Source organism: Oncorhynchus nerka, linkage group LG10 (assembly GCF_034236695.1).
Source record: "Oncorhynchus nerka isolate Pitt River linkage group LG10, Oner_Uvic_2.0, whole genome shotgun sequence".
Lineage (NCBI taxonomy): Eukaryota > Metazoa > Chordata > Actinopteri > Salmoniformes > Salmonidae > Oncorhynchus > Oncorhynchus nerka.
Window position 1 is genome coordinate 72,930,361 of NC_088405.1, and position 144,179 is coordinate 73,074,539.

General features: G+C 42.5%; 2 protein-coding genes across 10 annotated transcripts; one reads left to right on the forward strand and one right to left on the reverse strand.

Moving 5' to 3' along the window:
* Positions 1–3,825: 3,825 nt before the first annotated feature.
* Positions 3,826–75,385, forward strand: LOC115105693 (transcriptional regulator Erg-like). Of its 6 annotated transcripts, XM_029627993.2 has the most exons (12): positions 3,826–3,927; positions 23,469–23,555; positions 59,537–59,754; positions 63,978–64,132; positions 68,771–68,974; positions 71,054–71,134; positions 71,589–71,663; positions 72,185–72,247; positions 72,532–72,588; positions 72,684–72,731; positions 73,064–73,126; positions 73,294–75,385. In XM_029627993.2, the coding sequence occupies exons 2-12, from the start codon at positions 23,517–23,519 to the stop codon at positions 73,812–73,814; spliced, it is 1,524 nt and encodes a 507-aa protein (XP_029483853.1). In that variant the 5' UTR covers positions 3,826–3,927; positions 23,469–23,516; the 3' UTR covers positions 73,815–75,385. The 6 variants fall into 6 exon arrangements, with proteins under 6 accessions (XP_029483853.1, XP_029483851.2, XP_029483852.2 ...); XM_029627991.2 differs by lacking the exons at positions 3,826–3,927; positions 23,469–23,555 and adding an exon at positions 31,891–32,016; XM_029627995.1 differs by lacking the exons at positions 3,826–3,927; positions 23,469–23,555 and adding an exon at positions 52,875–53,209.
* LOC115105695 (ATP-sensitive inward rectifier potassium channel 15-like) lies at positions 53,729–80,394 on the reverse strand. Of its 4 annotated transcripts, XR_003859903.2 has the most exons (6): positions 80,128–80,394; positions 78,412–79,531; positions 57,864–58,951; positions 55,154–55,236; positions 54,915–54,951; positions 53,729–54,822 (listed from the first exon to the last, which is right to left on the reverse strand). XR_003859903.2 is itself a non-coding variant. In XM_029627997.2 (3 exons), the coding sequence occupies exon 2, from the start codon at positions 79,463–79,465 to the stop codon at positions 78,443–78,445; it is 1,023 nt and encodes a 340-aa protein (XP_029483857.1). In that variant the 5' UTR covers positions 79,466–79,531; positions 80,128–80,394; the 3' UTR covers positions 64,104–64,631; positions 78,412–78,442. The 4 variants fall into 4 exon arrangements, 3 of the variants coding, with proteins under 3 accessions (XP_029483857.1, XP_064879800.1, XP_029483858.1); XM_029627997.2 differs by lacking the exons at positions 53,729–54,822; positions 54,915–54,951; positions 55,154–55,236; positions 57,864–58,951 and adding an exon at positions 64,104–64,631; XM_065023728.1 differs by lacking the exons at positions 53,729–54,822; positions 54,915–54,951; positions 55,154–55,236; positions 57,864–58,951 and having other exon boundaries at positions 75,663–79,531; positions 80,128–80,392.
* Positions 80,395–144,179: the final 63,785 nt, after the last annotated feature.

The following is a 144,179-nucleotide window of genomic DNA, read 5'->3' on the forward strand; positions in this document are numbered from 1 at the left end:
AATAGACTTTGCAAATGAATACCAGAAAAAAATTGAAATGAGCTGAGGTTTTCAGTTACTTTTATGTCTAAAATGTACATACCGGTTCACACATTTATTCATACTTATTTATGCAATAATTTGATTATAATTTGCTAAAATCATAATACTGAACTAGTCTTCAATTACAAAAATACCACATTATAGTTTAGATGGCCTTGTCTAGGGGCTTGTATGATTTGACACACTGGAGTGTACATTAAACATTTACATTAAATGTATCCAGAGATAACAATATATCCATACAGCATAAACAGTTATTTTTAAAAAGGCTATTGACAATGGGCACACAATTCAGCCTCTAACTATACTAATACTGATATCCCAAAACATGATCTGGGCACAACAGGTTATTCAGAGCCAGCCTCCCCCACCCAGTTTTGTGTGTAAAAAAAACAAGAAGCAAAGTGAAAAAATTATGTGACCATTTTTCATGTGTAATTAGGCAGTGAAATGCGATCCCTTTCTGCAGAGAGAGAGAGGCAACCCCGAGCACCGAGCTGGAGTCAATGGCTTCCAGATTTCAATCCCAACCTCCACTGTCTAGACTCAACGTTGCTCTTTTTCTCCCTCCCCCCTCCCTCCCTCCCTCCCTCCCAAGCTCCCTCCCTCCCTGTTGAAAACAGATTCTACACAGAACAGACTACACAAAACACCAAGAAGCCGGGAGGTTCGGTTCTCTGCCCCCCACTCCTTCTCTCGCCCTCTCCCTCTCCCTATTTGGCGGGAGAGAGGGATGTGAAACACATTGTGGCGGGCCAGATGTGGCAGTGTTGTCGCTCTCTCCTCACACACCACACGTGTCATCTAGGAGCGGCGAGAGTGGCGTGTCTTGGGTGCCATGGCGGGGTCACACAGACCCCCTTTTACATGGGACAGTCTAGCCCAGGTCCCTATCACTCAACACTAACCACTGGACCATTAGGCTCTACAACCTCAAAGTATCTACAGATGATATAGCTACTGAAAAATGACAGAAAGTGCAATAATGTCAGCAACATTCATGCTTGGTTTATTTGAACTTTTCCTGATGACAAGACAATGGTTAATATTCCATTGAGCATAGATGTTTAATGTGGGGATGAAGCAGATATGGTGATGAATGACAACAGATCAACTGTTTTTTTTCTCATTCAACAGATCATTTGTTGTCTTCATTCAACCCCAAAGAGCTCAGATCAAGGGTCCTGCTGGTTTATCCAATAAGACATTGTACATGGGTTGTCATTGTCAATCAGCACTGTTAGCTCTCTATGGTAAAGCCTATAAGTTGCAGGCAAGATTACACATCACAGTAGGCTAGCTCTGTGAACTAACTTTTCTACACAGGTACAGCAAAACTATCTCAGACAGCAAAGTGCCATTGAGCCATCTGGGTACTTTTTCAGATAGCCCGTGTTCATTTTGCCATCTGGTAGTTGTCAATTCTGCACCACTGTGCTCTGTGTGCCTCAAGCTATCTAGGGGAGGATTTTAATTCCCTAAATATTTCAATTTTGTTTGTTTAGAGGGAAGAATTCTATGTCTGCATTCTTTGTGTACTGTACATAAGGATTGATGTTTGCTTCCATGATTTGACTAAAGTGGAACGACCTCTGCTTGGCTGTCACAAGAAAGTAAATCCTGGCTCAGTCTGCCAATATTCTGTTTACTGACTTACTGGGACAATAGATACTTGAAGGAAGGGCACATAAGTGTATCAAGCACACCTTACCTGGATGCATTGCAGGCCTGGAGCAAATTGATGTAAAATGCTTATAAATATGTCAGGTGCACTTGATTTAGCTTTCTCAGCAAAATGGAACCAATAGAATAGTCTGCCGGTCAAGCTAAAACAAATGCACCACAAGTAATTGAAAGTACTGAATTTAAAAAATGTGCAGTCATGCCCTAATATCAGATTACAATATACACTGAGTGTACAAAACATGCTCTTTCCATGATATTTTGTAGACTGACCAAGTGAATCCAGGTGAAAGCTATGATCCATTATTGATGTCACCTCTCCACTTCAATAAGTGTAGATGAAGGATTTAAAAATAAGGATTTTTAAGCCTTGAGAAAATTGAGACATGGATTGTGAATGTGTGCCATTTAGAGGGTGAATGGGCAAGACAAAATATGTAAATGCCTTTGAACAGGGTATGGTACTAGGTGCCAGCTGCACTGTTTTGAGTGTACTAAGAACTGCAATGAGGCTGGGTTTTTCACGCTCAACAGATTCCCATGTGTATCAAGAATGGTCCACCACCCAATGGTGGACATCCAGCCAACTTGACACAACTGTGGGAAGCATTGGAGTCAACATGGGCAAGCACCCCTGTGGAACGCTTTCTATACCTTGTAGAGTCCATGCCCTGACAAATGGAGGCTGTTCTGAGGGCAAATGGGGGTGCAACTCAATATTAGCAATATGTTCCTAATGTTTTGTACACTAAGTGTACTACATGATTCAATATTGAACTATCCATCTACTGGTACATTATTGGTGGGTGGATCTTTTCAGAGTAAAAGTGCTCTTTAGATGACCATTAGATTCCTCTGGTGTCTCCCATTTTGATAATGCAAATGATTATAGAGCATCTAAGAAAATATAGACAATTGCCATAAGTTGTTTTTGCACAAGCAACAAGTATAGGGATCAGAATGATTCAGGGTGTTCAAACAGAGGTGGGGTGAGGGGAAGAGGGGGAGGACGGGGCCCTTAGTGCCCATTGCATCTCCCCTGACCCAGACCTGGGGGTCTGTGTGTGTGTGTGTGTGTGTGTGTGTGCGTGCATGTGTGTGTTTCTTTCATATTCTACCTTTTTTCCCCTCCTCCTCTTCATTTTCTGGCAGACTGAAGGAATGTCTGGGTGCAGAGGGGATTGAGCCTTCACTCGTGGTGCACCATTCTGAAATGAGAGAGGGAAAAAAGAGGGAAAGAGGGAAAGTTAGAGACTAAACCACAGAAATGTAAACATGTCTGGAGCTAAAATAACTTAGCTTTCATTGAAAACACCCCTCTGTCACAAGCAGACTTCTGTGTGCTAGACCCTGTCCAAAACTGTCACCAAAGGGCAGTTTGTTCTGCAGAATGGTATTGTTTTGCAAATAAAAACACAAAGTATTTTCCCTTTGAAACCTTAAACCTTGAAAACAGAGCGCTGAAGTGGATATTACAAAAATTATTATTATTATTATAGTGTGTTCTTGCATAATGTAATATTTGTGATTACTACCATTATTACTATGTTTTTCAATGTTTGACAAATCATTATTTGTAGGCCTATCAATAATTGTGGTTATTTCAATGACAAAAGCCATGCATGTCAGTATGCAACAAAAAAATGCATTAAAATGTTTTTTTATATGTAAGTCACTGACATTTACATAAATTATTACAAATCATTTTGTGGTCATGTCTTATCATTGGGCCTTTGAATATATCTTGCTTATTACTGCTGATTATCATTTCTACCACATCTCTGCTCTAAGAGACACTACTGTTTTAATAAAGGAGACCTCTCACCAGGAACCTGATGCTTGACCTCACATCGTGAGGGGGATTCTTTAAGCCTGGAGAGTTAGCAATTTGACACAATTACTTTATCATTAAAGTCAATTAGCTCTGTCACATGTATTTTACTCCTCAGTTACGACTCTAGCTGCCGACCAACTCTCTCCCTCCCCCATCCATCCATCCATTCTCTCTCTCTGTCTCTTTCTCTCTCTCTCGCTCTCTCTCTTTCTCTCTCGTGCGCAGTTGTGTTTTGTGTGTGACTTGCCTCCATTCTCCAATACTTAGTAGTAGATGCAGTTTGGTCGCATTGAAGAGCAGTTCATTGAAACATCGTGGCAGCTTTAGTTTTTCTCACCGACAACGATTCGACGTTTCACGACCAAACCGTAAGTCCAAGCGTCATTATGAAAGCTTTTACAAAGAAAGTTGATGTATTAGGACATGTCGCTTTGCGCCGAAGCTGAGCTGGAAGCTAGCTGTTTAATATCAATGATTAAATTATTATGTTTGCTATCACACATTTTTAATGAAAAAGTTTTTGTGAACTTAAGGAAGGGGTTGCATTGAGTATTCTCAATGATGATGCATGATGCTCTGAAGTGATGGTCCGTGAGTGACAGTTGACAGGTAGGATATTTTGGTCACTCCCCGATGAGAAGGCTACATTTATGTCAGACCTTTTAATCAAACCATTACAAAGCACAGGAAAGAAGGAAAGAAATTATAGAAATGGGTGATGCAATACTGACAAAAGTTGTTGTGTTGTGGTTATGGTAATTGTGAGCTAATAGTGTATAATTTTTATCAACAATATGAATGATTGTTCACCACTTACTGTTTTATCCCACAGCCGTCCTTTTTGTTGTTTTGTCTTCTTACCTCTGTGTTACATGTGTAGGTACTTCTATTTTGTATAATTTTCTACTATTGTTTTCTGCTGACTTTATAAGTATGCTGTGGCCTACTATACAGAAACTATTGTCATTTTGCTGACACTTTTCTCCAAAGCGACTTAAACCACTGTCGCTATTGACATTGATTCAGTATATCACTGCCTACTCTTGGCCAGGTCATTATTGTAAAAGACAATGTTCTCAATAATCTACCAGGATAAATGAATAATAATACTTTTCTTTAGTGTTAGGCTGAGACTCTTAAATATTAGTCTCATGCTCTCTGTTAATTGATCTATATTTCTCCTGGATTGAAGGAAAGGGCCTTGCTTAATCTTGGAATGGGCTTGATCCAACCATGCTAAAACCATAGACATTACACATTAAGACAATTAAATCTTTAATTTACCTGTTCAATAATGAGTTAAGTTAATCAGCTACTTTTATAATGAACACAATATAGTATTGACATACCTTTTGTAACTAAGCTTTCAGTGCCGAATCACAAATAATTAAATCAATTTAGAATTAAATCTACACAGTGATTTAAAAATGTTATCAACCGCTTATAAACCACCAAAAAGGGTAGAACTAGCTCACCTGCTTTTACTCTATGATTTGACTACTACATGTTCAATGTTCTTTTGCAAAACATATTTAAAAAGGAATCGTTTCACCGTATTAAAATGAGAGTTCAGGTCACGTAAGAGGGTTGACCTTAAAATGGGACAAATGTAAATAAATTAATATATTAAATAAGTAATAATCTTCTGAAATTACTTTGTCAATGCAACAAAATAACTAGGGCTTTACAATGATGGTGAGTGCCAAAATTGTCTAAACAGTATAAGTAGGATAATTTTGGTAATAAAGTCAGTATATTCCAAAACAGAGTTCTGACTGATGTTGTCATGACTTACGAGGGTTGGGCTTGAATTACAATCATGCTCACTTGCCCAATAACACGGCATTGTACAGCTGCGAGGATTGCGCTCTATCCAATCATATCAGCGAACCTCCAGACAGTGAGACAGACCTGCCCAATACGAAGCACCTCTGACTCTGACTTGTTTACATAAGACAACATATCGCCAGGGAGCCCATAGGCTTTAGGGTGCACTAAGCAAGATTTGGTAGGGAGGCTCCCCCACCTCTCAGGCAAAACATTTTAGTGCCCCCCCTTTTGGCAGGGCATCATTTGTTTTGCAATGGTAAAGATCATTTCCTACAATTCTACACATTTTGCCATGAGGAGGATAAATATTTTCAGGTTTAAAGCTAATTTTCTGCAGTTCTACACATTTTACCATGACTTATGCCATGTTCATATGATATCTGAGTGAGTGACTAACAAAATCAATGGGGCCCCCTGGTGGTCAATGCTAGACTACCTTACCTAGCTATCTAAAAAATTGCACCTTGGCTATTCTACTTGTATAACTCTCAACAGTAAGTTGAGACCCCTGAGTTTCTTTTTTAGGTCAGGCCCCCTAGCGGCCGAGGGGCCCTATAGACACTGTACATGCCCAATGTTATGTTGAAAGAACAAGGGGCGGACAAGAATTCAGCATTTTATGCTGAATAATTCCACCCCACACATTTTATTCACACCAGCCCACTGTGCGCTCCGCCAACTCACCCCCCAAAGCAGGAGTAATCATGGACGGATCCCAAATCATGACTAATCATCTTATAAAGTCATTCATAGTCTTTCTTAAGTATTATAAGTATAATAAATTGACTGCTGAGGTATTCAAGAAACAAGTTCTTTCATCTAATACGTCCAAGCAGGAATAAATTATTCAAGATTTTTTGATGTGCAACCTAATCCAGGGATTGTCATGAATTTTGGGTTGACAATTAGACTATAGTTGCTATATTTTACTGTCAAAATAGAACTCCAGAATTTCCAGAATGTTTTGTTTTGTTCAATATAGATGAATTACATACATCTTTATGCGCACTAACTAATATCATAGGCTAATTAATTTTGGTTTCAACAACTCAAAACACTTTAAATAGACTGCTAACTCTAAATATAAAACCCACTGCGCGTAGCCAAGTATTCATCCAACAGTAAACGTAATGTCATAAAAATATTTTTTTCAGTTGTAGGCTACTACCCACGAGACCTATAGGCCTATACCCTCACAATGGCTGGTGTGCATTTCACACACGTGCCGCTCCATATCTCAAAGCCATATCAAATTGCTTGGGTGTAAAATAGTTGCTATTGAACTGAATATTGAGAGTTAAGAAATATAAATGACACCCACAGAAAGCCGAGACCCTCCTCTCATCGGCAGGGACAAGGGATGAAGCTTCCAAAGCTCATCACAGCAGCAGGTCCCAGCAAGGGCACAGGATCAGGGGCAGAGCATACACCTTCATTACAGGAGGATATTGCACTTTACTGTTTGACCAAATCATGGTTTTATCTGCCCAAAACATTTGAAGTTTGGAGTGAGGTGACAATGTAGAATGTGCTCTTTCTACGTTATAGACACACTTTCAGTTTTTTACGATCTATGATTTTGGCTGTCTAACTGATGACAGAGACGGACTAGGTCTCTTTGCTGATGCCGCATTTGAATTTGAATGTGAGTTTGCGTGACATCAGCTCAGCCTATCAGAAAACGGTAGGTGAGCCAGCCATTGTCCACTGATCAGCCAAAGGCTAATTATAGATTAGTATAACAGAGAATTGCTCAAAATCTTTTTAAAAATCCTAACAGGCCCATGGGCCATGTCACTTTTTCAATGTTTTATTTTTAAATATAACATATTTTTGTGTGTGTCAATTTCAAACAGCCCACCCAACAAAAAAATGGTCCAGCCCATCTAGCATTTACCAGAATTGCCAGATGGCCAATCCACCCCTGGAAAGAACACTTCGCTCCTAAGCCACTGTTTTGGGCAAAATGAGAATTGACACTATGCGCACTTGCATCCCAACTGCCACTTGTCAATATTCCAAATTTCAAAAACCATTCGCGAGCATCTTGTGACCCGCCGCGACCTGTTTTGTAACATGATTCCCTATGAAACACTGCCAGACAGACACACACTCTGGTAATAGATAATGAGAAAGTTGTAACAACAAAATGTCACCGAAGCACACGTCACCACTTGCCAGTGACTTGATTAGATGATTTAGCTAATGTGGCCGGCCTGCCTGCTCAATGTGCATGCTAGCTAGTAGTAGATAGCTTCATTGACAAACACAGAGATGGAACAGCTAGCTAGTGATATTGGGCACTGATAAACAGTGTGTCGCAGCTTGTGCTTCATTTACGATAGTTTGACAGCTTGCTGATGATTACATTTGAGACGTTCTTAGAAATCAGTCCTGAGTGCAGCCAGCAGCAGTTGACTTGATACTGTTGACTTGATACTATCTGCAGTGCACTGACTTTTTCATGCACATTTTTTTACTTCAGAAATCTGCACCAAACACCTCAGCTAGATGTAAAATTATGAGACTAAGACCTCAGCAAAATTCATTACAGATTTCTTGATTTATCTTAGATTAATTTGGACTATTTTGAGGAAGTGGTAGTGGCTATGTTGTTGCTACCATGACTCAAGAGGGACAAACAACAGTAACTGCCAGGATATGATAAAGCGAACATAACACACCCACATTGAACCACACCCCCAAGACTCAAATACATTTTTTCATAATGAGCAGCAGAAAAACACATGCGGAATCAGCCGCTCTTTCAAGCCCATTTGACAACACACACACGCACGCACGCACGCACGCACGCACACACACACACACACACACACACACACACACACACACACACACACACACACACACACACACACCACACTCCTGACCATTATGCATAATTAAATCATTTACTGCTGTTTTGTAAGCGTATGTCTTGGTGATTTATGTGGTGGGGATCGTTTTTGCAACATCTGGTTTGCTCCTCTATCGTATCAAAATTTAGATCACCATTCCAAAGGCAACATTTTAACATTGGGTTGCCAGGACTTTTCCAGCCCATTTGTCACATCTTCTGAGTTCGATTTTGGCTGAACATTTACCCAGCATACTCTTTGTTTTTGTGTGAAAGAACTGATCCAATAATCCAACAAAGTGCACATGTTGGGAAAATATTCAATGTCGTTTTTTCGTTTACACCTAATTCCAAATACGTTACTTTTCTTACCTGCCACTAAAATAACTCATTGTGAGAGGTGTTGATATCTTTTATCTGCCAAAATATTTCCTCCACTTCAAATGGAAAATCCGTTGAAGCAGAGCCATCAGCATTCACAAAATACATCATAATTTGCGGTTAATGTCATATCGATGCATTTTTAAAAATGTTATAAATGTTTATGTAAATTGTTACAGCCAGTCAATGGTTATTAGTGAGTTAAGCTTCACACATAATACTACATGTATGTGTACCATCCAGGGGTGGAATTAGGTCAAAATCACTCCAAGAACTCACCACTGTCAGGGCACCTGGCAGACAGCTTAACCAATCTAACCCCTGTTATGCTCCAGCCGCCCCAACCTCGATATTGAGTAACATATGAGTGAGTGGTTGGGCCGGTGATGGTGAGGAAGGTGTGATGCGAGTGTTGAGAGGTGTGGTGTGGCTGTGGTGATATTTAGTCCTCGTTGCCTGTGGGGCTGCTTTGACTCGTATTGGCCCCCCAACACACCCTCTATCATTTAGTCTAGCCTAGCTCTTTCCTCACCTCAGCCACAGGCCTGTCTGGTCACCCACAAGCTGTGGCACAGTAGTGGAAAGGAAGGGTGCAGAGGACATGAGAGGGGCCCAGGATGGTCCTCATACAGTAGAAATACAGTAATGATAGTGTGTGTAAAAGGATTGAGTCTGTCTGGTTATGGGAATGCATTTACTGTCAGGGTTGTTGGTTCAATGTCACAGGGAGAGAGAGAGAGAAAGAGAGAAGCGGGAGAGAAAGAGAGACCCACTTTCTATCATTGTACAGAGGAGATGTTATCGTCCTCTATCACTGGTATAGATTAACAATTGGTTAATAGGATAGACAGGCCTTAGCAGCCAATGTTAAATTACGAAGACCAGAACAAATACTGTAATGGCCGTTTTCATTGGGCTAAAGAAGGAGCCAAACTTGTTGATGTTTAATGCTTCTTACGTGAATTATTGCTTTTTTTTTGTCAGAATAGAAATATAGCTTGAAGTGTCCTCTTCTGCTGAAGTGATGTGGGCTGGGTCTTCGCCACATCTTTGAGCTGAGCAGAGTAAAGGCAGTCTAAGGCCTTCTAGTCCTCACTGACACCACATCCTGTACTGTGTGTGTGTCTGTACTGTGTGTGTGCATGCATGCAAGTGTGTGTGTGTGTGTGTGTGTGTGTGTGTGTGTGTGTGTGTGTGTGTGTGTGTGTGTGTGTGTGTGTGTGCAAAAGAGAGTGAATTGAGGTACGGCTATGTTACAGAAAAAGAGCAGTAGAATCTTCAGAGTCACAGCCATACAGTAGTACAATGTGAATATCTGTCTGTGTATCAGTGTAGTTGTTTGAATGTGAACGTGCACGTATATTTATGTGTGAAATAAAGAGCAGCAGTGTCGCAGCCGGCCACTGTGACACATTGCAGGCAGCTACAGTATAAAAGCGGAGGAATGACTCTGTACACGCCTGGCTGAACCACTAGGAAGGAATGACTTGCCCCTGCACAGACACAGCACAGGCATGGTTGGCTAATTGAAAACGTGTGTGTGTGTGACGTGTGTGTGTATGATTGAGTGTGAGTGCAGTGTGATCCTGTATGTGCATAAGTGTGAGCGAGACATCGCACAAGTATGAGTCTGTCTGTGCTCATGGCGATATGTTCACCAGTTGTTTTGCAACACCAACGTCCCTTATCCTGTAACCCTCTACCCCAGCTTCACCATCCACATGAACCAGGGCCAGTGCTTTTGTTTTTGTTCAGCAAGCTGCAATTTATTCACCCAGAGACTGCAAATGAAACCATCCCGCAAATCTTCCATTATAGGTAGTAAAACCTAATTTTAGATATCCTGCTCAGCACATCATCGTGGCTAATTACTAGCATACTTGCAAGAGGGGGCCCGAGCCATTACGAGGGCAGTGGCTGTGCCGAGGGTGTGACGTGCTCGGGGGTCATGGTAAACCATGGTAAAGAGGTGCTTTATGGGCTGCCCCTCGCCTGTTAAAAAACTTTTATCACGTGGTAAACTTGCTGGACCACACGACTGTACACTGAGCTTACCGGTCAACTCAGTAACCACAGGACTGATGGTCATCTTAATATGTATTTGTGTTTTTATTTATTATGTCAAGGCAGCAGCTACTCTTCCTGGGGTCCAGCAAAATAAAGGCAGTTACACATTTTTTACAACAATACAATAAATTCACAACAGATTTCACAACATATGTGTGCCCTCAGGCCCCTACTCTACTACCACATATCGACAACACAAAATCCATGTGTACATGTGTGTATAGTGTGTATTGTATTGTGTGTTTGTATGCATGTGTCTGTGTTTATGTTTGTGTTGCTTCACAGTCCCTGCTGTTCCATATTTGTATCTGTTTTTTAAATCTAAGTTTACTACTTGCATGAGTTACTTGATGTGGAATAGAGTTCCATGTAGTCATGGCTCTATCTAGTACTGTGCACCTCCCATAATCTGTTCTGGACTTGGGGACTGTGAAGAGACCTCTGGTGGCATGTCTTGTGGGGTATACATGGGTGTCCTAGCTGTGTGCTAGTAGTCAAACCAAATCAAATCAAATTGATTTATATAGCCCTTCGTACATCAGCTGATATCTCAAAGTGCTGTACAGAAACCCAGCCTAAAACCCCAAACAGCAAGCAATGCAGGTGCAGAAGCATGGTGGCTAGGAAAAACTCCCTAGTAGTCTAAACAGACAGCTCGGTGCATTCAACATGTCAATACCTCTCACAAACACAAGTAGTGATGTCAACTCCACTTTGAGCCAGGAGAGATTAGCATGCATATTATTAATGTTAGCTCTCTGTGTACATCCAAATGCCAGCCGTGCTTCCCTGTTCTGAGCCAATTGCAATTTTCCTAAGTCCCTCTTTGTGGCACCTGATCACATGACTGAACAGCAGTCCAGGTGCGACAAAACTAGGGCCTGTAGGACCTGCCTTGTTGATAAAAAGGCATCGCATCGCTTTATAATGGACAGACTTCTGCTAATCTTAGCTACTGTTGTATCAACATCTTTTGACCATGACAGTTTACAATCCAGGGTTACTCCAAGCAGTATCTTCATCTCAACAGCTCAATTTCTACATTATTTATTACAATATTTAGTTGAGGTTTATGGTTTAGTGAATGATTTGTCCGAAATACAATGCTTTTAGTTTTTGAAATATTTAGGACTAACTTATTCCTTGCCACCCATTCTGAAACTTACTGCAGCTCTTTGTTAAGTGTTGCAGTCGCTGTGGTAGCTGACGTGTATAGTGTTGAGTCATCCGCATACATAGACACATAGATGCTTTACTGGCACGTCATTAGTAAAGATTGAAAAGTAAGGGGCCTAGACAGCTGCCCTGGGGAATTCCTGATTCTACACCCTCTGTGTTCTGTTAGACAAGTAACTCTTTATCCACAATATAGCAGGGGGTGAAAAAGCCATAACACATGTGTTTTTCCAGCAACAGATCGATAATGTCAACAGCAGCACTGAAGTCTAACAAAACACTCCCCACAATCATTTTATCATCAATTGCTCTCAGCCAATCATCAGTAATTTAAACAGCTACACCTCCACCTTTGGCATTTCGGTCATTTCTGTAGATCAAAGTGAGTTTCAGAGATTGTCAGAATATGTATCTGTTACTAGCAAATGATTGATTTCATGAACCTTGTTTCTTAAGCTACAAATGTTAACGTGGGCTATTTTTAACACTTTTCTGGGATGCTTGATTGTTTTTCTTTCTTTACAGGGAAGCTTAGCAGAGGTAGACATGCTCGGGTTATTTATGCACACAGTGAACTTCCTGCTAGGGCACACCACCTCAGTTCTAACAGTATAACCTTGGTTAATAGGCATATGATTACTGCATACAATAGGTGTAGGATCAGCAGAGGCAGTAAGAGGGGCATCAATTAGGTTACTTACATGGTGTCTTCCAACACCCCTGGGATAATGTACATTTGCTGAAGCATTCTTACAACTCAGCGACACAATGGTAGCGATTAAATGAGCTGGGCTTGGGTCATTAATAAGTCATTGTCTCAACACAGCCTTACACGATTTGGGTGGATCCCATCCTCCTTATAATACAAGCTTTGTTTCCAGAAGGTATCAAAATTGTCAATAAATGTTACACCCACAGAGCTGCAATAGTCTCATAGCCAGTTATAGAGGGATAAATGTCTGCTGAACCGTTCAATGCCACGAGGACAGAGGGGGGCCAGATATTATGGGGCGTTTGTTGGTGTCAAGTAGTGACCCAATAATTTCTTTAAAATCCATCTTCAGATGTCATTCATAATGTCATTCAACCCCACATGAACCATGACAGTATCAGCCCCCGGTGACTGACTCACAGCCCCGGAGAGAAACTTGGTGATATCCTGAACTTTTGCCCCAGGAAAACAAAAAGTGTTTGCCCCAGGTACAGATACAGTGGGGAGAACAAGTATTTGATACACTGCCGATTTTGCAGGTTTTCCTACTTACAAAGCATGTAGAGGTCTGTAATTTTTTTAATCATAGGTACACTTCAACTGTGAGAGACGGAATCTAAAACAAAAATCCAGAAAATCACATTGATTTTAAGTAATTCATTTGCATTTTATTGCCCTTACCATTTTTTATTGCCCTTACCAGCGCCCCTACAACTGTGTTGTTGTCTGTCTCTCATTGAATGTGAAGCGCGAGAGAGAAGTGCAGGGGGGCGGGTGATGGCTGGGTCGGTTGTCCGTGGCAGGTCGCCGGCTGTTCCTAACTACGCACTGGCCCGTCTGCGTGTTAGCATTCCTAGCCTCTCAGAATTATGTCGGGCATGTCCCCGGTGTCTGTAGTCGTGGGGGATACAAAACATACAGTTACATCATGTACTGGCCAACAACTGGAGTCACACTCACACGCTGGAAATAAGCACTTTCCTTTAGTAGTTTTATAAAGAGCGTTGTATGAGTTGAGCTCTTGGTATTCAGGTACTAAAGCATCCGGGGTGAAAAAGTTGAATGAAAGAAGTTGAGCGAGGAAAAAAACAAATGGTTATTAAAAGTAAAAAACTAAAAGTTTGGCAGGTAGCCAAGTTGCAACAAACAGCACAGCAGCACGACAACGCGGAAGTGTGACGTTTTCCCACTGTGAACAGAGATGTGGTTTTGCAAAGCAGGAGCAAAACAAGGGGGTCACCTTAATGACAGCACTGACTGTCATTTTAATGAGCGGTTGATGTCAATAGTTTAGACCCCAAAACCATAGAAGGCCATTGAGTCATCCTGAATGAGTTGCCGTAAAGGTATTGTTACTTTGGCCCTGTTTTTCAGCAGTGGTATGGTGTAGATGGGGATTTGAGTTTGTGATTTGAAACACTTTGTTAGCATAATCATCACCATTCTCATAGTGGAAGTATATATAGTCTCCACTAGACAAACAAGTCAAATAAATCAATGTTGGGACCACAGACAAAACGATGAATGGCTTGCAATGATGTAGACTATTCAGCCTACTCAGCGCTATTCAGACAAGTTCATATACTGTACGGTATATCACAACATAGAGATTAAGTTGGTTTCCACTCATATGGAAAATACAATTTGGCAGCGAAGAGAATGTAGTACATGGAAATGTACAGAGCTGATTTACTGTAGAAGTGAAAGTTCAGTCAGATATGAGTAATCTACTTTGCTGGAATATACTGAGTGAGTGAGTGAGAGAGAGGAGGAGAGCTCACCCCACCTGCAAGTAATCACCTCCTTTCACAGCAGGGTCTCTCTCTCTTTCTCTCTCTCCCTCCTCTGTAGTGGACATGTTCTATTGGATCGGTAGGGAAGTACAAAGACATGCCGCCTGTCATCAAGCCGCCTGCTACTACCCGAGAACCACGTTTCTTAAGGGGAATGATACCAGCTATGTCAGATGATGCCAGAGAATATCCCATATTCTATTGTAGCCGTAACTAGGTTGGTGCTTTACCTGTACAATTTTTTGATTGTCCCATAGAAATAAATATATAAATATACACATAAATATACACATGCATACATGCATACTAATAAACATGTGTTTATTAGTAATGAGGGGACAAATCGATACCGTTACATATCGGGAAAGTATTTTTGACGATATATCAATCGTGTCGTTTTGACAAAAGCACAATATTATTTTTGCACTATTTGTACCTGCACCAAAACTATAGTATTTTTCCATCATAACTATTTTTTCAGCACTTTTATTTCTATGACTGATTAAAACTATTTTTTTCCCTGGCTCTCTTTTGTCCCTCTGCAGCAGACCTATGGTGAGCAATATGTTTGGAATTGAGTGGCAATACATATAGAATTGGCACCTAAGTATCGTGATGATATTGTATCGTGAGGTCCCTGGTAATGCCAAGGCCTAGCGTTTATGTTCTCAACTTACTTCAATATGAGTCATTGTATTGGGGTTATGTGTGTACATTTATTTGGCTTAATTTTACTCTGCATAAGGCTCCTTGACTCTTGTATTCAAAACACAGATTTGATTTGACATGTGATGGCAAAAAGCATGTGGATTTGTGTGTGCACTTATTTTCAATCAGCCATTCATTCACATTGCATTAGTTTTCCCAAAGCCCATTTTTCAATGTAAAGTGTCACAGTGTTCACCCTTTTCTTCATGTGACATATAATACCTTAATACCTCTTTAGTGGTATTAAGTATTTATGCTGTTTTCTTGTTTCTCCCTCTCAGCAGCATACTGACACTGTTACATTTAAAATGAAAGAGGTTTGTGGTTAGTTGGGAAGACCGCACTGATATAGAAATATCCAACGCATGCATAGGTGGACTCAAAGCACTGATATAGAAATATCCAACGCATGCATAGGTGGACTCAAAGCACTGATATAGAAATATCCAACGCATGCATAGGTGGACTCAAAGCACTGATATAGAAATATCCAACGCATGCATAGGTGGACTCAAAGCACTGATATAGAAATATCCAACGCATGCATAGGTGGACTCAAAGCACTGATATAGAAATATCCAACGCATGCATAGGTGGACTCAAAGCACTGATATTGTTACAGCTTTACATGAAGCCTTGAATGAAGTTATTTTACCCCAGGCTTAAATTCCACCATCCCAGCTATACTCATAGAATTGATACAGATTCTCTGTACATGACCAGATTGTCTGTGTATTGGTTTAATTTCTGTGAAGCTATGCACACCGAGGCAGACAACCAGCCTGACAGACAGACAGACAGAGGATGACAGATAAACACACAGACACAAAGACAAAGAGCCAGCAAGCTAGCCAGATGGTTGGATGGATTTATGGTGAGCTCTATTAGAAATGTATACGAAGCCAATCATTGAAAAAGTTCTACCAAGCAGTCGTTTTCCTATAGTTGAAAGAGAGAATTAGTTTGTTAAGTGAAACTTATCGTAGTGTTAGCGGTCCACAGTGAGTGAGAAGACTGGATTACCCTTCTGTTTTTAGCCTATATGTGGAGAGTACCACAGAGACCATGAGGGCCACAGGCATGTATGGGGTTAGAATGCTATGCTTTATGACTCCAGGCAGCCAGATGAGATGACGCTCACCATGCACTGTGAAAAGCTAAAAGAACCCAACGTTATTGGTGCTCATTATACATTTGTTTAGATGTTGTGTTCACCAGATAGGCCTGTGCTATTCTAAGCATAGAAGTGGAGACAGACCATCCTTGAGGAAAGTGAGATAGATGACATGGACTATATCTGCAGATATAGACATCAACAGGCATACTATATAATAATATACTGTATATTTTAGTGACATGAAAATATCGATACAGTTACATATGGGGATAATATTTTTTTACGATGTATCTTACCATTTTGACTATCGCATTATTATTTTTGCGGTAGTTGGCTGTACCTGCAATTATTGCAGAACTTTTATTTCCATGACTGATCAAAACTTGTTTTCTCATAGCTCTCTCTTGTCCCTCTGCAGCAGACATATGGTGAGCAATATGTTTAGAACATTTAATTGCAATAAATCACAGTATTGAATCGCAATGCATATCGTATCGGCATCTAAGTATCGTAATAATATCGTATCGTGAGGTCCCTGGCAATTCCCAGCCCTAGTATCTTTCGAAAGAATATTGTAGTAGTATTTTGTCAGCAAACATTTAGGGTGGTGTCTTTTCATAGACAGTGCTCATACAGCGCTTGTAAGTAAGTTATGTTGATGCCTTGCACTTATAGCTTTGCACCTTCATCATGTGGTAAAAACAACAGCACAACAGTGAGCAATGAGGCAACATTTCTGACAGGCAAATCGCTAGACCAAAGTGTGTCTGTGTGTGTGTGTGTCTGCGTCTGTGTCTGTCTGTGTCTCTGTGTGTGCGAGCCAACCTTTCTCCACAACCATATGTGCCTAATTTGCTGAAAATATGCTAAGTAGTGTAATTCTTTAAGGACTATTAGAGCAAGGCTGATAAGACCACCCGCTCTACTGCTTTGGGTGGCTTTACCCTGCAGTGCTGGAGTATGCGGAAACAGTATTCCTTCAATAAGTATTGTTTTATTCCAGTACTCAATGCAAAGACACAGTTCACCTCACAAAGACATAGTTCACAACACACTCTCCAATATCTCATTGTTTGAAATTCATTATTTAGTTTTGTTTAACTGTAAACCAACACAGTCAGTTAGCCATGCAGCACAGCCACACACGGAGGTGTTGTGGCCATTATAGAGAAGTATGATGAGATAAAATATGAATTAGATACAGATGACTGAAAATGCTTGAGGTCGCTGATCCAGATCTGGGCTTTTTTCCCTTTCTTTCAGAGGAAGTATAAATTATTTAGGTTGTGCAAATTGCATTTTATGTGAGTGTGGGTGGGTTCCTCACTAAATGCCTTTAAATGGGTTTTAAAATAGCCAAAGATAGGTTGCGTGGGAGTCTGGGAGAGGTGATCGGGCACATTCTGTTGTTTTCCAACTGATGTGACATTAAATGGTGGAGTTTGTGGTCTCTGTAACCTAATGATGGCACCACTGAGATGGATTGGGACAGATGATGTCAGTATGGCCAGCTCTCCATGTCCTTTAGCTTTGGTTGTTAATATAACAGGCTGATTCGGAGGTTGTATTTACAACACACAGTGTCATCAGCAGCACAGCTAATCAAAATATATACCAATTATATTATAATGTACTCCATTTCAGGGAATTTGGGAATTTTTAATCCACATTGCTGATTTATCATGTCCGTCGACGTCAAGGACAAATTAGTTTCAAAGCTGTTGTCATACTCAATTGTGGACATTGATATGGATTTAGATAGCAGCGATAATATATTGGTTAAAGAGTCAGGCCGGCCTTTAATTTGTATTAAATTAAGGAAAATAGGCCATACTAACCAAGTCAATTTGTTGACCAAGCAGTCCCCGTTTGCACATATAGTGTCCGTATGGTATTGGTGTACGCTTGTTACGTTTCTTACCCCCATACCTTTTCAATTTAGTGCTTACTCAGAAATCTAAACCTGAGCCATTTTAAAATCCATTACTCGGCCGTGATGTCACTCGCCACTCTTTTCCTCGCCTGGGGCGTTTTTAAATCTCTGGAAAGTTTTATTTTGGTCAAAGAAAACGGGATAATTATAAGTGCTCTGGCTGAAATGACATGCCACTGGCTGCAGTAGCAGCACAGCACTACTTTTCCCCTGGGTCTGCCTGTCACTCACTAAACCTAGGGCCACATGTGCTGGGGGGGGAAGAGTGTGTGTGTGTGTCTCTCGGTTGGGGGTCCCCACTAGAAACATCACCAGAATGAGAGGGGTAAGGGGTTAGAGGCTCAGTCAATGAGAGGCACTATGTGTTTTAATCTTAGTGCCATGGTCTATTGAGACGTCCTAATCATGAGCAAAATACCTAGATGTTCAGATAAGAAACTGTGAAAGATTTGAGGAAAATTGCGAGAGTCTATTGTAATGATGGCTGAATGGTCATTGCTAATATATCATTAAGCACGGTTCTGGGCGATACTAGAGACAGATAATGTTGGGTCGAATGTAACACTAGGTCTTTACAGTTTCTGCCCAGAAAACTTGCTATGAAAGAGATTATTGGCTGATACCAATATCATGTTTCTTATAGGCCATCACCAACTATATAATTGTGTAAGTGTGTATGTGTATGTGTGTGCTACGTTTGCTGTGGCGGCTGTCCTCGTGGGTGTTCTGGAATGTGTTGGAGTGTTCTCTGTGTTCTCTGTGTGCCGTGGCTCCATGCTCAGGGTGCGCTGTTATGATAAGTGTGTGTGCTTTGGCATATATGTGTGTGATGATAAATCGGCACTCCGGTTGCCTTTGGTTCCCCACAGGGTATCAAAGTACTACAGACAGTAGGGCAACAGAGTGAGTGGGAGGCCACTATGGTCGGACGAAATGGGTATGATGTCACCAGGCCTCTAGACCATCGTCGTAGCAACACCTACCTTTAATCCAAGCTCCACTGGTGCCTGTACCAGTGACTTGTGATATACACTGAGTGTATAAAACATTAGGAAAACCTGCTCTTTCTATGACATAGACTGACCAGGTGAATCCAGATGAAAGCTATGATCCCTTATTGATGTCACTTGTTAAATCTACTTCAATCAGAGACAGGTTAAAGAAGGATTTTTAAGCCTTGAGACAATTAAGACGTGTGCCATTCATAGGGTGAGGGGCAAGATAAAAGAGGGGCAAGACAAAATATTTAAGTGTCTTTGAACACTGTCGTGACTTGATTTGAACATTTATTTGAAGAATTATATATCTAATTAACTAACTATGTTTAATTGTTACCCAATTCAATTAATCAAGTAACAATTAACTCATTAGGATCTGTGGCACCACAAGAACAGATCTTAAAGAGTTACCATCTCCCGAATTAAACTCTAAAACCTATCACAGTCCCCAAATTTCTTTTACCCCTTTTTCTCCCCAATTTCATGGTATCCAATTGTTGTAGTAGCTACTATCTTGTCTCATCGCTACAACTCCCATACGGGCTCGGGAGAGACGAAGGTACACAACCCAACCAGCCGTACTGCTTCTTAACACAGCGTGCATCCAACCCGGAAGCCAGCCGCACCAATGTGTCGGAGGGTACACCGTGCACCTGGCAACCTTGGTTAGCGCGCACTGTGCCCGCCCCGCCACAGGAGTCACAGGTGCGCAATGAGACAAGGACATCCCTACCGACCAAGCCCTCCCTAACCCGGACGACACTAGGCCAATTGTGCGTCGCCCCACAGACCTCCCGGTCGGTTACGACAGAGCCTGGGCGCGAACCCAGGGACTCTGATGGCACAGCTGGCGCTGCAGTACAGCGCCCTTAACCACTGCGCCACCCGGGAGGCCCTACAGTTATTTTATTAATCATAACCTCGTATCATATCACCATTCTGAACCTCCTTGCATCTGCAAAAACCCGAGCCTTACTTATGAGTCAGTACTACACAAATTGGTTTAATTATTTATTTACTAGCTAATTAAATGGGAACTCAGGATAAACATACACACTCTGAACTATTTATTGATTGGAGATGTAATACTCTAAAAACAGGTCCCTAGCAGAATGACAACAACGTGGCTTCTTGTTAACCTTTCTGGGAACGGTGCTAGCCCTAGCGGAACACCTGGCCTACAGCCAATGAAATTGCAGGGCGCCAAATTCAAACAGAAATCTCAGAATTAAAATTCCTAATTTTAAAGATAAACTTCTTGTTAATCCAACCACAGTGTCCGATTTCAAAAAGGCTTTACGGCGAAAGCACTCCATGCGATTATGTTAGGACAGCGCCTAGCCACAAAAACCATACAGACATTTTCCAGCCAAGGAGAGGTGTCACAAAAGTCAGAAATAGTGTTAAAATTAATCACTAACCTTTGATGATCTCATCTGGTAGCACTCCCAGGACTTCATGTTACACAATACATGTTTGTTTTGTTCGATAAAGTTAATCTTTATGTCCAAAAACCCCCGTTTAAATTGGCGCGTTATGTTCAGTAATGCATTGTCTCAAACAAAAATCCGGTGAAATTGCAGAGAGCCAAATCAAATGACAGAAATACTCATCATAAACATTGATGATAGATACAAGTGTTATACATAGGCTTAAAGATTAACTTCTTGTTAATCTAGCCGCTGTGTCAGATTTCAAAAAGGCTTTATGGCAAAAGCACACCATGCGATTATGTTAGGACAGCGCCTAGCCACAAAACCATACAGACATTTTCCAGGCAAGGAGAGGCGTCACAAAGTCAGAAATAGCTTTAAAATTAATCACTTACCTTTGATGATCTTCATCTTTGATGATCTTCATCTTGTGGCACTCACAGGACTCCATGTTGCACAATAAATGTTTGTTTTGTTCGATAAAGTTCATATTTATGTCCAAAAACCTCCTTTTTGTTCGCACGTCTAGTTAAGTAATCCATATGCACAAAGCGCTTGCACAACATCCAGACGAAAAGTCTAAAAAGTTCCATTAAAGTTCATAGAAACATGTCAAACGATGTCTATAATCAATCCTTAGGATCTTTATATCATAAATATTCAATGTTATTTCAATCGGACAACAGCGTTGACAATAGAAAAGAAAGACAGCTCGCTCACGGCCACGCTCGATAAACAACTCATGGCTTTCAGCTGAGCCACTTACTCTGAGTGGTCTTATTCTCTTCCCTTTCACAATAGATGCCTGAAACAACTTCTAAAGACTGTTGACATCTACTGGAAGCCTTAGGAAGTGCAATCTGACCCCACAGACACTGGAAATTGGATAGGCATTCACTTGAAAACTACAAACCTCAGAATTCCCACTTCCTGGTTGGATTTTTCTCAGGTTTTCGCCTCCCATGTGAGTTTTGTTATACTCACAGACATTATTCTAACAGTTTTGGAAACTTTAGAGTGTTTTCTATCCAAATATATTAATTACAGTGGGGCAAAAAAGTATTTAGTCAGCCACCAATTGTGCAAGTTCTCCCACTTAAAAAGATGAGAGAGGACTGTAATTTTCATCATAGGTACACTTCAACAATGACAGACAAAATGAGAAAAAAAAATCCAGAAAATCACATTGTAGGATTTTTAATAAATTTATTTGCAAATTATGGTGGAAAATAAGTATTTGGTCACCTACAAACAAGCAAGATTTCTGGCTCTCACAGACCTGTAACTTCTTCTTTAAGAGGCTCATCTGTCCTCCACTCGTTACCTGTATTAATGGCACCTGTTTGAACTTGTTATCAGTATAAAAGACACCTGTCCACAACCTCAAACAGTCACACTCCAAACTCCACTATGGCCAAGACCAAAGAGCTGTCAAAGGACACCAGAAACAAAATTGTAGACCTGCACCAGGCTGGGAAGACTGAATCTGCAATAGGTAAGCAGCTTGGTTTGAAGAAATCAACTGTGGGAGCAATTATTAGGAAATGGAAGACATACAAGACCACTGATAATCTCCCTCGATCTGGGGCTCCACGCAAGATCTCAACCCCTTGTGTCCGAGGCTCCATAGGAAATAGATGGCGTATACTTTGATTTTTTTCAAACTCTGCTTGGTCTTCAGTCTGAAAATAGAACAGTAAGTTACCAAACCATAGTATGAGGTACTAGACATTATTACCATTTTAATAATAATGTTGAATAATAGCAACAGTATCTTCAACTTTTAGCTAGCTAGTGCTAAGGTTAGCTGCTCTGTGTAAGCTAGCTTGACTTGCTAGAAAGTAAGAGATAGTAAAAGAAACAAGTTGAGGAAAAAGCAACTAAAATAAAACATGTTTTATTATCACCTGAAACAGTATGCTTCTCCTTTCTTGAGTTAAACATTTTTTTTTTGCAAATTTGCAATATCACAAAACAAATGCGATCTCTGATGAGAGACAGGCTCTCCTCCATCTTGTGTTACAAACACTACCAGTAGCGGGGAAATACTGAAATCGGTCCAGTTGTGTACATGCCGAGAGAGACGATAAACGGAGTAATCTATAAAAATGGATGTTACACGCAGTGTCGTTTCAAAATATTACATGCGATACAGTATGGATCTCTTGCGATATGAATATTACACATGTGAATATTGCAATTGTTATGTGAATTTGATTAATTGTGTGTGAGCTGTCCAGGAGCTACCTCCTTCTCCTACACACACGCGCGCACACACACACACACACACACACACACACACACACACACACACACACACACACACACACACAGCCTATGATTAATAAGTAATTACAACCAGCTCAGCTCCCAGTGGCCACGGGGCCGCTCGCTGTCTGTTCCCTGATGGCTCCCAGATGTGTCCTGTAGGACGGAGGAGAGGTGAGGAGAGCCCATAGAGAGTGGGAGACGTGCCTAACTCTCCAGCCCTACTGCTTAACCCTAATGGGCCACATATTATGACACAATAGGTCTTTACAGGCCTGACATTCACAGCGACAGTCAGTCGTGACCGTACAAGCTGTTTATTTCTGGAACTGAGGGGGATCACCAAATCGTTCTAAATGGAGGTCTCTGTCGAGAGTCGTTTCCCCAAGCCCGGGTTAGCGTTCATGCAGGGTCTCAGCAGTGTGTCGACTATGAGGGTCCTGCCAAGGCTAGACACCCTTTTTAACCGATGGGTGTTCTGTCCCCCAGTAGCTAGGGGATGCAAGCCATTACCATCATGATTAGAAGAGTCCCTATAATACACAATAATACAGTACATCCACAAAGATATGTGTAATGAATGACAATATACCCATCTCTTTCTCACTCTCCCACCTCTCCCTCTCCCTCTCCCAGGTAGAAGGCTGTGTGTGCTGCTCGTGTCTCTGATGTCAGCCGGGGGTCATGATTCAGACTGGAACAGACCCTACAGGCCCCACCAAAGTAAGTCCACTAGTCCAGACAACATCTCTACACTAAACCATGGCCATACTGCATTGGATCAGCTGTACCATGAAAATATTGCTTTTCATTTATTAGTAGAGAGTACTTGCCGAACCATATTGGACATATCCTGTGACTGAATCTGAGTCTCTTCCATTCATTTCGATACTGTGAATGGAGGATATACACAAGTGTATCAAAGCAGAGAAGTAGAGTGTGTAAGCAGTACCTACACTGTGTGTGTGTGTGTGTGTGTGCATGCATGTACAGTATGTGTATGAGTGAGTAACTCCATGGCCTCTTCTGGGAATAATTGACCTGGACTGCTTTTCCAATCCTCCTCCTCTCTCTCTATACCAATGGATTAGAGTGGGCCAACTGTCTCCACCAGTGTTATGTCTGCTTCTGGTAAAGCCATGACAGTGTACTGTGTGACTGCTGGGCGTTAATTTTACTGCTACGTGGTAGCTGGCTGCAGAGACGCTTTTTTATCTCCTTAAATTCCTCTTCTCTCCTCAATAATACAGAGGACTGCCAGATGGGGGTCCCCCAAGGATCTTTTTCACAGGATAGGGTTTCATATCAGCCTAGAGAGCACTGCTCCAAAAGGAAATAGTCCAGAATTATAGCTTTTCATGGTCCAGTATTAGACAATGAAGCCTGAGGTTAATGTTTCTTTTGTGGTAAAGTCTGCAGGTGTGGGCTCCCTATTACCCTCGCACCTGCGTGTAACGCTATTGTGACGTTATTGTAGAGGTATTTCAACACCTTTTGCCGTTTTAGGTTAGATCTGTGAATGCATTGCGTTGAGTCAATATTATGCTATCCATAGAGGGTGTTGCAGTGGATGACAAGGAGATGTCTTTAGGGGAAGCAATAGGGCCATTGTGGATTGCGCCGATGTGATTATGAGGGTGGTCCCGAGGGTGGAGTACTTATTCATTGTCATAAAGGTCTAGAGCAGAATTTCATCTGTTTGGTTTGGCTGCAGGCCCGGGACCGTTGAGTCTGCAGATTGCAGTCTACGACGTTGTCTACATGTACTGTACCTCACTGATACACTCTTAACAAGTCTGTCATGCATGACCTAGCATTTGGTCATAACAAGTAACAACTTAATGACATGAAGACATGAATAAGTATAAGTTATGTGTGATTTGATGTCCTCCATAGGTCTGTGCCTCATTATGGTGCTGAATGACAGTACACTGAAATAAATGAAGGTTATTAAATGGTTATTCCTTATCTCTTAAGGTTCCTGGAAGAATTCATGCCCAATAAAGTGTCTTGGAATTAAATGTGGGCTTCTTGACGTGGCATCTACGCTTCTTCAGAATTCTGAAAGTTTATTGAAATGTATGGAAACCTGCAGATGTCTCCATTTCAGTGTAACATTTCTATTGCTGCGCCACCCAGGACCCCAGGTATGCAGGTATGCAGTGAAATCAGAAAGTATTCATACCCCTTGACTTATTCCACATTTTGTTGCGTTACAGCAATGCCATGGATTAAATCAATATTATTTTTCTCACCCATTGACCCAAAATACCCCATAATGACAAAGTGAAAACATGTAAAAACTTTTTTTTGCTAATTTCTTGAAAATAAAATACAGAAATATCTTATTTACTTAAGTCTTCACACCCCTGAGTCAATACTTTGTTAATTAAGAACCTTTGGTAACGATTAGAGCTGTGAGTCTTTCTGGGTAAGTCTCTAAGAGCCTTCCACACCTGGATTGTGCAACGTTTGCCCATAATTATTTTCTAAATAATTCAAGCTCTGTCAAATTTGTTGTTGGAAATTGTTACACAACCATTATCAGGTCTTACCATAGATTTTCAAGTAGATTTAAGTCAAAACTGTAACTCGTTTACTCAGGAACATTCATTGTCTTCTTGGTAAGCATCTCCAGTGTAGATTTGGCTTTGTGTTTTAGGTTATTGTCCTGCTGAATGGTGATTCATTTCTCAGTGTCTGGTGGAAAGCAGATTGAACCAAGTTTTCCTCTAGGATTTTGCCTGTGCTTAGCTCCATTCCGTTTCTTTATTATCCTGAAAAACTCCCCAGTCCTTAACGATTACAAGCATACTGTACCTATAACATGATGTAGTCACGACTGTTCTTGAAAATATGGAGAGTGGTAAATCAAATCATTAAATCAAATGTATTTATATAGCCCTTCATACATCAGCTGATATCTCAAAGTGATGTACAGAAACCCAGCCTAAAACCCCAAACAGCAAGCAATGCAGGTGTAGAAGCACGGTGGCTAGTAAAAACTCCCTAGAAAGGCCAAAACCTAGAAAGAAACCTAGAGAGGAACCAGGCTATGTGGGGTGGCCAGTCCTCTTCTGGCTGTGCTGGGTGGAGATTATAACAGAACATGGCCAAGATGTTCAAATGTTCATAAATGACCAGCATGGTCAAATAATAATAATCACAGGCAGAACAGTTGAAACTGGAGCAGCAGCACGGCCAGGTGGACTGGGGACAGCAAGGAGTCATCATGTCAGTTAGTCCTGAGGCATGGTCCTAGGGCTCAGGTCCTCCGAGAGAGAGAAAGAAAGAGAGAATTAGAGAGAAATACTTAAATTCACACAGGACACCGGATAGGACAGGAGAAGTACTCCAGATATAACAAAGTGACCCTAGCCCCCCGACACATGAACTACTGCAGCATAAATACTGTAGGCTGAGACGGGAGGGGTCAGGAGATTTAAAGTAGATTTAAGTCAAAACTGTAACTCGTTATGTTTTGGATTGAATTTGCCCCAACATTAACACTTTGTATTCAGGACAAAAAGTTAATTGCTTTGACACACGTTTTGCATTGTTGCATACAGGATGCATATTTTGGAATATTTTTTTTCTTTACAGGCTTCCTTCTTTTCAAATCAAATCAAATCAAATTGTATTTGTCACATACACATGGTTAGCAGATGTTAATGCGAGTGTTGCGAAATGCTTGTGCTTCTAGTTCCCACCATGCAGTAATATCTAACACGTAATCTAACCTAAGAATTCCACAACAACTACCTTATACACACAAGTGTAAAGGAATGAATAAGAATATGTACATAAAAATATATGGATGAGCGATGGCCAAACGGCATAGGCAAGATGCAGTAGATGGTATAGAGTACAGTATATACATATGAGATGAGTAATGTAGGGTATGTAAACATTATATAAAGTGTCATTGTTTAAAGTGGCTAGTGATACATTTATTACATCAATTTTTCCATTATTAAAGTGGCTAGAGTTGAGTCAGTATGTTGTCAGCAGCCACTCAATGTTAGTGATGGCTGTTTAACAGTCTAATGGTCTTGAGATAGAAGCTGTTTTTCAGTCTCTCGGTCCCCGCTTTGATGCACCTGTACTGACCTCGCCTTATGGATGATAGCGGGGTGAACAGGCAGTGGCTCGGGTGGTTGTTGTCCTGGATTATCTTTTTGGCCTTCCTGTGACATCGGGTGGTGTAGCTGTCCAGGAGGGCAGGTAGTTTGCCCCCGGTGATGAGTTGTGCAGACCTCACTTTCCTCTTGAGAGCCTTACGGTTGTGGGCGGAGCAGTTGCCATACCAGGCGGTGATACAGCTCGACAGGATGCTCTCGATTGTGCATCTGTAGAAGTTTGTGAGTGTTTTTGGTGACAAGCCGAATTTCTTCAGCATCCTGAGGTTGAAGAGGCGCTGCTGCGCCTTCTTCACCACGCTGTCTGTGTGGGTGGACCATTTCAGTTTGTCTGTGATGTGTACGCCAAGGAACTTAAAACTTTCTACCCTCTCCACTACTGTCCCATCGATGTGGATAGGGGGCTGTTCCCTCTGCTGTTTCCTGAAGTCCACGATCATTTCCTTTTTTTTGTTGACATTGAGTGTGAGGTTATTTTCCTGACACCACACTCCAAGGTCCCTCACCTCCTCCCTGTAGGCCGTCTCGTCGTTGTTGGTAATCAAGCCTACCACTGTAGTGTCATCTGCAAACTTGATGTTTGAGTTGGAGGCGTGCATGGCCACGCAGTCATGGGTGAACAGGGAGTACAGAAGAGGGCTGAGAACGCACCCTTGTGGGGCCCCAGTGTTGAGGATCAGCGCGGTGGAGATGTTGTTACCTACCCTCACCACCTGGGGGGCGGCCCGTCAGGAAGTCCAGGACCCAGTTGCACAGGGCGGGGTCGAGACCCAGGGTCTCGAGCTTAATGATGAGTTTGGAGGGTACTATGGTGTTAAATGCTGAGCTGTAGTTGATGAACAGCATTCTTACATAGGTATTCCTCTTGTCCAGATGGGTTAGGGCAGTGTGCAGTGTGATTGCGAGTGCATCGTCTGTGGACCTATTGGGGTGGTAAGCAAATTGGAGTGGGTCTAGGGTGTCAGGTAGGGTGGAGGTGATATGGTCCTTGACTGGTCTCTCAAAGCACTTCATGTTGACGGAAGTGAGTGCTACGGGGCGGTAGTCATTTAGCTCAGTTACCTTAGCTTTCTTGGGAACAGGAACAATGGTGTCCCTCTTGAAGCATGTGGGAACAGCAGACCGGGATAAGGATAGATTGAATATGTCCTTAAACACATCAGCCAGCTGGTCTGCACATGCTCTGAGGGTGCGGCTGCGATGCCGTCTGGGCCTGCAGCCTTGCGAGGGTTAACACATTTAAATGTTTTACTCACTTTGGCTGCAGTGAAGGAGAGCCCGCAGGTTTTGGTAGCGGGCCGTGTCAATGGCACTGTATTGTCCTCAAAGCGAGCAAAGAAGTTGTTTAGTTTGTCTGGGAGCAAGACATCGTGGTTCGCAAAGGGGCTGGTTTTTCTTTTGTAGTACGTGATTGACTGTAGACCCTGCCACATACCTCTCGTGTCTGAGCCCTTGAATTGTGACTCTACTTTGTCTCTATACTGACGCTTAGCTTGTTTGATTGCCTTGCGGAGGGAATAGCTACCCTGTTTGTATTCGGTCATGTTTCCGGTCACCTTGCCCTGATTAAAAGCAGTGGTTCGCGCTTTCAATTTTGTGCGAATGCAGCCATCAATCCACGGTTTCTGGTTGGGGAATGTTTTAATAGACTCTGTTTGTTCAACATCACCGATGCACTTGCTAATAAACTCGCTCACCGAATCAGGGTATGCATCAATGTTGTTGTTCGAAGCTATGCGGAACATATCCCAGTCCACGTGATCGAAGCAATCTTGAAGTGTTGAATCTGATTGGTCGGACCAGCGTTGAACAGACCTGAGCACGGGTGCTTCCTGTTTTAGTTTCTGTCTATAGGCTGGGAGCAACAAAATGGAGCCGTGGTCAGCTTTTCCGAAAGGAGGGCGGGGGAGGGCCTTATATGCGTTGCGGAAGTTAGAATAACAATGATCCAGTGTTTTGCCAGGCTGGCTGGCTGGCTGGCTGGCTGAGATTTAGTGTTTATTAATTTTTTTTAAAGTGTACTGTGATCCTACTACTGTAGCTCAGTAAATTATTATGTTTATCTTTAACCACTGATTCCTCGTCTGGTCTCATCTCTGCACCAGGGTCCAACCTTACATATCACAGATAATTGTATGTGTGGGGTACAGAGATGAGGTAGTCATTCAAAAATCATGTTAAACACTATTATTGCACACAGAGTGAATACATTATTTATTATATTAACTTATTATGTGACTTGTTAAGCAAATGTTTACTCCTGAACTTATTCATGCTTGTCATAACAAAGGTGTTGAATACTTATTGACTCAAGCCAGCTTTGAATTTTTAATTAATTTGAACATTTCAAAAAACATTATTCCACTTTGACATTATGGGGTATTGTGTGTAGGCCAGTGACAACAAAAATATCAATTGAATCCATTTTAAATTCAGGCTGTGTAACAACAAAATGGGGCAAACGTTAAGGTGTGAAAACTTTCTGAAGGCACTGTATCTACTCAAAGTTTGGACACACCAACTCATTCCAGGGTCTTTCTTTTACTATTTTCTGCATTGTAGAATAATAGTGAAGACATAACAATGAAATAACACATATGGAATCACATACAGTAGTAGCTAAAAAAGTGTTAAACAAATCCAAATATGAGATTCTTCAAAGTAGCCACCCATTGCCTTGACAGCTTTGCACACTGTTAGCATTCTCTCAACCAGCTTCATGAGGTAGTCACCTGGAATGCATTTAAATGAACAGGTGTGCCTTGTTAAAAGTTAGTTTGTGGAATTTCTTTCCTCAATGCATTTGAGCCAATCAGTTGTGTTGTGACAAGGTAGGGTTGGTATACAGAAGATGGTCCTATTTAGTAAAAGACCAAGTCCATATTATGGCAAGAACAGCACAAATAAGCAAAGAGAAATTACATTCCATTACTTTAAGACATGAAGGTTAATCAATCTGGAAAATGTCAAGAACTTTGAAAGTTTCTTCATGTGCAGTCGCTAAAACCATCAAGCGCTATGATGAAACTGTCTCATGAGGACTGCCAAAGGAAAGGAAGACCCAGTTTTACCTCTGCAGAGGATAAGTTAGTTACCAGTTTCAGAAATTGCAGCCCAAATCAATGCTTCACAGAGTTCAAGTAACAGACGCATCTCAATATCAACTGTTCAGAGGAGACTGTGTTAATCAGGCCTCAGTGAATCATGGTTGAATTGCTGCAAAGAAACCACTACTAAAAGACATCAAGAAGAAGACACTTGCTTGGGTTAAGAAACATGAGCAATGGACATTAGACCGGTGGAAATCTGTCCTTTGGTCAGCCTGTCCAACCGCCGTGTCTTTGTAAGATGCAGAGTAGGTGAACAGATGATCTCCGCATGTGTGATTCCCACCGTGAAGCATGGAGGAGGAGGTGTGGGGGTGCTTCAATTCAACTCACACTTAACCAGCATGGCTACCACAGTATTCTGCAGTGATACGCCATCCCATCTGGTTTTGCGCTTAGTGGGACTGTCATTTGTTTTTCAACAGGACATGACCTAACACACCTCAAGGCTTTGTAAGGGCTATTTTACCATGAAGGAGAGTGCTGCATCAGATGACCTGGCCTCCACAATCACCCGACCTCAAGCTAATTGAGATAGTTTGGGATGAGTTGAACTGCAGAGTAAAGGAAAAGCAGCCAACAAGTGCTCAGCGTATGTGGGAACTCCTTCAAGACTGATGGAAAAGCATTCCAGGTGAAGCTGGTTGAGAGAATGCCAAGAGCGTGCAAAGTGGCTACTTTGAAAAATCTAAAATATACTTTTTTGGTTACTACATGATTCCATATGTGTTATTTCATAGTTTTGATGTCTTAACTATTATTCTACAATGTAGAAAATAGTAAAAAATTAAGAAAAACCCTTGAGTGAGTAGGTGTCCAAACTTTTGACTGGTACTGTATGTATTGATTGCATTTTGATACTGCTACAGTGTTATTTGGGTTGTTAATTGGATTAGTCCCTCCGTCATTGATTTCTTGCCTCTGTGTTGTATTTTTCTTAAAATTGTTATTGTTTGACATTTGACTGCATTGTTAGGCGCTAATAACAAAGCATTTTGCTGCACCGCTATAACAGCTGGTAAACTGTATGTGACCAATACCCTTTGATTCAATTTGATATCTTAAGTCTTCCCAACTCTGGCAGTCATTCTGAATTAAGGTTGTGAGTGAATACAATTTCTAATTGTTGGGTATCCTCACTCTTGTTGAAATCCAATAGGAATTACACATGACTTTGCAAGCCAGCATATAATGTGACTTGCAGGCCTGATGTGCCCTGTAAACTATGCGTTTCAGGCCACTGTATTAGGCTCAATTTCGAGAACTTCTGGAGCAGACAGAGTTAAGGAATAGAAAGCAGCGAGATCGGGCGATGGCGTTTTCCTCCTTTTATGGGGATGAGATCTGTCGGACATTTCCACCTGACCTAATTAAAGTGCCCCTGGCCCAGCTGCGTAAGTGGCCATGAATTAAAGGATTATTCCACCAACTCCATGGGCTTTTTCTACAAGGTTGATCCTGTGTTTTGCGGGGACTCAGACACTCCGACAAAGAGGAGCGGGCCAGAAGCCACACCAGCCGTTCCAAGAAATCTGGCATTCAGGAATTGTATTTGTGCGGAGATCCGACCATAGCCCTTTTCTCTTTCTCTCTCTCTCTCTTTTTCTGTATTTGGATTTTTCGGTCGTGTGTGTTTTTTAAGTCTAAGGAGGGGGAGTATAGGGTAGAAGCAAACTTGTGGTCTGGTCACGTTCGTTTAAATTCTGTGCAGGCCAGGCATGTGGAGCAAAGCTGGGTAGATATTTCAGTCATTTGTTACCCGGCAGCCTCGGCGCGGGGCCGGAGTGGTTGCCAAGTTGTGACAGAGGCGCTGACACACGCACTCACATGTGTGCACAGCCCCGGCTGCAGGCAGCAAGGCAGCCAGGCCAGATGTGCTGCTCAGCTTGGCAGCTGGAGACAGAGAGAGAAACAGACAGGGCTTCGCAGCGCACAGAGGTAACCGATCCCACACTCCTCCTCTCTTAGATTCTGTTTTTTATCTCTTCTCTGCTCTCTCGACTAATCTCCCCTGTTTACTTTGTTGTTCCCACTCTTTCATTATTTCCTCTCTCATTGTCTTTTCCTTCTTCTTCTCTCATGTCTTGTCCTGTTCCTCATGTCCTCTTCCCAGTTGCTTCCCAGTTTCTCCTCTCTGATCTTTCTTTTTATTCTTCTCTCATCTTTTGTCTCTCACCCTGTCTGTTTCTCTCACTCTTTTGCTTCTCCATTATCAATACAAGCATGGAAGGTTCTCAGTCTGTGTGTCCTGTGTAAGGCACTGGGTTAGAGAACACAGGTTGCTTTATCTGTTCCTGTGTGAGACAGAGGGAGACCTGGAAGGTAGTCTCTGGTCTGTTAGACAGATCTCTGGCTTCCTGTGCTATTTTCAGTCACCTATATAAAAGGTCTCAAATTAATGCCACAGTTCTTCAGTGAGCTAATTATTTTTTTCTCTGAAATAGATCCTATCATGTAGCCTGTACTGCCATGCATGCATAGGCAGTGTAGCTGTGAATGTTTTTGTGTCAATGGATGGAAAACGTTATCATGATAATAAATGTAGACAGGGATAGATCCTAGTGTCAGATATGCTTGAGTAACTCACATTTTGTGGATATCATTCATTGATGTCAATGGGAGAGTTGTGAGCCTCAAGTTAGGATTCTCAATTTATTACGTAGTCCTGTCCAATCACAGTGGAATAACTAGACCATAAACTACAATCCTATACGTTAACAACTAGATGTAGCTATTCCATCCTCCATACAATAGTATTTCCCAGTCATTTTCTACCTAATTGGCAGCACAAACTTCTGGTTTCATGGATGCGAAGAGCATAATTAAACCTCAGAGTCTCTCTAGGGTCAGTGTGCAGGCTCTGGGTCCAGGCTCAGGCACAGGCACAAGCACAGGCTGGGCCAGTCTGTTAGGACCAGAAGCAACAACAGCAGCAGTCAGGAATTATTGTTTATTTCCACAATCAGGATGACTGATGCTGTCCCACTTAGGGTTCCAAGTGCTCAGCACACTGTGTGTAGTGTCTCAGGGCCCCGCCGGCCCCAATCAGCTAAAAACCATTAAGTGCTTCATTCCTGGCATGGCGCGATGGACCAAGGCAGAGGCCCTGTCTGGAAGCCAGCCTGTAGCAGGTTGCACGCCAAATTACTATTGGAGTTTCTGGTAGTGTCCCGGCAGACAGCTAGAGGGATAGACTGGACTGGAGGTTCTGGGAAATCCCACTGGTTGGGTTTGGTTGGGGTTGGGAAGAAGGGCTTTTTGTTGTGGCTGATACACTATGTTGCTGCTTGTCTTCTAGCAAGGATTGTTTGTTTGAGGGCTCACCACCCTATGTTGCTGCTTGTCTTCTAGCAAGGATTGTTTGTTTGAGGGCTCACCACCCTATGTTGCTGCTTGTCTTCTAGCAAGGATTGTTTGTTTGAGGGCTCACCACCCTATGTTGCTGCTTGTCTTCTAGCAAGGATTGTTTGTTTGAGGGCTCACCACCCTATGTTGCTGCTTGTCTTCTAGCAAGGATTGTTTGTTTGAGGGCTCACCACCCTATGTTGGAGCTTTTTACAGTGTGATCTTCAATGTCAAATCATTCCCTCAATACTTATGTCTTGGTTACATTTACTGTTCAGGTATGGTCTATATTGGGTTTATAAAGGTGTTATAAGTCATTAATAAACATGTATAGTCTTTAGGAATTGTATTTCTTAAAATAATAAATCACAATTATAAAGAAATAATGTCTGACATGCACTCAAATGTATTGAACCTTTTGGTATTGGTGACTTGATTGTCTGTTTGCACATTTGGCTTATGCGTAGGTTGCCACCAAATATAAAAGTATCTATGGACACATGACAATGGACCATTGATGCTTTCATCATCATACCATATTTATAATATCATACTTCATAACCCGCTCAGGGCAATACAGGACTAAATCCGTTGTTTATTGTTGACTTGGTCCTGGCTGAGTATGTAGTATAAATTGGCACAGTGACGCGAGAAGGCAGGAATCCTGTCCCTCTCCCCTCCTGGCCATGGACATTCTTTCTGGCGGTGATTTCCTGCTCTGTGGCTTGACCCCGAAAGTCTTGTGGCGTGACTCATAGAGGGCTAGCGTGCCAGTGGTCTGGGTGTGGCCAAATGAAATCTATCACAGCGTGGCAGGCAGTCTGCCTTGGTCTCTGCCCTTGTGATAACACAGGTAGACTCATAGGTATCTACTCCAGACTGGCCAGTAGAGAAGAATGTTTCCCTTTCAAGAATCTACACTACAAAAGTATGTGGACACCCCTTCAAATTAGTGGATTTGGCTATTTCAGCCACACCCGGTGAATAAAATCAAGCACAGTGCCATGCAATCTCCGTAGACAGACATTGGCAGTAGATTGGCCCGTATTAAAGAGCTCAGTGACTTTCACCATGGCACCATCATAGAATGCCACCTTTCCAACAAGTCAGTTCATCAAATTTCTGTCCTGCTAGAGCTGCCCCGGTCAACTGTAAGTGCTGTTATTGTAAAGTGGAAATGTCTAGGAGCAACAATGGCTTAGCTGCAAAGTGGTAGGCCACACATACTCACAGAATGGGACCCCTCGAGTGCTGAAGCATGTAGAGCATTAAAAAAAAATTGCTTTAGTATTTTAGTATTTATTAGGATCCCCAATTAGCTGCTGCCAAGGCAGCGGCTACTCTTCCTGGGGTCAAAACAGGAAACAACACAACAAATCAAATACATAATATACATACATAGCACTACATTTACATTATAATTTAGCCATTCAGCAGGTGCTCCCACCCAGAGCAACCCACAGCTAATGCATTCATCTTTGCGAGACAACCACATAATATTACAGTCGTATCCAACCACATTTCGCATACATAATGCAATACATAATACAATGCAAAATACAATAGAAAATGTGCTGTAAGATGTTCTTTTATCAGTTTTTGAAACTCTGGTTTTAATGCTAGCTTTAGTTACCTGGGGTGGCAGAGGTCCATTTAGTCATGGCTTTATTTAATACTTTGCTCAGGAAAGTGATATCACAACTTAAACCTTCTACCTGCCTTCTCCATCATATCCCCACCACCTTCTTCCTAACGGTTTTTAATTGCATATCTGAAGAAGCTGCACTAAAACTGTTATGGTGAAACAGGGAAAATAAATCCATAGTGCCTTTGCGTGGTGGACTAGGGCACATATCATCAAACTTGTCATCAGGTCTTCCTTGACTCATACCCAGCCGAATTGGTTGGATATCTTCTCTCTGAAATATGCCACAAACTCATTACATTTAGATGTGGAGGAAAGTTCACATAGGTTTGAGGGGGTAGGATTTATCAGGCCATCAATGGTCAAGAAGAGCACTCTCTCATTATTCTGATTAGTAGTGATCAAGTTAGAAAAATGAGCCCGTCTGGCATTTCTAATTGTCTTGTTATATATGCCAAGTTGCTCTCAGAATATCACAATGGACCTGGAACTTTGACTTTCTACACTTCCACTCTGCCTTTCTGCAATTTCTTTTTAATTGATTCGTTTCCTCACTCATCCTCCATTTGGATGTGGCCTTTTACAACTTTACTGGAGCTATGGCATCAATGGTTGACTGTAATTTGCTATTAAAGTTATCAAATAAATCAATACAAGAGGAAGGCAGCATAGGTGGTGGAGTATTGTTCATACACTCAATGAAATCTGTAGCAACTTCAGAGGTAAGATAGCATTTCTTAATAATGCTTTCAGTATTACCATGTGCTATGGGTAGCAAGGTAGTAAAAAATAGACAGTGGTGATCAGAAAAAGCTACACCAACAATAAAGGATATGTCACTAGAAAATCCTTTGGTAATAACCAGGTCCAGAGAATGGCCGCGGTTATGGGTGGGCCCAGTAAAGTGTTTGATAGAGTCTATAGAGCTCAAAAGATTCATAAATTCAATGGCCTTGGAGTCAGTCTCTTTGTCAACATGAATATTAAAATCGCCCAACACAATGGTTTTATTATAGTTCTCAAGGACAATAGACAATAGTTAAGATAAATCAGTAAAAAAAGTGGGGCAGTGCTTTGGTGGCTTATACAGGGTTATGGCCAGCACTGGTGCCTGACATTTAAACAGTATAGCATGATGCTCAAAAGACCCAATGTCGCCAAACGAAATCTTCTTACAGTTGAGAGCATTAGTAAAAATGCTCTCAGTTAGTATGAAAAGCTGTAGTCCGGGGGGAGGCTTCAATAAGAGTTGCACTACAGTCTGATGACAGCCATGTTTCAGTGAGAAACATACAATCAACTTTGCGCTCTGTAATGAGGTCTTTCATGAGAACGGTTTTACTAGTGATTGCTCTAACATTTAAAAGCAGCATATTCAATGAGCGTGGCCACTCTTCCCCTGGGGCATCTGCCTCGAGGTAACCAATGGAATAACAACCAAATTATTAAGGTTACAACCATGTTTTCATGTCTCCAATCTAACAGAATGGTAGGAGATGACAGTTTGTATAAACTCACTAGAGGTCGGAGTTAAAGGAACATAAATTAGGTTACTCACAATAACCGTAGTGCCATTTCTACAGGAGTTGATATGCTTTCCAAGTCTTCTGTTGCTTTTTCTGACAGGGAGAACTAGACTAGCACAACCAGACCCTGTCTGTCAGTCTCGAAAACAGTTTGCAATGTGGCTGGAAATAATCCTGGAACCCCTGTGATTAGGGTGAATCCCGTCTCTTTAAAAAAAGTGCTGGTTGCTCCCACAGCAAATCAAAGTTGTCACAAAAAGAGACATTCCTGTCATTTCTTCAGGTACTCGTTCGGGGCAAAGAGTCTGATAAAACGTTCTGAACCCCTTCGGTAGCACGGGAGGAGGCCAGAGAAAATTATTCTCTTTCCTGTGCTAGCGAGGGTGTTTACATTTCTTTTGTAGTCGTTCCTCAGATTGCCTAAAACGAAGGTCAATATTGGAGTAGTTGGCCAGAACCGTGGGCAGGAGAGAGTTGATGTCATGGACACGGGCTCCTGGTTGACTGGACCTTGATTGGTCCACAGATCGTAGGCAGGCCAAAATATCTCACCAGTTGCCCACAATGATGGTGGTCATGATGGAATCCGATGAGGAAGCTACCTGCTGAACTGCGGTGACCGTGGGGGAGGGTGCCACTGGGCGGCCGCCGGCTGTTGGTGCAGTGCATTCGGAAAGTATTCAGCCCCTTTCCCTTTTCCACATTTTGTTACGTTACAGCCTGAGTCTTCATATATATATATATATACAGTATACATATATTCTGCACATCTAACATTCCAGTGTTTAATTGCTATATTGTAATTACTTCGCCACCATGGCCTATTTATTGCCGTACCTCCCTTATCCTACCTCATTTGCACATACTGTATATGGACTTTTTCTACTGTATTATTGACTGTATGTTTGTTTATTCCATGTGTTGTTGTATGTGTCGACCTGCTTTGCTTTATCTTGGCCAGGTCGCAAATGAGAACTTGTTCTCAACTAGCCTACCTTGTTAAATAAAGGTGAAATAAAATTTAAAATAGCCAGGTGTGTGCCTTTCCAAATCATGTCCAATTAATTTAATTTACCACAGGTGGACTCCAGTCAAGTTGTAGAAACATCGCAAGGATGATCAATTGAAACAGGATGCACCTGAGCTCAATTTCGAGTCTCATAGCAAAGGGTCTGAATACTTATGTAAAGGTATTTCTGTTTTTTTATATTTAGTACATTTGCAAAAATGTATGGGGTATTGTGTGTAGATTGATGAGGATTTTGTATTTATTTAATCAATTTTAGAATAAGGCTGTAACTAAACAAAATGTGGAAAAAGTCAAGGGGTCTGAACACTTTCCGAAGGGACTGTATACACCCATGATCCATGCTGACTCCCGTGGCTGGTAGGACCGTCTCAAGTGGGGCAAAAGTGTTTGATAGCTGAATTGGATCTTCTTGGCTAGATGATGGGTGGCCAGACTTCCTCTCTGATCTCCTATACCTTGTGAGTGTCCAATCTCCCATGAGCCGCGGCGTTGATCTTAACATCGGTCCGTTGGATTGGAACAGATCGACGGCTTTGCTATAGAAGACATTTAAAACTGAGATTCGGTTTGCCTGGGTTACAGCATGGTCGGTGTATTTAGAAAGCAGTTTATCCTTTTCTCCCAGTCTAGCTAACAGCCGGAGGATCTCTTCCCTAAGCTGCTTGATGGTGATGCAAGCTGATTTAGGGCAGACAAATCCCTGTCCATTTTCCAGTTCCACCTTATCTTAATCTTTTTATTGTGTGGAAATCATCTCACACCTGAAGCATTTGTTCCCAGCCGTGGATATAAACACCGTTAGGCTAGCACTGCTAGCGTTAGCCTGCTCCGTTTCCATGGTGGCAGCAGCTACCTGTTACTTAACAGGAATCTGGGACACAAACTTGCGGTCCCAGCCGTAAAGGCTGACCGCATCGCTGAACCCATAGCAATACAAACTTTAGCTATGATTAAACACGATTTAATGAAAACTATTTCATAAAAACAACTAACCGAGTGTAGACAGTACACTGTTCTGTTGTGCACTTTGATGACGTCTATTGCGTTAAAGGGTGCTTTGCTATTTTTGTTCAGCAGAATTACCTTTGCCTCCGTCCAGGCCTGAGGGCATACTTCGTATTCTAGGCTTGAATTGAAGATGTGGCAAATAGGAGTCGCAAAGTATTCCGCTACCAACCTCAGTAATTTACCATTCAGGTTGTCGGTTCCAGGTGGTTTGTCCTTATTTATAGATAGCATTTTTTTCACCTCTTCCACACTAACTTTGAATAATTCAAATGCTTGTCACTCATTTTTTGGTCCGTTATGCATGAACATGAGGGCTCAGCATTTGTTGTCTGCATTTCATGCCTAAGTTTTTAAAATCTTGTCAACAAAAAAGTTATTAAAGTAGTTGACAATAGCAAAGGGCTTTGTTATGAATGAGCCAACAGCCTCGATGAAGCTGAGTTATTTAAGGTATGCCAGAGCTTTTCACTATCATTTTTTATGTCATATCTTTGCTCCATAGTATAGTTTCTTCTTCTTTTTGTTTACTTACGTGATTTATCAATTTACTGCACAGTATGTTTGCCAATCTGCTGTGTTGCCAGACTTATTTGCCATTCCCTTAGCCTCATCCCTCTCAGTCATTACATTTTTCAATTCATCATCTATCCATGGAGATTTGGCCATTTTAACAGTCCGTTTCTTTATGGGCGCATGGCTGTCAGTAACCGGAAGAAGAAATTTCATAAATGCTTCAAGTGCAGCGCCAGGATGTTCCTCATTACACACATCAGACCAACAAATATTTTTCACATCTTCAACATAGGAATAATTGCAAAACCACTTCTATGATCGCTTATACACTCTTTTAGTTCCAGTCTTTGGAACTTTGTTTTTCCTAGATATGGCTATTATATTTTGATCACTACATCCGATGGGTGTGGATACTGATTTAGAGCATATTTCTGCAGCATTAGTAAAGATGTAGTCAATACAAGTGCATGATTTTAGTTCATGCTCTGTTTGTAAATACCCTGGTAGGTTGACTGATAACCTGAACCAGGTTGCAGGCTTTTCGTTGAGTGGACAGCTTGATGAAAGCCAGTCAATATTTAGGTCACCTAGTAAATATACCTCTCTGTTGATACATACATTCTCAATCATTTAACACATATTATCCAGATACTGTTATCACTTGGTGGTCTATAGCAACTTCCCACAAGAATAGGCTTTAGGTGAGGCAGGTGAACCTGTAGTCATATTACTTCAACAGCATTTGACATGAGATTATCTCTAAGCTTTAAAGGAATATGACTCTGAATATAAACAGCAATACCTTCTCCACAGGCATTCCTGTCTCTTCTATAGATGCTGTATTGTAACCACTATAATCAAAGGAATGATCTAAGTGAGGTTCAGAGATAGCCAGTTTATGAATGATTTATATTGCTAGCAAGTTATTGATTTCATGAACCTTGTTTCTTAGGCTACACATGTTAATGTGGGGTATTTTTAGAGTTTTCCTGGGATTCTTGATTGTTTTTATTGCTTTACTGGGAGGCTTATCAGAGGTAAACTGGACAGCGATATTTCTATTTGAGCTGAGGATGAACTGCTCACAGTGGGCTTCCTGCTAGGGCAAAACAGTATAACTCAGGTTCATAGGCACAACTCAGGTTCATAGGCACATGATTTACATGTTAGCCCAGAACACCTTAAGTGTTATTACATACAACCGTGAAGAACTATTGGATATCAGAGAGACGTCAACTTACCAGCACAACCAGCACTACGACCAGGAATACGACTTTCCCAAAGCGGATCCTTTGTCTGCACCTCCCAGGGCATTTGAACCAAAACAATGCCACCAGAGTAAAGGGTGCTGGAGCGGTCTTCTAGTGAGTCTTCGGATGCGAGAACACCACGCACCACTTCAGAGTATATTACTTGCTAATGTCCAGTCCCTAGCTAACAAAGTCGACGAAATCAGGGCAAGAGTTGCTTTCCAAAGAGATATCTGGGATTGTAACATACTCTGTTTCACAAAAACATGGCTAGCTGGCGACATGCTGTTGGAGTCCATACAGCCAACGGGATTTTCAGTGCATCGCGCCGACAGGAATAAACATCTCTCCGGTAAGAAAGAAGGGCGGAGGTGTATGTTTTGTGATTAACGACTCATGGTGTAATTGTAAAAACATATAGGAACTCAAGTCCTTTTGTTCACCTCACCTAGAATTCCTCACAATCAAATGCCTTATTATCTCCCAAGAGAACTCTCCTCGGTTATCATCACAGCCATGTATATCCCCCCGAAAGCGGATACCAAGACGGCCATCAAGGAACTTCACTGGAATTTATGCAAACTGGAAACCATATATCCTGAGGCTGCATTTATTGTAGCTGAGGATTTTAACAAAGCTAATTTGAGAACAAGGCTACCTCATTTCTATCAGCATATCGATTGCTGTACACGAGCGAGTAACACGCTCGACCATTGCTACTCTAACTTCCGCGATGAATACAAGGCCCTCCCCCGCCCTCCTTTTGGTACATCTGACCAACATATCACCTCCACCCTACCTGTGACCCTACACCCACTTCAATTTGCTTACCACCCCAATAGATCCATAGACGATGCAATCGCCATCACACTGCCCTAGCTGGACAAGAAGAATACCTATGTTAAACAGCCACCACTAGCACAGAGCTGGCTGCCTACCTACAGACTTGATGTCATTGGCCACTTTAATAAATGGAACACTAGTCACTTTAATAAAGCCACTTTAAGAATGTTTGCACATCTCGCATTACTCATCTCATATGTAAAGTGTCAAGAAAAAGTATGTGAACCCTTTGGAATTACCTGGATTTCTGCATAAATTGGTCATTAAATTAGATCTGATCTTCATCTAAGTCACAACCATAGACAAACACAGTCTGCTTAAACTAATAGCACACCAGCAAGTATATGTTTTCATGTCTTAATTGAACACACTGTTTAAACATTCACAGTGCAGGGTGGGAAAAGTATGTTAACCCTTGGATTTAATAACTGGTTTACCCTCCTTTGGCAGCAATAACCTCAACCAAATGTTTTCTGTAGTTGCGGATCAGACCTGCATTACGGAATTTTGGACCATTTCTCTTTACAAAACTTTTTCAGTTCAGTAATATTCTTGGGATGTCTGGTGTGAACTGCTCTCTTAAGGTCATGCCACATCATCTCAATTGGATTGAGGTCAGGACACTCCAGAAGGTGTATTGTCTTCTGTTGTTGATTTACTTCTGTGTTTTGGGTCGTTGTTCAGTTGCATCACCCAACTTCTGGTGAGTTTCAATTGGCGGACGGATAGCCTTACATTCTCCTGCAAAATGTCTTGATAAGATTGGGAATACATTTTTCCGTTGATGATAGCAAGCTGTCCAGGCCCTGGGGCAGCAAAGCAGCCCCAAACCATGATGCCCCCTCCATCATAAATTTTGACAGGAAAATGGTCCAATTCAACAGAACATCCCTGGTTATCCCTTCTGCCGCTGATCTGGCGGAATCACTAAACACAAATGCCTCATTTGTAAATAATGTCTGAGTGTTGGAGTGTGCCCCTGGCTATTTGTAAATAAAATAAAATATATTTAATACAAACATTTTGCCGCCTGGTTTGCTTAATATAAGGAATTTAAATTATTTATACTTTTACTTTTGATACTTAAGTATATTTTAGCAATTCCATTTACTTTTGATACTTGAGTATATTTAAAACCAAATACTTTTTGACTTTTACTCAAGTAGGTTTATACTGGTTGACTTTTACTTGAGCCCTTTTCTATTATTACAACTCGACTGCAAGCATCAGGCCTACACTGTGACCTGCAAGGCCATATTTGGGACACTTTTTATGGGGTATACATAGAAAAGCCTGATCTGTGCTTATTTTGAAATAGCCATGGCTTAATATCTCCTATTAAATCAATGTAGGTGGAAGGACACGTGCAATGTTGTATTATCAGTCGATCAAACCTACTGTGTACAAAACCTTGTTTGTATTAGGAATGAGTTGCAAGGTATTGTGTCTAAAACCTTATCCTATCACTTCAGGGGCAGGGTCCATACAGCCTGTGCTGTGACTGGTTCCCTGTGTCGTCCAATCCTGTCAAATAGAAAACGCATGACGGTTGTGTGAGTTGCCAGAAAAAAAAACAGAAAGCGCCCATAGCCCATTATACCGTCAGCTTCAGGCCAGTGTTTTGTCAAGCAACAGACGAACCATTGTGACCGAAAGCAGGGGGAAAAAATGTTATTTTTAATATAACTGTCTGGCCACGGTGATTAATTCAAATCATATGGTGTTTTCTCCTCTCTCTCCCTCCCTCCCCCTGTATGAAGGCAATGCTACAGGAGGCTGTGGAATGCTAAATGAGCATCTGTGCAGTGCTGCTGCAGGATACTGCTAGGCTGTGTTTAGATGTAAGTGATCCTTAAATGTCCCCTTTCACTCCTTCAGCTTCAAAAGGAACACTTCTGGGCTGGCGGGATGACCGTGCTCAGTCAGCGTTTTACTGAGGTTAAGAACCGAGAAAGAGCTGGCCTGAGGGAAACTAATGGTTAGAATTCATTTGTCATCATATTTTATTGTGTATATGATACTGTTCTTAAATGGAAATGATACATGCCCATCGGTTTTGTTTTATATATTAATAGCAAATCATGTTGATAACTTTTTTTTTCTTACAGTGCATTTCATGCATTGAGCTCAAAGCTCTCACACATTGGCTTTCGAGAGTCAAAAGCTGCTCTTAAATTTGATGCACATTCTCTGAAATGTTGTTTATTTAGATCCTGGGCTGTTGTTTATTTAGATCCTGGGCTGTTGTTTATTTAGATCCTGGGCTGTTGTTTATTTAGATCCTGGGCTGTTGTTTATTTAGATCCTGGGCTGTTGTTTATTTAGATCCTGGGCTGTTGTTTATTTAGATCCTGGGCTGTTGTTTATTTAGATCCTGGGCTGTTGTTTATTTAGATCCTGGGCTGTTGTTTATTTAGATCCTGGGCTGTTGTTTATTTAGATCCTGGGCAGAAAGTATTTTTTACGTCTTTACTTTTTTTTTTGTGATTTTTTTTCTCCCCAATTTTGTGGGATCCAATTGTTAGTAGCTACTATCTTGTCTCATCGCTACAACTCCCGTACAGGCTCGGGAGAGACGAAGGTTGAAAGTCATGCGTCTTCCGATACACAACCCAACCAAGCGGCACTGCTTCTTAACACAGCGCCATCCAACCCGGAAGCCAGCCGCACCAATGTTAGCGTGCACTGCGCCCGGCCCGCCACAGGAGTCGCTGGTGCGCGATGAGACAAGGATATCCCTACCGGCCAAACCCTCCCTAACCCGGACGACGCTAGGCCAATTGTGCGTCGCCCCACGGACCTCCCGGTCGCGGCCGGTTACGACAGAGCCTGGGCGCGAAACCAGAGTCTCTGGTGGCACAGCTGGCGCTGCAGTACAGCGCCCTTAACCACTGCGCCAACCGGGAGGTCACGTCTTTACTTTTTATTGTGATTGCTGCTGAAGTAATACTGCAGTAAATAGGAAAACCAATGCATACTAGCATGATATAGCCATTAACTCTGTCGTCCGTTCCAGAATTATAATACTTGGCATGAACTGTAATCTAACCTGCACATTGTTTATGCACAATTTGTTACGCCACTTAGGAGCCTTACTAATGTTAACGACAGGTCATAAACACGCTTATAAAGCATCACAATAGGTGTACTACTACCCATGCTGTAGGTATCTCCATAAAAGCCAGTGCCCGCCGGGCATGTAGTGTACGTCGGAGGGTGGAGGGATGCTGGTTTCCTGCTCTCACTCTCGGGACCAACCTGCTTCCCCACAGGGCTATTACAGCTAGACCACCAGGCAGACTACCAGCACACAGACTGAGATCTGTTCAACCCTTCGCTCCCAGACAGTGATGGTGGCGCTCTAGGAGCCAGCCAACTGTTAATGGAGTTTATGATCCCTGTGCCAAAAGAGGCACACATACCTGGCCATTAGGTTGAACGTTAGAGAGCAACCTTCCACTGTTTACAGTAGTTTACATCAGATGAGGTTCAAAGGAGAAGCTCTATTAAGCTCCAGTAGGAGGTAAACAGAGAATAAGTTATGTAGCTTGATTCAGAGTGGGAATCATTCATTGATAGAGGGAGAAAGAGAGAAAGGTAGATCGTTAGAGCCTTAACACGGCCTGAAATGTAAATATGTTTCTCTCAGGCTACACTTTTACCTCACCTACTTACATGGACGACTTTTCAGAGACGCATACCATTGAGACTAGTGAAGGCTGCTGAGGGGAGGATGGCTGATAATAATGGCTGAAACAGAGCAACACATAGAAACCATGTGCTTGATACTATTCCACTGATTCTGCTCCAGTCATTACCATGAGACTGTCCTCCCCAATTAAGGTGCCACCAACCTCCTGTGATTGAGACACATTTTAGGAACGCTGCCTGTGTACTGGGTGCTGTTTCGCCAAGCTGCCTGTAGATGGAGCCGTTAATAGGGGATTATGTATTAGCCCTGTGCCCAAGTGCTCTATAATCCACAAATACCCAGCATGTGACCAAGCACCTCACACTCTTCCTCTATTGTTCAGCTGCCACCACACTAACCCCCATGTGTCTGTGAGCATATAGTACAGGACATTCTTATGAGAGGGAGAAGCATGGCTTCCCAGCCCCCTGTGGAGTTAGCACTTCCAGGTCATGACTGCTGGTGATGGGGTGGAGGGTACAAGAGTAGGGGGTGACTGGGGGTATGCCGAAAATGGGGTGGATGGAGAGTAGGCTGGAGATGGGGTGAGGGAGATAAGGTGGAGATGTATATGGAAGAGGGGAGTGAGGGGGTATGGTGGTATTGGGTGATGGGTACTAGAGGTAGGATGGGTGGGATTTGGTGAGGTGGAGGGTTGGGATGGTTGAGGTGTGTGTGTGTGTGTGTGTGTGTGTGCGTGTGTACATGTGTGTGTGTGTCAGCATTGTTGGGTGGCCTAGATTTAGTGTGAGAGGAGAACAGGGGTCACATCCTACAGACTTCCTGCAGGAGGCCATAAAACCAGTCAGACAACAGGAGATATGGATGGGGGAGGAGGGAGAAAGAGAGAGAAAGAGACTGAAAACTGAAATAAAATGAAAGACTATAGATGTAGGCCTAATTTGGCTGTTGGAGATTCTCACACACTTCATAGTATTACTTCATTTGGTGATGCAACAACAAACAGCAGAAACTTGTGAAAACCAGCACAATTTGAGCAACACAACATCCTCCTGTTTTTCTTAATGCTATTTGGGTACATCTTGTGATCATCTGTTGAAAGACAATACGCAAAATAATTGCAACATTTCAGTCTTACAAAATGTACACCCATAGACCGTAAAAAAGACATTCCCAAAAATGCACACCCACCAATAATACTTGTAACACAAGTTAAAAGTGCTATCATATGTTTGTTGGTTTTGGTACAAAATACTACAACTGCGACCTGGCCAAGATAAAGCAAAGCAGTATGACACAAACAACACAGAGTTACACATGGGAGTAACAAACGTACAGTCAATAACACAATAGAAAAATCTATATACAGTGTGTGCAAATGTAGTAAGATTAGGAGGTGAGGCAATAAATAGGCCATAGTAGTGAAATATTTACAATTGATCAATTAAACACTGGAGTGGTAGATGTGCAAAAGATGAATATGCAAGTAGAGATACTGGGGTGCAAAGGAGAAAAGAACAACAACATGGGGATGAGGTAGTTGGATGGGCTATTTACAGATGGGCTGTGTAAGCTGCTCTGACAGCTGATGCTTAAAGTTAGTGAGGGAGATATAAGACACCAGCTACAGTGATTTTTGCTATTTGTTCCAGTCATTGGCAGCGAGAACTGGAAGGAAAGGCAGCCAAAGGAGGAGTTGGCTTTGGGGATGACCAGTGAAATATACCTGCTGGAGCACGTTCTACAGGTGGGTGCTGCTATGGTGGCCAGTGAGCTGAGATAAGTCTTTGCTAGGTAAAGCCCTGCCTTATAGGTGACCTGGAGCCAGTGGGTTTGGCAATGAATATGAAGCAAGGGCCAGCCAATGAGAGCATACAGGTCGCAGTGGTGGGTAGTATATGGGACTTTGGTGACAAAATGGATGGAACTGTGATAGACTACATCCAATTTGCTGAGTAGAGTGTTGGAGGCTATTTTGTAAATTACATCGCTGAAGTCAAGGATCGGTAGGATAGTCAGTTTTACGAGGGTATGTTTGGCAGCGTGAGTGAAGGATGATTTATTGCGAAATAGGAAGCAGATTCTAGATTTAATTTTGGATTGGAGATGTTGGAGGGAGAGTTTACAGTCTAACCAGACACCTAGGTATTTGTAGTTGTCCACATATTCTAAGTCAGGACTGTCCAGAGTAATGCTAGACGAGCGGGCGGGTGGAAGACCGTAGCCAGGTGGAACGCATGGCCAGCCGTAGGAAAATGCTTATTGAAATTCTCGATTATTGTAGATTAATCGGTGGTGATAGTGTTTCCTAGCCTCAGTGCAGTGGGCATCTGGGAGGAGGTGCTCTTATTCTCCATGGACTTTACAGTGTCCCATAACTTTTTGGAGTTTGTGCTACAGGATGCTAATTTGTTTGAAAAAGCTAGCCTTTGCTTTCCTAACTGCCTGTATATGTTGGTTCCTGACTTCCCTGAAAAGTTGCATATCCCGGGAGCTATTCACTGCTAATGCAGTATGCCACAGGATGTCTTTGTGCTGGTCAAGGGCAGTCAAGTCTGGAGTGAACCAAGGGCTATATCTGTTCTTAATTCACATTTTTTGAATGGGGCATGCTTATTTAAGATGGTGAGCACTTTTAAAGAACAACCAGGCATCCTCTACTCACGGAATGAGGTCAATATCTTTCCAGGATACCCGGGCCAGGTCGATTAGAAAGGCCTGCTTCTGAAGTGTTTTAGGGAGCGTTTGACAGTGATGAGGGGTGGTCATTTGACCGGGGACCCATTACGGACTCAGGCAATGAGGCAGTGATCGCTGAGATCCTAGTTGAAGACAGTATTTGTATTTAGAGGGCAAGTTGGTCAGGATGATATCTGAGGGTGCCCGTGTTTACGGATTTAAGGTTGTACCTGGTAGGTTCCTTGATAATTTGGGTGAGATTGAGGGCAAATGTAGCTGCTGGGGTGATAAGCATATCTCAGTTTAGGTCACCTAACAGTACAAACTCTGAAGAGATGGCAAGGACATCAGGGTTGGCGGAGTGTGCTAAAGCAGTGAATAGAACAAACTTAGGGAGGAGGCTTCTGATGTTAACATGCATGAAACCAAGGCTTTTACGGTTACAGAAGTCAACAAATGATAGCGCCTGGGGAATAGGAGTGGAACTGGGGGCTACAGGGCCTGGGTTAACCTCTACATCACAAGAGGAACAGAGGAGGAGTAGGATAAGGACTGGTCGTCTAGTGCGTTGGGGACAGAGAATAAAAGGAGCAGATTTCTGGGCGTTGTAGAATAGATTCAGGGCATAATGTACAGACAGTGGTATGGTAGGATGTGAGTAGAGTGGAGGTAAACCTAGGCGTTGAGTGATGATAGAGGCACCAGTTAAGCCAGGTGAGGTCTCCGCATGTGTGTGGGTTGGGACAAAAGAGCCATCTAAGGCATTTTGAGCGGGACTGAGGGCTCTACAGTGAAATAAAACAATAAGAACTAGCCAAGACAGCAGTAGACAAGACATATTGACATTAGAGAGAGGCATAAAGCAATCACAGGTGTTGATCAGGAGAGCTAAGACAACAATGGGTAAATGGCGATGAATGGACAGAGCGGGTCAGTTAGGTACATACAGGACCTGAGTTCGAGGCTGGGGCCGACAGGTAAACAAAATGAGGTACCGTGTTATTGAAACAGTCCAGGGGGCATCAGCTGTGTAGCCGAGTGATCGTAGGGTCAAAAGAGCAGCAATAGGTGAGTCAGGGTGCCGTTCAGTAGTCACTGCTACACTATGCAAGCAGGAGACACAGCGTTCAGAAAAGATAGCGGGCCGGGGATAGTAGATGGTTTTTCGGCAACATCGTAACAGAATAGCCTGTTAAGACCAAATCGGGCGATCACGTCGGCAGTCCAGTCGTGATGGATCTGCGGGGTTCCGTGTCGACAATAAAGGGTCCAGGCCAATTGGCAAAGAAGGTATTGTAGCCCAAGAATTAGCTGGTATATGGGCATAGCTCAAGGCTAGCTCAAGGCCTGGCCGGGGTATCCTGGAAGGATATTGATCTCATCCCGTCAGTAGAGGATGCCTGGTTATTAAAAAAAAAAAAAGCCTTCCTCACCATCTTAAATAAGCATGCCCAATTCAAGAAATTTAGAACCAGCATTAGATATAGCCCTTGGTTCTCTACAGACCCGACTGCCCTTAACCAACACAAAAACATCCTATGGCGTTCTGCATTAGCATCGAACAGCCCCCGTGATATGCAACTTTTCAGGGAAGCTAGAAACCAATATACACAGGCATTTAGAAAAGCCAAGGCTAGCTTTTTCAAGCAGAAATTTGCTCCCTGCAACACAAACTCAAAAAAGTTCTGGGACACTGTAAAGTCCATGGAGGATAAAAACACCTCCTCCCAGCTGTCCACTGCACTGAGGATAGGAAATACTGTCACCACCGATAAATCCACTATAATTGAGAATTTAAATAAGCATTTTTCTACGGCTGGCCATGCTTTCCACCTGGCTACCCCTACCCCGGTCAACAGCACTGCACCCCCCACAGAAACTCGCCCAAGCCTTCCCCATTTCTCCTTCTCCCAAATCCAGTCAGCTGATGTTCTGAAAGAGCTGCAAAATCTGGACCCCTACAAATCCGCTGAGCTAGACAATCTGGACCCTTTCTTTCTAAAATGATCTGCCGAAATTGTTGCAACCCCTATTAGCCTGTTCAACCTCTCTTTCGTGTCGTCTGAGATTCCCAAAGATTGGAAAGCAGCTGCGGTCACTTTTGACCCAAACTGCTACAGACCTATATCTATCCTACCCTGCCTTTCTAAGGTCTTCGAAAGCCAAGTCAACAAACAGATTACCGACCATTTCGAATCCCACCATACCTTCTCCGCTATGCAATCTGGTTTTCAGAGCTGGTCATTTGTGCACCTCAGCCACGCTCAAGGTCCTAAACGATATCTTAACCGCCATCGATAAGAAACAATACTGTGCAGCCGTATTCATTGACCTGGCCAAGGCTTTCGACTCTGTCAATCACCACATCCTCATCGGCAGACTTGATAGCCTTGGTTTCTCAAATGATTGCCTCGCCTGGTGTTACGTTCCCTAGGCTTCCTGAATTCTCCCCAAGCAGCTGATTGGTTGGCCCCCATTGATTGGAGAGCTGACCCCGCCCCCTCGTCAGGACACAGCTGTCTCCAATTATCAATTCCTTCTGAAGCTATATAAGCAAGTGTTCTGTTGCTCAGGAGAGAGTTTGATTGTGCTATAGAGAGATGATTGCTGAGAGAGGAGGCTGATGGCTGTGGGTTATATAATGTGTTGGTTGTTCTCAGAGGGAGATGATTAGTATGTCCTGTTTTCGTTGTTGCGCAGTGGTATAATTTGTTGCCAGTATTTTGTAGCCGGTCCTACTAAGGTATGTCTATGACAAAAGCACTGTTTTTGATTGTGAAATTGTTTGTAAAATTCTGTTTAATTTGTTCCCAGGGGGGAAGGGGAAGGTAACTAGGGAGTGTTTAGGCAAGAGGCCCGCGGACATATACATATACCCGTAGTATATTCACTGTCTAGGCACACTAGGTAAGACCTGGGCGGACCACCCCCTGTATTTTGGTAAGGGCACCAGGTGATGCTAAATTAGGTAAATAGTGGGTAGGCAGGTAAGGTAGGAGAAAGGGCTTTGAGATTTACTTTCTTTGCTTTGGTTCCGTCCAGCCACTTTTCCCCCTATTACCGTGTGACAGAATGAATTCCTTGTAAACGGTACCACTCTCTGCCTTTGTCATCTTTACTCGCACCCACAGTCCCATACCTCTTTTACTTCATGGGGAGTTGAGTTGTAGCAGGGTGTTGCGTTCCCTCTTCACAGGTGTGCGTAGTACCTGGTTCACCAACTACTTCTCTGAGAGTTCAGTGTGTCAAATCGGAGGGCCTGTTGTCCGGGCCTCTGGCAGTCTCTATGGGGGTGCCACAGGGTTCAATTCTTGGACCGACTCTCTTCTCTGTATACATCAATGATATCGCTCTTGCTACTGGTGAGTCTCTGATCCACCTCTACGCAGACGATACCATTCTGTATACTTCTGTCCCTTTGGACACTTATCAACCCTCCAGATAAGCTTCAATACCATACAACTCTCGTGGCCTCCAATTGCTCTTAAATACAAGTAAAACTAAATGCATGCTCTTCAACCGATCGCTGCCTGCACCTGCCCGCCCGTCCAACATCACTACTCTGGACGGTTCTGTCTTAGAATATGTGGACAACTACAAATACCTAGGTGTCTGGTTAGACTGTAAACTCTCCTTCCAGACACGCATCAAACATCTCCAATCCAAAGTTATTTCTAGAATTGGCTTCCTATTTCGCAACAAAGCATCCTTCACTCATGCTGCCAAACATACCCTTGTAAAACTGACCATCCTACCGATCCTCGACTTCAGCGATGTCATTTACAAAATAGCCTCCAATACCCTACTCAAAAAATTGGATGCAGTTTATCACAGTGCCATCTGTTTTGTCACCAAAGCCCCATATACTACCCACCACTGCGACCTGTACGCTCTCGTTGGCTGGCCCTCGCTTCATACTCGTCGCCAAACCCACTGGCTCCAGGTCATCTACAAGTCCCCCCTTATCTCAGCTTGCTGGTCACCATAGCAGCACCCACCTGTAGCACGCACTCCAGCAGGTATATATCTCTGGTCACCCCCAACACCAATTCTTCCTTTGGCCGCCTCTCCTTCCAGTTCTCTGCTACCAATGACTGGAACGAACTACAAAAATCTCTGAAACTGGAAATACTTATCTCCCTCACTAGCTTTAAGCACCAGCTGTCAGAGCAGCTCACAGATTACTGCACCTGTACATAGCCCATCTAGAGAAGCAGTCTGATGCTCTGGGTGAGGCTGATCCGTACCACATTGGGTGAGGCGGGTTGCAGGAAAGTATATTTAGTTCGTAGATACAAAGTGAGATGAAGATATATACGAAAAAGACCGGCAATTTACACGGGATAAGACAGAGACAAACACACACGTCCTACTACTACGTCATCTTGGAAAATAATTCCTCTGTGTAAATGATATGATGCCACGCCACGATTGGTTTACAAACACTGTGAACCTCACGGCTTTAGCTACATATAAGGACACCGAATTTTTGACCCTGGCTATGGCCCTGAGCCTCACAGTGGTCAGTTGAATGGAGTACTACCTCGAGGGCTTTCTGGTCTGAACTGTGGTTCAACTGTACACCTGAGAGTGGTCACAGATCAGAGGTCACAGTGCAGTGGGTCTGCCCCTGCCTGTTTGTGTGTGTGTGTTTTGTATGTGTGTGTGTAATCAACGTACAGGACCAGGGGTGGTCAGTCACGGGTGTGTTTTGACAGAGGTCAGCAGCAGGATGTCAGGCTGCGCTCTGATTTCCTCTCTTACTTTCTCTTTGACTTTCTCCTTGACTTCACCTCCTTATCAGGCCTGCTCAGGTTTGCTGCTTTCTCACCTCTAGTATCCAGACCCAACCAGACCCCCCGAAGAAAGGAGGGCCGGGCTGCTCACATCTCATTCTCCATTCAATGAAATATTCATTCATTGTGTGGACATTCAGTTTTTCTGTTTATTATGCAGGTAGCCTACTAAATTGACGCATACGTGTAACCTGTTATTTAAGTGAGTTTATAAAGGTTAATTTATACTGGAATATACTTAAACCTGATTTAAAAAATGGTTTAAGTGTAGTAATGTTGAAATGCCCCTTTTTCTAAAGTGGTGAAATTATTTTAACAGTGTTGAGTGCTCTGTGCAATAGAGGTTGGTGCTGTACTCACTGTAGCCATCTATAAAGGCACATGGCAGGCAAGCGTATCAAGTATGGATCGTATGATCAGACATTTGCATCCTGTCACCGGTTTATGTGTGTGACACACACACACTTCACATCTGCCTGCCTCAGTAGAGAACCTACTCTTAGATCAGACTTTAGTCAGTCTCCCCTCTACAACCTTACATCCTTACTTAAAAATAAAAACTACTAACACACATCAAGAATAACAACATTGTTTTTAGCCCTTCTTATCTCCTCTCTCCCAAATATCCTGTTTCTTCGAGTTGCGGTGGCCAGAACCAATAGAAACCTCTTCCTGCTATTGGCTGACTTCACTTCCCAACGTTAGCACAATCTCATCCGCTCCAAACACCGCTTAGTGGAACCTCAACTAGCTTGCTGTCCAGAAAAAATATATATTAGAATTTATACCAGTGTGTATTACCAGGACTGAGAGGTCCTGAACAAATATGGCCAGCACCATTAAGGTAAGTACATTTTTTTTTTCTTTTTTCGCCAAAGTTTTGGCTTTTTATTGGTTATTTTCTGTAGTGCTTGGGCATTGTTTTAGTTTTCGTGGCACTTTAAAGAAACACTGACCAAGCAAGCGAAGGGTAACACCCTTCTGCCATAGAGGTGCGACAAGATTTCCTTGCAAATTTCCTTTTTCCTATGCGGATGGGTTGTACGGTTTCAAAAATCTTTGGGTTAATGACAAAATCTGAGATTTCGTTCTTTCGGACGCTGAATTGATTTGACCTGGCTTGTCTTACAAACAAATTAAACAAACCGGAATTTACATTTCTTGAACATTTGATCCATTATGGAGAGGCACCAATTTTAACGTCTATTATGTTTTTGATGTTGATATTTTTACCTTTACAAAAAAACATAAGAAAAAGAAATTGACAGTTTTTTTTACCTTCTTATGTATTGGTATTTTTGTGTGTGTGGGGGGGGGGGGTGGTCATAGGTATTTGTCTTGTCAAAGAACCATCTGCGAAAATTATACTTTGAAATGAAAAATGCAATCCTGTGCTGAAGGAACTGAAATAATGGGAGGTTTAAATTCTCTGAAGACATTTTATCATGCTACTGTTATTGTTGCATTAATGCCTATGTTAACATCATAATCAAAATGAATGGTAACAAGTAGTAGTAAATAGTTAATACTTTGACATGGCTATCCTAGTGTTAGTCTATCAAGTAATTACCCTTGTGTAGTTACTGTAACAACACCAATTAGACAATGGACAGAGAACAAAAGCATTTTTTTGCTTTTTATAATAATCAAATAATCTAGGGCACAACATGCTTCATAAGTAGCTGGAACTCATAGGCTATATCTCAATCAATATAACAAAAATATTTTTCCTACATTTTATGTTGTGCTCCTAACTTTAAGGTGGGAGCTCCAGTGCTACGCATGACATGTTTTAATTTAGAGTCCTGCTAGGGAGTCAGTCACCTGCAAACCTAATTCAACATGGCGTCTAATATTTCCACCCTCTGCGTCTGCCAGTGGCAGCACAAGATGTTTACAGCCAAATCACAGTGTGAGCAATAAAACAAAAGCAGGGAAGCCATAATTACATAATCAGCTGTCTTGCTGGTATTCAATGCAAACAGGTACAGTTTGGAAGTAGAACCCAAATGTTTGGAGAGGGAGCTTGCTCCTTTGTGACCCGTGATATTGTGGCACTGGGACCGTGGTTGAGTTGAAGTCCCAGGCAGAGAGGAGATTGACTACTGTTTATAAACACCTTCTCAATGCACTGGCTGGCTTTTTGTGGAACAGGTTTGGTGGTGGCGAACTTCATTGCACCTGATTGAGATTATTATGGATGACTATAAGAGTATTCTGAACAACTGACTTAGATACTCTCTGTCACAATAGCACAAGACGATTGGGGAATAGTTTTGCTGAAATGAGCATGACGCAACCAACTGAAAAGCTGCGTCATGTTGTTTTGATAGTGTCACACTAGTCACACTATTCTCAGCTTGAAGACACGTTATGGCACCAGTGGACAGACAGTCTATCATCTTAGACAGTTCACCTGGGGTCAGTGAGTTGGGTCCTCTAGTATCTAGTACACACCTAGAAAGCAATGTTCATAGAACATAAGGGAGAAAAAAATCAGAGAACAGATCTCATCCCTTACCAATCATAAATGTTCTTGGTAGACCAACCTGTTAACTTTGCTGGTCCATAGCCACTTCTTTAGTCCTAAATGTGTAAAAAAAAAATAGAAATACACTTAATACAATGTACAATTAATTACACAATGAAGAGTGTAGCATTCAGTTCAGTGAGTCAACCACATCAGGATATCAGGACACAAACAAAACAGTTTATCATGCCCGCCTATGGACAGAACTGAGGCAAACCATGCAGATAGTGTGTATATGTGTGTGTGTAATACACATACCAGAGGGGGATCCAGGAAGTTGTGGCCAACCAACCTCTGTGTCTTTGTGAGGTCTGAGGCTCTGGCCAACCTTTGTCACTGACCTATGGAAATAAAAATACCCATAATTTTTCAAATTGAAACTCTCCAGGTTTTTGCCGTTCCACGTTTCATCCTGTACTATAGTTTCACACATAAGCTCCGTCTCTTTCTCCATAACACATGTTACTGCCAAATCAAGGCCCCTGGAAGTTATTCATCATAGGATCTCTACTAGGCAAAAACATTCTCTCTGTGGTATCCTATTGCGAAACAAAACATGTTTTCCAGCAGTCATGTACAAATCAGACTGCTTTTCAATGCTAACAAAACGGCTTTCGTGGAAATGTAACACAGGTGTTCTTCCTGTTTGAAAAATAACAGATCTTGTGTTTTGGACTGGGAGATTTGTCTCTGTCAATTCATATTAGGACACCCCAATATTGCCTGTCTGACCAAATGAAAATTAAGGTGGTCTTAATTGGTGGAATCAGGGAGGGAGCTGCTAAAACAACATCCAGAATGGCTGCCCCCGATTGAAGGCCATAACCTGCACTACTGATGTTACTGCATCTTGTTCTGGAGGCAGCCCTGCAAAGTGGTCACTAGCTCTCATAGCCACAAAGCCATGACATCTGATTTCAAACCTAACCTTAACCCTAACCCTTTAGACCAAAAAGTGAATTATTACAATTGCCAATGTTGCAGCTGGCCTATCTAAGGGGAAATTGCTCAGTTCTGCCTCCAGGACAAGACTAAAATAAACGTCAACCTGCGGTGAACTGCCCAATGGCCTGCTGTGTAGAAATTGCAGGGCGAACTCCCTCCCTCCCACTCCCTCTTTCTATTTCTCCCTCTCTTCATCCGGCCATCAACTCCATTAGTGTTCCAAATCTCAGCCACAATCAAAATGCCAACGATGAGCACTTCCTGTTATGCGCTCCCCACCTCCCGATATCCCTCCCCCTAAAAGGAACTTTAAACACAGGAAATGCTGGGAGAAGGGGAGCTTCCTGTCTTCAGCCACACCACACCATGTCTCATTGGGAAGGCTGCCTGGGACATTCTCCATGAATGGGTCCAATGGCTCCATTGAGAGGGAGTACAGGGCTAGAGCTACTCATACACTGTGAATATGGCTCTCTATGTCACTTTATAAGGTCAGAATGACCCTGGAGACACTGGAGCATGTTTAGGAAGAATTGTTTTAGGACAAAATGTCCACCATAAAGTACTGTAAACCAGCTCAGGCTAACATGATTTTGACTGTTGTTAAATGTGATATACACAACATTATATGAGGTGAAATTAAGTGTACTATACCAATTTCCACTTATAAAGCACAATATTTATGGAGGGTAATTTACTATACTGCCTCAGAGGGGCTCAAGTTCTGATTTGAACCAGCTGCCCTCTGGTCAGCAGTTCATTTCCCTACCCAGACGGCCATGCTGCAGCCCCTGGAACTCCACTACATGCTCCCATAGAGGACCTCCCTGAATGTGTACAATTATATGACTTATTCTATGGTGGACACTGTTCGGTAGGAAAACTGGGCCCAGTACAGCCTCATTCTTCCCTGCCTAATTCTGTGTTCATTTTCTTTGACCATGACACTAAGGTTGTGAAACTATCTCTCACTTTCCATAGAAGAGGAATAATGGACCTTAGAGGAATGTACTGTACTGAGTTGGGGCAAGATGGAGACCTGGCCAGACTCTTGTGTTGTTGTGATCTAAGCTAGTTTAGTTTAAATCTAAAGGCAAATTATGTTTGCTTCATTTTGTCTTTGTGTTTATGGAATATCTGAATCTTCTCTATATTGTGATTGCCAAATCTAGTATTTAGTGTCATGTTATTTTGTCACATATTTATGTTGTCTTCAGGATGGCCAAATATTTTATAACTGGTTTCCAGTGTTTACAGTTGTAGGATCTTAAATTGATCACGTTTGCTACTACAGGAAAATACTAGTCCTACAGCAACAAGAAATGTGAATTATTATGTGGATTATAATTAGTGGACATTTTTGTAGGGGTTGATACATTTTTTATAAGGGTAAATCAACTCTGAATTTTCATAGTGGAAATTACAAACTTCTGAAGCCTTTTTAAACCTCAAATACAGTACAAGTTTTGCATTTTCTACATTTCAGGCAAGTTCTCCTGCAACTGGGTGATCACATTAAAGTCCTAAATCTGTAAATTGTTCCCAGACACAATGTAAACAGACTGCATTAAAATGGCACTCGATGGCTACACATCTATCAGAAATCCCAGCTGTGATTGATGACGGATCTCTTTGTGGCCTATCTTTTGGTTGTTTTTTGGTCAGTTCCTGGCTTTATGGTCTTTTCCATAGGATCAAAGCTCAGGAAGTATGGAGCTGTGTGGCTGAACATTAGCTGTGAATGGATGTGGTTTTGTTTTGTTTGCATTGGGTGAACAAAAGCTGTGTGTGTGTGCCCCTTATTCATGCTGGCTGGGGTCACCTCGTGTATATTATGCTCTGCTCTCCTCTATCTCTAACCCCTGGACCCCCCTCTCAGATGACGGTCAATGAGCCGAGCCTGCTCTGTAATGTGGTTTGCAGCTGACATATCAGGGAGGACCAGTCCCCACTAGATTAATCTGCTTTCCGACACAGCTTCCTTTTCCTCCTAAGTGATTTGAGATCAGGGTGGGTCACTTACACCGAGATGTTGGAGGGGCACTCCTTCCACGAGAGAGAGAGAGGAGGGCAGGTTGAGGAGGGCAGGTTGAGGAGGGCTGACGAGCTCAGAGGAAAAAGAGAAGAGAAGGGTTGGTGTTTGACTCAGATGGAAGCCCTCTGAGGTATATGTAGCAATACAGGATTTGGCTAAGAGATTTTATGAACAATACTGGGAAAATTAGAGACAGGTTGCCATGTCATGGCATTTGTGGGAAATATGTGTTTGTGTTAGTCATTGGTGTTGAATGGATTTTTACTGTTGGATCCCATTCATTTGAGGTTGATGGGAGGAGACAGGAATGGCTTTGAAATAGATGAAGGATAAACACTAGATTCATCAAGATTTAATTAACTCCTTGGCTAGAACATGCATTTAATCTTTAAATGTACAAATCCTAAAAGCGTTTTGTATTGCATATGATTCCATCTTTCTTGGATGAAGGACACATGGGGACCTGACTGAGGCCTTGTGGTTAGAGGGAGTATACCCAGTGATGAGATAATCATGAGTGTGGTCTGCACTGTGGTCTCCTGACATCACAACAAATGGATGTTGGAATGAAAGTTGAAGTAGAGTCTCAATTTACATTTCCACCAAGAATGGCTGAATATGCGTAGAATGCCTTGACCTAACCCAATAACCTAAAGAATACCTGGATTTTTTTTTTAAACTCTCAGGTCTTTCTACAGCTAAATTGGGGGTCTTGGGATAGGGAATAACTGAACAGTTGAGAAAGTATAAAACACTTAATAAAATGTTTGTTGATTTTGAACTTTTTTATGCCATTGGCACAGAGTATTTAATTAGAAATCAAAAGTGTAAACCCCCTAAAGTAGGCTTTGGGCGACAGTGGCTAGCAGGGGAACCTAACAGATTTCTGATGTAAAATATATTTAATTTCAATATGAATAACCTGTATAAATAGAGGGGAAAACTAAGGAAAAAAAGGGGAAAACATCCCAAAAAAATGACAGGAAGTAACCCAGACTCTTTAGGAGGCCTATCCCATCTAGATGGCACCGGGTGAACTTACCTCAGACCTGTGATGCCAGGATGTAGCAATTGTCCTGTGAGGAAGACAAAAAGTTGGACAAAATGCCTGTGAAACGTTAATGATCAAGGGGGTTAGCATGTGGTAGTTTAGAGGGTCAGGTTGGTTAATATTGGTACTCTTTGCCCATGTTGTCGATCATATAGAGCCTGGTAGACACCCAGCTGGTTTAATCATAGCGTATACTTCTGTGCTCTAATTCAACCCAGGTAGAAGTGAATGAAACTGGAGCACTTTTACTGGCCATGGTAATCCCTCTATAATGAGGGGGCCTGGTTTTCAGGTGAGTTTTCCAGGGGTCATTCTGTCTGCCATTTTACCCACAAAACAATGAGCTCACAAGGAGGTATTCATCAGACTGCAATCTAATGTTATATCCACCACATATGTGCATAGAGCTTAGGGTTTAAATCACAGACCGGTCCCAAATTACCTGCAATTTGAGCAGAGCCCCTAGGATCACAAATCAATCATACTCGGTTCATGCCAAAATCCACACATAATGAATCTGAACCAGTTGATTGTAAACCAAGTGAATGGAGCTTTGATTGTAATAGAAATCTAAGAGGGATATGTCTTTGCTCTTTCTTTCTGCGTACAGGAAGCGTTGTCGGTGGTGAGTGAGGACCAGTCGCTGTTCGAGTGCACCTACGGAACGCCCCACCACGCCAAGGCTGAGATGGCGGCGGCGGCGGCCAGCGAGTACGGCCAGACGGCCAAGATGAGCCCCAGGGTGCACCAGCAGGACTGGCTGTCCCAGCCGCCCGCCCGCGTCACCATCAAGATGGAGTGCAACAGTGGACAGGTCAACGGCAACAGGTACAGCAGTCCACTTTTAGCTTCACTTTTACATATGTCTGGCCCATATCGTGTGAGCTCTGGAGAGTGCTAGCATTAGAAGGGGCGAATTGACACAGTGCTTTACACCCTGGGGTTCACTGTGCACTGGGCTGCAGCCAGGCTGCCTGTGGCCCTGATTTCCTGTCTATTGTCTGCATTTCTATTAATGTACTTTAAACAAGTGGGTCGATGCAGCCTGAAATCGAACGTCGTAATGTAAATATTTTGAATTACGGGGCCAGAAAATTAAATGCGGTGGTATAGAGTCAGTTAAAGGGACGTCTGCTGTTTACGCCCATCAATAGTAAAGAGTCTCGCCTGGCTTACACAGTAACAGCCAGCAGCCAAGCTACTTACCAAACAGACGAGGAACTTGACTGAGGTTTTCAGTGGGTGAAAAAAAACTGGCAAAGCTGCCTGAGACCCAATCCAAGACAGAGTTGCTGCTGTTGGAAACCCAAACTCAAAACAGCTGTACCACAAAAAAATATAGAAGGACCGCCACTGCATTCATATTTCTAACACATCTCACACGCGCAAGAACCCCCCCCCTCCATCCATCTAGCCACCCTCCAATCACCACACAGCCATCTCCATCTTTGGAGCAGGCCTCTCCACAGACACCCAGGCAGAGGGCCTTATTTATCTGGCGGTGAGACATGGGAAAGATTGTTCCAATTAGTGACGAGTCAGGGAGCAGAGGAAGATTTACAGCGGAGATCAACACAGACAGCACTGCTGCTCCTGCACACACCACCATCCTCCCCTCCATTCACTAGGCTACTAGAGGGAGGCCTACTGTACTGCCACATAAATGTATGTGTGTGTTTGGAGGGGGAAGACAGGTGTGTGTGTGTGTGTGTCTGTGTGTGCGCACACCATGTGTATGCTAGCATCTGGGGACCCAAAGCTCAACCCGGAGTGTTCCAAAGCACTCCGACATCCCAGGAGTTTGGTCCTAGTTTCCAGAGTTGATAATCTTAAAGATTGTGTTACATGGCATGGCAATGGGGGTTTTATGGCTGAAGCTTTAGAAAAGGGAGGTAGCGTAAGGGTATAGCTGGGTGACAGATAGCCTCAGCGATGGAAACTATTACGGGGAATGTTGACATGGGGGCTAGCAGGGGTCCTGAGGCTACCCTCATTATCTGGATTTAATGGGTTTGTGGACCTCCCCTCCCATGCCCCTCTCCATCACCCCCCACCCAGTACCCTCAGTGAGCAGCAGCAGGGTTTATGGGAAGTGAAGTGGGCCCGGGAGCCCAACCTCTTGGCAGATTAATTAGCTGACCCAAACCTGGAGAACAATGAACAAGTTAGCTTCAAGACAAGGTCGACGAGACGCCTGCACTCCTCTACGCTAGGATTCCCTTGGATTGTTTGTTCTTTCTGTCTACCTCGCTATGTCGCTCTCTCTCTCTCTCTCGCTCATTCTGATCTTGATATCTGTCTCCAGTCTTTGCCTCTCTGTATCTGTCTCTTTCTTTCTCTCTACAGTGATAGAGGGTTGAATGTGTTTTAGCATGTGTCTGGGCCCAGTGGAGAGCAGTTTACAGTTGCTTGGCCTCCGTAAGCCTCTGATGGTGACTCATACTGGGTGGGAGACAATAGAGTAACACACACACACACACACACACACACACACACACACACACACACACACACACACACACACACACACACACACACACACACTAATCAGGGCTGAACTGCAGCGCACTTCGCTGCATCACATACAAATATGTCTACACACAGACAAGGAGACTTCCACAGTAGACACACAGATATACTAGTTTTCCATCGATCCCATTGCGTTCATCTTCAATCAGACATTCTAACCCAACATAGTTCATTTGTTTTGGCTAATTAGCTCAAATTTACCACAGTCGCCGCCCTTTGAATACAATCTCAATTCATTTCACAATAATAGATAACATCCCCAGTTCTTGTGATATTTTTCGAACAGCACATGTGGTGACATGGCTGCTCTCCATAGTCAAATGAACATCAGATACTTTCACAATAAAATTTTGGAAGGGTGCAGTAGTATGATCTTCTGCCCAAACTGTTAACCTCAATCATGCTTAAATTGTTTACATAAAGGAAATCTCGTTGTCTCCCTCTCCAGTTGCAAAAGATACTTGGTTTTTCTTCTGAAACTGGGACGCAAGAAAAAAGCATGCATTTTGAATTAGCAAAGATGAATTCTATTCTTATTTTCTCTCTCTCTCGCTCTCTCTGTATTGATTGAAATGAAATATGATAAAAACTGTAGAAGTATGGGCGTTGTGCATTACATTTTGGGAATGCATGTAAAGTATGATTTGTGCATGAGCAAATGTTCTATAAAACTAATTGGTCTAGGCTTGTTTTGATCCTTAAAACAGGGTTGCGATAGTAAATAAGACCATTGATTCCCCCCAATTTCCTGTTCATATTTAATGTTTTATTTTGGCTTCGTATCAGACGTTCTTTTCAAAAAAATTGTCAAACTCAAACTGGCAGAATGTTTTTCAATCAGACAAATTCCGAGGGACTTTTCAGTACAAGTCACACCTTGGACATCTCTCACACCTTGGACATCTCTCACCCCTTGGACATCTCTCACCCCTTGGACATCTCTCACCCCTTGGACATCTCTCACACCTTGGACATCTCTCACACCTTGGACATCTCTCACACCTTGGACATCTCTCACACCTTGGACATCTCTCACACCTTGGACATCTCTCACCCCTTGGACATCTCTCACCCCTTGCTCAACTCGTAGATCCAGATACCATATCTTTATGGCTTAATGATGGATTCCCTAATGATGAGAGTTCCATCTTCTGGGAAGAGGAAGGTAATCACTCAGGTTATGCTGTTTGGCTGAAAGCGGCGATTGTCTTCCATGGGAAATATTTGTAGTGAAGCTTTCACCTGATTTTTTATGTTGACCTTCTGAACCCCATTGAATGGGGTCTCTAGTTTCTGCAGTCAAGTTGCTAACATTTATGGACACAAGTGAGACCCCTTTGGGAGGCAGAATTTCTGCCAAGTGAAAAGCAAGGTATTTAAGGTGGTCCACTTTGCAGCAATGTGGTAATTTCAGTTCAAAGTCTCATGTTAACATTACAATCTGGAAACTGGATCATTCCAGTTATGAGAATAATCCTGTAGGAAAAATAAATGGCCATCAACATTTTGTCAATGGACAGTCTGAGACTAACAGCAGTATAGGCAATTAATTAACAGAAGAAGTATAAAATGTCTCTTTATGAAAGTGGCATAAAATAGTTACTGTAATCTTTGGGACTAAGATTATTGAAATACGACTGGATTAAAAAATCCCTCCTCCAGCAGATCTGAGAATAAATCACTTGTATGTGTTTTTACTTTGAAACAGCTATTCCCAAATCACATGCATCTGGGGGCTGTACCCGTGGCAAGGACATATTCTCCATCAAGGCTGGGTCAGGAGAGGCCAACAGTTGGTTGACACATGACTTCGATTCCAAGAAATGGTTCCAAAATGGTTCATATCTTGGCCACAACAGGTTGATATGAATTTATATGACATTCCATGGGTAATCCATCCCATCTGGTGGCCGCGCCCCAGGGGAATCAGAAGCTATGATAATGGCAGAAGAGTCATTTGGAATGGGGTCACTTATGGGGCCCAGGGCCCCTGGCACGCCTCCCTCCCTCCACTTTATTTTAGTGGAGATTCGTCTTTTAATGTGGCTTCAGGAGAGCTGTGGGGCACAGGTTGCAGCCATAGCTGGGATATTTGAAAGAATAATGGATTGGAATGATAGATAAGAAAAATCTGAGAATACTTTGTTTCACAATCTGTGGTGGGAGGAGAGTTGACATCACAATTACACGGTCTCCTCTGTTTGAGCATCAAGGCACACACTAGCAATGTTATGGGGAGATTTTTGGGTCAACATGAATGCATGGGATAATACATAGATTCAGATAGATAATCACCAACCAAGATTTTACTAACGGTTTACAAACAAATGACTAATGGTTTATAAACAGTCTTTTAACAGATGTTCCAGTGTAGTGTTACCAGTTAGGTAAACCAATAGTCTTGATGAGCATTTGCAGGTGTGGTTGACTCCGCCCCTCTGGGATTGACTCCGCCCATATGTGGATGACTGCGCCTCCCTATGACTGACCCAACTCCTCCCCTCTGTGTTTTGTCCTGACAGAAACTCTCCTGACGAATGCAGCGTGGGGAAGAACGGGAAGCTGTCCAGTGGAGGAGAGGGCAGCACCCCTGTCACATACAGCAGTTACCTGGAGGACAAGCACATCGCTCCCCCCAACATGACCACCAATGAGCGCCGCGTCATTGTTCCCGCAGGTAACAGAGCACCTTAACACATCAAATGACACCACAGTGATTTGAACACCAGAACACTTTTCTTTAGACAGCTGAAGCTCTTAGTTAGATCTTCTCATTTACCTTGGGTCGACTCACCTGTCTTCAGTTGAGATGATAATAAAAATGGATATCTCGTCTGATGTGAACTAGCTCACGAGCTCATGTGTCCTATGTACACATGTAAACATAGCTAAAGAGGACCTGCTTTAGAATGAGAAGCAGGGCGTTGCCCTCTGCGGTTAAAGGAGCCTTCAATACCAGTCCCAATCAGTCATGTGAGTCACTCGCTGCTTTCGATTAGGGGACCTCATGTCTCTCACATACATTCATCTGTCACAAGGAGAGACTTCCTGTTATCTGCAGCACAGAAGCCCCAGCGTTTTGCTGCAGAGTGTGCTTTTCCTTGTCTAGACGGTTTCCTATGGTGTCGGTCCAACTGGGTGGAGTAAGGAGCAGGGTGGAGGGGGGATGTGAGTCCCTGCCAAATGGGAGAAAAGTATTCTTATCAGTTCCCCATTCAAAGACACACACCTAGAATACAGCACTTAATCCTGACTGGAACATCCATGAGGCTGTGCTATGTTTTTTGGGTAAAAAGAGGTATCAGAATAGCCAAAATAAAGCACCTTTGAAATTAGGTGCTAACTTCGTAAATATTTCAGAATTTACACCTTTTTCTTTGATATAAAGTCATAGATCTGCATTAGATAGTCACTTCTTGATGTATCAAAAATAAATAAAATCCTGGCCTATGTGCATAGGTTTTTTTTTTTTGTGTGAATTTTACCCCTTTTTCTCCCCAATTTCATGGTATCCAATTGTTTAGTAGCTACTATCTTGTCTCATCGCTACAACTCCCGTACGGGCTCGGGAGAGATGAAGGTTGAAAGTCATGCAAGAACAAGGATTTCCCTACCGGCCAAACCCTCCCTAACCCGGACGACGCTAGGCCAATTGTGCGTCGCCCCACGGACTTCCCGGTCAGGGCCAGTTACGACAGAGCCTGGGCGCGAACCCAGAGTCTCTGGTGGCGCAGCTGAAGTATAGCGCCCTTAACCACTGCGCATCCCAAGAGGCCGTGCATAGGGGTTTTAATGAATACACTTTTTGTGAACTACACAAAAAAGTTTTAGAACATCTACTCATTCAAGGGTTTTTCTTTATTCTTACTATTTTCTACATTGTAGAATAATAGTGAAGACATCAAAACTAAATAACACATATGGAATCATGTAGTAACCAAAAAAGTGTTAAACAAATCAAAATATATTTTATATTTGAGATTCTTCAAATAGCCACCCTTTTCCTTGATGACAGCTTTGCACACTCTTGGCATTCTATTAACCAACTTCACCTGGAATGCTTTTCTAACAGTCTTGAACTAGTTCCCACATATGCTGAGCGTATGTTGGCTGCGTTTCCTTCACTCTCCGGTCCGATTCATCCCAAACCATTTAAATTTGGTTGAGGTCGGAGGATTGTGGAGGTCAGGTCATCTAATACACCACTCCATCACTCTCCTTCTTGGTAAAATATCCCTTACACAGCCTGGAGGTGTGTTGGGTCGTTGTCCTGTTGAAAAAAAAAATGATAGTCCCACTAAGCCAGATGGGATGGCGTATCGCTGCAGAATGCTGTGGTAGCCATGCTGGTTGTGTGCCTTGAATTATAAATAACATCAGTGTCACCAGCAAAGCACCCTCACACCATAACACTTCCTTCTCAATGCTTTACGGTGGGAAATACACATGCAGAGATCATCCGTTCACCTACTCCGCGTCTCACAAAGACACAGCGGTTGGAACCAAAAATGTCCAATTTGAACTCCAGACCAAAGGACACATTTCCACCTGTCTAATGTCCATTGCTTGTGTTACTTGGCCCAAGCAAGTCTCTTCTTCTTATTGGTATCCTTAAGTAGTTGTTTCTTTGCAGCAATTCGACCATGAAGGCCTGATTCACACAGTCTCCTCTGAACAGTTGTTGTTGAGATGTGTCTGTTACTTGAACTCTGTGAAGGATTTATTTGGGCTGCAATTTCTGAAGCTGGTAACTCTAATGAACTTATCCTCTCCAGCACAGGTATCTCTGTCTTCCATTCCTGTGGCGGTCCTCATTAGAGCCAGTTTCATCATAGCGCTTGATGGTTTTTGCGACTGCACTTGTAGAAACGTTCAAAGTTCTTGAAATCTTCCGTTTGACTGACCTTCATGTCTTAAAGTAATGATGGACTGTCTTTTATCTTTGCTTATTTTAGCTGTTTTTGCCATAATATGGACTTGGTCTTTTACCAAATAGGGCTATCTTCAGTATACCCTCCTACCTTGTCACACCACTACTGATTGGCTCAAACGCATTAAGAAGTAAATCAATTCCACAAATTAACTTTTAAGAGGGCACACCTGTTAATTGAAATGCATTCCAGGTGACTACCTCATGAAGCTGGTTGAGAGAATGCAAGAGTGTGCAAGGCTGTCATCAAGGCAAAGGGTGGCTATTTGAAGAATCTCAAATAAAATATATTTTTGTTTAACACTTTTCTGTTCACTACATGATTCCATATGTGTTATTTCATAGTTTTGATGAAAATAGAAAATAGTAAAAATAAAGAAAAACCCTTGAATATTCTTAAACATTTGACCCATAGTGTACATGAAGCTCAAACCAAAGGTCACACTAGATACTATGTTAGCCTTTGTCACAGTGTAACCTTTATTTAACTAGGCAAGTCAGTTAAGAACAAATTCTTATTTACAATGACGGCGAACCAGGGAACAGTGGGTTAACTGCCTTGTTCAGTGGCAGAACAACATATTTTTTCCTTGTTTTCCTTGTCAGCTTTGGGATTTGATCCAGAAACCTTTCGGTTACTGGCCCAACGCTCTAACCACTAGGCTTCATGCCGCCCCACAGTAATGTATCCAATGGGAAATAACCATAGAGAAACGTAGTTTAGAGTAATTTTCCCAAAGACAAACCTGTCCATTGACTGCCCGGGGCACTGTACTCTCTATCTGGAGGTTGTGCAACACAGTTTTTCTGGCATAGTGCAACTTCCTCTCCAACTGAAGCTGACAAGGACAATGACGCGACATGTTAAGAACATCCTGTTTTTGCTGTTAATTTAGAGGACAATAGCCACACACTGCTCCAAGGAATGTAATGGGAGGTCAATATTAAACTGGCTTCTCTGCTCTACGTATAGGAAACACATTCCTGATATTTTGGTATAGGGACTTGGGGAGGGCATTTCAACTTCAAATACATACAGATCTGTTCCTATATGATGCACAATGCACCCATTAGTGCATTTTAAGAGGCCCTAGAGCCCCACCCAACATCTCTGCCATATAGAATAATATATTGTTGGAGAGAATACAGAAACGTTATGTAAAAGTGTATTGCCTATGATATAATTAAGCAATAAGGCACAGGGGGTGTGGTATACTGGATGACCAATATACCACAGCTGTTCTTAGGCACAATGCATCGCGGAGTGCCTGGACACAGCCCTTAGCCGTGGTATATTGGCCATATACCACAAACCTCTGAGGTGCCTTATTGCTATTATAAACTGGTTATCAACGTAATTAGAGCAGTAAAAATAAATATTTTGTCATACCCGTGGTATACGGTCTGATATACCACTGATGTCAGCCAATCAGAATTCAGGGCTCTAACCAACCGGTTTATAATATGTAGTACTTGAGTCCACCCCTCTATAGTTTCTGTCCCATCTGAATTCCATCTGCATTACAGTGCATTCACTGCTTAATGCCACATCCACTATATTGTTTGGATGGTTAAGTCCTCCAATATTGCACTGAAACAGACCTGAGGGCTGAGGAGAGCGAGTGCTGGCCAGCCTCCCCTTCGCCCAACTGATCATTGCCTCGTGTCTCTGTTGCGCGGGATGAGTTACCGTTGCCCCTTGCTCTCTGAGCCTGTGTAAGTACTCTGGCTTCCAGCCCCCCCAAAAAAAAATATTTAGAGGCTCGTAGTCTCGTTCTCAGAGAGCTAGGGTTACATCTGTGTTCTAAATAGCACCCTATCCCATATATGATGCACTACTTTTGACCAGAGCACATAAGGCTCTGCTCATAAGTAGTGCACTATGTAGGGAATAGGGTGCCATTTGGGACACAGATACAGAGTTACAGGTACTGTTAAATATTGCTGGAACGGAGGACCAGACGACAGTGTGGTTGGTTTCTGTACCTGTCAGCTGTTTTTTGGATCCTGTTAAGTTTGTTAGGTGTGTGTGTGTTTGGTAACAGTGGTCTTATCTCTGGAAAAGAGAATGTCATCGTTCTAAATACAGTACTCATGTAATTGGACTGTATTTGCACAAATTAACATTTATTTATAAAATGTTGGTTGTTAAAACCAGTTTCATTGCAAATGTATTCTCAACTATTATCATATAAAGAATGAGAGTAAGTATGAACTGTAAGAAAATAAGTAAGTATAAACGTGAGAGTTTACTATGAGAGTTTCCATTCTCTTTTCTCTGTGGTGGGATAAGTTGCTCCAGTTAAATATTGCTACTCGCTGCATCTTACCCCTTCTATAGTGTTAACACATCCCCCTTCCTATGTTGTGTCCATGGCCTTGCAGATCCCACACTCTGGTCCACGGAGCATGTGCGCCAGTGGCTGGAGTGGGCAGTTAAAGAGTATGGCCTGCTGGACGTGGACGTGGCTCTCTTCCACAACATGGACGGCAAGGACCTGTGCAAGATGAGCAAGGAGGACTTCCAGAGGCTCACGCTCAGCTACAACGCAGACATCCTGCTCTCCCACCTGCACTACCTCAGAGAGAGTGAGTCTAGTATCTTCCTTCTCCTCCTCATGATCCCTCTCTCCTCTCCTCCCTCTCCGTGCTCCAGCCTTCTGTCCTTTTTCCCCAGCTGACCAACACAATGCGTTGGCAGGTGGTAAAGAGAAATGCTACAAAGGGCTACTACTGAAGGGCTGCTGTAGTCTGGTGGTCCATTCTTTACCTCTATACCAGGGGTAAGGTAGGAAACTTGTCCTGGGGGGTTATAAGGTAAGCAGGCATAAGGTGCTTTAAATTTTGCCCTGAAACCAAAGCCTGTACACACTCTGGCTCTCTAAAACCAGACTTGCCTAGATTATTAAGGAGAAAGGGGAGTGTGAGATACATGATACACTTGTTCCATTAACAAAGTGTCTGCTTGTTAAAGTTAGGGGAAAGGGCAGATCCTGCAGCCGTCCAGTAGCCTTCCAGTAGCGAGCCTCAGTAGTCCTGTCTGTGTGTTGTGTGAATCAAACTTAGCTCTCACTGACGTACTCCAGAGGGCCTCAGCTATTTTGCTTGACTACAGATTAGAATGCAACCTGGTGAAGGAGTCCCTGTTGCTGCTGCTTCTGCTGCTTTGGCTGAATGACTCACTGCTCCAAGGCCTGCTTTCCTGTCCACTGCACCTCACCTCCCCTCTACACACACACGTCTTTTGTGCATGTCATCCACATGCTCGTTCACTTGCGCGCACACACACACACACACACACACACACACACACACACACACACACACACACACACACACACACACACACACACACACACAGTTTTTAAATTGTTAGCAGTAGATGTGACAGTAGTAGTAGTAGTAGGATTAATGGTGGCAGTAGTATAACAATAATAAAATCATTAAGATGTTTTTGAAGAGGAGTAGATATACTACATCAAAGTCCTAATTGACACCCATCTTAAGATAAGTATCTGTTTATAGTCATTGGAGAAGGTTTGTCAGACTCTTGAGATTATGTGTATGTTTGATAGTCTGTCTCTCTCTGCTCTCCAATAATAGGGTAGTCCAAGTTCCATTTGATCTTGCAGACAACTTTCCAATGAACCATTACTCTTCTCATGATGACTGCTAATGGTTTTGTTTGTTTGATATCAGTGTTGGTTTTGGTAGGGTTTAGCCACAGATGTACAGATGAGGTAAGTGATGGGAGAAAGAGAGGAACAAAACAGAAAGATAGCCAGACACACAGACCACACAGACAGACAGATATCTGGAGGAGTCCAGAGTTTAGATTTGCGTACCACCACGTTCTGAACTGGGCTGTTGTTTGTGTTATTCCACAATCCTGTGCTTGAAGCTCTCTTGAAACACATCTCATCAAAATCTTTTGAATTACCTTTTCTTATACATTCCTTTTAGTGCAATCAACAGTTCCCACCCCCTCATTTAAATACTGTGGGCAGTTTGAAATTGATAAGAGAGAATTGCCAATAGGCCTACTTATTTTCGTTTGGCTTTAGATGTAAAATGGTCTGAAGGGAGTGGGTAGGCACACCTACACTATTCACAGGCCCTGACGGTGGCTGGCTTTGAATTGGAGGTCTCTTCGACTGGAAAAAACACTAGTGATGGGCGGGAAAGGAAGAATGCCCTCTCCTCCTTTTGTTTTTGGTAATGGTTTCTGCTCCTCTTTCCCCCTTGTGTGTACAAACGCTCGCCGAATTTACTCTGGAGGAGGGAAAATTGGGAAAAGCGATGGATTCTCACAGACGAATGTGGGCACGAGTGATTAACTGTTTATTTGGGTTGGTCCTCCCTGCCATTGTCTCCCCTCTCGCTATGGCGATGTGTTCCACACTTACATGCTCTCTCTCTTTCTCGCTCTCTCTTTCCCACTCCATTTCCCCTCTCCTTACCCACTATCTCCCTGTACTGCTCCTTGCCTGTTGAATGTTGCCTCTATGGCAGTTCTGAGAGCAGCCCTTACCTTAGTGCATCGCTAAAGGTCTGTGTTTATCATGGCTGACGCCCCCCAACGCATCACTCCTTGCACATCATAGGTTGTTTTGAGCTGTTTTCTTTTTTTGGTTCATCTCTTTTTCAAAAGAATGTTTTATTTCTCAGCTCCACTTCCTCACTTGACTTCCGATGATGTTGACAAAGCCTTACAAAACTCCCCGCGGTTAATGCATGCTCGCAACACAGGTAAGGAGACCCCTGCCCCCCCTTCTCTACCTCTGGCTTTGCTCCTGCCACCACAGTATCCTCACACTTACACAGTGCCCACCTATGTATATACAGTGCACTTTTTATATACTGTACATGCACACTGCTTTTTTTGTATTCATATGATTATCAGATTATGCATCAAGTCATCTAATCTGATACTGGTTGTTATTATTTCTAATGTGTTTTTGTTATGTGGTGCAGAAGTTACTGTATGCTGGTGCAGTAATGCATTGTGGCTGTAGAGCGTAGATGAAGGCATGTGCTAAAGTCTAACGTTGATGCATAGTGCTGTAATTACCCATTTGCTGCACGAAATCCCTCCCCACATGGATATGGAACGTTCAGTCAATGTGTCATGAAAAGTTGTGACATTACGGGTACATAATCATTTACGTAATTCATTAATTATCCTCTCTTTCACTCTCCACAGGAGGTGCAAGTTTTATTTTCCCCAACACTCCCGTTTATCCCACTGACAACTCCCCCAGAGTCTCCACTAGGCCAGGTGGGTGATTCATCACTCCTACAAGTTTATGTAGATGAGGCATAAGAGCTTACTGTGAGCACATCCAATTACACTTAGAGGAGCAAAGTACATGGGTAAAGGAGAAACAAGGAACCACACACCTTACAGACAAAGTACTACATTTGGATTATTGTACAAAAATACTCATATACAAAGGTGTTTAGAAGACGTTCGTCAAAATAATATTTTAGAGGTGCTTTCATTTGTTTATATTCAACACAAGCATCCTCTGCCCTTAAAAGAATCCTCCAGACTGCAGTAGTTGTGCCTATGTGTTTAGGCCCCTTGTATTATGGAACGTTTCTGGCAATCAACCACTCTCACCTCAGACCGATGAGGTGACCCACTGAAATCCACTGTATCTGTCCCAAGCCTGCAGGCAGAAAAGGTGTCAACACACCTTTTCCACATCATGTTTTTGTTTTTATCATAGGGCCATCTAGGGGTAAGGTTCATAACTGCAGGCAGCAGGTTGACTTGTCATTACTGTTATTTTACAGACCTGGCATATGAAGCAGCCAGAAGAGCTGGATGGCCTACACAAGCTGTGTCTTCCACCAAAGGTAAGGAGTCACAATGTCCTGTACATCAGTCGTTTGTCAAAAGATGGCACTCTCTTTGCTTTTCATCTATTGGGAAATGTGTCAACGTACATGACAATTAATTTAAGAGGGTACATCTTTACAAGCCTGTGGACTAGACGTAAACAAAACAGGCTGGGCAGAATCAGAGAACAGGAAATTGTATACCTCAAGATAATAATATATTTCTCCACTGTATACACTTGGAACATTGCCCTCAAGGAAACCAACCCCCTGTTAATATTTTGGGAACTTTATCCCTCAAGGTTCCCAGCCCTCCCCAGTCATTGTCACCAAAACAGAGGAGCAGAGGCCTCAGCTAGGTAAGATATTAGCTTGAACAGTACTCTGAAATAGATGGTGATTGAGCTGAATAAAATATTTTCTCCTACTAATGTGAATGTTTTTCCCTTCTTAGATCCTTACCAGATCCTGGGGCCCACAAGCAGCAGGCTGGCAAACCCCGGTGAGTTTTATGGATGGTGTGAGTGATTATCACTTCATTAGATAAAATGTACGATTTTAGAAATGAATTAACAAAGGAACCATTTATATGAGCAGCTGTTATGGTGGTGACTGTTGCAATAAGTTGTTGTTGTGGTCTTGACTGTAACATGTCTGTATGTAGTTGTTATGGTGATGACCACCTGTCTCTCTCCAGACTGTATTATAAATAATTACGTGCTGATTCCTTGTCTCTGTCCAGACTGTATTATAATTGTTACAATATTGACTCCCTGACTCTGTCCCGACTGTATAAGTAACTGTTACACCTGTTGACTTCCTGTCTCTGTCCAGACGTTGGCCGGGACTCAAACAAACCGCAATCCGCCGACATCGCACTACTCTTGAGCTTTAAAGGTAATTTACGCTTGAGCTGACATCCGCAGCGTTTACCCTGAATGCGATCGTGAACATCAAGGAAATTGCCTTTGAAAGTGAAGTGCAGTGCGATGTCGACATAGTGCGGTTTGAATCCCGGCCTATATTAGTAATTTTAACTGTGTTGACACCTTTTCTGCCTGCAGGCTCGGGACAGATACAGTTGTGGCAGTTCCTGCTGGAGCTCCTGTCAGACAGCGCCAACTCTGGCTGCATCACCTGGGAGGGCACCAATGGCGAGTTCAAGATGACCGACCCTGACGAGGTGGCGAGGCGCTGGGGCGAGAGGAAGAGCAAGCCCAACATGAACTACGACAAGCTGAGCCGTGCCCTGCGCTACTACTATGACAAGAACATCATGACCAAGGTGCACGGCAAGCGCTACGCCTACAAGTTTGACTTCCACGGCATCGCCCAGGCCCTGCAGCCCCACCCGCCAGAGTCCTCCATGTACAAGTACCCCTCCGATCTGTCCTACATGAGCACCTACCATACACACCAGCAGAAGGTCAACTTCGTCACGCCCCACCCCCAAGCGCTACCCGTCAACTCCTCCAGCTTCTTTGCTGGCCCCAACCCCTACTGGAACTCTCCCACTGGAGGTATCTACCCCAACACCCGGCACCCAGGCGCTCACATGCCCTCCCACCTGGGCACGTACTATTAGACCTGCCAAGGGAAGGGCATCTTGCTATGCTAAAACTGGAGGAAGAAACGGGAAAACACAAAGGGTTTCTGTTTGGATAGTGTCAGAACCAAACAAAAACAGGGGCAGGGTCAATAATGAAGAAATTTGGTAGAGGTAGGGTAACTGGTGTAAGTCTAGGGCATGAGCAGGTGAGGAAACTCAAGGTTCTGTAAAGGATTAAGAGGAGGGCTACAGACATGTCGCTATAAGATGATAGGAGGGAAAACTGTAAATGTAAAAAGGGCAATAGTGGACGTTACTATGAGCAAGAGCATTGTGCGACATGTAGCTTCTGAGAACAGTGAAAGATAAGTCTTTGAGTAGAATTAAAAGGGAGTTATCAGTGGACTATATAACATGATCATGTCCTTTTTATAAAGGTCGCTAAATATACCCCAAAAATACAATAGCTGCATGAACAGTTACTTATTATATATGTTTTAAAACTATTAAACTACCTTATTTAATGAAGTAAACATATCAAAGACTGTAATGATGAGGCAAGATAAGTAAGATGTAAGTGTGGAGAGGGGTGTGGTGTGGCAGATGAGTGTGTACTTCAGAGGAAGTAGGGAGAAGTACTAAACTTGGCTTTAGTAAACTGTGAAACAAGCACCAGCAGGAAACACCTTAGGTAGATGTGTGCTAGATGGTCATGTCACATGACCATGCATGTACTCACAGACTGTTTGTGAACAAAGGTGGGGCAACATCAGAGAGGACGGCGGATCATGAAAGACACTGAAATATGTGAAAAATTAAGTATTATTCCTTTGGATATAAACTGCCTTATGTCTTATCAGTATTATTATACTACATAGTAGTGCGTATGGCATTATTGAACGTAAAGGGAAGATTGATTTACTTGACTGTTATTCTTAAAGAGAGTGCCTTGAAATCAATTCATCTGTGTTTTGGAAATTTTGAAAAACTGGAATTAAGCACGATTCGTAAAATGTTGTGTGCGACCTCAAATCTTTTTATAAGGAAGGAGGAGTTTTCTTGACCACAGTGACTTACCACAGAAACTCCCAGTTCAGCTGAAGAGATTTTACAAAGTTCCAATTTTGTATTATTGTTTTTCTGAGTCGCGAACGCTGTGCGTTTGTTAGATTGAAGTATACAAGTCAGTGTTATATTTCTTTTTATATGATACATTTATAACTTATGCAATATATACACTACGAGTTGATCTCAGCCAGCCAAAGACACAGACAATGTTTTTATAATAGATATAGTGACAAAAAAGTCATTGAAATAGACTAAAGAAGGCAGTTGTGGCCTTTGAACTTTATGCTCTGTAAACAGTTTACAACATAAACTATATATACTAATATAAAACTGATTGTGTCGGCCAGGCAAGTCATTTCAGACCTGTTCAGTATTATTTTATGGGATGCAGGCTTGGGTAGAACACTTATAAGCTGCCAGCCTTGTAAGCTGAGAAACAGGACTGAGATACTGAGATTGTTTACTAAAGGGACCATAAAAATGATATACTTTGATAGATTTTCTACTGTGTCATTTCTAATAAAGTATCTTCAACCAAAGTGCTGTCTTCTCTTGTCTCGGAAGGTGACAGATTGTGTGTTATTGTGCCCTGTCTGCATGCAGTATAAAGAGGAGTTGCCCCCATTATTTTGACCCAACACAGTCGATGTGTTCCAACAACCAAACGACAAACCTCCTTTGGCTCTACCCTGAGTGTTGCCACAACAACAGAGATGAGGAGTAGAGCAGTGTGGGATGGGGGTAATGGAATCTTCTAGAGCTTTTTTTTATAGATAAAACATCCCTTCAATCTCATTATGGTATATGGATCATATATTCTTGAAAGCCAATGGTTTATTCAGAGATACAGATGGAACACAGCTTTTAAGCATTACACAGCCATTATCTCAAACTAGTTTTTCTATATCCCCATCTACCTTTTGAGTGAAATATGTATAATTCATTCAAATATACAACTTGTGTGATAAAAAGTAACAACATCTTGTTCTGTTTTCCTGGAATCCTCCATAATTTTTTTCTAATACAGTTACTGCCACAAATTCAATTACACAAACACCAGCACCTGAGACGCAGTCCTTATTCTGAATGCATGTCCATATACTCCTATTATAAAGCTTGTAAATACAAACAATATGCCAAATATACGGTACACAGCACATGAATGTACTCTGACCAGATGCACACTGATCAGGTACATTATTTATTTTGCGTAAATTTGTCAGCATTCACTCATTAGGTTTATGAGTTATACAAACATATATATTTCTGTACTATGCCCAGCTAGCACATAACGTTCTGAGAACCATATGGTTATTAGAGCTTGTTGAGAGTGTGGTTGTCCTATGGTTATTTTAGAAACAACCTTCCCACAACTTTCTGGGATTGATGCAAGATTGTTCCAAAGAAACTTTCTCAGCACATTTAAGGAACTTATTTTCTTGATATTTCATTACTATTCATTACTTTAACAGAACGTTTCCTAAAAGTTCAAACATGGTTACATTTCATTTTAATGGTGGTAATGTTTTAGAAACGTTCTCCAACTGGTTTGACATTGGGAATGTTCTCAAATAGTTCAGAGAATGTTAAGAAACAACGTTCTTCTATGGGAATTTCAGTACTTCAGCATTACAGTTCCTCAAATCAAATCAAATTGTATTAGTCAGATGCGCCGAATACAACAGGTGTAGACCTTAAAGTGAAATGCTTACTTACAAACCCCTAACCAACAATGCAGTTAAAAAAAATATTAATAACAATAAGAAATAAAAGGAAGACGTAATTAAAGAGCAGCAGTAAAATAACAATAGGATATACAGGGGGTACCGGTACAGAGTCAATGTGTGGTCATGGTCATGTTCAAAGTCACATTATCGAATTCTTCCAAGAACATTAAGAAACAATGTTATTCTGTGGGAATTTCAGGACTTCAGTATAATGTTTCCTACAGGCTTCCTCATGGTTATATTTAAAGTCATGTTCTCAACATGTCCAGAGAATGTTAAGAATACATTCTATCCAAATCCTTAAGTAAACTTTTGTAACGTTTAGAGAATGTTCTAAGATTGATATTTAAAAACATATACATTCTGTTCTCAGCATCTACAAAACTCTCTCTAGCCTGTATCTTGTTAAGTGTGTTCAGGTGTGTTGGCCTTGGCCACTAATTGGCCACGTCTGATCTTAATGAGTTCTCGTTTCCTTTGAAATTAGGTGTGTATGAGCATACTAAAATTAACAGCTTTGTATGTATGTGTAAAAATTATGCCATGTTAGCTCCTTGATGGCGCAGTGGACTAATTCCATGGATAGAAAACAGAAGATCAAAGGTTCAAATCCCACTGATGCTGTGTCACAATAAAAAATACATGTGTTTGCATGATTAATGCTTAAGGAAATGCTTGGAGTTCAAAAACATTAACCCAAAATAAGCTAGGTTTTAGGTTTAATAAAACCTCCCAGACAAACTTTAAAGGAACCAGAGTAAAACTTTCTCAGGGTCTTCCTGCAACCTAAAAATAAATGTTCCCAGAACAGGTAAAATGTTGAACTTATGGAAACATATGGCTTCGTTCCCATAACCAATATGAAACTAAAAACATACGTTCCCACAACTTCCAAGGAACCAAATTTGCTAGCTGGGTGTATTTCCAAATTGTTTCTAGACAGTCTCCAATCGAAAATCAAATCAAGAGTCGGCTTTCTATTCCGCAACAAAGCCTCCTTCACTCACGCCGCCAAACTTACCCTAGTAAAACTGACTATCCTACCGATCCTCGACTTCGGCGATGTCATCTACAAAATTGCTTCCAACACTCTACTCAGCAAACTGGATGCAGTTTATCACAGTGCCATCCGTTTTGTCACTAAAGCACCTTATACCACCTACCACTGCGACTTGTATGCTCTAGTCGGCTGGCCCTCGCTACATATTCGTCGCCAGACCCACTGGCTCCAGGTCATCTACAAGTCCATGCTAGGTAAAGCTCCGCCTAATCTCAGTTCACTGGTCACGATGGCAACACCCATCCGTAGCACGCGCTCCAGCAGGTGTATCTCACTGATCATCCCTAAAGCCAACACCTCATTTGGCCGCCTTTCGTTCCAGTTCTCTGCTGCCTGTGACTGGAACGAATTGCAAAAATCGCTGAAGTTGGAGACTTTTATCTCCCTCACCAACTTCAAACATCTGCTATCTGAGCAGCTAACCGATCGCTGCAGCTGTACATAGTCTATCGGTAAATAGCCCACCCATTTTTACCTACCTCATCCCCATACTGTTTTTATTTATTTACTTTTCTGCTCTTTTGCACACCAATATCTCTACCTGTACATGACCATCTGATCATTTATCTCTCCAGTGTTAATCTGCAAAATTGTAATTATTCGCCTACCTCATGCCTTTTGCACACAATGTATATAGACTCCCCCCTTTTTTTTTTTTTTTCCTACTGTGTTATTGACTTGTTCTCAACTAGCCTACCTGGTTAAATAAAGGTGAAATAAAAGAAAAAGAAAAAGTAACTATGGTAAAACAACAATTAAAGTGTATCATGTTCGTTACCAGTGTGTCCAACATGTTTGAGTGTCCTCCCTTATTCCTTCTTGTACACCTCCTCCAGTTTCAGCTTCTCTGTGTTGTTGCTGAGGAGTGTCGGGTCGCTGCTTAACTGCACCTTGTCAAAGAAGTTAAAGTCGGCCACGTACCGGCCACTGGGGGTGCTGAAGAGCACGGGCTTGAACTCGTAGCCCCACAGGATCTCCTGGGGAACGAACGATGTGCGGCTCTGACATGTGGCTGCCGTGGACTCCATGGTGGCGTTGAGGGTGACCAGCAGCTCAAAGTCGCGTGTCCGCAACCTCTCAGCGGTCAGCCCCACCAGCGGGCTGCTCTCATCCAACACGTGATAGAATGTGAGGGGCAGGATTAGGAAGGGGCACTCCCCGCATGAGTCCATGTAGAAGTCCACAGCTGTCTGGTGGATCAGAGTCTTCTCACCCTCCTCGGTCACGTTGGGCGAAAGCAGCTTGCCAATCAGCTGGCACTGGATCAGCAGGCTTTTCCTCATGTTGGCCACACGCACCATCAGACATAGCTTGCCATCGTGCCGGCAGATCACCGCCGACTGGCTGAACTTGATAGTCTCGGCCCGCTTCTTGGGTCGTGCCAGCTTGGCCAGAAAGGCCCCGGTCACGAAGATCTCAGCCAGGCCCGTGGTGACCAGCTGGACCACCAGGACGAAGATGGCCAGCGGACACTCGTCGGTAATGTAGCGGAAACCGTAGCCAATGGTGGTCTGCGACTCCAGGGAGAAGAGGAAGGCGCCGGTAAGGGTCTCAACATTCATGATGCACGGCGTGTGGTTGGACAGCAGCTCACCCTTGAAGTCACCGTTGCCCATGCCGATGAAGTAGAAGATTACGCCAAAGAGGAACCAGGTCATGACGAAGGTGGAGGAGAACAGTGTGAGCTTGTAGCGCCACTTCATGTCCACCACCGTGGTCCAGATGTCGTGGAGATAGAGCTTTACCATGCCCTCCACATTGTCAATGCGCACTTGGTTGTGTCCATCCTTGGAGACAATCCTCCGCTGGAAATCTGCCTTCTTGGTGGTCATCTTGGTCTTAAGTGTGTTCTCTTTGGTTGGTAGTTTGTCACCCTATTTGCATGGCAAGCAGTGAGGCTGAAAAAGAAGAAGTAACAATGTTAGTCAATGGCAACAAACTAGGACACAGTAGGTAACACAGTTCAGGAATAGTTCAAGCATTAACTGGCATTTGGACAAATGTCAGTAACAAGAACATTCTCAATGGAGCTACGGTAGTTAGTTGGTTTAATCCAGGAATTAGGAGATTTCACAACGAGCATATGTGACTAACCTTTTAGATATGTCCTCCATCTGATGTTGACATATGTATGGTACATCACTGAGCCAAAAACATTTCCTCAAATGTCTGAATATTGTGTAATACTGTATGTATTCCCCACTGTACATTCAAACAGGGTCTCTTTAAAACTATATGCAAAACCATTACATTTTTGTAAATCTAAGATTCTTTATTTGCCAGTTAGCATGACACCGCAAGTACAAAAATAGAGCTCCTTGTGACGGAAAGTTTAGGAATATTATTTTCCTTATTGTTTTCCAGGGTTAATAAGCAATTATGTGAAGTTGTAAATTAACTCAGCAGACAGCAACACTTTTTGTAGAATGTCTTATGTCATTAAATTACTTTTACCCCTCTAGATCTTAAAAATACAAGGAAGGTGTATACTCACATTTAGTGTTATTGCCTTCTCAGGTGTGTGGCTTCACTTGTTCTCAGTAGTTATAATCTGCAACATGAACCTGCTGTATAATGTACTCCTCTATTGCCCTTGCTTATGCACATTGAACTTTGGCATAATTATATTTAGGACAGTTTGTGAGAACAAAAAGGAGAGAGAAGGAAGAAAACTCATTCAATGAGTTCTTGGCTACCTGTAGGTCAGCTTATATTTCAGGTGTAGGACAAACTCCACCTATCTACCCCACCAAACCAGGGGTAGGTATGGCAACAAGTGCTCCTTGTCACATTTTTTTCCTTCTCTGACCTCATGGTTTGTTTTGTAGTTCCATATATGATTGTTGTTGCTTTATACACACACCCTGATGTACTATCTCCAATGACTAATTATGTACTGTCAGACATTCTAAATCATTGACCAGAAAATGAAAGGGAAGATACTGTATGATGTTGTTGCTAAAGACAAATGGAAAATTGTCAACGGAATTGGGTTAAATATAATGACATTTATTTAATGAATAAAATGGCAAGTCAAGTCACAATCACACCATATCTAAAATCATCACATAAAAAATAGAGCAATTGTTTTGCAAAGTGCATGTATGTAGGGAAATAGGGAGTGGGGACCCATAACCCATGTCTAGCCAATGAGGAATCTGTGTAATTGGAAAACACAAGAAGTGTCTCTCCAGATTTAATGCAATCCTCTGTGTAACTATTGCTCTGTGACCTTGGATTAAGTTACAAGATGTGCAGATAAGAGCTCCTTGCGTTTGTCATTAACTGAGCTGAGGGCTGGTGCTACCAAGATATATGAACAGTGGAAGGGTGTCAATCCCTTGATATATTGACAGTTTTGTGTCTGCTTTTCCTTTTATCTGTGTCAGTGTGTGGTTCAGTGTCAGTGTATGGTTCACTGACATGTTCATTCTATTCATATTCATACTCATATTGAATTTAATTATTTCACTTTTGTTATCTGCTCAGTAGCTATCAGGCCAGAAATGGCTTAATGTTTCTGTGTGTGTGTGGGGACATTATCCTCATTAACTTTCATAACCAAGCACCCTGCACTTTGAGATATGCAACCAATGACTAAGGATCAGTTACACATTTATAAAGACAGTTAATAGCTAATGCATCCTGTGCGGCTGTACACACACACACACACACACACACACACACACACACACACACACACACACACACACACACACACACACACACACACACACACACACACACACACACACACACACACACACACACACACACACACACACACACACACACACACACACACACACACACAGTCGGCATGGCCTGAAGCAAAGACATTCATTTGCAAGAGTATCTTTATCTAAGTGGGCAGAGCTGAATAGATCATTAAATGAGAAAGTCAGTTTGTCGGCACTCAGTAGAGCGCCGCACCGCCGGCCCTCACATCTATTTTATAGGTCAGAGGCGGAGATAAGTTGGCCCAGACAAAGAAGTTAAAGGGAGCCTTCTGCCTTGATCTTAACCAATTGTTAAATTCACAAATCAGCCTGCTTCCCCAGTGTGGTGGAGGGGAGGGGACGGGAGTGGAGTGGAGAGGGAAAGGGCAACCTGGTCTTGGAGCATTTCATATTATTCTGTACGTGAACCTGAGAAGTCTATTAATTTGTGATTACAATTTGTATGATATTCGTTACGAATTTGCAAAATATACAATATTTTACGAATTTGCAGAACATATGGTATGTTACCTTTTTCAAGCCCCACCTGTTTAGCTAAAAATAAAATTGTATATACAGTACCAGTCAAAAGTTTGGACACACCTACTCATTCAAGGGTTTTTCTTTATTTTTACTATTTTCTACATTGTAGAATAATAGAATAATAGTGAAGACATACAAACTATGAAATAACATATAAAATAGATTTGAAATTTGAGATTCTTCAAAGTAGCCACAATTTGCCTTGACGACAGCTTTTCACGCTCTTGGCATTCTCTCAACCAGCTTCATGAGGAATGCTTTTCCAACAGTCTTGAAGGAGTTCCCACACATGCTGAGCACTTGTGGGCTGCTTTTTCTTCACTCTGTGGTCCAACTCATCCCATCTCAAGACGTCCATCTTAGCTCACTCATTAATGTCTTATTCGAAATTACGGCATGCGTCTTATCAGCTCATCATTCCCTTATGCCATAGTTTGTACATCTCAATTGTTATATTGCTTATATACACTATATATTCAAAAGTATATGGAAACCCCTTCAAATGAGTGGATTCTGCTATTTCAGCCACACCCGTTGCTGACAGGTGTATAAAATCGAGCACACAGCTATGCAAACTCCATAGCCAAAAATTGGCAGTAGGCCTTACTGAATAGCTCAGTGACTTTCAACGTTTCACCGTCTGAGGATGCCACTTTTCCAACAAGTCAGTTCTTCAAATGTTTACCCTGCTAGAGCAGGTCAACTGTAAGTGCTGTTATTGTTATGGTGAAGAGGAAACATTTAGGAGCAACAACAGCTTAGCCAAGGGACCACCGAGTGCTGAAGCGTATAACGCGTGAAAACGGTCTGTCCTCGGTTGCAACACTCACTAGCGAGTTCCAAACTGCCTCTGGAAACAACATCAGCAGAATAAGTGTTCATCGAGAGCTTCATGAAATGGGTTTCAATGGCCGAGCAGCCGCCATGAATTTGGAATGAGATCGTAGACGAGCAGGTGTCCACATACTGTTGGTCATGTGGTGTATCTCATTAGTATCTTATTCATAATTTTAGGAAATGACAGAATGATTTCATTGTTTTGCTGACTTTGTGTATTATAATTAGCTCATGTGCTTTCCTTCACATGCAGGGGATACTAAACATTGTTGTTGGTTCTGTAACCATGTCTGCCAGTGACAGTCTCTTCCCATTCAAATATATACAGTTGAAGTAGGAAGTTTACATACACCTTAGCCAAATACATTTGAACTCAGTCTTTCACAATTACTAACATTTAATCCTAGTAAAAATACCCTGTCTTAGGTCAGTTAGGATCACCACTTTATTTTAAGAATGTGAAATGTCAGAATAATAGTAGAGAGAATGATTTATTTCAGCTTTTTTTTTTTTTCATCACATTCCCAGTGGGTCAGAAGTTTACATTCACTCAATTAGTATTTGGTAGCATTGCCTTTAAATTGTTTAACTTGGGTCAAACGTTTTGGGTAGCCTTCCACAAGCTTCCCACAATAAGTTGGGTGAATTTTGGCCCATTCCTCCTGACAGAGCTTGTGTAACTGAGTCAAGTTTGTAGGCTTCCTTGCTCGCACACACTTTTTCAGTTCTGCCCACAAATTTCATATAGGATTGAGGTCAGGGCTTTGTGATGGCCACTCTAATACCTTGACTCTGTTGTCCTTCAGCCATTTAGCCACAACTTTGGAAGTATGCTTGGGGTAATTGTTCATTTGGAAGACCCATTTGCGACCAAGCTTTAACTTCCTGACTGATGTCTTGAGCTGTTGCTTCAATATACACATAATTTTCCTGCCTCATGATGCCATCTATTTTGTGAAGTGCACCTTTTCTGTTGTTCTGGGATTGATTTACACTTTTCGCACAAAAGTAAATTCATCTCTTGGAGACAGAACGCATCTCTTTTCTGAGCGGTATGAAGGCTGCGTGTTCCCATGGTGTTTATACTTGCATACTATTGTTTGTACAGATGAACGTGGTACCTTCAGGCATTTAGAAATTGCTCCCAAGGATGAACCAGACATGTTATTATTTTTCTGAGGTCCTGGCTGATTTCTTTTGATTCCCCCTTGATGTCAAGCAAAGGGGTGCTGAGTTTGAAGGTAGGCCTTGAAATAGATCCACAGGTACACCTCCAGTTGACTCAAATGATGTCAATTAGCCTATCAGAAGCTTCTAAAGCCATGACATCATTTTCTGGAATTTTCCAAGCTGTTTCCAAGCTGTTTAAAGGCACCGTCAACTTAGTGTATGTAAACTTCAGACCCACTGGAATTGTGATACAGTCTGTCTGTAAACAATTGTTGTAAAAATGACTTGATTCATGCACAAAGTAGATGTCCTAACCGACTTGCCAAAACTATAGTTTGTTAACAGGAAATGTGTGGAGTGGTTGAAAAATGAGTTTTAATGACTCCAACCTATGTGTATGTTAACTTCCTATCCAGATGGGATAGGACAGTGTGCAGTGTGATGGCGATTGCATCATCTGTGGACCTATTGGGGCGGTAAGCAAATTGAAGTGGTTCTAGGGTGGCAGGTAGGGTGGAGGCGATATAATCCTTGACTAGTCTCTCAAAGCACTTCATGATGACAGAGGTGAGTGCCACGGGGCAATAGTTATTTTGTTCAGTTATCTTTACCTTCTTTGGTACAGGAACAATGGTGGCCACAATGAAGCATGTGGGGACAGCAGACTGGGATAGGGAGCGATTGAATATGTCCGTAAACACACCAGCCAGCTGGTCTGCGCATGCTCTGAGGATGCGGCTAGGGATGCCGTCTGGGCCAGCAGCCTTGTGAGGGTTAACACGTTTAAACGTCTTACTCACTTCGGCCACGGAGAAGGAGAGGGGGGGGGGGGGCTGCAGTGCTTGGTAGCGGGCTGCGTCGGTGTCACTGTATTATCCTCAAAACGGGCAAAGAAGGTGTTTAGCTTGTCTGGAAGTGTAACAGTTTTCTTCCTCTTCTGAGGAGGAGTAGGAAGGATTGGACCAATATGCAGCGTGGAAAGTGTTCGTCATTTTATTCAACTGAACTGAACACAAAAAATACAAAGTAACAAAAGACCAACCGAAACAGTTCCATTTGGTAAACTAGATACAAAGACAGAAAGCAACTACCCACAAATCATAGTGGGAAAACAGGCTGCCTAAGTATGGTTCTCAATCAGAGACAACGATAAACAGCTGCCTCTGATTGGGAACCATACCAGGCCAAACACAGAAATACAAACATAGAATACAAAACATAGAATGCCCATCCCAACTCACGCCCTGACCAAACTAAAACAGAGACATAAAAAAGGAACTAAGGTCAGGACGTGACAGGAAGCAAGACGTCGGGGTTCGTGATGTGGCTGGTTTTCTTTTTGTAGTCCGTAATTTCCACATAATTCTCATGTCTGGGCCGTTGAATTGCGACTCAATTTTGTCCCTATACCGACATTTCACTTGTTTGATTGCCTTGCGGAGGGAATAACTACAATGTTTATATTCGGCCATATTCCACAACCTCTTTCCATGGTTGAATGCGGTGGTTCACGGTTTCTGGTTGGAGTAGGTTTTAATAGTCACAGTGGGTACAACATCTCCAATGCACTTCCTAATAAACTCACTCACCGAGTCAGCATATAAATCAATGTTATTGATTTAGTCCACGTGATCAAAACAATCTTGAAGAGTGGATTCCGATTGGTCAGACCAGCGTTGAATGGTTCTAGTCACAGGTACATACTGTTTGAGATTCTGCCTATAGGACGGTACGAACAAGATGGAGTCGTGGTCGGATTTTCCAAAGGGAGGGCGGGGGAGGGCCTTGTATGCATCATGGAAGTTAGAGTAGCAGTGGTCGAGTGTTTGCTCGAGCGGGTACAACAGTCAATGTGCTGGTAGAATTTAGGTAGTCTTGTTCTCAAATTAGCTTTGTTAAAACTTGTTAGGGATAGGGTCCAGTTTCCTGAATTTCTGCCTGACTGATGTGCCCAAAGTAAACTGCCTGTTACTCAGGCCCAGAAGCCAGGATATGCAGATAGAAAACACGTTTAAGTTTCTAAACTGTTAAAATAATGTCTGAGACTATAACAGAATTGATATGGCAGGCAAAAAAAATGTTTTTTTGGGGTCCCAGGTTCTTACAATGGAAACCAATTGTTTCTATGTAAATCCGCCCCCCTTAAAAGATTTAGATGCACTATTGTAAAGTGGCTGTTCCACTGGATGTCATAAGGTGAATGCACCAATTTGTAAGTCGCTCTGGATAAGACTTAAATGTAAATGTAAATGTCCCAGATTGCAATTCCTACGGCTTCCACTAGATGTCAACAGTCTTTATTCAAGGTTTCAGGCTTGTTTTTTGAAAAACAAGCAAGAATTTTGAGTTTTGGTGAGAAGAGCACCGGAACAAAATCATTCGTTCGTCGCGCGAGGGAGAGGGCGTGCACTTCCTAATTTTCCTTTCCTATTGAACATACTACTTTCCGTATGAAATATTATAGTTTATTTACATTTTAGAGTACCTGAGGATTGAATAGAAACGTCATTACTTGTTTGGCCGAAGTTTAGCTGTAGCTTTTTGGACTTCTTTGTCTGCATGTTGAACAAGTGTATTACTGAAATTGATGGTGTCAACTAAACTGACTTTTGGGGATATAAAGAAGAATTTTACCTAACAAAACGACCATTCATGTTGTAGCTGGGACCTTGTGGATTGCAAACAGAGGAAGATCTTCAAAAGTAAGTGATTTATTTTATCGCTATTAAACTACGAAGTTTTTAAAATCTCCAGCTACAATAAATGCAGCCTCAGGATATATGGTTTCCAGTTTACATAGAGTCCAGTGAAGTTCTTTCAGGGCCGACGAGATAATCAGAGATAATTCTGCGGTCAGAATTTGATTGTAAGGAATTCTAGGTCAGGTGAACAAAAGGACTTGACTTCCTGTATGTTGTTATTGTTACACCATGAGTCGTTAATCATGTGGAATACACCACCGCCCTTCTTCTTACCAGAGATGTGTTTGTTTCTGTCGGTGCGACGCATGAAGAAACCCGGTGGCTGTACCGACTCTGACAACATATCCCAAGTGAGCCATGTTTCCATGAAACAGAGACTGTTACAACCAACCAACCACCCTCCTTTCATTGTTTGCCTTAAGTAACCTTCTGTCTTATGTAGCCATGCCAAACGTAACATATTCTAATTTCACTATATCAGATTTATGTTTACTATGTTACGCTAGTCTATGAGATCAGGCTGCTAGGTGAAATGGAGCCTGACAAAAGCAATGTATTCCCCAGCCCAGCCCCCGAGACACGGCCCATGCAGGTCTCCCTAGAGATGCCAGACGATAAAGAGATGAAAGAAGCAGGGAGATCAAGGAAGAGTAGTTTCAGGAGCATTTAATTTGTGTTCATCGGGTCAACAGGTGTGTGGACAGGGTGTTGATGGATGATGAAGGTGGTGAATATGGTGGTGCCACAGCTGTGTGAGGGGGTCCGACAGTGAATGTGTAAGGTGGGTGTTTACAGTTATTGCTACATAGTGGATGGTATAAGTGATCCATCACCACAGAGATATTGACTAAAAGTGTGGAAGAAACAACGAGAGGAACAATAGCATTAGACAGTCATTTCTGGAGTCAATAGGGGAAAACAATAGTCCATATAGTCTATGGATAATTTAAAAGTAGACATTCACCAGGGTCGTTTATCCTGCTAGGTGGACGATGCCCTGCCTATCGCTAAAAACTGTATATTTAGACCAGTTAACCCACTTTATTGTAAAGCTTCTCATCCTTTGATGCTGCTCCCCATGTCTGTGAATACAACCAACCTCATAAGTCTAAAATAGAATGGACCAGACGAAATACCATGCTTGTTTTCCTCACATGTCTTTTGTCAATAGTCTAGGTACACAGATAGCTGCACTTTTGCCTAATGTAATAATAGCCAGAGATCTTTGTTGGCTGTGTGTCTAAGTTAGGGGAGCAGTGATATTGACAGTGGTTTCTGCCTCTGCATCAAATTGCTATATTTTCCTGTATTATGAGCAAAGGCTCTGAGCCCTGTACACAGACCAAAGCTCTCAAACAATCTGCCTCTCCCAGCCTTCAGCTAGTGGATTTTCATTAGCCCCATATTGGCCGGCTGAAGACAATTCAGCATCGCAGAGAGAACGTGGGTTGTATATTGTTCTGCAGAGAAGATGAATGGGGTTCATATTTGGAGCAGTAGTGTGATCTCAGTCGATCTGAGACAATAATCTCCTAGCACTAATGCATGGGAAAGTCACTTAGTATGGCAGGCCAATTAAGATATTGATACTGTATATTCACCTAATTGTTCACAGTGGATTTATTATCCACCTGTGTCACACCCTGATCAGTTTCACCTGTCCTTGTTATTGTCTCCACCCCCTCTAAGTGTCGCTTGTTATCCCTGGTGTATTTATCCCCGTGTTTCCCGTCTCTCTGTCCCAGTTTGTCTTGTATGTTCCAAGTCAACCAGCGTGTTTTTTCCATGCTCCCGCCTTTGTCTATTCTCTTTTACTAGTCCTCCCTGTTTTGAACCTTGCCTGTTTTCTGGACTCTGTACCTGCCTGCCTGACCATTCTGTAATAAATATAATATACCAAAGACTCAAACCAGTACGAACTGGCCATGACAGACCCAGCAGACTTGGACCAGTTCCGCCATGCAGTCTCCCTGCAGGGAGGCATGAGGAGCTACTGTTGGACCTTTTGGAAGGGCTTCGTTCCTTGAAGGAACGTCACGACCAAGGGTTCAAGGCTATCATGGAGCGAATCCGTGAGTTAGCTCATAGGCAGCCTGCCACCTCCGAGACTTCCCAACCACCCAGTAACCTGTCTACTATCAGTGGTGGGTTTGTACAGCCTACCCCGGCTCCCTGAGAACCCTGCTTACCTCTGGAGTGATATTCTGGGAATCCTGGAACCTGCGGGGTTTTCTTTCTCAATGCTCCCTTATTTTTGAGCTGCAGCCATCTTCCTTCCTTTCAGACCAGTCGACGATAGCATATATTATTACGCTAATGTCAGGAAGGGCTCTCTCCTGGGCTACGGCAGTTTGGGAGCAACAATCCACCATTTCTTGTCATCTGGAGGACTTCATAGCAAAGGTGAGGAAGGTATTCGATTCTCCGGTATCCGAGAGAGAGGCGGCCAGTAAACTTCTTGAATTACGTCAGAACTCCCGTAGTGTGCCAGACTACGTGGTTGATTTTCGCATGTTGGCCGCCGAGAGTGCCTGGAATCCGGAGTCTCTTTTCAATACCTTTCTTCACAGAATATCTGAGATGGTAAAAGATAAGCTAGCTGCTTGGGAATTACCAGTGGACCTCGACTCCCTGATCACCCTCACCATTAGAATTGATAGACACCTAAGGGAACGCAAGAGTGAGAGAAGGTCTGGTCTGAGGGCACACTCGTTCATCTGCTATGGCTCGCTCACCTTCGAATCCGGAAGTTCCCGAAGGCAGTTTTTCCAAGAGGATCTGAAGCCACCCGAGCTCCCTTGTGAATCATCAATGACGGATGAGTTGGATACTCCTGGGCCTATGCAATTGGGAAGAGCTAGGTTATCGGTTGGGGAAAGCTCCTGTAGGCTGAGTTCAAACTGTTGTCTGTACTGTGGAGGAGCAGGACATTATATAGCTACCTGCCCTGTTAGGAAACCCTTGTCTCTGGTGGGTACAAGTACTCTGGTGAGCCAGACTGGAAGTTCCCTAATTCCCATCACCCACACACCTTTTTTTTTGCACTCATTGAGTGCTCATTGACTCTGGGGCTGATGAATGTCTTATGGATGCAACGATAGCTTCAGATCTTGTTATTCCCACTCAGCCTCTCTGTGCCCATGGAGAGGGCACGCTTTTCATCCGGATGTCAAAATACTGCCCCCTACCCCAGAGAGGTTAACTCTCTGGACTTCGTCACTGGGCTTCCCCCGTCTGATGGCAACACCGTAATTGTGACAGTGGTGGATCGGTTCTCTAAGGATGCTCATTTCATCCCTCTCCCCAAACTTTCCTCTGCCAAGGAAACGGCCCAGCTCATGGTGCAGCACATTTTCCGGATCCATGGACTCCTGGTGGATATGGTTTCCGACTGGGATCCTCAATTCTCATCTCAGTTTTGGAAGGGTCGTTCTGCACCCTAATTGGGGCATCGGCCAGCCTTCCCTCCGGATTCCACCCCCAGTCGGAGTAAGCTAACCAGGATCTGGAGACCACCTTAAGATGCTTGGTCTCAGCCAACCCCACTATCTGGAGCCGACAACTGGTTGGGGTGGAGTATGCCCGGAACACCCTTCCCTGTTCAGCAATGGGACTCTCGCCTTTCGAGTGCTCCATGGGGTATCAGCCTCCACTCTTCCCAGAACAAGAACTGGAAGTCAACATATCCTCGGCCCAAATGTTCGTCTGCCGCTGTCAACATACCTGGAGAAGAGCTCGGGTAGCACTTCTCAAGACCAACTCCAGGGATCGTCAACAAGCGGACCGCCGCCGGACTCCAGCTCCCCGCTACCACATTGGGCAGAGGGTATGGCTGTCAACACAAGACCTGCCCCTTCGGGTAGAGTCCCGCAAACTGTTCCCCCATTTCATTGGTCCGTTTACCATCTCTAGAGTCCTTAGTTCCACTGCTGTCCATCTCTTGTTACCCCATACCCTCCGTATTCACCCTACGTTCCATGTGCGTAGGATTAAGCCCGTGTCTCACAGTCCTTTGTCTTCTGTCCCCAGGCCACCCACTCCCCATGTCATTAAAGACCATCCGGCATACACGGTGGGATGTCTCCTGGGAGTTCAACCAAGGGGCAGGGGTTTCCAGTACCTGGTTGACTGGGAGGGCTACGGCCCGGAGGAGAGGTGCTGGGTTCCTGCTACAGACATCCTGGATTCAGCCCTCAACACCGACTTCCACCGCCAACACCCCGGTCAATCAGGTATGCACTCAGGTAGGACTCCAGATAGCGTCTATAGAGGGGGGGGGGGTACTGTCACACCCTGATCAGTTTCACCTGTCCTTGTTATTGTCTCCACCCCCTCCAGGTGTCGATTGTTATCCCTGGTGTATTTATCCCTGTGTTTCCTGTCTCTCTTGGCCAGTTCTTCTTGTGTGTTCCAAGTCAACCAGCGTGTTTTTCCCGTGCTCCTGTCTTTTTCTATTCCTCCCTGTTTTGACCCTTGCCTATTTTCTGGACTCTGTACCCGCCTGCCTGACCATTCTGCCTGCCCTGACCTCGAGCCTGTACCTCCTGAACTGGTTTTGACCTTTTGCCTGTCCACGACCATTCTCTTGCCTACCTCTTTTGGATGTAATAAATATCAAAGACTCAAACCTGCATCTGTGTCTCGCATTGTGCACTTATATCCTGAATTATATACTGTAGAACCACTTGTCTTTTCCAAATCTTTTGTGATACAGTCCCATGGTCCCTCTCCTCAACAGTGCAAGAGTTAGCTGACTGCGATCAATTGACAAAGCAAGGAGGATTAATTTTCTATAGATGCGAATCAGCATGGTGAGGAAAACTGTTCTGTATAAGCCAGAGACGCATGTTGGGGACCCAGGGGAGAGAACAGAGCTATTATTGAAAGAGCGTACAACCCCAGTAAACATTAATTCACCATTAGTTATTACTTACAGTTTGTCTGCTGGGCATGTTGAATGAGACGAATACCTGGAAGACCGTCAGTACAGTTGAAAGTATGGATTATATCCCTCGCGCTCCACGCAGTTCAAGCAATAATAACAACAAAGTCACACCGGTGACGTAACAGCATGGGAAGACGTTCCCCAGCGGTTCATATAAAAACGTACGTCAGACCATGCAATGTCTCAGAGAATCTTCTTGTCCAAAGATTCAGAGTGACAGCAAAGTACTGATGGTCTTCCAGGTATTTGTAGAATCATAATTACATTTGTAACTTCCGTTCTACTTTATACCCTTTAGACCGTCAGTACGTAAGAAAGTACGGATGGCTCACATCAACAAGATCGTGAGGAATAGCACTGCCAACCTTTGATTAATGCGCCGATCGATGACAGGCCTCCCTATACCCTTGTAGTCCTGAGCAATGACATTCACAACCCAGTGTGAAAGCCGAGCAATGCAAGGCCTTTTGACTTCTCACCGGAGCACAGGAACAGCTGGTCTGACTTCTTGTAGTGCTCAAAGGCTTGCATATAGTATTTGAGGGAACAGACGACACAGGAGATTTGCTTGTTACTCCTCTGTATTCTGGAAAGGAGGGGTGCAGTAGGCTCGATGGCTTGGTTGATGTGAAGGGTTAATAAAACCTTAGGCATGAATGGGCCATAAGGTCACACTTAGGTTGTCTGCTTTTCTTCATAGGCAGACAGGACTCATAGAGAGTGCGTTGAGCTCACTCACACGCTTCGCTGATTAAATAGCGAAGAGGAAAGCTGTTTTCAGAAACAACCATTTTATGTCCGGCTCTTCCCTATGCTCAAAAGGGAGGTTTGGTCAAAGTCTCCAATACAAGTGTCAGATCCCAGGATGCCAAGCAGACGGCACTGGGGGGATGCAGCCACTGGACACCCTGTAAGAATTAGCCAACGAGGTAGTGGGCCCCTGCCGATTTAACATCGATGCCTAAGTGGTTTGCCAATATGGCTGAGGCATACACCTTCAAGGTAGAGGCAGAGCGACTTGAGTCCAACAGTGACTGAAGGAAGCTCAGTATGACAGGTACGGAGCAAGACACCGGGTCCTCCACCCTGGTTGAGCACCATTTCCAGCGACCAGCATACATTTCTGGTTGTTGGGGCTCTGTCATTTTGTAACATCTCGATAATAGCCGAATCGCAGCCGATCAGTAGAGGGTTGGGCACTTCGTGGGATTTCCCTCTTTTGATGGCCCTGGATGGTTCCTGGTGAACAATGGCAACCATGCCCTCAACTCTGGCTAGCCGCACTTCCCTCACCTTCACAGGCAGTTAATGCAGGGATCAGAGAGGGACTCTATCAGGTGACCAATGCCTAGGAAGACAGGGCACAGGTCATGACCGTCTTCCATTTGTAGTTCACAAGAGGAGCAGCCTTGCATACTCAGCTGTGTTCTCTCAGCTCAGAATGTGAAGAAAAAATAACAAAAATATATTATGCAAATATATACAAATGAATCCAATTAACTAATACAATAGAAACCAGGAAAGTGTATTACAGAGTAGCTACCACAATACACAGTAAAAGTAGAGAGCTACAATTACCTGGTAGAAATTGAACAGCCTAGCTACTGCAGATGTTTAAGTGTAGGCTTATTCATGTGAAACACGCACAAATTGCTGTCGTTTTGGTAAGCCAAGCTGACGACACACAGTGGCAGCTAGGTTGAGTTGTTAAGCTAGCTAGCTAGCTTGTAGCGTTCTAGTAATATCAGGGGAGAAGGATGCCTGTATAACTGGCTAGGCTAACAACCTTCCTAGACGACGCGCTCTCTATGAGACATGGTTATTCGAGTTTTAAATAGTTTTAAAACTACTGCCCAGTGGCCTCAATGAGCACAACAGTGGAGGATATCATGACAAAGTTAGCACCGAAGTAAGGTGGCCAACACACACACACACACACACACTAGCTGGGGGGCTAAGTCAACGCAAGAAAAGGAAGCCCAATATCCTCCTGTATAAAAGGGATAAGTAGGGGAGAGCTCACACAGCCTTGGAGAGCGAATTTCACGCTTCGACTCACAGGTCACAGGCTGTTAGTTACAGACTGACGGTACACACAACTCACACAGAGTTTAGCTTACTCTACTGGACCTGGGAAGATGCTATCCGAAAAACAGGAGCAGCGGAGCAGACAACTTGTGGGATATGGCTAAGTTAACTTTGCGAGAAGAAATAAGAACTGCCTTCCATTGGTGCTCACATAGGTAAACATAAGTTGGTATCATTATAACCTTCACATTATTTTTTAATGTAGCTCTTTATTGGTATTTCTTTCGACCAATTAGAGGTTTTTGAAGCAGTTTGAACGGATAACTCAGTGAGCAAAAGCCCTCAGATGTGGAGAGTCAACAATTACAAATGACATTGTGCATCCGAAGACCAATACAAAGATTTAACTGATCATGTGCAAACTCTATTCTCTGATCATGTGCAAACTCTATTCTGAGAACCATACCCGGCCAAAACAAAGAAATACAAAAACATAGAAAAGGGAACATAGAATGCCCACCCAAATCACACCCTGACCAAACCAAAATAGAGACATAAAAAGCTCTAAGGTCAGGGCGTGACAAATGTTGTGTTTGCCTGCTTCAAAGTGCTACAGTTTTATTCTGTAAAGTCCATTTTGTTTAATCTCTATTTTCATTTGCCCAGTAGAAATGTACACTCAACTGTTCAACTTGCACAACTTCAGCTCATATATCAAGTGGTCATTTGCATGACTAATGCTTAACTTGGTATGGTTGAGTCCCAGCTAGCACATTTAGTTCCTTGGAAGTTGTGGGAACGTACGTTTCTGGTTTCCCATTCTGGGAGCAAAGCCATACGTTTCCTGACTGGTAAAACTGAACATTTTTTAAACATTCCGAGAACATAATTAACATTTGACCTGTTTAGGGAACATTTATTTTTTGGTTGCAGGGAGGTTCTGAGAATGTTTTTCTTTGGTTCTGAGATGCTCTGAGAATATAGATCAAAATTATAGGTTATTTTGAGGTTTTTGAATAACTTCCGTTAAACTTAATGACACTGGTAGCTTATTTTGGGTTAACTTTTTTGAACACCAAGCACAGATGTAAATTAATTTCCTTAGGCATTAATCATGCAAACAGATCTATTTCTTGTTGTGACATGACGAAATTCACCTATAATCTTTTGCTTTCTATTCATCAAATTACTCCACTGCGCCACCAGGATGGAGCTAGCATGCCACGCATACAGAGCTATTCATTTTAGTCTATTGAAACAGACCCTATTTTAAAGGAAGATCAGGTATGGCAATTAGTGGGTGCGGCCAACACACCTGAAAACGCTTAACAAGATGGAGGATAGAAATAGTTTTGTTGATGCTGAGAACGGAATGTATATGTAACTTTAAACAATGCCACTTTAAATAATGCCACTTTAATAATGTTTACATATATTACAGTACTCATATTGCATGTATTTACTGTATTTTATACCATCTATTGCACCTTGCATATCTAGCTCTAAAAGGCTTCTTAAGAGCATCTACCCCCAAGCCATAAGACTCCTGAACAGCTAAACAAATTGCTACCTGAACTATTGGCAATTACCCCCCCCCCCCCTCCCCACATTTTTACACTGCTGCTACTCTCTGTTTATTATCTATGCATAGTCACTTTACCTCTACCTAAATGTACACATTACCTAAATTACCTTGACTAACCTGTGCCCCCACACATTGACTCTGTACCGGTACCCCCTGTATATAGCCTCGTTACTGTTATTTTATTGTTGCTCTTTAAACATTTATTTTTCTATTTTCTTATTTTTTTTCTTTTTTCTTTTCATTTATTTATTGTTTACTTCAGTTTATTTAGTATATACTTTCTTAAAACGTATGTTTTCTTAACTGCATTTTTGGTTTCACTGTAAGGTCTACCTGTTGTATTCGGCGCATGTGACAAATACAATTTGATTTGATTTAATAGATTCACTCCGTGTTCAATAATAGTGGTTAACATGATTTTTTAATAACGAACTCATATCTGTAACCAACACATACAATTATCTGTAAGGTTCCTCAGTTGAGTAGTAAATTCCAAGCACATATTCAAACACAAAGACCAGGGAGGTTTTTCAATGCCTCGCAAAGATGGGTAGATATGTAAAAATGTAAAAAGCAGACCCTGAATATCTCTTTGAGCATAGTGAAGTTATAAATTTGGCTTTGGATGGTGTATCAATACACCCAGTCGTTATAAGGATACAGGCTTCCTTCCTAACTAAGTTGCTGTAGAGGAAAGAAACAGCTCAGGAATTTTACCATGAGGCCAATTTTGATTTTAAAACAGGTACAGAGTTTAATTATTGTGATATGAGAAATCTGAGGATGGATCAACAACATTGTAGTTACTCCACAATACCTTTTTTATTTTTATTTAACCAGGTAGGCTAGTTGAGAACAAGTTCTCATTTGTAACTGCGACCTGGCCAAGATAAAGCATAGCAAAATCGACACATACAACAACACAGAGTTACACATGGAATAAACAAAACATAGTGAATAATACAGCAGAACAAAAGAAAACAAAAAGTCTATGTACAGTGAGTGGAAATGAGGTAAGATAAGGGAGTTAAGGCAATAAATAGGCCATGGTGGCGATGTAATTACGATATAGCAATTTAAACACTGGAATGGTAGATGTAGACCTACATGACAGAGTGAAATAGAAGGAAGCCTGTATAGAATAAAAATATTCCAAAGCATTCATCCTGTTTGCAATAAGGCACTTTACTTTTTTGTCCTGATTACAAAGTGTTATGTTTGGGAAAATCCAACACAACACATCACTGAGTACCACTCTCAATATTTTCAAGCATGGTGGTGGCTGCATCATGTTATCGGTTTGCTTGTCATCAGCGAGGACTAGGGATTTTTTTTAAGACTAAAAGAAACAGAATACAGCTATAAGCACAGGCACAATTGTGGAGGAAAACCTGGTTCAGTCTGCTTTCCAACAGACACCAGGAGACAAATTCACATTTCAGCAGGACAATATACCTAAAACACAAGGCCAAATCTACAATGGAGTTGCTTATCAAGACAACATTGAATGTTCCTGAGTGGCCTACTTAGAGTTACAACTAAGTTACTAAGTCTTTGACCACAATGTGTTGTTACTTTGCTTCCCAAGCCAATCAACTATCCTTCACTATTCCCACAAAGTTGTGGGAAGGTTGTATGCAAAATAACCATAGGACAACTGCACTCTCACCAAAATCCAAGAAACATATGGTTCTCAGAATGTTATGTGCTAGCTGGGTTAAATGCCTGCCCTGAAGGTATCCGCCTGTAAATGTAATAAATCATTATGAATCTGAATAATCGTAATGCTTAATAAAAATATTCCCACAACATTTACTGCGAAATGATGATAGAATGCAATTCATGAGTTAAATTAAACCAGCTTATACTTTTTCCAACACTATATACCCTGTCCACCATTCTGTGTCTATATTTATGCCATGATTCATATCATCAATATTATTTGTGCAATACACAGTCACATATAAATGTCCTCCTACCACAGTGTTAGCTCCGCATCAATCATGTCACTGAGACAGGATATGTGAGAAGGATACACAGTGACACACAGACAGACTGGGGCGGCAGACATTGCCATATCATCTTAAATCCCCACTACTCACATGTGTCTCTGTTTCATCAATACACCGTGATCCATTTTCTCCTGGGTGTCAATGCCAGCGGCAAAATATGCTGGCTGTGTCACGCCCTGACCATAGAGAGCCTTTTTATTTCTCTATTTGGTTAGGTCGGGGTGTGACTAGGGTGGGTACTCTAGTTTTGGTATTTCCATGTTGGCCTGGTATGGTTCCCAATCAGAGGCAGCTGTCTATCGTTGTCTCTGATTGGGGATCATATTTAGGCAGCCCTTTCCCACTAGGTTTTTGTGGGATCCTGTTTGTGTGTAGATGCCTTGAGCACTGCCTAGCTTCACGTTCGTTTCGTTACTCTTTATTTTTTTGTGAGTTTCATTTAACAAACATGTGGATCTCTACGCACGCTGCGCATTGGTCCGATTCTTACAACAATGTTCGTGACAGGCTGGTTATTTGAGCTGGGATGGAATTGTTTTCTGTGTTGCTTGCCTTGGAAAATGTCCTCTCTCTCTCTCTCTCTCTCTCTCTCTCTCTCTCTCTCTCCCTCTGAATTTAATTTAGATTGAACACTAACTGTATTAAAGATCCAATGCAGCTGGTTTAATCTCAATATCAAATGATTTCTGGGTAACAATTCAGTACTTTATTGTGATTGTTTTGGTAAAAAATACAAATAAAATTGCTTCTTAGCAAAGGGAAATTTCTCAAGCAATAATTTTTTAGGACTGTCTGGTCTGAGTGGTCTGACAGGGAAAGGGGGTAACTGAACATTTGCTGGTATTGGCAGAAAGGCTAGGAACTCTCTTTCTTATTGGTCTATTAACCTCTTACAGCTACCCCCCTACTTTTTTCAATTTCCGCCGGAAGACATACCTAAATCTAACTGCCTATGGCTCAGGCCCAGGAAAGAAAACACTCTGAAGTGTGTGTAAATGTGAATTGAATGTAGGAGAATATAACACAATAGATCTGGTTTAGATAATACAATGAAAAAACCATATGTTTTTTCATTTTTATTGTTGTATCATCATCTTTAAAAATGAACAAGACAAAACAAACATTCAGATAGGATGATGGGGCCAATTTCAGTGAAAAACATAAGAGGGCAACAGTACTTGTGCAAAGTTTCAGAATGATAACTTCCAAAATGAGTGTGCTACATGACATTTATCATGAAGTCACCCAGGTGTCCCACACAAGTAGCCCAAATGTACCCAAGTGGCCAAATTGGTGAAGTTATACATTTTCATTGGAATAACTATATACAAAATACCACACCCCCCCATAAATGGAGAAAAACATGAAAAATATAAATTTACAAAATAACACTTTCAATTGACCCATCAGGTTTGGTTGTGTTACAAACAAACCAGTTGATTGCAATGAAACCAAACATGACTGGAAAAGTCACATTCTGTGTGTGTATTTACATCGAATGTGTCGTCGAAAATGGAATGAGACGGAATTCACGACACAAGCGGTTCACAAAATGTTTTGTGTTAGGCTATAAAAATGGATTTTCAAACAAAAGACCATTCATTGTGTAACAATGAGCATTGGGATTGCAAACAGAGGAAAATCGTCAAAGGTAAACTATTTATTTTATTGCCGTTTGTGATTTTGTTACGCCTGTGCTGGTTGAAATAGTTGTTTTTTGAGGGGCTCTATCCTCAGATAATCGCATCGTATTCTTTTGCAGTAAATCCTCTTTAAAATCTGACAACGCAGTTGGATTAGCAAGATTCTAGGCTTTCGAAACATGTATTTTCATGAATGTTTAATATGACTATTTATGTAGTGTTACGGATACAGTTATCCTGTGTGTGTGTGTATCCTGTGTGTGTGTTTCTTTTCTCTCCTTCTCCCCTCACAGGTGAAAATCATCACTCCCCAATCAATCAACAATCAATCATCAATCAGAAGACACACCTCCTCCTATTTCCTACCCTATCACAGTTCCTTCCCCATGGTTTTAAAAAAAGATTCGTAACATGTAGCGATCACCGTATGTTGTCGAATTTCATCCCGCTAACGGGTTCGAGAGGTTAACCAATTTACATCATGGTGATGTCACTATGGAAGGTCAAAACTCCATTCCACCAAAACAGGCTGAAAATTCAGACAGTCTTTTCAAACATCTATTACAGTAAAAGGGTGTGATCATCATTTTCACAATTTCACAGTATTATTCCAACCTCATAGTGTGGAAATATATATAAAACATTGGCAAATCATGTTTTTGACTGCACTGGGGCCCTCTGCTGAGACTGTAAAGTCTCAGCAGAGGGCACTACTGAGTAGATTTAAAAAAAAGTCCAGTCTAGCAGCTCAATAGGTTGTACCAGTGCAATTACTCAAATGATTCACCTTAATTCATACTGTACAAACAGGAGGAGTGGTTGAATATTCTCTGCAAACATATGAGATCCAATGGTGGTGGTGGTGTGTCTGTGTGTGAGTGCAGACTTTAGCAAGGAGTGTTGAAAGGTGCAGCTGAACCCCAGATGGTGAGGATGATTATACCAGGGCCCGGTTTACCAAATGCATCTTAAGGCTACGTTCATTGTTAAAACGAACCTTCATCAGAGCATCGTTAACTCACTGAGCTGTTTCCCAAAACCCTCGGGAAACCGGGCCCTGGGCTGGCATGCAGGGTTCAGCCTCTTCCAGAGCCATACTCGTTTTGTGTGCTGTTTCCATTACACTCCTGCTGGTGTGGAGATAGACATAGCACGGGCCAGGGCCCGGTTTCCCGATAGCGATGGAACTTAGGTTTCCAGGTTTTTAACGATGCATCTTTCATACAACAGCCGAAGATGTAACTATCACATGGAATGATTTGACGCTGGAGAGACAAAGCAGGTACGGGGAGTCAAACATTTAATAAGGAACGGACATGGAATGAGACAGGAACAGCGTCAGAATAGAAGACAACAAAGACAAAAAACAATCAATGCATCAGCGGGGAACAGAGCTGGGGAACTGACAAATATTATTTATCCAGGGGAGCCCAATTTAGATATGGATCTCATTCATAATTTTGCCCTGAGAACAAACAACTCACAACATGATAATTCAATAAATCAATAAAACAGCAAAAATAAACTACAAGATACAGCATATACCATACAGACACAACAAAAATATCACATTTTATTAGTCACATGCGCCGAATACAACAGATGTACAACTTACAGTGAAATGCTTACTTATAAGTCCTTAACCAACAATGCAGTTTAAGAAAAATAAGTGTTAAGAAAGTAAAAAGTAAAAAATTAATAAATAAAAAAGAAGAAAACAGAAAAATAACAAATGATTAAATAACAACAATAAAATAACAGTAGCAAGGCCATATACCGGGGGTGCTGGTACAGAGTCAATGTGCGGGGGCACTTGTTAGTCAAGGTAATTGAGGTAATAGGTACATGTAGGTAGACGTAAAGTGACTATGCATAGATCATGAACAGAGAGTAGCAGCAGCATAAAAATGGGGGGGGGGGGGCAATGTAAATAGTCTGGGTAGCCATTTGATTAGCTGTTCGGGAGTCTTATGGCTTGGGGGTAGAAGCTCCTGTACTTCTTGCCGTGCGGAAGCAGAGAACAGTATGACTAGGGTGGATGGAGTCTTTTTAGGGACATTTTTAGGGCAATTCTGAGGTCTTGGATGGCAGGAAGCTTGGACACAGTGATGTACTGTAGTGCCTTGCGGTCGGAGGCCGAGCATGCCATACCAGGTGGTGAAGCAACCAGTCAGGGTGCTCTCGATGGTGCAGCTAAAGAACTCTTTAAGGATCGAAAGGACTCTTTTTAGTGTCCTGAGGGGGAACAGGCGTTGTTGTGCCCTCTTCACAACTGTCTTTGTGTGTTTGGACCATGATAGTTTGTTGGTGATGTGGGCAGCAAGGAACTTGAAGCTCTCAACCTGCTCCACTACACCCCTGTCGATGAGACTGGGGGTGTGCTCGGTCCTCCTTTTTCTGTAGTCCACCATTGTCTCTTTTGTCTTCATCAGGTTGAGGGAGAGGTTGTTATCCTGGCACCACACTGCCAGGTCTCTGAGGTCCTCCATGTAGGCTGTCTCATCGTTGTTGGTGATCGGTCCTATCACTGTTGTGTCATCGGTAAACTTAATGATGGTGTTGGAGGTGTGCTTGGCCTTGCCGTCATGGTTGAACAGGGAATACAGGAGGGGACTGACCACTCACCCCTGAGGGTCCCCCACGTTGAGAATCAGCGTGGCAGATGTGTTGTTACTTACCCTTACCACCTGGGGGCGGCCCATCAGGAAATCCAGGATCCAGTTGCAGAGGGAGGTGTTCAGTCCCAGGATCCTTAGCTTATTGATGAGCTTTGAGGGCACTATGGTGTTGAACGCTGAGCTGTAGTCGATGACATAGCATTCTCACATAGGTGTTCCTTTTGTCCCGGTGGGAAATGACAGTGTGGAGTGCACCTCTGCTGTCTTCAACCAGGATCTCAGCGATCACTGTCTCATTGCCTGCGTCCGTAATGGGTCTGCGGTCAAACGGCCAGCCCTCTTCACTATCAAACGCTCCCTAAAACACTTCAGCGAGCAGACCTTCTGATCGACCTGGCCTGGGTATCCTGGAAGGATATTGACCTCATCCCATCAGTAGAGGATGCCTGGTCATTCTTTAAAAGAGCCTTCCTCGCCATCAGAAATAAGCATGCCCCATTCAAAAAATGTAGAACCAGGAACAGATATAGCCCTTGGTTAACTCCAGACCTGACTGCCCTTGACCAGCACAAAAACATCCTGTGGCGTACTGCATTAGCATCGAATAGCCCCTGCGATTTGCAACTTTTCAGGGAAGTTAGGAACCAATACACACAGGCAGTTAGGAAAGCAAAGGCTAGCTTTTTCAAACAGAAATTTGCATCCTGTAGCACAAACTCCAAAAGGTTCTGGGACACTGAAGTCCATGGAGAATAAGAGCACCTCCTCCCAGCTGCCCACTGCACTGAGGCTAGGAAACACTGTCACCACCGATAAATCCACGATAACTGAGAATTTCAATAATAATTTTTCTACGGCTGGCCATTCTTTCCACCTGGCTACCCCTACCCCGGTCAACAGCTCTGCACCCCCCCCCCACAGCAAGTTGCCCAAGCCTCCCCATTTCTTCATCACCCAAATCCAGATAGCTGATTTTTTTTGCCGCAGTTGTTGCAACCCCTATTACTAGACTGTTCAACCTCTCTTTTATATCGCCTGAGATCCCCGAAGATTGGAAATGCTGCCGCGGTCATCCTCTAGACCCAAACTGTTACAGACCTATTTCTATCCTACCCTGCCTTTCTAAGGTCTTCGAAAGCCAAGTTAACAAACAGATCACCAAGATTTAGAATCCCACTGTATCTTCTCCGCTGTGCAATCTGGTTTCCGAGCCGGTCATGGGGACACCTCAGCCACGCTCAAGGTCCTACACGATATCATAACCCCCATCGATAAAAGGAAATACTGTGCAACTGTATTCATTGACCTGGCCAAGACTTTCGACTGTCAATCACCACATTCTTATCGGCAGACTCAAAAGCCTTGGTTTCTCAAATGATTGCCTCGCCTGCTTCACCAACTACTTCTCAGACAGAATTCAGTGTGTCAAATCGGGGTTCTGTTGTCCGGACCTCTGGCAGTCTCTATGGGGGTGCTACAGGTTTCAATTCTCAGGCCGAATCTTCTCCCTGTATACATCAATGATGTCGCTCTTGCTGATGGGGATTCTCTGATCCACCTCTATGCAGACAACACCAATCTGTATACTTCTGGCTCTTCTTTGGACATTGTGTTAATTAACCCCCAGACAAGCTTCAATGCCATACAACTCTCCTTCCGTGGCCTCCAACTGCTCTTAAATGCTAGTAAAAACAAATGCATGCTCTTCAACTGATCGCTGACACCACCTGCCCGCCTGTCCAGCATCACCACTCTGGACGGATCTGACTTAGAATATGTGGACAACTACAAATACCTAGGTGTCTGGTTAGACTGTAAACTCTCCTTCCAGACTCACATTAAGCATCTCTAATCCAAAATGAAATCTGGAATCGGCTTCCTATTTTGCAACAAAGCATCCTTCACTCATGCTGCCAAACATACCGTCGTAAAACTGACTATCCTACCGATCCTTGACTTTGGCGATGCCATTTACAGAATAGCCTCCAACACTCTACTCAGCAAATTGGATGCAGTCTATCACAGTGCCATCTGTTTTGTCACCAAAGCCCCATATACTACCTACCACTGCAACCTGTATGCTCTCGTTGGCTGGCCCTCGGTTCATATTCGTCGCCAAACCCACTGGCTCCAGGTCATCTATAAGTCTTTGCTAGGTAAAGCCCTGCCTTATCTCAGCACACTGGTCACCATAGCAGCACCCACCCTTAGCACGCGCTCCAGCAGGTATATTTCACTGGTCACCCCCAAAGCCAATTCCTCTTTTGGCCACCTTTTCTTCCAGTTCTCTGCTGCCAATGACTGGAACGAATTGCAAAAATCACTGAAGCTGGAGACTCATATCTCCCTCACTAACTTTAAGCATCAGCTGCCAGATCACTGCACCTGTTCATAGCCCATCTGTAAATAGCCCATCCAACTACCTCATCCCCATATTGTATTTGTTTTTTTGCTCCTTTGTACCCCTGTATCTCTATTTGCACATTCATCTTCTGCACATCTATCACTCCAGTGTTTAATTGCTAAATTGTAATTACTTTGCCTCTACGGCCCATTTATTGCCTTACCTCCCTAATTTACCTCATTTGCACACACTTTTCTATTGTGTTATTGACTGTACGTTTGCTTATTCCATGTGTAACTCTGTGTTGTTGTTTGTGTCACACTGCTTTGCTTTATCTTGGCCATGTCGCAGTTATAAATGAGAACTTGTTCTCAACTGGCTTACCTGGTTAAATAAAGGTGAAATAAAAAATAAAATAAAAAATAGATGGATCTGTTGGGGCGGTATGCAAATTAGAGTGGGTCTAGAATTTCTGGGATGTTGGTGTTGATGTGAGCCATGACCAGCCTTTCAGAGCACTTCATGGCTGATGCTCTCATGCATGCTTCAGTGTTGTTTGCCTCGAAGCATTCATAGAAGCAATTTAGCTCATCTGGTAGGCTTGTGTCACTGGGAAACTTGTAGCTGTGCTTCCCTTTGTAGTCTGTAATAGTTTGCAAGCCCTGCCACATCCGATGAGCATCGGAGCTGGTTTAGTATGATTCAATCTTAGTCCTCTATTGATGCTTTGCCTGTTTGATGATTAGTTGGAGTGCATAGCAGGATTTCTTATAAGCGTCCGGGTTAGAATCCCGCTCCTTGAAAGCGGCAGCTATACCCTTTACCTCAGCCTGGATGTTGCCTGTAATCCATGGCTTCTGGTTGGGGTATGTACGTACGGTCACTGTGGGGACGACGTTATCGATGCACTTATTGATTGAGGAAACTCCTTGACTTCCCTGCCGAAGAAAATTACATCGGAATCTGGGATCATCAGTGACCGAACTGAAATTTGTGATGTTTTTTAATAAGCATTTTATTTCTGCTGGTTTTCTTCTTGAAAGAATGGCCAACGTGATCCGTACCTCTCTATTGTTTCAGTCCCTCGGCCTTCAGCTGATGTGGAAAACAGTAAGCCGGTTTTTAATTTTCAAAAAGTCACAGAAGATGAGGTCTTATCTGCACTATCTGCTATAGATTCTAAGAAACCATTAGGCGCTGACAATGTGGATCCATATTTTCTCAAGTGTGCGGCACCTATTATTGCTGGTGTAGTGACGCATATTTTTAATCAAACATTTGTCCTAGGAAAGATTCCTAAATCTTGGAAAACAGCTTTTGTTTTACCACTCCTCAAGGGAGATGATGGTAGTGAATTGGATAATTATCGGCCCATCTCCTGTTTGGCTAAAATTTTAGAGTCACTGGTGAATAAGCAACTACAATCTTTTTTAACTGTTAACAATACTATTTCTAGTAATCAATCTGGCTTAGACCTAAACACAGTACTATTACGGCCACTGTACGTGTTGTAAATGATATTACTAATGCCCAAGATAATAGAAAGTACTGTGCCACCTTGTTCATAGATTTATCTAATGCTTTTGACACTGTAGACCATGCTATACTTTTGGGTAAGCTGTCGTCAATAGGACTGGGATTGGATGTCTGTCGTTGGTTTCATGACTATCTAAAGGATAGAAGTCAGGCTGTTAGAGTCGACGGCATCCAGTCAGAGCCATTGGAGTTGGTTAAAGGGGTCCCACAAGATTCTATACTTGGTCCATTACTGTTCACTCTACATAAACAATATCGGTGATGAGATAAGAAAGTGTCAAATTAATTTATATGCTGATGACACTGTCATGTACTCTATCGCTTCAACGGCTGACCAAGCATTATCACTATTAGAAACAAATTTTAAGATAATACAAGGGTCTTTTATACAGCTGAAACTTGTTTTAAATGCAAAGAAAACACATTTTATGATTTTTAATAGGTTCAAGAAGTTGGTTGAAAATACACTTGCACTTACGAGCTTAGATGGTTCTCGAATTAATCAGGTCTCTGCATATAAATCCTTAGGGATATGGTTGGATGATAATCTGTCTTTTAAAATGCATATTGACAAACTTTGTAAACGGCTAAAAATCAAGCTAGGCTTCCTCTATAGAAACAGGACATGCTTGTCCTCTACAAATAGAAGACAAATTGTGCAAGCTACTTTTATGTCTGTTATAGATTATGGGGATATTATTTACATGCATGCTAAGGCATCAACACTTAAGTCGCTGGATGCTACTTATCATTGAGCACATAGGTTTATTACGGGTGCTAGCTACAGAACTCACCACTGTGTTTTATATCAAAAATTTGGGTTGAACTACGCTGTCGTGAGACGAGAACAACACGCTCTCGTGTTTGTCTATAAAGCACTTCTGAATAAGCTACCTTCTTATTTATCATCACTCATCAATATTAGAATTAGAATTCCTAAAACCAGGTCTCAAGCATGGATTACACTTGAGGCCCATGCAATTTCCACAGAGTTGGGTATGGCTGCCTTTTCCTGCTACGCTCCTTGCCTATGGAATAGCCTGCAAACTAAATGTAATCTTGAGACTCTTGTCCCCCTTGCTCATTTTAAACATTTATTGGAACATTTTTTATTTTTGTATTGCTTGTAACTGTTTCGGGTAATGCAAGTTATTGTGCTGTTAGTAGAATAACCTGTGTGTAAATGAAATCTGTTGCTGTATTTTTTTGTGTTATCTGTGATCGTTTTGTTTGTCTTGTTTAGTTTTTTAATCATTGTACCTAAACTGTATATGTAAACATGTATACACAGGGCCCAGCTGTAAAAGAGACCTTGGTCTCAGTCTGTGTTCCTTGTTTGATTGATGAAGCCAATGACTGATGTGATGTACTCCTCAATGTCATTGGAAGAATCCAGGAACATATTCCAGTCTGTGCTAGCAAAACAGTCCTGTAGCTTAGCATCTGCGTCATCTGACCACTTCCGTATTGAGCGAGTCACTGGTACTTCCTGCTTTAGTTTTTGCTTGCAAGCAGGAATCAGGAGGATGGAGTTATGGTCAGATTTGCCAAATGGAAGGCGAGGGAGAGCTTTGTGCGTGTCTCTGTGTGTGGAGTAAACGTGGTCGAGAGTTTTTTTCTTCTGGTTGCACATGTAACATTCTGGTTAAAAAAAATTGTAAAATGGATTTAAGTTTAGATCATGGCTCCCCCCCTCACTCTCTCACCTAAACCCACATTTTGTTATCTCAGGTCATAAATTCCTGGAAGAAACTCTCTCTCAGTTTCTGAGAGTGAGAGAGTGCCATGATAGGGTCATTTTGCCAAGATTTTGAGTGTATGTAGAAAATAGTCCAATCAGATGATTAAGGTGTGATAACTATATTTTGTATTTCTTTTGTTTAGGCTTTCATTCCTAATTTTCTTTGACACTTAGGAAGTGATAGAGCCATTAACAAGATCCCCATACAACCATCACTTAATGCCACAACGCCGCTCATTTGGGAAGAAAACTTTTGAGAATGTGGGAATGGTCTGTGGACAGTTAAGCGTCAGTTATGATGAGTGTGTTTCATTTGGTGATCTCATGAAGGACAGGAAACAGACATAACGGTATCTCTTAAAGTGTACATTTCCCATCTGTCAGGTTTACATCTAAATATTGTGAAAAGTATGTGATTAAACATGAAACTATTTGTGAAAAGATTTAATGTGATATTAACCTTCTAAATGAGAGTATGGATTTTCATATAAAGATAAACTAGTCAGTGGCCACACCCCCGTGGGCCCAGACATCACATAAGGTGTCATGGACCGCCCTTTTCTACTGAAACGTATAAAACCCACTCCTGATGAAATTCACACCAGACCACGCAAACCCCAGTGTAAGCTAAGGTTGCCGATGGTTGAATTTCTAAGACCAAACATGCCGGGTGACGCTGGTGTGTGAAGTAGTTTAAACTACAACTCTACCAAAGGACAAGACTATACCACGTGGAGCATTGGCTACACGGCTGGAAATGGTTAAACTCTGAGAATATCGATTCGTTATAGAATAAGTGAGAAATTCTAGATGACACAAATTACTAGTCTGCAGCTAGAATTTCCATAAACTTAGGACAAGAATACAGACAACCGCCGAAACATCTATCTATGACAACATTTCTGAATGGTACTCCGAAGCTCCATTCTAACAACCACAAAATACTTTGATTTTCGGGGAAACGCAACGAGAGAGACTCTGATGAACTCTCCAGCAGACGGACCGGAGTTCAACAGAGAAGACAACAACGGCATACGGTGTAAATATAATTTGCAATTTCTTTTCGATTGAGCGGTCGTTCATGTAAAGTATTAGCAATTTTTACAAGTGTAAATATCCTCTGAGTTTTCCGCTCTTGAACCGCCCACCCCTTTCTTTTGTCTACCAAGCCGCATATCGGTTTCATCCGCTAGGGACTTTTCTTTGTATCATGTAGCAACCCAATGTATAATACCTACTGTTTGGTTGTTGTATTTTGTATTTCTGTGATTTGAATAGTTAGTAAATAAATAATTAAACCAATTTGTATATCACTGATTCATAATTTATGCTAGGGTTCGTGCAGATAACCAAGAATTTTACAACGTTCAGATGAGACTGACGGAAGGTAACAGGTAATAATTCATTAATAGAAGACTAATTGATCAGATAATAAAATATCTGAAGAGTTATATTTGGAAAATTATAACTTTGTAATCTCAACATTTTCTGTGGTGCACCGACTTCCTAGTTAATTAAAGTTTACATGATTAGTTTAAACATGTAATAATAATTACACATAGAGAATTGATTTGATAAAATAAGTCTTCACATTTAAGGATACTAAAGACACAACACCTGCATTACAGTCCCCAGCCACTAGGAGCGCCTTATACAGCTCATTGAGTGCAGTCTTAGTGCCAGAATTGGTTTGTGGTGGTAAATAGACAGCTACGAAAAATATAGATGAAAACTTTCTTGGTAAATAGTGTGGTCTACAGCTTATCATGATGTACTATACCTCAGGCGAGTAAAACCTTAATATTAGATTTCGTGCACCAGCTGTTATTTACAAATAGACACAGACCGCCACCCCTTGTCTTACCAGAGGCAGCTGCCGATGCACCGAAAACACAGCCCACTGTATGTTATCCATGTCGTCGTTCAGCTACGACTCAATGAAACATAAGATATTACAGTTTTTAATGTCCCGTTGGTAGTATAGTCTTGATCGGAGCTCATCCATTTTATTATCCAATGATTGCACGTTGGCTAATAGGACTGATGGTAGAGGCAGATTACGTACACACCGTCGGATCCTTACAAGGCATCCCGAGCTACATCCCCTATATCTCTGTCTCTTCTTCATGCAAATGACGGGGATTTGGGCCTTGTCGGGTGAATGAAGTAAATCCTTTGCGTCTTTGTCCAGTACGAGGTGAGTAATCGCTGTCCTGATATCCAGAAGCTCTTTTTGGTCATAAGAGACAGTGGCAGAAACATTAACAATATCTACACTGTATTTCTGATCAATTTGATGTTATTTTAATGGACAAAAAAAAGAAGCTTTTCTTTCAAAAACAAGGACATTTAAGTGACCCCAAACCTTTTAACGATAGTGTTAATTAACCACCACAATCAACCAAAACACTTGCACACCTCATTGAATTCATCCCTCATCAGTGTTCTAAACTGCCCTATTGGCACAAGAGATCCAAGATTGAATGATGTTTGTAAATTATTCTAAACATTTGGGGGCTTTAAAACTAAAGGCTGATTTACATAGGTTGGTAGAGACACGAGGGCCCAACCCTGTGAGTGAGTTTGGTGCCCCGTATTTGTATACTTTAACAGAGAAGTGAGATATGTTGGAAGCTTGTGCATAACAGCTTTGTAATCAAAAAGGGAGAAGTGAAGTGATCTATGGAAATTAAGAGAGGTCCAGCCAACCTTCTGATAAAGCATGCAGTGATGAGTATTAAACCTGTCACCTGTGATAAAGGGCACTATGGTGTCCTGCATCCAGGAATTTAGAGTAGTGGCTGCTGCATTCTGATAAATGGTGTCACCAAACTCAAAAGCTGGCAGGAAGGTTGCCTGTACAACATGCTTCCTTCTGTTTAGGGAGAGACATGATCTAGTTAAATAAAATAAGTCTATTTTAAATCTCAGCTTCTTAACTAGCTTATCCGTATGTTTTTTTTTTTTTTTATTCAAATTTTTGTCAATCCAAAAGCCCAGATATTTATTGGCAGGAATCTGCACAATAAAATAACTATTCGATGCATAAATGTGTAAACCATTTGAAATATTTCTATGAGAATTAGAAAACCACATACATTTAGTTTTTCCTCATTAAGTACCAATTTAAATCAACAAGGCTTTGTGCAAGGCAACAAAATCTGATTGCAGCTCTAACATCCTGGTCAATAGTAGGGGCAAAAGAGTACATAACAGTGTCTTATGCATACAGATGAATGTTAGAGATTTTTGCAGGTAGACCAATATTATTTATATACAGTAAATATTAAAGAGGACAGGTCCCAAAATCTACCTCTGTGGGACTCCTTTAAAAATATTGAGGCAGCTTGACTTGACACCATCAGAAAGCACACATTGTTTCCTGTCTGACAGATAGTTCTCAAACCACTTGCAAGACGCCTGGTCGAGTCCCACTTCAGACAACCTCTGCATGAGTAGGAGATAGTCGACAGTATCAAAGGCCTTGGATAGGTCTGTAAATATGGCAGCACAGTAATTCTTATGATCTAAGCAATTTAACACATCATCTAAGACAAGCGTAACTGCTGAAACGGTGCTATGTCAAGGTCTTAAACCAGGCTGGTGCACATTAACAATATAATTTGTAGTAAAAAAAAAGTTTTTTGCTGACAGTTGGCCAGTGACTTTAATATTTTTGTAAGGCAAGATAGTTTAGAAATTGAGTGGTAGTTATCTAGGTCAGAAGGATCCCCACTTTGTGAAGGGGGAGGACATGCGCCACCTTCCAGATCTTAGGAATAGCACCAGAAGTAATTATTAAATAAATAAAACATGTGGGTCAAATGTTCTACAATGAGGGGGGCAGAAAGCTGCAGTAGAAAGGGAGCAACCATTTTTTTGGCCCTCCAGCACTACTTCCAGCAGCATCTGGTCTCCCATCCAGAGACAGACCAGGACCAATGCTGCTTAGCTTCAGAGGCAAGCCAGCAGTGGGATGCAGGGCGGTATGCATGCTGTGAAGTTTTCTTTTTTAAAGTGCATTATTCTCTGCCATCTGTTTAGAGGTGAATAAAGGACTCCCTCTAGTGGAACTTGAGGTATTTTCAGAAACCATTCTCCCAAAAAGATGGTCAGCTTAGACAAACGGTTATTAAAAGCACTACAAATGTTATTTTTGTCTGTTACAGGACCAGAGGCTGTTATAACCTGCTGGGGCAATAAGCTCCTATTACCACCGACGGCTGCAAATATTGAGGTGGCTTATTCTTATAGTAACCCAATACAACCCACTGGGCACAGATGTCAATTCAATGTCTATTTCACATTGGTTCAATGTAATTTCATTGAAATGACGTGAAAACAATGTTGATTCAACCACTGTGTGTCCTGTAGGAAATTAACACAGATTTAGCACTTTGTTGCGCACATGTTAGGCTATACATCGTGATATAACTTCATTGATTGAACAACATTTCTTATTTCAATATGACTGAAATAGGCCAATAGCCTACTGTTTATGTTTGAATGCAGTCATCTCTGTTTTAATTTGAAGCATCCTTTTATACGTTGCTTATTTGTATCAATTGCAAAGACATTGGCAACATTGTATTTGTAGTCAAATTTGTTCTGAAATTATCAGCAGTCACAGAGAGATGGATAAATCATGTTATTCTATGTTTAGTGGAGATCTTCTGTGTATAAAATGATGTGAGAGAGCAAAAAAAGCCTCTAACGACTGTTCTACAGGTGGTCTGAGCCAGGTGCTAGACCACGAGCAATGTTAATAACAATGGTTTTGGGAAACAGCTCAGAGATTTAACGATGCTCCTACGAAGGTTCTAATGATACTTTTTTTGCCAAGAGTGTGCAAAGCTGTCATCAAGACAGAATATAAAAGAATATAAAATATAAAATATATTTTTATTTGTTTAACACTTTTTTGGTTACTTCATGACTCCATATGTATTATTTCATAGTTTTGACGTCTTCACTATTTTTCTACAATGTAAAAAATAGTAAAATAAAGAACAATCCTTTAATTAGTAGGTGTGTTCAAACTTTTGACTGGTACTATATAAATATATACATACATATACACATATTTTTAAAAGATATTTTCCTTCATTATTTTCCACTAACCCTACCACTCCTCCCCTACTTCAAGCTTAAAAAATGTAACATTATTTATCTTTTGTTTGTTTTTACTCCTATTCATCTGCTACCCTCAACCCATCCCATCTATTTCTGAAGACCATCCAGTTCGATTTCTATTCTATTTTCACGAACGTTCTGAACCTTTCTATTCTCATAGTTTATACAGATTGTAAATTAAAGATAACATTTTTGCTAAAAGTATTATAATATTATTGATCGATTGACTATGACTTTTCAGATCACCCAGTAGTGCTATCTGCAGAGATAGCTCCAGGTAAATGTTGCAATTCTTCTGCCCTTCCTGGACCTGTGACCAAAAACAAGCTATATATGGACAGTACCAAAACAAATTATCTAATGATTCTGTCTCTTCTAATGATAATGTGTGCGTGTGTGTGTGCGCATGTGTGCTGTAGTAGAAGAAACACTGCCTGTCAGGAATGTCTGGCCTAAGCCACAATGGCCTGAGCGGAACTGAACTGTGCCATGTAGCCCCGCAGACCCAGAAGAGTTTATTTTAGCCTCTGTCTTTGATTGGACCAATCAGCCTTGATTCTGTTCCACCATGAGAGCCATTACCGGAGCCTGGCTGAGCTCGCTCTCTCTCTCTGTGGGCAGAAGCTCCACTGTATCGACATCCAGGCCTGGGAAGAAGAGCCTCTCTCTACTCTCTTCCCAGCTGTGTATGGTCTGCCAAGGTCAGGAGCAGCCAGGATGATCTGATGGAGGGAATTCAACCAGCACTTAGATTAATCCTACTGAGCATGTCCTTGGTCCTACAATGTCTGTCTATTGATATTGCAACCTTTCTCTGAGTGCATATTGTGTGCACGATGTCATGTGTGTTCAGCTGTATTGTACATATTGTCCCTTCATGGTGCACTTCATTTGGCACTCAATTAGTGGTACCGCTGTTATTTGAGAAAATAGGAACTAATGAGGGATGCCAACAGGGTGAAATCTGCCGTGCCTAGATGACCGTGCCATTCATCTATGGTGCCTAAAATCTAGATAACCGTGTCAGCCAATCTATTGTATCCTTCTGGTGGTTTTAGCGTAACAGACTTTAGCACCCCCCCTCCTCAGAGGGCGTCACAGGGTTCCTCTGAGCCTCCATTTTTGGTGCTCTGATTTTTCCTCTGCCACGGGTAACATGCTCCCATTTTTCCAGTGAGACGGCTGGCTGGGGCTTCCTTCGCCTCAATCTGCCTGGAGGAGAGAGTCTCATTCTAGAGGTGTCTCTGGGTGCATCTCCATAGTCTGAAGTGGTTTCCTCCCCACATTTACTCTCCACATTTACTCTCCTTCATCTTCCGTAATTAGGAAAAGAACCAGGAACTTCCTTTCGACTGTCCACTTGATTTCGTATCAGTGCAAGAAGGAAAGAAGAGGAGGAGAGGAAACCACTATAGTTGGATTTGTTTGGGGATTCGTCATGTCTTCATTCATTTGCTTCATATGTATGAAGCCGATATTGTGCAATGTAAATCACTACATATTATTATTTCCCTGACCCCATATTATGATTAGACAAGTGATTGTTCTGGTCCCAACCAGAGTTGGAACCAGTTCAGGGAACATTTTGGGAGGAACAGAATCAGCACCACAAAATAAAGTGATCTACTGTATACTATTTCGGAATATAACTGTTATTTTAAAACCATGGGAACCGGTTAATAATGTAAATTTACATTCCGGGAATTTTTTCCAGTCCCTCAAAAACCACAACAAAGCACCTATGCAAAGCCTTCACTCTGTCACTCTGAAACTTATTCCAGTGTCTGCCTGACAGCTGAAAATCTTTGCCAGTGTGTGTTCATGTGTAGGCCCCTCCCCCACCGAAGCATAGTCAAATAGCCTGTTGACATTACAAGCGTGATTCAGAAATTAAGTAGAGAGATTTTTAATTAAAGAATGGATTCACATTTTCAATGCTCGTTAAGGATACTATAGTTACCACATTTCACATTGGATTTATTAACTACAAAAAGGTAAGAAGTTTTTATTTGACTTCTTGTTCCCCTCTGTACACACAAGCTAGCTGGTCCAAGTTCAAAGACATTCAAAGTTGCTTCATAGAAGCCACTCCTCCATAGGTATAATTCTGTGAGCCTAATTCAGATAATACATGAAATAAAAGCTAGATGCCCTGTGCTTTAAGCCAGGCCTACTCTTTCACCCTCTCTCGCACTCTCTCCAGCCGCAAAATGTCAGTCGAATCTAGCGCCCAACACTCATCTGTAAATAGCTTGCGTGCTCCATAGCAAGCTGCACTATCCGCACTGATTGGCAATGAAGTAATTTAATGTGGAATTAATGTAAATTTCACAGGTTTAATGATGATGATTTCAGAGGTTTAAAAAGGAACAGAAAGGAACAATATAAAATATTACTTTTTTGGTTCGAACAGTGGAAAGGAACAAAAAAACTTAAGGGTTCTGTTCAGAACGAAACGATTGGAAAATAATTTAGGTTCCAACCCCTGGTCCCAACACAATATATTATGGCGGCACCTGCTCTTGAGGTGGAGGCCTAGAGAGGCATGTCATAAAGCATTTAAATTGATATCTGATGGGTACCTACAGTATGTTATACATACACTACAGTGGAGGCTGCTGAAGGGAGGACGGCTCATAATAATGTCTGCTATGGAGTCAATGGAGATATATCAACCACATGGAAACCACATCTTTGATGTGTTTGTTACCATTCCATTGACTCCATTATTATGAGCCGTCCTCCCCTCAGCAGCCTCCAATGATACACTATAATAAACATACATAACATATCATATCTATCTGGTATCATAGGTGTTGTTCAAAGGGGGGCCCTTGGCTCTATCTGTGATAGTATTACAGATAGACTGTAGTATTATCAAAGAGAAAATGATGATGTATTGTGTAATGCAGTTTCATTTCTCCTACCAGGGTACCAATGAGGACACAGGGGAATGGCCCTGCATGGAAAAATCTGATTCGGGCAGGAGAAACCATTAACGCTCAGTCTGTGCTGCTGTCACTTGCCCACAGTATTGCTGTGACAAAGCAAGTAAGGATTTGTAGGATGGGAAAAGGCAATGGGGGATGGGTGTGAGGACTAAAATCCAGGGGGGAGTTGTAGAGCAGTGCATTATGGGTTGAAATACCTCAAACTAACTGGGGGAATCTCCAACGGCTTTCCATCCCAATCCCTGTGTGGCCCAAGGGCAAGAGAGTGTTCTGTTGAATCTGTGAAAACGCTGGCGTGTCTGAGCAAGAAGTAATCTCAGAGCTGTGCTGGTCATTCCTCATTTAAGACAAACTGAAATACTGTCAGGACTACGTACAATAGTCAGCTGACTGAAAATATGTGTGTGTGTTGCTATGTCTTAGGGTGTTAAGTTCACTTCTCATCATATGTTGTTGTTTCACACATTTCAAGACAAAATGCTGTATTTGCACGTACTTATTAATAACTCATGTTCGTTAGCTGTTGCCCGTACTGTACTCCGTCTGCTCACCAGTGCATGCATGTCACAACCTACATTTAACATATGAACACTATCTATGCAGGCTGTGTCTGTAATACCACCCTAAAGCTATGTGGATATCCTACAGAAGTATGTGCAGTTATAGTGCATTCGGAAAGTATTCAGACCCCTTGACTTTTTCCACAATTTGTGACGTTACAGACTTATTCTAAAATGGATTCAATTGTTTTTTCCCCCTCATCAATTTACACACAATAATCCTTTTTTTTTTTTTGCAAATATGTAAACATTTAAATAATACATTTACATAAGTATTCAGACCCTTTAGTCAGTACTTGTTGAAGCATCTTTGGCAGCGATTTCAGCCGCAAGTCCTCTTGGGTGTGATGCTACAAGCTTGGCACACCTGTATTTGAGGATTTTCTCACATTCTTCTCTGCAGATCCTCTCAAGCTCTGTCAGGCTGGATGCGGAGCGCCGCTGCACAGCTATTTTCAGGTCTCACCAGAGATGTTAGATCGGGGTTAAGTCCGGGCTTTGGCTGGGTCACTCAAGGACATTCAGAAACTTGTCCTGAAGCCACACCTTTTTTAATTTTTTATAATTATTTATTACAAAAAACACAAGGAAGGGGTAACATTAAAGTATTAGAACATGAAGGACAAACAATACAGCATCAAGACACTATCAAACATGTATTAGTCTTTCCACAACAGAGCCATCCTTATGTGTGAGGGTGCGTGTGCATGATAGTGATATAAAATATGTCATAGTTTCCTTTTTCATGATCACAATCTTGTGAAGCCTGAACCCTCCAAGATCCCCCCACAGTTCCCCAATAGCTGTCCCTCAACCATTCGAGACCCCTCCCACAGTCCCACCCCCGGAAGGAAAAAAAGAAAAAATACAATTAATTCCATTCCCCATCCCCAAGAAGCCCCCAATGCACCAACAACCAAGATAATTAACTAACGAGAAAAAAGGAAAAAACAGAAAACTGCAAACAACAATGCAAAAATAAATAAATAATAATAATACATTTAAAACATAGGACATCAAGGACAACTGAAATCAGAACATCAATTCCTACTTTATATGTTTGTGTGCATGTCTGGCACTATTACATGTACAGTGTGTGTGTGTTCTTGTATGTGTTTATTTGAATGAGAGTGTGTGTACATGCATGTGTACAAACACCTGTACGGCATCAGCCTCAGGCAAACCGGAATTAGTTGTAAAAACACTGCCACTTAGTGTCATTCAAATGTTATTTTATTATGTTTTACTTTGACTTTTTTTCCCCTTTATCTTTTGATCATCATTCTCTCTTTCCTGAAGCCACTCCGGTGTTGCCTTGACTGTGCTTAGGGTTGTTAACCTGTTTGAAGATAAACCTGCGCCTCAGGTCCTGAGCGTTCTGGAGCAGGTGTTCATCAAGGATCTCTCTGTACTTTGCTCCATTCTTCTTTCCCTCAATCATGACTAGTCTCCCAGTCCCTGCCACTGAAAAACATCCTCACAGCATGATGCTCCCACCACCAAGGATGGTGCCAGGTTCCCTCCAGATTTCATCAGACTAAACAATATTGTTTCTTTAGGTGACTTTTGGCAAACTCCAAGCCGGCTGTCATGTGTCTTTTACTGAGGAGTGGCTTCCATCTGGCCACTCTATCATAAAGGCCTGATTGGTGGAATGCTGCCGAGATGGTTGTTCTCCCATCAACATTAAGGAACTCTGGAGCAGAGTGACCATCGGGTCCTTCGTCACCTCCCTGGCCAAGGCCCTTCTCCCCCGATTGCTCAGTTTGGCAGGGCGGCCAGCTCTAGGAAGATTCTTGGTGGTTCCAAACTTCTTAGAATTTAAGAATGATGGAGGCCACTGTGTTCTTGGGGACCTTCAATGCTGCAGACATTTTTGGTACCCTTCCCCATATCTGTGCCCTGACACAATCCTGTCTCAGAGCTCTAAGGACAATTCCTTCGACCTCATGGCTTGGTTTTTGCTCTGACATGCACTGTCAACTGTGGGACTTTACATAGACAGGTGTGTGCCTTTCTAAATCATGTCCAATCAATTGAATTTATCACAGGTAGACTTCAATCAAGTTGAAGAAACATCTCAAGGATGATCAATGGAAACCGGATGCACCTGAGCTCAATTTCAAGTCTCATAGCAAAGGGTCTAAATACTTACAGTTGAAGATTACATACACCTTAGCCAAATGTATTTAAACTCAGTTTTTCACAATTCCTGACATTTAATACTAGTACAAATTCCCTGTCTTAGGTCAGTTAAAATCACCACTTGACTTTGAATCCAAGATGGCGTAGCAGTCAGACGTCTTTGTCCTGTCGTGTCCCTTGTATATATCGTTTTACATATTTTTCGTTGCATATCCTTTAAAATATTTTGCTAAACATCAACATCTAAATACTCTCCTGCAACCCGCCTCACCCAATGTGGCGTGGATCTGCTTTTTTTCCCTAAAGTATTTATATTTACTTCGGATCTGGAACCCCTCAACTGAAGCTAGCCAGCTAACTACCAGCTATCAGTCAGCAAACCATTGCCAGCGGTCATCAGCTAACCTTCAGCTAGGAAAACTCTTGTCAGTTCGAACAACATGACTCTAACCAGAGCATAACGGACCTGTTATTTTTATCCCCAGATTCCTACCGCAAACTGAACATTTTCATCTGGATCTTCACAACTAGCTAACCACAATCCCGGATGGCTACTCCTGGCTGGCGTTTCCATCCCAGAGCAAGCACCAATTAGCTTGAAGCTAGCCCGGCCAGGGCTCCTGTGCTACCACCGAAGTATACTCCTGGGCTACCACCAAAGTCTACTCCTGTGCTACCACCGAAGTATACTCCTGGGCTACCACTGAAGTATACTCCTGGGCTACCACCAAAGTCTACTCCTGTGCTACCACCGAAGTATACTCCTGGGCTACCACTGAAGTATACTCCTGGGCTACCACCGAAGTCTGCTCCTGTGCTACCACCAAAGTATACTCCTGGGCTACCACCTAAGTATACCCCTGGGCTACAATATCCGGACCCCTTTTACAGCCGGTACGGGGCATGGAACCCCGCAGATCCCCTACGACTGGAATACCGACATAATCTGCCCGAGGACTCCCAACAGGCCCCTCAGGCGCGACGCCCGCTGAAGGCCCATTATGCTAACCAGCTAGGCCTGCTAGCTACCTAGAGCTACTTAGAACCCTACTAATTCCACGACTGGTCTATCGACGTCACCACACGAAGAGACAAAAACAGACTTACCCTCATCGCGACGTCCCCCAAAGGCTAACTTTCTAGCCCTGCTATCTGCTTGCTTGCTAACCCGGTCAGCTAACTGCTAGCTTGCCGGGCCCGGTCTGCTAACTGCTAGCTTGCCTGCCCGGTCTGCAAACTGCTATCCCTTGCTAACTGCTTGCTTGCTAACCCGGTCTGCTAACTGCTTGCTAACCCGGCCTGCTAACTGCTAGCTTGCCCCGGTCTACTAACTGCTAGCTTGCCCCGGTCTACTAACTGCTAGCTGCCGGCCCCGGCCTGCTAACTGCTAGCTTACCTGCCCGGTCTGTAACTGCTAGCCCATGCTAACTGCTTGCTTGCTAACCCGGCCTACGAACTGCTAGCTTGCCCCGGTCTACTAGCTGCTAGCTTGTTTAGCCCCTGCCTACTAACTGTTAGCTTGTTAGCTTCGGCCTGCTAACTGTCTGAATCGCTGTGTCCCCAGCCAGCCCAACCACTCCCTGGACCCATATGTTCACTTGGCTACGCATGCCTCTCTCTAATATCAATATGCCTTGTCCATTACTGTCCTGGTTAGTGATTACTGTCTTATTTCACTGTAGAGCTTCTAGCCCTGCTCAATATGCCTTAACCAACCATGTTGTTCCACCTCCTACATATGCGATGACATCACCTGGTTTAAACATCTCTCTCTTCATTACTCAATGCCTAGGTTTACCTCCAATGTACTCACATCCTACCTTACCTTTGTCTGTACACTATGCCTTGAATCTATGCTATCGTGCCCAGAAACCGTCTCCTTTTACTCTCTGTTCTGAACGTGCTAGACGGCCAGTTCGTATAGTCTTTAGCCGTACCCTTATCCTACTTCTCCTCTGGTGATGTGGAGGTTAATCTAGGTCCTGCAGTGCCTAGCTCAACTCCCACCCCACAGGTTCTCTCATTTGTTGACTTCTGTAAACGTAAAAGCCTTGGTTTCATGCATGTTAACATTAGAAGCTTACTCCCTTAGTTTGTTTTACTCACTGCTTTAGTACACTCTGCCAACCCAGATGTCTTAGCCGTGTCTGAATCCTGGTTTAGGAAAAAAATAAAAAATTTGAAATTTCCATTCCTAACTATAACGTCAAGATAGAACTGCCAAAGGGGGAGGTGTTGCAATCTACTGCAAAGATAGTAATACAGAGCTCTGTATCTAAGTCTGTACTCAAACAATTTGAGCTTCTACTTCTAAAAATTCACCTTTCCAGAAACAAGTCTCTCACTGTTGCCGTTTGCTATAGACCTCCCTCTGCCCCCAGCTGTGCCCTCGATACCATATGTGAATTGATTGCCCCCCATCTATCTTCTGAGCTCGTGCTACTAGGTGACCTAAATTGGGACATGCTTAACACTCCGGCCATCCTACAAACTAAGCTTGATGCCCTCAATCTCACACAAATTATCAATGAACCTACCAGGTACAACCCCAAATCAGTAACAACGGGCACCCTCATAGATGTCATCCTAACTAATTTGCACTCCAAATACACCTCTGCTGTTTTCAATCAAGATCTCAGCGATCACTGCCTCATTGCCTGAATCCGTAATGGGTCTGCGACCAAACGACCACCCCTCATCACTGTCAAACGCTCCCTGAAACACTTCAGTGTAACCAGACACCCAGGTATTTGTAGTTGTCCACGTATTCTAAGTCAGAGCCGTCCAGAGTAGTGATGCTGGACGGGCGAGCAGGTGCGGGCAGTGATCGATTGAATAGCATGCATGTAGTTTTACTTGCGTTTAAGAGCAGTTGGAGGCCACGGAAGGAGACCTTTGACAGTCTCTATGGGTGTGCCACAGGGTTCAATTCTCGGGCCGACTCTCTTTTCTGTATACATCAATGATGTTGCTCTTGCTGCTGGTGATTCTCTGATCCACCTCTACGCAGACGGCACCATTCTGTATACTTCTGGCGCCTCCGTGGACACTGTGTTAACTAACCTCCAGACGAGCTTCAATGCCATACAACACTCCTTCCGTGGCCTCCAACTGCTATTAAATGCTAATAAAACCAATTCATGTTTTTCAACCGTTCACTGCCCGCACCCGCCCACCACTTTGATTTGCACTTTTCGCACCAAAGTATGTTCATCTCCAGAAGACAGAACGCGTCTCCTTCCTGAGCGGTATGATGGCTGCGTGGTCCCATGGTGTTTATACTTGCGTACTATTGTTTGTACAGATGAACGTGGTACCTTCAGGCATTTGGAAATTGCTCCCAAGGATGAACCAGACTTGTGGAGGTCTACAATTTGTTTTCTGAGGTCTTGTCGGATTTCTTTTGATTTTCCCATGATGTCAAGCAAAGAGGCACTGAGTTTGAAGGTAGGCCTTGAAATACATTAACAGGTACACCTCCAATTGACTCAAATTATGTCAATTAGCCTATCAGAAGCTTCTAAAGCCATGGATAATTTTTTGAATTTTCCAAGCTGTTTAAAGGCACAGTCAACTTAGTGTATGTAAACATCTGACCCACTGGAATTGTGATACAGTGAATTATAAGTGAAATAATCTGTCTGTAAACAATTGTTGGAAAATTTACTTGTGTCATGCACAAAGTAGATGTCCTGCCCAGACTTGCCAAAACTATAGTTTGTTAACAAGAAGTTTGTGGAGTGGTTGAAAAACAACTTTTAATGACTTCAACCTAAATGTATGTAAACCTCCGACTTCAACTGTATGTAAATAAGATAATAAGATGTTTCTTATTTGTTATACATTTGCAAACATGTCTAAAAACCTGTTTTTGCTTCGTCATTATGGGTTCTTTATTCAATTTTAGAATATGTCTGTAACCTAACAAAATGTGTAAAACGTCAAGGGGTCTGAATACTTTCCGAATGCACTGTACAAATAGGGTTTTTTCCAGTAACCTCTTCAAATCAAATCAAATCAAATGTATTTATATAGCACTTCGTACATCAGCTGATATCTCAAAGTGCTGTACAGAAACCCAGCCTAAAACCCAAAACAGCAAGCAATGCAGGTGTTGAAGCACGTTGGCTAGGAAAAACTCCATAGAAAGGCCAAAACCTAGGAAGAAACCTAGAGAGGAACCAGGCTATGAGGGGTGGCCAGTCTTCTTTTGGCTGTGCCGGGTGGAGATTATAACAGAACATGGCCAGGATGTTCAAATGTTCGTAAATGACCAGCATGGTCAAATAATAGGTCTGGGACAGGTAGCACGTCTGGTGAACTGGTCAGGATTCCATAGCCGCAGGCAGAACAGTTGAAACTGGAGCAGCAGCACGGCCAGGTGGACTGGGGACAGCAAGGAGTCATCAAGCCAGGTAGTCCTGAGGCATGGTCCTAGGGCTCAGGTCCTCCAAGAGAGAGAAAGAAAGAGAGAAAGAAAGAGACAATTAGAGAGAGCATACTTAAATTCAGATAAGACAGGAGAAGTACTCCAGATATAACAAACTGACCCTATCCCCCCGACACATAAACTACTGCAGCATAAATACTGGAGGCTGAGACAGGAGGGGTCAGGAGACACTGTGGCGCCATCTGATGATACCCCTGGACAGGGCCAAACAGGAAGGATATAACCCCACCCACTTTGCCAAAGCACAGCCCCCACACCACTAGAGGGATATCTTCAACCACCAACTTACCATCCTGAGACAAGGCCGAGTATAGCCCACAAAGATCTCCGCCACGGCACAACCCAAGGGGGGGGGGGGGGCCAACCCAGACAGGAAGATCACATCAGTGACTAAACCCACTCAAGTGACGCACCCCTCCTAAGGACGGCATGAAAGAGCACCAGTAAGCCAGTGACTCAGCCCCTGTAATAGGGTTAGAGGCAGATAATCCCACTGGAAAGAGGGGAACCGGCCAGGCAGAGACAGCAAGGGCGGTTCGTTGCTCCAGAGCCTTTCCGTTCACCTTCACACTCCTGGGCCAGACTACACTCAATCATGTGACCCACAGAAGAGATGAGTCTTCAGTAAAGACTTAAAGGTTGAGACCGAGTTTGCGTCTCTCACATGGGTAGGCAGACCATTCCATAAAAATGGAGCTCTTTAGGAGAAAGCCCTTCCTCCAGCTGTTTGCTTAGAAATTCTAGGGACAATTAGGAGGCCTGCGTCTTGTAACCGTAGCGTACGTGTAGGTGTGTACGGCAGGACCAAATCAGAGAGATAGGTAGGAGCAAGCCCATGTAATGCTTTGTAGGTTAGCAGTAAAACCTTGAAATCAGCCCTTGCCTTGACAGGAAGCCAGTGTAGGGAGGCTAGCACTGGAGTAATATGATCAAATATTTTGGTTCTAGTCAGGATTCTAGCAGCCGTATTTAGCACTAACGGAAGTAAATTGTGCTTTATCCGGGTAGCCGGAAAGTAGAGCATTGCAGTAGTCTAACCTAGAAGTAACAAAAGCATGGAGTAATTTTCTGCATCATTTTTGGACAGAAAGTTTCTGATTTTTGCAATGTTACGTAGATGGAATAAAGCTGTCCTTGAAACAGTCTTGATATGTTCGTCAAAAGAGAGATCAAGGTCCAGAGTAACACCGAGGTCCTTCACAGTTTTATTTGAGACGACAATACAACCATTAAGATTAATTGTCAGATTCAACAGAAGATCTCTTTGTTTCTTGGGACCTAGAACAAGCATCTCTGTTTTGTCCGAGTTTAAAAGTAGAAAGTTTGCAGCCATCCACTTCCTTATGTCTGAAACACAGGCTTCTAGCGAGTGCAATTTTGGGGCTTCACCATGTTTCATTGAAATGTACAGCTGTGTGTCATCCGCATAGCAGTGAAAGTTAACATTATGTTTTTGAATGACATCCCCAAGAGGTAAACTATATAGTGAAAACAATAGTGGTCCTAAAACGGAACCTTGAGGAACACCGAAATTTACAGTTGATTTGTCAGAGGACAAGCCATTCACAGAGACAAACTGATATCTTTCCGACAGATAAGATCTAATCCAGGCCAGAACTTGTCCGTGTAGACCAATTTGGGTTTCCAATCTCTCCAAAAGAATGTGGTGATCGATGGTATCAAAAGCAGCACTAAGGTCTAGGAGCACGAGGACAGATGCAGAGCCTCGGTCTGATGCCATTAAAAGGTAATTTACCACCTTCACAAGTGCAGTCTCAGTGCTATGATGGGGTCTAAAACCAGACGGAAGCATTTCGTATACATTGTTTGTCTTCAGGAAGGCAGTGAGATGCTGTGTAACAGCCTTTTGTACATTTTTGAGAGGAATGGAAGATTCGATATAGGCCGATAGTTTTTTATATTTTCTGTGTCAAGGTTTGGCTTTTTCAAGAGAGGCTTTATTACTGCCACTTTTAGTGAGTTTGGTACACATCCGGTGGATAGAGAGCCGTTTATTATGTTCAACATAGGAGGGCTAAGCACAGGAAGCAGCTCTTTCAGTAGTTTAGTTGGAATAGGGTCCAGTATGCAGCTTGAAGGTTTAGAGGCCATGATTATTTCCATCATTGTGTCAAGAGATATAGTACTAAAACACTTGAGTGTCTCTCTTGATCCTAGATCCTGGCAGAGTTGTGCAGACTCAGGACAACTGAGCTTTGAAGGAATACGCAGATTTAAAGAGGAGTCCGTAATTTGCTTTCTAATAATCATGATCTTTTCCCCAAAGATGTTCATTAATTTATTACTGCTGAAGTGAAAGCCATCCTCACTTGGGGAATGCTGCTTTTTAGTTAGCTTTGCGACAGTATCAAAAATAAATTTTGGATTGTTCTTATTTTCTCAATTAAGTTGGAAAAATAGGATGATCGAGCAGCAGTAAGGGCTCTTCGATACTGCACGGTACTGTCTTTCCAAGCTAGTCGGAAGACTTCCAGTTTGGTGTGGCGACATTTCCGTTCCAATTTTCTGGAAGCTTGCTTCAGAGCTCGGGTATTTTCTGTATACCAGGGAGCTAGTTTCTTATGAGAAATGTTTTTAGTTTTTAGGGGGGCAACTGCATCTAGGGTATTGCGCAAGGTTAAATTGAGTTCCTCAGCTCGGTGGTTAACTGATTTTTGTCCTCTGACGTCCTTGGGTAGGCAGAGGGAGTCTGGAAGGGCATCAAGGAATCTTTGTGTTGTCTGTGAATTTATAGCACGACTTTTGATGCTCCTTCGTTGGGGTCTGAGCACATTATTTGTTGCAATTGCAAACGTAATAAAATGGTGGTCCGATAGTCCAGGATTATGAGGAAAAACATTAAGATCCACAACATTTATTCCATGGGACAAAACTAGAGTATGAGTCACAGAGCATGACTGTGACAGTGAGTAGGTCCAGAGACATGTTGGATAAAACCCACTGAGTCGATGATGACTCCGAAAGGCTTTTGGAGTGGGTCTGTGGACTTTTCCATGTGAATATTAAAGTCACCGAAAATTAGAAAATTATCTGCTATGACTACAAGGTCCGATAGGAATTCAGGGAACTCAATGAGGAACGCTGTATATGGCCCAGGAGGCCTGTAAACAGTAGCTATAAAAAGTGATTGAGAAGGCTGCATAGATTTCATGACTAGAAGCTCAAAAGACGAAAACGTCATTTTATTTTGTAAATTTAAATTTGCTATCGTAAATGTTAGCAACACCTCCGCATCACTAGTGTAACCAGGAGGTGAGGTCTCATTAAACACAGTAAATTCATCAGGCTTAAGCCATGTTTCAGTCAGGCCAATCACATCAATATTATGATCAGTGATAAGTTCATTGACTATAATTGCCTTTGAAGTAAGGGATCTAACATTAAGTAGCCCTATTTTGAGATGTGAGGTATCACGATCTCTTTCAATAATGACAGGAATGGAGGAGGTCTTTATCCTAGTGAGATTGCTAAGCGAACACCACCATGTTTAGTTTTACCCAACCCAGGTCGAGGCACAGACATGGTCTCAATGGGGATAGCTGAGCTGACTACACTGACTGTGCTAGTGGCGGACTCCACTAAGCTGGCAGGCTGGCTAACATTCGGAAACATCCACCCACAAAATAGATCCACCCACAAGTTGATCCAAGGTCAATTTTGTGTTTTTCCCTTGAAATTGATGAGGTCAGGTTTGGGGGTAAGCTGATCATAGATTTGTGTCTACAGACAACCACTATCTGGACAATATGACTCATTCTGAAAATCTTTGCTGTTTAAGACAGAGCATATCTTCAGGGACAAGAACATTATGTCTAAGGTGGTGGCTATTTCTACCATGTCACAATGTAACATGTTTCCCGAGTCAAATGATCACTTTAGGGATCAAGTTCAGCGCTGACCCAAATCACATAGATACTAGAGGCAGAAGAAAAACAGTAAAACTCATAAAGCAGCCAATAGAAAATGGCCGTCTGAGGGATTAGACTTGGTCATGCAGTCTGGGTCCAGTTTATTTGTGTAAGCCACTCTGGGGCATTGGTAGGGCAGTCGGGCTGCTAATTTTAGAGGGAACATTGATCGGAGGAAGCTGAGTGTTCCAGGATCTGATCTCCCTCGTCACCCCTGCTAGATGATCAGGGTCGGACGGACAGACAGACAGACGGGCAGACAGAACGACGGGCGGACGAACAGACAGACATGCAGACAGAAAAGATACTGTACACACAAACGCATGCACACTTAATCACTTAGCTGACCATTGTCCGTCGAAAGCTGAAGACAAAATTTGCCAACTGTTTAATGTGTGGACAATTGTTAAAGCACTAGGCTTTTGATGAGGATCTATGGAGTGACCTATGCAGGGATGGGGTTACATCCACATTGAACTCCAGATACAGACTGATCTAGTTTAATTTCCTCCATCAGCTCTATATCACCCCATCTAGACTGCACAAGTTCAACCCAGATATCTCCTCCCTATGTTTTAGATGTGGCTCAGATGAAGGAACATTCCTCCATTCCACTTGGCAGTGTTCAAAACTACACGGTTTCTGGTAGGGGGTATGCGATACCATATCCTCAATTCACGGGGTTGCATTCCCTTTAGACCCGGAGGTCTGTCTACTGGGTAACTTTACTAACACCAATCTTAGGCAAAGCCATACTATAAGCTAACAGAAATATTGCTAGAATATTGCCAAGAAATGTATTGCCTTGAAATGGAAATTGGATTCCTCCCTGCCAGTTGCAATGTGGCTATCGGAAGTTAATAGTTGTATCCCTTTGGAGAAAATCAGTTACTGCTTGAGGAATAAGTTAAAGACATTTTACAGAATTTGGCAACCTTTTATTGACTATATGGAGAATCTCCCCCCACATCTCATTGATTGAATCTATATATAATCCTCACATAATGTTTCACACGTAACGTATAATATGTAGCCTACGGCAGGTGATCCAATGTCTCGTAATTTATTTTATTATTTTTATTTTTTTCCTTATTGTATGTTTGTTAATATAATTATATATATTTTTTTTTTGTTACGCTCGTCTGTTACTGTCACTTTGTCCTATCGTTATCTAATATCTTTTCACTTTCGTTTTGAATGTTCTTAATTGGAAAATGCAAAAATAAAATATTTTTAAAAATAAAATAAAAAAGCACTAGGCTTTTTAAATGTATTATTATTATTATTTCTATTATGAATAAAATGTTGATTTATCAGGCGGTGCACCCTTACTTCCTCAATGTTTGTTTACAGTCTGTCCAAAATCATTAGAAATGTGAAGAGGCACTGTTTACGTCAATGGAAATCTACAGTGTTGATTAAATAATTTAAAAACCTACAATATATTTCAATATTAAATAGAGCTTTTCAATATAAAGGAGATTTGACATGTCAAGAAACTCACCTCTACTGCAAAACAGTGAAGGAGGAACGTTCCACTGAAAGTGTAGAAAGTGTGAAGAGTTTGGCGTTCACTGTTTGGCGGTAGAGGTGAATTTCTGGATGCCTCTGCTACTGACTTGTCAGAGGCTTGAGTTGAGAGTAATCCCAGACACAGCAAATGAAGTGGTTCTGAGGGAGTCCATTTGGTTTGTCAGGAATACGGAGATTGCTGTTGGAGAGCCTGAAACACTAGCTTTCATCTTCCCTCCACTCTGTTGTTTTCCCTTTAGTGGCACTGACATAGCCAGGCTGCAGACTTCTGTCTTAAGGTCAGGAGTCTTGGTGTGAGCAGAGTGCAACAAAGCCACAAGCACAATGTTTAGAGGAGTGGTGAATCTTCTCATATGTGTACAATAGCTTTGACTGTAATTACACATACAATACTATAACCAACTACGATGTTCCTGGTGGAGTGGATATCCAGCACAGGAGATCAAAGTTGGTTGATCACCTGAATAAGATTGTAATGATCTCCACCATGATTATTTGTGTGTGAATATTACACTACAACTTAGTGTGAGCAGTGTGTTACAGGGAACTCGTAAAATAAAGAAAGCAACAGAAATAAACACTCTGAAAAAGGGCTCCTTGGACAATGGTATGGATTGCCATGGTAATTTTGCTAACTTTTTAGGAGAATCAATCCAAAGTCGAGCTAATTATACTATCGGGATCACTAGAGCACTAGAGATTGCATCAGGTTGGTAAGAGCAAAATCCATATCTATGTACTACTTTGAGAAACTACTCTTCAGTACGGGTGAATTCCCTCCTTGGAATCGGGTCTACTTCCAAAACTCTATCCAAACAATTGTAATACCTTGAATCTGGTGTGATTTTTTCTGGTTGTTTGAATAATTAATCTTTCTCAGGGTCATTAATCACACAACATGCAGCCTTCACTAGATAGTTTCCATGGATTTGTGTCTGTTCAATTATTTTATTTTTTATTTTATTTCACCTTTATTTAACCAGGTAGGCAAGTTGAGAACAAGTTCTCATTTACAACTGCGACCTGGCCACGATAAAGCATAGCAGTGTGAACAGACAACAACACAGAGTTACACATGGAGTAAAAAATAAACAAATCAATAACACAGTAGAAAAAAAAGAAAGAGTCTATATACATTGTGTGCAAAAGGCATGAGGAGGTAGGTGAATAATTATAATTTAGCAGATTGACACTGGAGTGATAAATGATCAGATGGTCATGTGCAGGTAGAGATACTGGTGTGCAAAAGAGCAGAAAAGTAAATAAATAAAAACAGTATGGGGATGAGGTAGGTAAATTGGGTGGGCTATTTACCGATGAACTATGTGCAGCGATGGGTTATCTGCTCAGATAGCAGATGTTTAAAGTTGGTGAGGGAGATAAAAGTCTCCAACTTCAGCGATTTTTGCAATTCGTTCCAGTCACAGGCAGCAGAGAACTGGAAGGAAAGGCGGCCAAATGAGGTGTTGGCTTTAGGGATGATCAGTGAGATACACCTGCTGGAGCGCATGCTACGGATGGGTGTTGCCATCGTGACCAGTGAACTGAGATAAGGCGGAGCTTTACCTAGCATGGACTTGTAGATGACCTGGAGCCAGTGGGTCTGGCGACGAATATGTAGTCAGGGCCAGCCGACTAGAGCATACAGGTCGCAGTGGTGGGTGGTACAAGGTGCTTTAGTAACAAAACGGATGGCACTGTGATAAACTGCATCCAGTTTGCTGAGTAGAGTATTGGAAGCTATTTTGTAGATGACATCGCCGAAGTCGAGGATCGGTAGGATAGTCAGTTTTACTAGGGTAAGTTTGGCGACGTGAGTGAAGGAGACTTTGTTGCGAAATAGAAAGCCGACTCTAGATTTGATTTTAGATTGGAGATGTTTGATATGAGTCTGGAAGGAGATTTACAGTCTAGCCAGACACCTAGGTACTTATAGATGTCCACGTATTCTAGGTCGGAACCATCCAGGGGGGTGATGCTAGTCGGGCGTGCGGGTGCTGGCAGCGAACGGTTGAAATGCATGCATTTGGTTTTACTAGCGTTTAAGAGCAGTTGGAGGCCACGGAAGGAGTGTTGTATGGCATTGAAGCTCGTTTGGAGGTTAGATAGCACAGTGTCCAAGGAAGGGCCAGAAGTATACAGAATGGTGTCGTCTGCGTAGAGGTGGATCATGGAATCGCCCGCAGCAAAAGCAACATCATTTATATATACAGAGAAAAGAGTCAGCCCGAAAATTGAACCCTGTGGCACCCCCATAGAGACTGCCAGAGGACCGGACAACATGCCCTCCGATTTGACACACTGAACTCTGTCTGCAAAGCAGTTGGTGAACCAGGCAAGGCAGTCATTAGAAAAACCGAGGCTACTGAGTCTGCCGATAAGAATATGATGATTGACAAAGTCGAAAGCTTTGGCCAGGTCGATGAAGACGGCTGCACAGTACTGTCTTTTATCGATGACGGTTATTATATATTTTAGTACCTTGAGCATGGCTGAGGTGCACCCGTGACCGCCTCGAAAACCAGATTTCACAGCGGAGAAGGTACAGTGGGATTCGAGATGGTCAGTGATCTGTTTGTTGACTTGGCTTTCGAAGACCTTAGATAGGCAGGGCAGGATGGATATAGGTCTGTAACAGTTTGGGTCCAGGGTGTCTCCCCCTTTGAAGAGGGGGATGACCGCGGCAGCTTTCCAATCCTTGGGGGTCTCAGACGATACAAAAGAGAGGTTGAACAGGCTGGTAATAGGGGTTGCGACAATGGCGGCGGATAGTTTCAGAAATAGAGGGTCCAGATTGTCAAGCCCAACTGATTTGTATGGGTCCAGGTTTTGCAGCTCTTTCAGAACATCTGCTATCTGGATTTGGGTAAAGGAGAAGCTGGGGAGGCTTGGGCGAGTAGCTGCGGGGGGGGGCGGAGCTGTTGGCCGAGGTTGGAGTAGCCAGGAGGAAGGCATGGCCAGCCGTTGAGAAATGCTTGTTGAAGTGTTCGATTATCATGGATTTATCGGTGGTGACCGTGTTTCCTAGCCTCAGTGCAGTGGGCAGCTGGGAGGAGGTGCTCTTGTTCTCCATGGACTTTACAGTGTCCCATAACTGTTTGGAGTTAGAGCTACAGGATGCAAATTTCTGCTTGAAAAAGCTGGACTTTGCTTTCCTGACTGACTGCGTGTATTGGTTCCTGACTTCCCTGAACAGTTGCATATCGCGGGGACTATTCGATGCTATTGCAGTCCGCCACAGGATGTTTTTGTGCTGGTCGAGGGCAGTCAGGTCTGGAGTGAACCAAGGGCTATATCTGTTCTTAGTTCTGCATTTTTTGAACGAAGCATGCTCATCTAAGATGGTGAGAAAGTTACTTTTAAAGAATGACCAGGCATCCTCAACTGACGGGATGAGGTCAATATCCTTCCAGGATACCCGGGCCAGGTCGATTAGAAAAGCCTGCCCGCAGAAGTGTTTTAGGGGGCGTTTGACAGTGATGAGGGGTGGTCGTTTGACCGCGGACCCGTAGCGGATACAGGCAATTAGGCAGTGATTGCTGAGATCCTGATTGAAGACAGCGGAGGTGTATTTGGAGGGCCAGTTGGTCAGGATAATGTCTATGAGGGTGCCCATGTTTACAGATTTAGGGTTGTACCTGGTAGGTTCCTTGATGATTTGTGTGAGATTGAGGGCATCGAGCTTGGATTGTAGGACTGCCGGGGTGTTAAGCATATCCCAGTTTAGGTCACCTACCAGAACAAACTGTGAAGCTAGATGGGGGGCGATCAATTCACAAATGGTGTCCAGGGCACAGCTGGGAGCTGAGGGGGGTCGGTAGCAGGCGGCAACAGTGAGAGACTTATTTCTGGAGAGATTAATTTTTTTAATTAGAAGTTCGAACTGTTTGGGTATGGACCTGGAAAGTATGACATTACTTTGCAGACTATCTCTGCAGTAGACTGCAACTCCTCCCCCTTTGGCAATTCTATCTTGACGGAAAATGTTATAGTTGGATATGAAAATCTCAGAATTTTTGGTGTTCTTCCAAAGACAGGATTCAGACACGGCAAGGTCATCAGGTTTGGCAGAGTGTGCTAAAGCAGTGAGTAAAACAAACTTAGGGAGGAGGCTTCTGATGTTGACATGCATGAAACCAAGGCTTTTTGATCACAGAAGTCAACAAATGAGGGTGCCTGGGGACATGCAGGGCCTGGGTTTACCTCCACATCAACCGCGGAACATAGGAGGAGTAGGATGAGGGTGCGGCTAAAGGCTATCAAAACTGGTCGCCTAGAGCGTTTGGGACAAAGAATAAAAGGAGCAGATTTCTGGGCATGGTAGAATATATTCAGGGCATAATGCGTAGACAGGGGTACGGTGGGGTGCAGGTACAGCGAAGGTAAGCCCAGGCACTGGGTGATGATAAGAGAGGTTGTATCTCTGGACATGCTGGTTGTAATGGGTGAGGTCACCGCATGTGTGGGAGGTGGGACAAAGGAGGTATCAGAGGTATGAACAGTGGAACTAGGGGCTCCATTGTAAACTAAAACAATGATAACTAACCTGAACAACAGTATACAAGGCATATTGACATTTGAGAGAGACATACAGCGAGGCATAAAGTAATCGCAGGTGTTGATTGGGAGAGATAGCTAAAACAACAGTTGAGACAACAACAGCTAATCAGCTAACACAACAACAGCAGGTAAAATGGGGATGACTAGGCAGAGAGGGTCGGATTAACTACACACAGAGCCTGAGTTCGCGGCTAGGGCGAACAGATAAACAAAATAATAAACAGAATGGAATACCGTGATTAATGGACAGTCCAGCAGGCATCAGCTATATAGCAAATTGATCATAGTGTCCAGGGACAGCAGTAGATGGAACAGAGAAGCCGCCACTACGCTAGCACGTGGGCGACACGGCGTTTAAAGTTAGTAGCCCGGGGCTAGTAGGAGCGTCTGCTCCGACGGAGGCCGGTTGAAGGCACAGCGGATGGAGTATTCGTCGGGCCGACCAGTCGTGGTGGTGCGGCAGGGCGCCGTGTCGACAGAGAATCCAAGCCATATAGCGAAAGAGGTATTGTAGAATTTAGTTTGCTTGCCGGGAGATGCGTCTGGCTCACGGCTAACTGGTGCTAGCTTCGTGGCAGTGGCGTTAGCCGCTATAGCCAATCGGTAGCAGCGGTAACCGATGCCAAGGTCCAGAGTTTACAGCAAGGATCCGGTGGAGTATGGGGCTCTAGCCGTGTATGAGTGGGGTTCTGGTGAACAGCTGAGTAGGCCGGGAGGTGGGCCTCAGGGATAGCTTCGGTACTGGGTGCCACGGTGAGTGCAAGCTAGCTGTGAGCTAGCTAGCTGCAAACTGTGAGCTAGCTAGCTGCAAGCTAGCTGTGAAGATCAGAAGTAGTGGTCCAGGGATTACGGCAGGAATCCGGCGTTGTTGTGGAGAGAGATCGTCCGATACTGGTAGACTGGCGATTATTATCCAGGCTAAAAACAGGGCTAGTATCTGTGCAGAAGGTAAAAGCCGCTAGCAGTGGCTAACAATGACTAAATAGCTTGTAGCTAATTAGCTGGTTAGCTTCTGGAGGTTCTTGAATGTGTTCTAAAATATAAAAAATAATAGCGATTTCGTATCACATTGGTTGAGGCAGTTTACCGGAAGGTATAATCGAATTAAAAATCGAAAAGAGATTGAAAATAAAATTGAAATATATATACAAAAAATACGAAAAACTACAAAAGTACACGAGAGGACGAACAAAACACGTCTTCACTGCTACGCCATCTTGCATCAGTCTTATTAATTTTCTTGCCAATCGGCAAGCCTAAGCCCCTTCTAAAACTTTCAGATGCAAGTTATGTTTATCGACAGGTTGGATCAGTTTAGATCAATTCAGCCATGAGTTTGTTTAATATTGTAATACTGTGTTTTCTGACATAGGGTATGCCACAAGAAGGGCAGTTATTAAACTATTCAGAAATATGAACATGATTATGAAACCATATTTCTTTAGCTACAGTAAATTAACTGAATACATTTTTTGGGGACTTCTGGGAATTCTGTGGTACTGTTATATCGATTTGCTAATGGTATGCTAATCAGGTTTGTACATCAACATCTCTGAATCCTTTTCTCAACAGTTGATGTAAATGTTTTGTTATTGGTAGTATTCTGTCCATATACTGTACTATATATGTTGGTCTATAAATATCTGGTGAACAACATGTAAATGGTTGCAACTGTAGGCTACTGTAAACTGTGATTAACAGCCTTATGTCCAAGCTCGTCCTTACCATTTTTGTATTTAAAAAAGAAATGTATTGATTAACCCATCTACCTCCCCCCTCTTCAGAAGAAACATATATATATATATTTTTTTACAGCCTTTCTGCTACATATACAGTGGGGCACCAATTGTGCAAGTTCTCCCACTTAAAAAGATGAGAGAGGCCTGTAATTTTCATAATAGATACACTTCCACTATGACAGACAAAAGAGGGAAAAAAATCCAGAAAATCACATTGTAGGATTTTTAATGAATTTATTTGCAAATTATGGTGGAAAATAAGTATTTGGTCACCTACAAACAAGCACGATTTCTGGCTCTCACAGACCTGTAACTTCTTCTTTAAGAGGTTCCTCTGTCATCCACTCGTTACCTGTATTAATGGCACCTGTTTGAACTTGATATCAGTATAAAAGACACCTGTCCACAACCTTAAACAGTCACACTCCAAACTCCACTATGGCCAAGACCAAAGAGCTGTCAAAGGACACCAGAAACAAAATTGTAGACCTGCACCAGGCTGGGAAGACTGAATATGCAATAGGTAAGCAGCTTGATTTGAAGAAATCAACTGTGGGAGCAATTATTAGGAAATGGAAGACATACAAGACCACTGATAATCTCCCTCGATCTGGGGCTCCACGCAAGATCTCACCCCGTGGGGTCAAAATGATCACAAGAACGGTGAGCAAAAGTCCCAGAACCACACGGGGGGACCTAGTGAATGACCTGCAGAAAGCTGGGACCAAAGTAACAAAGCCTACCATCAGTAACACTCTACGCCGCCAGGGACTCAAATCCTGCAGTGCCAGACGTGTCCCCCTGCTTAAGCCAGTACATGTCCAGGCCCGTCTGAAGTTTGCTAGAGAGCATTTGGATGATCCAGAAGAAGATTGGGAGAATGTCATATGGTCAGATGAAACCAAAATAGAACTTTTTGGTAAAAACTCAACTCCTTGTGTTTGAAGGACAAAGAATGCTGAGTTGCATTCAAAGAACACCATACCTACTGTGAAGCATGGGGGTGGAAACATCATGCTTTGGGGCTGTTTTTCTGCAAAGGGACCAGGAGGACTGATCCGTGTAAAGGAAAGAATGAATGGGTCCATGTATCGTGAGATTTTGAGTGAAAACCTCCTTCCATCAGCAAGGGCATTGAAGATGAAACGTGGCTGGGTCTTTCAGCATGACAATGATCCCAAACACACCGCACGGGCAATGAAGGAGTGGCTTCGTAAGAAGCATTTCAAGGTTCTGGAGTGGCCTAGCCTGTCTCCAGATCTCAACCCCATAGAAAATCTTTGGAGGGAGTTGAAAGTCCGTGTTGCCCAGCAACAGCCCCAAAACATCACTGCTCTAAAGGAGATCTGCATGGAGGAATGGGCCAAAATACCAGCAACAGTGTGTGAAAACCTTGTGAAGACTTACAGAAAACGTTTGACCTCTGTCATTGCCAACAAAGGGCATATAACAAAGTATTGAGATAAACTTTTGTTATTGACCAAATACTTATTTTCCACCATAATTTGCAAATAAATTCATTAAAAATCCTACAATGTGATTTTCTGGATTTTTTTTCTCATTTTGTCTGTCATAGTTGAAGTGTACCTATGATGCAAATTACAGGCCTCTCTCATCTTTTTAAGTGGGCGAACTTGCACAATTGGTGGCTGACTAAATACTTTTTTGCCCCACTGTACATACATATTACATACACATTTTGCATACACATTTAACATACATGGTAGTTTTATATAAAGCAATCACATAACAATAATACATAAGATATTTAATCCCGCCCCTCAGCCACTCTCAGCCCATCCCACCTTTCACCCTAGACCACTCTTGTTTGGTTTCCATGTATTTTTCAATTTTGCTGTGATGTTTTACATTTTTACCTTTCTAATCATATAGTATCCACAGATTGAGAGCTAAAGATGAAAACCTTTCCTAAGAGTATTATTATGTTATTTATTGACTGACTATGGCTTCCCAAATCACCAAGCTAACTTTGCCTATTACAGCTCTGCACACAGGGTCATGGTTCAATGAATATGCTCCCAACATGCTCCAGCTACAGATGTAAGATCTTAATTTGATCTCTGTTTTGTTGCTGAGAATTTAATTGCAATGCAGGAACTGCAAACTTGTAGTGTATTTGAGTTTTAAAATGGATTCTAAAGTTTGTAATTTCCATTTTGAAATGTCATAATTTATCAACACCTTAAAAAAATGTCAATTCATTATAATTCACATAGTAATTCACATTTCCAGTTGCTGCAGGCTTATTTTCCTGCTGTAGAGAACTGGCTAAAATGAAGATCCTACATCTGTACAGAGAGCTTTTTCAGGGCCACAGACAATGGGAGGTATTCTGTTTTGTCTCGCTACAATCAAAAGTGCTTTAGCTGAACTGAGTCTACTGCACTGTCCTGTCCGTGTGTTTGTGTGTGTACACAAGGTACAGACGTGGGTGTCTTTTGTGTTCACGTGTGTGTGTGAGTTTGTTTGTGTGTGTGTGTTTGAGTGTGTGTGCAAATGTGTGTATTTTTCAGAAGTTGTGTCTTTCTGTGACAGTTACAGTAGTTCCTTTCTGCATCATTCTATGAAAAGCAGGTCACATAAAGTACATAGACCTGGACTAGATCAGGCTTATGACTGCACTGTGGTGTGAAGTTCTGAGCTATCTGACTGACAGTGTGTGTGTGGAGGAGGGTATAGTATTTCCTGGGGTACGTGACTGGGGGAGAGAGATAGCTGTCCTCATTCTATTTAACGGCAGCGACAGGCAGGCCCCCGTCTGAAAATAGCTCTGTAACTAGAACATGAAATTGTCATTTATGTCCTTTTTTACTCGTGCAGTCTGAATCACACACACCAGCAGTTTATCAAGTTGTTTTAAATAATGCACACGTGAAAAATGGCATAAAGTACAGTGTTGGCTCCAGCCTTATAGACCATCCTGTTGTCCCTGTGGATAATAATACATACGGTAAACACTGTCTACCTCCCGTTGGTAAATAGTGTCTACCTGTCTGGAGGGAAAACCCTTAACACAAGGCTGAGGCTGAAAATGCAATGTAAAGCTAACATAAGGTCAAAATGTTCTTTCTTTCCGAGGCAGGGAGTAAACTTAGTCTGCTCTCCTAATTCTTATGTGGAAAGATGTGTGTGTGACTATTCTTTTTCTTTGTTAAGTCAGAACAGGTATACGTAAACAATATGTTTTCAGACTTTAAAAGATTTCTCTGGAAGTGTTATGTGCGTGTGTGTCTGCATTTGTGCATTTTTTCATGAGATTTTAAAACAGTGGGGGGTCAGAGAGGAGGACATAATCTGTGAAATGCTCAAAACAACAAAGACAACTAGCTTTTGGAAAGTCAAAGATGGTCGAGGACCTTTTACGAAAAGATTATGCAACATATCACAGAGCTAATTAGACTGATACACAAACTAATAGAATGTTTTCACAAAACATGAAAAGCATACAGAATGCAAGTATCTATCCAGACAAGCATCCTCAAACAAATATTTGATCTCTTCTCTATTAAGGATTCTATCTCAATCCCCAAATTCGTTGCAGATTAAGCCCTGCGTACCCACTGGCCAGGCCTCTCCCTGACTCCAAAGCCTTAATCAAACTGTTGCTAAATTCTGCCGGCCCATGGGAAGGATATACACTGCCAGGTCTCTGACCTCCTCCCTATAGGCTGTCTCATAGTTGTCGGTGATCAGGCCTACCACTGTTGTGTTGTCAGCTAACTTAATGATGGTGTTGGAGGTGTGCTTGGCCACACAGTCGTGGGTGAACAGGGAGTATAGGAGGGGACTAAGCAGGCACCCCTGAGGGGCCCACGTGTTGAGAATCAGCGTGGCAAATGTGTTGTTGCCTACCCTTACCACCTGGGGCCGGCCCGTCAGGAAGTCCAGGATCCAATTGCAGAGGGAGGTGTTTAGTCCCAGGGTCCTTAGCTTAGTGATGAGCTTTGTGGGCATTATGGTGTTAAACGCTGAGCTGTAGTCAATGAATAGCATTCTCACATAGGTGTTCTTTTTGTCCAAGTGGGAAAGGGCAGTGTGGTGTGCGATTTAAGATTGCGTCATTTGTGGATCTGTTGGGGCAGTATGCGAATTGGAGTGGGTCTAGGGTTTCTGGGATGACGGTGTTGATGTGAGCCATGACCAGCCTTTCAAAGCACTTCATGGCTACAGACGTGAGTGCTACGGGGCAGTAGTCACAGGTTACCTTCACTATTTTGGGCACAAGGACTATGGTGGTCTGCTTGGAACATGTTGGAATTACAGACTCATTATACCCTGATGAAGACAGCTTGTCTGCTGAAACGTTGGACATACATTTTTTGCATCTGAGCTCCTAGAGTGTGCGGCTCTCCTTTAATTTTAAGTGTTCCACTCCACTAGCCAGCACCTTGCCTACATTGGTGTGCGTTTCTTTCGCCTCTAGAGTATTACAGACTCGGTCAGGGAGAGGTTGAAAATGTCAGTGAAGACACTTGCCAGTTGGTCAGCGCATGCTCTGCGTATACATCCTGGTAATTCGCCTGGCCCCATAGCCTTGTGGATGTTGACCTGTTTAAAGGTCTTGTTCACATCGGCTACAGAGAGTGTGATAATAATGTATTTTAGTGGGTGTTGGAAATGTTTCTGGACCTTATACACTCAAGGGGCTGGTTTCTTCCCAGATATTCCTACTGATCTACACTACATGACCCAAAGTATGTGGACACCTGTTAGTCGAACATCTCATTCCAAAATCATGAGCATTAATATGAAGTTGGTCCCCCCTTTGCTGCTATAACATCCTCAACTCTTCTGGGAAGGCTTTCCATTAGATGTTGGAACATTGCTGCGGGGACTTGTTTCCATTCAGCCACGAGCATTAGTGAGGTCAGGCACTGATGTTGGGAGATTAGGCATGGCTCGCAGTCGGCGTTCCAATTCGTCCAAAAGGTGTTCAATGGAGTTGAGGTCTGGGCTCTGTGCAGCCCAGTCAAGTTCTTCCACACCGATCTCGAAAAAACATTTCTGTATGGTCCTCGCTTTGTGCACATGGTCATGCTGAAACAGGACAGGGCTTTCCCCAAACTACTGCCACAAAGTTGGAAGCACAGAATCATCTAGAATGTCATTGTATGGTGCAGCGTTAAGATTTCCCTTCACCAGAACTAAGGGGCCTAGCCTGAAACATGAGAAAACAGCCCCAGACCATTATTCCTCCTCCACCAAACTTTACAATTGGCACTATACATTAGGTCAGGTAGAGTCCTCCTGTTATCCGCCAAACCCAGATTTGTCCATCAAACTGCCAGATGGTGAAGCGTGATCCATCATTCCAGAAATATGATGTTATGGGTTATTTTGCTTCCACTGGTCCTGGGGCCCTTGTTAAGGTCAACAGCATCCTGAACTTTACCCAGTACCAGGACATTTTAGCCAAAAGCCTGGTTGCCTTGGCTGAAACTCGGCCGCAAGTGGATCTTCCAGCAAGACAATAACCCCAAGCACACACAAAAATCCAAAAGGAGATGGTTACTTGACCACAAAATCTACATTTTGCAATGGCCATCTCAATCTCCATACATGAACCCCATTGAAAACCTGTCGTTTGATTTGAATAACGGCAGTCCATAAGCGCAGATGAAGGATATCAAGGATATGGAAAGAATCTGTACAGACGAATGGGTTATGATCCCTCCCAATGTGTTCTCCAATCTCATAATACATTTTAGAATAAGGTTCCGTTCTGTTATCCTGAGGTGATGTATTGAAAGGTATTGAAAACAGAGGTGCCATTCATTTTGACCCCTATCTTTTTGAGAAAAATGTGTATTACTTGTTAAACAAAATATTTTTCTATAAGCAATTGTATTAGTATAAAATATAATGTTCTGTTTTTTTTTTTGAAAATAATATTGTTATAATTAGGGCCCTGCTTTTTGGTGTGTAAATGGAGGCACTTGTCCGAACGTCTTGATAAACTCACTAGGTGTTAGGTTAAGGTCCCTACACTATGCCCCTCAAATCGGGAGAGTGTGTCCCCATGCTTCTCTATACCAAGTCGCTCACATGTACAGGCCTCTCGAATGGCATCACAGCTTCTGAGTCCATTGGAGAGGATCAGCTTGAGGTGTTGAATCACTAATATTATTCCCTGCCAAATAATAGGTTTTGTGTGATTAAGATTCGCAAAGCTACGCCTCCCTTGGCTCAGTCGATTCCCCCACCAAACACACACGCACAACCAGACATTGATTGATTGGAGACAGCTTGTCTCAATTACAGAACATTTCCCAGGTTTTTCTACCTGCAGCAACACTAATGCTGGAAATACAGATAAAAGCAAAGTGCCGCAATTTCCACACCAAAAAGCAGGACCCTAGTTATAATACATAGTAGATCAGGTTCAATAAGTGCAACATTGACTTATTTACATGTGATGTACAGGATAAGCACTTGTTTATGTGACATTGTTGACATGAGGCTCTGATGTGTGTAAATGTTTGCTTTGCCGTGTGTGTATGTGTGTGTGTGTGTGTGTGTGTGTGTGTGTGTGTGTGTGTGTGTGTGTGTGTGTGTGTGTGTGTGTGTGTGTGTGTGTGTGTGTGTGTGTGTGTGTGTGTGTGTGTGTGTGTGTGTGTGTGTGTGTGTGTGTGTGTGTGTGTGTGGTCACTCTGCAGGTGTCCTCTTGTCTCCTTTGTAGGTCCCTGAGCCGCTCTCTGATGTGGATCACACACCCCGGCACATCACCAAGGGGGATGGGAGAGAAAGAGAGAGATTATTTCTTACATTATATCAGTCGGGCGTCTTTCATGTTTGAAACAAGTGCGTCACAAGCTAGTGTAAGTACCACAGACTGATGTCTCCCTGCTTACCAAGAGTGATACGCAGCCAGCTCCTGAGGGAGATTGAGTGAGACTAACTGTATAGCTTCATGAATTAGAATGATTTGTGTGCATGTACCCCAGTATAGAGAAGTAGAGAGAGAAAAGTGAAGGGGGATAAGAGATGGAAGAGAGGAGGAGATGGAGAGAAAGAGAGAGAGAGAGAGAGAGAGAGAGAGAGAGAGAGAGAGAGAGAGAGAGAGGGAGAGAGGGAGAGAGAGAGAGAGAGAGAGAGAGAGAGAGAGAGAGGAGTTGGAAAGAAAGAATGGGAGAAAGGGAGTGCAGGAAAATTATAGAAATCTTCTAGTAAAGCTTATAAAGGTTACATCAATAGATAATATTTTACTATGGCCGTAAAACAAACCATTATGTTGCAGTGTCACAGTAAAGTTTAAGACGAGGTAGTCGTGTAGCCTGCCAGCCATGAAAGACAACGTGACCCATCACTTATCACACGTCACATCTTTTATGCTTCGGAAGGCAGGTTGTTAAATTCATCAAATTGACAATATAAATCCTGTTAATTTTTGTTGTTGGGTAATGCCCGAAAGCCAAACAAAAAATATAAATAGTCTTGTTCCCCTGGGTCTTACTGCCATTGTCTTGGATAGAAAAGATTTATGGGTCAAATGTGCCTCTGACAGGTATGCTATACAGTGATGCGTACAGCTAATTACTTTGGAGAGAGTTGTGTTACAGGTAGCAGTTCCGGAAAGACCCATGGGATGACATTTTCTTTGGAGCTTTTGTTTTATACACAGCAATAGCCATGTGTATTTTGTAATGTATTAAACTCAGCTAACCATGACTCCTGTGTCTTTTGGAACCTACATGCTCTTTAGTGTCATCAGTCCATCAGTCCCCAGAACCAAACTAAGGGACAGCCATTGTCCTAATCTATGAGTGACAGCCCACAAATGCTCTTTCGTCTAATAAACATTGTGTGTAAAAAGAGATCCTCTTATTATTTTAGCTTATTATTTTGTTTCTGCCAAGCAGAGGCCATTTAGATCATTTGTGCACAACATAATGAATGCATGACATGCTATCTTCTGATGACACAGTATATTAGCACCACTAAAGTAGCCTGTCTGTGAAGATGCAATAATGATTTCAGCAAACATGTGTCTGGTCTGACCTTACAGTCCAACATGCAGTGAGAGATACAGAAAAATATTGAAATGTTTGCGTTTGCATTTCCAGTACGTGGCACTGTTTGCAGTTGCATGGCATATATTCAGCCTACTATACACTAATGTGAAATGATCTGTTTCTTCTGTATTTGAATGACTTATTGATGACGTCCTCTTGTCTGATCTTTGACTTGCGTTATACCTCCCGGGTGGGTTGTTTCCACGGACCCTCTGTGATTTCCTCAATAGCCTACTCTTCCTTACTATCACATTGACAGCTCTGTCCATACATACAAAACAACCTGGATCTCAGCTATTTGAAGTCCTCCCCCTCCGTCCCTCTTTCTTTCTTTCTTTCTTTCTTTCTTTCTTTCTTTCTTTCTTTCTTTCTTTCTTTCTTTCTTTCTTTCTTTCTTCTCTCTCTCTCTCTCTCTCTCTCTCTCTCTCTCTCTCTCTCTTCACACACAAATAGCCTGCACTCTCGCTCACTCAAAGACACACTCTTTTTCGCCCATTCTCTCTATCTTCCTACCTGGTCGAGCTCAAAAGAAGGGAACATGACAGAATGACAGGAGATGGATGTTTCAACAAGATGAAGGGTGAAATGTGAAATTAGCAACTCATATTCCTCGCCCCTGTGTTAAACGACAACCATCGGGAACCAGGCGTAATTGTTAAACATAATGAATTATTAAGAGCGGCGTCTATTAACAAGGTAGGCTATGTAAATGTATTATTTTTCTTCTGCACGTTAGACTGGTTTTGTGGTGACTGAGAAATGACGGATAATACAAGGGGGAGTGGGGGATTACATAACACATTGCACCGTGCTCCCGTTTTATCTTTCCTAATTTTTCCAAGTGCACGAGAGTATCGAGTTATCTATGAATTTAAGTCGTAGCCTAATGCTTTTTTTTCGGAAAAAGCAACTGTCGGTGCACGCTTTGAATTTGAAATCATGACAACTCGATTGTTAATAACATGAACTAAAGGCACGTGAATAGGGAACAGTGGAAACTACAGAGGGTTTCCACATGCTCTGATATCCTTTAATTCTCATTTCTCAAACATTATTAACAGCAAGCTAATTGAATAATTGTGTGTATGTTATCAGAAGAATCAGTCAAAAAAGTACTCTAATAGTCTACTCTTACTCTAATCTTAGTCTAATCTGTGTAGCCTATTTAGCCCATAGGCCTATTTTCCACTGCATATTAAGCACTTTATCTTCCTTGAAGTCTCTGAGTTAATTGTATTGTCAACCTTTCTAATAATGTTAGTGTACCATAAAAAAAAACATTTCATTGTTTGTAATTGCAGTCTCCATTAAACTGCGTCTTGTTCTTACAAACACAGCGCTTACATTTCTTGATGTTCTAGAATATGCGATTATTATATTGCGTGGCATGCATGAGTGCAGAGCGACCATAGGTTGAATCATTTCTCATAAAATTTGTGATCAAGACAATAGAGCATTTTGAGGCCAAAGAAAATGCTGAAGGGGCCGGCTCGGTGAAGCATTGTCGGTTAAAAAAAAGCGATACCTATTCTATTCTGGATAAAGAGCTCCCTCCATCTCCATGGCGACGTGGAGACGTGGATATCTCACATTGAAAACCATGCATCGTGCGCGCAGCTTTCTCGCTGAAAGGGGATCGGTTCGATGGCAGAACAAAGCGAAAGGTAGAGCGCTCGCACACCGCGCGGAAGAAAAAAAACGATAGGGTCTGTTTTGGGAACGAAAAGGGGAACAATTCTGACACACAAGTTATCTTCATAGGAAAGAAGGCGGGTGAGTGAAACGAGAATTGTGAGCAAAGCCTGTTGCTTAGTCTAGGCTATCATATATCGAGAAAAGTATGTTTTTTAGGCTATAGGCTAAGCTCCAGTCTGTTGCCTTTCTGCGACGGCGCAGTTTACCAAAACATTTCCACTAGCCCACAGTGATTTCCAAACTAATTTACTCAGGTGCATTCGTTACACCTGGAAAAAATCTAAAGCGATTAGCTAGCATACCCGTAACATCTATAGTGAGTGACAACATAGGCTACGTAAATGGGCTGATGTTTCAGAGATGGGATAACATTGAGTTGAATGGCTTACCTAGGC

Coding starts and splice junctions, on each gene's coding strand:
- LOC115105693 (XM_029627991.2), top strand. CDS start 31,906: ATGTGTGCACAGCCCCGGCTGCAGGCAGCAAGGCAGCCAGGCCAGATG. Junction 71,664..72,184: donor CAGAGTCTCCACTAGGCCAG/GTGGGTGATTCA, acceptor GTTATTTTACAG/ACCTGGCATATGAAGCAGCC. Junction 72,732..73,063: donor CAGCAGGCTGGCAAACCCCG/GTGAGTTTTATG, acceptor GTCTCTGTCCAG/ACGTTGGCCGGGACTCAAAC.
- LOC115105695 (XM_029627997.2), bottom strand. CDS start 79,465: ATGACCACCAAGAAGGCAGATTTCCAGCGGAGGATTGTCTCCAAGGAT.